Source organism: Cryptomeria japonica, chromosome 3, assembly GCF_030272615.1.
Source record: "Cryptomeria japonica chromosome 3, Sugi_1.0, whole genome shotgun sequence".
NCBI lineage: Eukaryota > Viridiplantae > Streptophyta > Pinopsida > Cupressales > Cupressaceae > Cryptomeria > Cryptomeria japonica.
In genome coordinates this window covers 852,885,690-853,029,868 of record NC_081407.1, presented here as the reverse complement: position 1 = coordinate 853,029,868, position 144,179 = coordinate 852,885,690, and the positions used below count along the sequence as shown (strand labels likewise).

At 36.2% G+C, this 144,179-nt stretch overlaps 1 protein-coding gene across 2 annotated transcripts; it reads right to left on the bottom strand.

Annotated features, from left to right (window-relative positions):
- Window positions 1-66,403: 66,403 nt before the first annotated feature.
- On the bottom strand, window positions 66,404-109,869 carry LOC131051179 (pentatricopeptide repeat-containing protein At5g16860). 2 transcript variants are annotated; one of them, XM_057985569.2, is made up of 6 exons: window positions 106,948-109,869; window positions 106,744-106,851; window positions 106,581-106,647; window positions 67,972-68,323; window positions 67,640-67,721; window positions 66,404-67,473 (listed from the first exon to the last, which is right to left on the bottom strand). In XM_057985569.2, exon 1 carries the CDS (start codon window positions 109,617-109,619, stop codon window positions 107,193-107,195), a length of 2,427 nt encoding a protein of 808 aa, XP_057841552.2. In that variant the 5' UTR covers window positions 109,620-109,869; the 3' UTR covers window positions 66,404-67,473; window positions 67,640-67,721; window positions 67,972-68,323; window positions 106,581-106,647; window positions 106,744-106,851; window positions 106,948-107,192. The 2 variants fall into 2 exon arrangements, with proteins under 2 accessions (XP_057841552.2, XP_057841551.2); XM_057985568.2 differs by having other exon boundaries at window positions 66,404-67,205.
- Window positions 109,870-144,179: the final 34,310 nt, after the last annotated feature.

Below are 144,179 nucleotides of genomic sequence, written 5' to 3'. Positions count from 1 at the left end.
TGTGATTCACTCTTACTTGTACCCTGTTAATAATATATACATCAACATGCACAACTTCTTTCCAATAAACATTAGGCATGTTAGCATCTTTCAACACAGTACTAGGCATTTGTACAATAGTCCTATTGTTTCTTTCAACCCTTCCATTCTGCTTAGAAGTCCTAGGTGTAGATAATTACCTTCTAATACCATGTTCTTCGCAAAAGCTATCAAATTCATTTGATGTAATCTCTCCTCCTATATTAGACCCCAAACACTTGATTTTAGCATCTATTTGATTTTCAACTTGTATTGGTGCAAAATTAGGGTTAGGGTTAAATTAAGACAATAAAAACACTAAATGACCTAATTTACCAATACATTAAGGAGGGGAGGAATCTAATAGATCTAGCCTTGATAGATCAATATTGTAATTAGATTCTAGGCCTCCTTGATGGGGCTCTATCCTCCTTAAATTGAATTAAATTTATTTGTTGAAGATTAGGGCAAGATAGTGAACTATTGAAGCAATATGATTGAAATAGTGAGTTATAGATGTCGTATAAAGACACCAATCTGGATTTGTGTAGAAGAAGATGATTCGGATCTATTCCTAGAAGTTCGGCCTAAGTTTTTGGAAGTGGGTAGTATCAATTTGACATGTTCCTCTAAATTTATCACAGTCAAAAGTTCAACATGTTCATCTTTGTGAATCTTGTCAATACTCCTAAATGCAACTCTATATATGTTCCTGCACACAGTGAAAAGGAGAAAATTGTTGGGCATAGGGGTTTGCCTTAGGTTAAACCCCAATTTTGGAATTAACCATGAAATTGAATTGAAATGTAAATGGAGTACTGCAGTAAAATATTTTCCTTTTGAGGGAAAGATTGAGAACAAATGAAACACTAATGATATACCTTTAATGAAGTTTTATTTGTCTCCACCAAGAAATTAAGGTTTCATGTAGATTGTCTTCATAAAACATAGAACATGAATGTCATCTCCAATGCTTAAATCTTGACTTCACTTCTACTCCAATGCTTAAATCTTGACTTTACTTCTACTCCGTTGCTTTATAGAAGACTATTTGCTTGCTTGCTTGAATTTTCTAGTGTAGATCTTGATTTCAAATTCATTAGGTTTGGAATGAGAGGGGTAGACCTCCTTTTATACTTTCTCATCGAAAATCAAATTAAATTTCCAACCTAAGCCGACATGGGATCTAATTTCCCGCTCTCACTAGGTGACCATTAAGAGGGGTCAATTTGGGGCCAGATTAGGAGGACAAGGGCGTATATTCCTTGGTCCTAATTTAGGAACAAGTTGTGGTACATCTTGGTCCTAATTTGGGAACATGATGTGGTATGACTCGGTCTTGCAAATCAAGACTCCAATCAGGGGATCAAGATAGAAATGTGGTGAGAATGAGAGGTAAATGAGTGGTGTGAGAAGAATCAATGCTACAATCATGCCTTGGAGGACATAACACCAAAGGGAGGCCTAAGTGAGGATAAAATTGTAGGCAAGTACAATTTAGGATGCTACATTTAGCTCCCACTTTAGCGGGAGTATGAGACTAAGCATACTCACAATAAAGTACAAAGGTTTGCATTGAAATTTTTCATCAAAATATCAGAGAGACAAGACACACTAAGCCCCCAAGGACTTTAGGATCTTATTACTCCAATATCAAGACAAAACGGGACATCATAAGAAAGAGGAAAGAGAGAGAGCACATGACTACTAGCCTATTATGGTTGGCTTACTATGAGTCATGGAAAATAAAAATTCCAAATAAAAAAGAAAAAGGCTCAGTTTGGAAATTAACTTGAGTATCAAAACATGTCATGATGTGTGCATAAAGTGTAACATTGAGCAGAGTGTATGCCCCCATGTTAAAGCAATTGCATACACCTTATCAAGAGCAATTTATTTAAGGTAGCATGCATCCAAAAGGCAAGCACGTTACCACAATGAGATGCCCCCAAGAAAGGACAAATCAAAGGATAATGGTCACAAAACATAAAACACATAAGGGATCCACTAACTCTGGGGTCAATATGATGGATTTGAAAATTACTAAGAGGGGGGGGTGAATCAGTGACACCAAAACAAACACAACTTCAAACACTAACCGATAGATGAACTTAACCAAGCATTTAAACAAAATACATGCTATCCAAACTGAAATAATAACATCCACATAAAGTAGAACATCCACCATAACACAAGTGTTTATACGTGGAAAACCCAAATAGGTAAAAACCACGGTGAGATGGAACTCACAAGTTAACTATCTGCAGTAATAGATAATTGACCGGTTAAGGTCTTTACAAAGTGCTCTACTAGGAGCGAATCTTGTTAGAGATCCCAAGCTTGATTAGAAGCTTATACCCTATTAAGAGTACTACCCTGTTAGGAGTAACCTCGCTAGAGGATTTGAGAATCCAAACTAATGGATCACCTTGTTAGAGGATTTGTACAATGAAGCTTGTTAGAGCTTACCCTGTTAGGGGATTTGATTCTGTTGTAATGATTATAAAACAACAAGAAAGGTTTGATCTGTTCTTAGTAGCACAAGACTTGCTTGATTAAATCATTCTAAGTACATTCAACATTGCTCTTCATCTTAACACTTATCTCTCTTCAACAAAAGCTTTCACTCTTTATGCATATCGGTATTCGCATAAAATCCTCTTCTATATCAGTTCACTCTCTTAAATGATTCACTAAGATGTATTTAAATAGACATACAAATCTTATGTCGGCCATAGGAAATCAAAACACAATTTTCTAGGTGCAGTGTATCTAGACAAGTAAACATAACTCATCACAAAAATGACTGTCAAGAAAATGGTGCTGGTAACTCATCACAAAATCAGATACCAGTTAGAGTAGTCAATACCGGTTGGAACAAAACATGTGAACCATTGTCCAAGAATCTTCCATTTGATCTCCATCTTCATTTTCATCTTCATTTTGATGTTGGCTTAATGTAACCACGGGTTATCTCTTAAGCACATACCGGTTGACAAAGAGTACTGGTTAGAGATAGACCTTAAACATACCGGTTAACAGTGTAAACCAATGAAGTTACACCGGTAGTCAATGTAATCATATGTGTGTGTGTGAGAGAGAGTGTTTCATCAATGACAACAAGTGATGAATACATTACAATCATCATCAAGCCAACAATCTCCCCCTTTGGCATTGATGGCAACACTTAGTAAATTTTAGAGTAATACAATATCGCTAAGTGTGCGTACACAACATATTTACATATGTACTCGTATTCCCCTTTTTAATGCAATACTCCCCCTTAATGCATGCATAAATACAAAATTTTCAAAAAACACACATACATATTATTACTCCCCCTTTGACAACAATGCCAAAATGATAAAGTAAAATATATACATATATATAGAAAATATGTATCAAAGTTTTCAGCATATATTACAATTTTTTAAAAAGTTCATGAATTGGCTAGTCTCATAAAAATATCACTAAAATTCTGCTTCATCTAGGATAAAGCATTTTCCCATGATTCCAGTATGTTAGCAGTATACTCAGAGGTAGACATCAACTGGGAATAAAATTCTTCCATTGAGTCTAGCATGCAGGTTTCAGGAGTAGCAAGAATAGCTTTTGCATTGGAGTAGGCTCTTTGAAGAATGTCGACCTGTGAGGTGAGCTGACTCTTGAGCTCTCTTAGAGATCAGAATCTCTTAGCCTTCTCATTATCATTCTTGTTCAGTCTGTCATGCAAATCATCTATAGACTGGTTAAAGGCATGAATGGAGTCCAAGAGTGGGACATATGCCTTGCATAACCTTTCCATTTCCTACTTGATTTCATCTTGACTCTTAGAAATGTCAAAGTAAAAGAAAGTAACATTGGAGGTAGAGGCAAGATACTTCCCTCCAGATTCAATAGCTTTCTTCAACAGACTTCCATTATGAGATAAAGCCATTTTGCCACTTTCAATGTTCTTAGCCAGTTTATCTCCATATATCTTCTTGTGGCTCTTCTCCGCAAACATTTGAGAAGCATCTTCAAGTGATTTGCTTTGATCAGATGCATCTGCAACTAACTGACTAAGTCTGCTGATGGGTGTAGGAAGACGTGCAACAACTATTTCCAGTAGTAAACCAGACAAAATTTCTATTGCATTCCAGATTGTATTTGCTTCAATCCTTTTCTATTTCAGTCTCTTCTTGTGTGCTCAAGATTGCATAACATTAGCAATCTTCATCATTTCTGATGCACTCAAAGTGTTAATGTCAATGGGTCCTGAGATACTTAAAAAATCATCATCATCATCTTCAAGTAGTTTCTGCTTTGCCAGTTCAGGGGGTACACTCTTAATGATAGCTCTTTTTGTGTTCTTCTCTATTGTATCTTCAGTTAGCTGAGTGACAGCTTCCTTAGTAAACTCCTTTTGAGTATTTTCAATGACTAGTGGAGATTGGGGTTTCTCCAGTTGTTCTGTTGCCGGTTCATTGTCCACTGTTAGTTGAATACCCGATTGTTCAACTAATGCAACCTGTACTTCAATGATTGTAGGAGGATCCATATCTGGTGCAGTAATGTCTCCAGATAGGTCTATTGTGTCTTGAACATCTTCATCAACAAGAATAATGGAATCATCCTTCTTCTTGATTGGATAGACTATGTCAGCTTGAACAATTTCCTCTTCATCCATTTCCGGTTGAGGAACATCATTTGTAGTATCATCCTTATTGCTAGAGTGGATGACTTCTTCCCTCTTTTTGATTACACAGGCTAGCTCATGTGTCTTAGACTCAACAACTAACCTTTTTTCATTATGAAGCTTCAATCTTCTCACTTTAAAATCAAAATATACTTTGTATTGCTCAATTAAAGCACTAATTTCATCTGATGATAGATTGGGAAAATACTGTACAAATATTTCATCAATAATCTTCTTTTCCAATTGAATTGCTTCCTCCCATTTATCTAACAGAGTATTATACAAAGAGATTGAAATATCTTTTTCCAAGTCATGCAGAAATATATTGTGATGACCCAAATAAGTTATTAACTGTTGGATTACTTGCTTCTGCTCATCTTCAGTGAAAGAATCAAAATATTCTTTGACATTATCAAACCTATTTATTCCTAATGTCTTCATTGTCCTCTCAAAAACCGTGTCAGGTTTGTAGGTAGCAATATCTATAGGTGTAGTTGCCTTTGGCACTACCTTTACCTTCTTGGGTGTTCTGTCGGTTGCTTTTTCCTTCTTTGGTTCTTCTTCAGAATTTGTACCCTCAGACTCTGGTTGCAAAATCAATTTCTGATTTCTCTTCTTTGGTGCATTCTCCTTCTTTACATATACTTTAGGTTCTAGTTCCTTCTTGGTTAGGACACTCCGAGTCACCCTTGTGGTCTTTTTCATAGGAGATTTTTCATCAGACTTCTTTTGGTTTCCTTTCACTTTAGCTACAAGTGCAGTACCAGTTTTAGTTGGTGCAACTTGGACTGCCACAATGTCCAATTTTGCCTTCTTTTTATCGTTAGGCGATGCTAACAGAGTATTAGTATAGTCGACCAGTAAATCATGATTAACCTCATAGCTCATATCTTCCATCTCTTCCTCTCTAGGTTCAATTGCTTGCATCAAGCAAAAGTCAGTGGTAACCGTGAAGATTATGTCTTTTGCAAAGTGTTTTACCACATCTCCAGGTAACCTCATTCTCATGCTCATCTTTTCTAAAATTTAGTAAAATACTTGTTCACGGCAACTGAAAAAGTATTCTTCACAACCTTAATGTTGTTCTTGATCTATGCATTGACCGGTTGTTCCTTAGACCATTTAATATCTCCAATACCCGGTAGGAAGTTCTGAAAATAGAAAAATAACCTGGCTAATAGCTGACCATATTTGAACTTTTGTGTGTTGTCCTTCTTAATGGATTTCAAATTTTCAAATAATTGGTCTCTGATGGCTTCACAAATATCATAGTTTGCATTATCAACAATCATTCTATGTGTTGTGTGAATTGTTGTAGATGGAACACTGTTAAGTCTATTGGAGTAGAATACCCGGTAGCCTATCACCATTGTTGCAAGTTTCACCGCAGGGTCTCTAATATTGTTGATAGAGAAAGCACGCTTATCAGATATAGAACCGGTTAACTTGAAGACAATATCCTTTGAAATTCTTCTTAACGCAGGAATTTCACCAGTTGAGCAATAACCTGTTACAGCCCTAATAGCCTCCTTGGTTATTGTATGGGTCCTTTCCAAATGCATATTCTCTCCGTGGACTCAACTCAAGATGATTTTCAAAAACCCTAGCATATTTGGTTTAAATCTTTCCACTCTTATCACAGAGTGATTTCAGCTGAGTATAGATGTGTAGAGTTCCTAAATCTTCTATCTTGCAATCTATATAGCTGGACATGTCACCTTTGACCACAACACCGCTCGAGACTTGCGATAATGCATTATAAGACATAATCTCATCTTCCTTTAGAGCTTCCTTAGGCTCAACAGTGAGCATCAACCTTTCTACAGACTTAGAAGAAGATGACATTCTAGTTAAACAAGTTTCGAAGTGGTATACAAAGAAATACCTTTTATCTTGCACGTCGCTCTATTTCCCGGTTGAAATGTCCAAATGTACACCCGTTCGCCTCTCTGCAACTTTCGATTCAACTTGATTTCTCTAAACACAAAACAATTTTCCAATTGACAACAAGACAATCTTGTTCTACTCTGCAATTGCTTCAAATTTCTTTTTCAAAAGAGCAAGGGTAAAAATGATAAAGTAAAACTTGTTTTTATCCTCTTTACAAGCTATAATAAATGCTCACACTTTAGGTTACAAACCCTAATTTTTATTTACCACTTAAGTGAATCGGTTGATAACACGTTAACAAAAAGTCACCAAAAATTTATAATTCAAAAATTCTTTCCCGCTCATTTTACAAGGGGTCCGGAGATGTTTTACCATTAAGCTTCCCTTATCCATGTTAGACAGGCTTAAGTCATCGGTGTTGGATTCTCTTCACTGGGTGAAGGAATAGTTTCTTCTCCAGACGAGTCATCACCTTTCTTTTTCCAAATCTGATTCATATCTTCTCTGGTTTCCTCAACATCAACTTTTTGCTTGCCTTTATGATCCTTAAAGGAGTTGACCGGTCTGTTATTTCTTGATCTGCAAAACTTTGCTAAGTGCCCCGGTTTGTTGCAATGGTAACAGACCATACCAGATGATCTCTAGGGTTCTGCATTTCCTCTTCCTGTTCTTCTTCTGTAGTTCATAGCCACATGACCAAATTTATTACAAAAGGTGCAAACAACATTTGTTGCCTTTTCCATTTCGAATGGACTAAACCGGTTGCCATAGGATCTTTGCCAGTTCCGATTTACCCAGTTTTCAAAATTCCTTATCCAGTCACCATTTGGTCTAGGATGCATGTGTGGTACAAGATTGTTTGATCCATATATGCACTCAATATGTCTATGCCCATACATTCTACATGTGTGGCAATGACGTTCAAACTTTCTAGACACATACCTAGCATTAGTATTGTAATTTTCATTTCTGTTAGCTTTGTTTCTACAAACATTTGCAGTATTACTAGGCTTTTGACAAACAAAGTAGATAGGTTTAAAAACCTTCTTACCCGTAATCTTATTGACTTTCGGAGCAGTTTGGTTCTTTGTACCGGAGGATTCACCTTTTTCAGTTGTATGAAAACCAAGTCCAGATATATCACCCTTCATTCTTTGTGATTGAATTTTTCTTCCAGCATGGTAGAACTTTTGATGAACTTCTCCAATTTCTCATTGGCTTCAGTAAGCTTTTTGACAAGATCTTCATTATGCTTAGACAGGTTCTCTTTCAGAGACGATGCCAACTCAAGGTCTAGCTTTAGGTTCTCCTTTTCTTCTATTTTAGCAATAAAGTCCTCATGTATGGTGTCTTTTTCCCATTTGATCTTTATGATCTCTTGATCTCTTACCTTGATAAGATCTTCAGCAGCTCTTCTAGCTTCCAGTTCCTGACTCATACAGATAGTGAGACCTTCTAGCTCTCTTCTTAGATCCATTTTTTCACTGCTCACCTTTTCAACTTCATCAACTAAAGCTTCAATATTGGCTTCATCTAAAGAACTATTATCAGATATTTCTAGCAGTTTTTCAGATAGCTCTCTCCTTTTGACTTGAGAAACTTTCAGTTTGCCCCTAAGGGATTCAATTTCATTTTTGCTAGCTTCTAGCTCTCTAACCATCTCGAAGTAGCTCCTGTCCCCCATGTTAGTTTCAAGATTCCCTTCTGAGTAGTTAGGCTTCAAAGAAGTTAGGCTCTGATACCAATTGATGGACTTGAAAAGCACTGAGAGGGGGGGGGGTGTGAATCAGTGACACCAAAACAAACACAACTTCAAACACTAACCGGTAGATGAACTTAACCAAGCATTTAAACAAAATACATGCTATCCAAAATGAAATAACAACATCCACATAAAGTAGAACATCCACCATAACACAAGTGTTTATGCGTGGAAAATCCAAATAGGTAAAAACCACGATGAGATGAAACTCACAAGTTAACTATCTGCAGTAATAGATAACTGACTGGTTAAGGTCTTTACAAAGTGCTCTGCTAGGCGTGAATCTTGTTAGAGATCTCAAGCTTGATTAGAAGCTTATACCCTGTTAAGAGTACTACCTTGTTAGGAGTAATCTCGCTGAAGGATTTGAGAATCCAAACTAATGGATCACCTTGTTAGAGGATTTGTACAATGAAGCTTGTTAGAGCTTACCTGGTTAGGGGATTTGATTATGTTGTAATGATTAGAAAACAACAAGAAAGGTTTGATCTATTCTGAGTAGCACAAGACTTGCTTGATCAAATCATTCTCAGTACATTCAACACTGCTCTTCATCTTAACACTTATCTCTCTTCAACAAAAGCTTTCACTCTTTATGCATATCAGTATTCACATAAAATCCTCTTCTATATCAATTCACTCTCTTAAATGATTCACTAAGATGTATTTAAATAAAAATACAAATCTTATGTCGGCCATAGGAAATCAAAACACAATTTCCTAGGTGCAGTGTATCTAGACAAGTAAACATAACTCATCACAAAAATGACCATCAAGAAAACAGTGCTGGTAACTCATCACAAAATCATATACCGGTTAGAACAGTCAATACCGGTTGGAACAAAACATGTGAACCGTTGTCCAAGAGTCTTTTGTTTGATCTCCATCTTTATTTTCATCTTCATTTTCATGCAGACTTAATGTAACCACAACTTATCTCTTAAGCACATACCTGTTGACACAGAGTACCGGTTAGAGATAGACCTTAAACATACTGGTTAACAATATAAACCAATGAAGTTACACCGGTAGTCAATGTAATCGTATGTGTGTGTGAGAGTGTTTCATCAATGACAACAAGTGATGAATACATTACAATCATCATCAAGCCAACACAATATACTCTTATGATAAATAATGTATATCATGTGAATATTTGCATTGAATTGACCTCATCCCCCAAAGGCAGTGGAACCACAAGCACAATGGAAGAAGGGAGCATGTGTCTTTTGAGGCAACATGGAAGATATCAAAAGAGATCTCAATGCTTTGCATCGTCCCCAAATAGATAACACAAGGGACAACAAATAGAAAAATTGAGATACAAATAGAAGAATGTCACAATAGATTTGGCCTTTTTATTACCTTTCACCAATGGAGTAACAAGGGTCATATAAAGAAAACCTAACATAACACAAAAACACATCACAGGGGAAACACATTATGAACAAGCAAGAGAAGATCTATGACATGAATGAGGCTAATCAAGTAAATCATCTGCCTCCCAATCTTATTGAACATTGTTTTGGGAAGGTGGACAAGATGCAGGAGGAACAACTTCAAGCATGGTATATGGAGCTACTGCAAGTTCCAAACAAGGACCATGCTCTAACGATGAGTTACTTTGTTTGTCCCTACGAGATAGGGTTAATGCTTTTGAAAAATGTGAAGATAAATCATGATTAACATCAACAAGCTCTTACTTGACCATGGGTGGAGAGGAGCGGCAAGTAGGAAATTCAAATTTCAAATTTGGGGATGGCGGAATTCATGGGGATGGCAATCTTTCTACGGTTGGAGCTGGTAATCATGTTGGTCCCCAAGCTTCTCAGGGTACTGAGGGGGACAAGGCGACAGTCAAATCGGTGGAAGATAAAGATTCCAAAACTGGGGACCCACATGATAGAGGTAAAGAAAAGAAATGGTCTGCTCTTTTTGGAGTCAGGCCTCTAGTGAAATCTGGTCTTTCAGAAGTTAAAAATATCTCTAATCCGGCGACAGGGGTTTTTTCTATTTTTGTTCTGGGTAAGCTGGTTGATTTCACTGTGTCTGGCTTAGCTATGACCTTCGTTGGAAGGTTTGTTGGTTTTAGACCTAACATTGATGTTGTAAGGAACTTTATAAGGAGGAAATGGGTTCTCAAAGGTCAAGTGGATGTGGCAGCTTTGCTTAGGGTTTTTTTTTTCCTTTGCTTTTAATAATGAAGAAGATATGAATAAAGCGCTCTGTGAAGGGCCATGGATGTTCGACAAGTCAACCTTGGCTTTACAGAAATGGGTTCCTAACATCCCTCTCGATGAGTCATGTTTTGTGTCGACGCCTGTGTGGACGAGTCTCCCTAGCCTTCCATTGGAGTTCTGGAATGAGGTCTTTAAAGGGATCGCAGGATCATTTGGTGAACTTCTTTCAATCGACCCGATGACAATAGCTAAATCAAGGTTGGTTTTTGCTTGTATTTGTGTTAATGTTAACCAAATGACGGATATGCCTCAATCTATTGAGATTTTGTCTAAATTGGGGAAATGGACCAAAGTGATTGAGTATGAATCTCTCCCATTTGTTTGTTTTCATTGTAAAAAGTCAGGTCACTGGGTGAAATCTTGCTCACTTAAGAAGAGTAAGATTGGTAAAAATGATAGCAACTCGAAGCAGAAATGGCAAACAAAAGGGAAGAATGATGATCCACCTTCAGAGGTTGTCCCTGCGAAGGAAGTGACCGAGATGGAAAATGAGGATAAGAAGGGTGTGAATAGTAACAATGAAAAATCTGTTTGTGCCTATTCTAACAGTCAAAAAGAAAGTAACAAGGAGGAAGAACATGGGAAAGAAGAAAAGATTCAAAAATATGAATCAGAGGATCAAAAGGTTGGTTCTACCATCCAGGGTAAAGCTGATGAGAGTTCCTATGATGATGCTTCTACTTCAACTAATAATAAAGAAAATAAGGAAGACTTTAATGAAGCACAGGATTGTAATATTTTGGATATTGAGCCTTTGTTGTTATTAACCAATGGAAGTCCTAAGCAGACTAGAAATATGATCCTGAATTCCCAATGTAAAACTCCTCCTAAAAGTTTGGAAATGGTGGTTCTTGAGGGAAATCTTAGGATTTTTAGTATTAAAGAAGGCAAGTCAAATAATGGAGGACCTAATGTAGGTATTTCAACCAGAAGCAAGAATAAGAAAGGGGCAGATGTTGGAAGTCATAGCAAAAATCAGGGGAGACCTTCTCTAAAGAATCGGAGGGAACATGAAAGTTGGAAGAATCATGCTGATGGAACACAAAGCTCCATTGAGTCAGCCTTATCCCCGGTTAAAGTATGAAGATAATCCCATGGAATATTAGAGGGTTGAATGCCCCCCATAAGCATGATGTGTTGCGTAATATTGTTAGAGATCATAAACCAGATGTAGTCCTTATTCAGGAAACTAAGATGTGTAAGGATAAAGTGGAAAGGATTAGAATATTCAAAAGTAATGGGGTAATTGGAACAAGTTCGAAGGGTGCCTCTAGAGGTTCAGCTATCTTTTGGAACTAGAATACTATTATAGGTAAGGAAATTGCTTCAGGGGTCAATAGGACCTCAGTCTTGCTTGATCATATTAAGGATAACTTTGTATGGGTTATCACTAATGTCTATGCGCCTAATTCTAAAGCTAGAAGAACTAAATTTTGGAGGAGCTTGGCTGAAGATAGACTAAGTTTTGCTGATAAAAGCTGGATGATCATGGGAGATTTCAATACTCCTTTAAAAGAGGATGAAAAGATGGGAGGCCTCCCTTTGCAGCTGGAGGGAAGACAAGATCTTATGGATTTTATTAATGATCAAGTTTTGATGGATATGGATCTCTAAGGGATTAATTATACTTGGACCAATCGTAGAACTGGTTTTGATCTTATTCAAGTAAGGTCGGATAGATCCCTGATTTCTCTTGATTGGCTTTCTAAGTATAATTGTTCTTTGGTGTCAATCATTAAGATTGGTTCTAATCATTACCCTATTTCTTTCACTGCCAATTCAATTTCTGCAAAGCAAAATTTTCCTTTTAGATTTGAAAAAGCATGGTTATCCCCCCCGTCATTGGAAGTTTGTGTTGTTGAATGGTGGAATTCAGAGATTGAGGGAACGACCTTATTCAAAGTTGCCAAAAAGCTTAACATCATAAAAGACAAAGTCAAAATTTGGAACAAAGAGACTTTTGGAGATATCTTTAAAAGTAAAGCTCAAATTAAGACTAATATAAAAGAAGTTCAAGATAAAATCCAAGAGGAAGGGCTTTCTGAGGATTTGAGAAATGTTGAAAATGGGTTGTTGTCTAAATACCATGAAATTATATCTAATGAAGAAACTTGTTGGAGACAAAGATCAAGAGCCTTGTATTTGAAGGAAGTTGACCAAAACACCTGGTTTTTCCACTTGACTGCTCTTAAGCATAGGGCGGCCAATAGGATTTCCAGGTTATCCTGCAATAGGGGGATTTTATCAGATGAAAATGAAATAAGAAAGGAAGCTATGTATTTTTTTAGCAATCTGTTGGGAGGGGTGGACGTTCTGGATATCAGAAATGATGACCTTCTTGCTCAAGCAATCCCTCCCATTTAAAATGAGGATGACAACAAAAATCTATCTCGGATCCCTTTGAATCAGGAAATCAAAAAGGGTGTGTTTTCCTTTCATTGAGATAAGTCTCATGGTCCGGATGGATTCCCTATGTTCTTTTTCCAAAATTTTTGGCATATTGTGGAGATTGATATTTGTAATGGAGTTAAAGAATTCTTTGGTTCAAGGAGGCTTCTAAAAGAACTCAATGCTACCTTTATCGTTCTTATTCCTAAGATCTCTGGAGCTGACTCTCTTAATAAGTTCAAACCTATCAGCCTTTGTAATTATGTTTACAAGATTATATCTAAGGTTCTTACTTCTAGAATGTTGGATATTCTCCCCCGCACTATTTCGGCTCAGCATAATGGTTTTGTCCCTGGTAGACAAATTTTGGATTCTATCATTTCTGTGCATGAGAATATTCATTCTTTAACTACTGCTAAAAAATAGGGCTTTTTCTTAAGCTAGACAAGGCCTATGATAGAGTGAATTGGCAGTTCCTTTTCAGAATTATGAAAGCTTTTGGGTTTGGGGAGAAGGTGATTCACCTTTGTTCTCAGTTGACTGGAACTTCTACCTCTGCAGTTATTATTAATGGACCCCCTTCCAGTTTCTTCAAAAGTTCTAGAGGCCTAAGACAGGGGGATCCCATCTCTCCTATCTTGTTTACTATTTTTTGGCTGAAAGTTTGGGTAGATTTATTATGAGAAATGTGGAAGAAGGGAAACTCAAAGGCCTTAAACCTTCATCTTCCAACATAACCTGTACTCATGAACAATTAGTTGATGATTCGATCACTATGGGAGAAGCTACCATTAGGGAAGCGAGAAACATGAAGAGTGTTATGGATTCCTATGAAACAGCTTCGGGTCAAAAAATAAATTGGGATAAGAGTTCTTTGTTCTTCGTCAATACTCCTGTGGATAGACAAAGAAGGATAGAAAGAATCCTTGGATGCAAAATTGTTGAGTTTCCTTCAACCTATTTGGGTCTCCCTCTATGCTTGAAGCCTTCAAAGACTTTCTGGATGAAGCTGGTTGATAGATTCAATTCCAAGTTGGTTGGATGGAAAGGATCCCTCCTTAGCCAAGCGGGTAAGGTGACGTTGCTTAAAGCTACCCTTCAAAATTTTCCTATCTATGCCCTTAGTCTGTTCAAAATCCCCAGAAAGTTTGCGGAGGCAATTGAAAGAATTCAGAAAAAATTCTTATGGTTGGGAGTGGAAGATAAAAATATAATCCCCCTTATTACATGGAATACTATCTGTACTCCTAAGGCTTATGGGGGTTTGGGATTAAGGAATATTATAACTATGAATAATGCCTTGTTAGCTAAACAAATTTGGAGAATGAAAGGGGAGGAAAGAGAATGGAATTTAATTTGGAAAAAGAAATACCTTTACATGCAACCATTTGAGGAAGAATTTATGGAAAATTCTTTTTTTGTTGAAGGCTCTGCTATTTGGAATGCAGTTCAAATGGCTAAAGCTTGGGCAGCAGCTGGAAGAACGTGGAAATTGGGGAATGAGAGAATTATTAGATTCTGGGAGGACAAATGTCTTATGGATAAACCGCTGGATGAAATTCCTATCCTTAAGGAATGGAAAGACTGGTTCAAAAGTAGGTATGGAGTCTTTGTTAGAGACTACTGGAGAAATGGGAAGTGGATTGAGTTCAGCCAGCTTTGTCCGGGATTAAAATTTCTAGAGATTTTGCTTTCTTCTAAAAATTTTATGGACAATGTTGAGGATTGTTTGATCTTGAGGGAAACTTTGGATGGGAAATATTTTGTGTCTTCAGCGGTGTCTATCCACAACAAAGTTCTGAATGAGATCCCTTTGTGGGCTAAATTGTGGATAAAGAAGTTAACACCCAAAATTAATATCTTTTTGGGGATTTTTATCCAAAATAAGGTGCTAACTCTTGATAATCTCCATAAGCGTGGATTTGTTTTTCCTAACAAGTGTTCTCTTTGTTGCAGGGAGGAGGAGTCTGCTTGTCATATCCTCTACTAGTGTATTTTCAGTTAGGAAATCTGAAATATTATTTTTAGTAGGTGGAACTTGAGTTGAGTTTTCCCGAACTCTCTGGAAGAGTTTTGGCAGCAATGGTATTGTCCTAGTTCCAATTCTAAGAATGTTGAGCTTTGGAAACATACTCTCCCTAATGTCATATGGAACATCTGGAAGGAGTGCAACAACAAGATTTTTAGGGATAAAAGTGCTAACCCTGAAGTGGTGGTGGATAAAATCTATAGAGGGATTTTTGAATGTTTAAATGGAACTGATCATGGTTTAGCTGCTAAAGAAGACTTTAATGAAAGATGGAACCTATCCAATAATAGAATCAGTATGGATAAGGGTAGGGATGGTCTTGTCCGGTGCTTTCCTTCTCAGGGATGGATTAAGGACAACTTTGACGGGGCTTCTAAGGGGAACTCGGGGAAAGCTGGTTATGCGGGCATTGTCAAGAATTTTATTGGAAGTTGCCTTGTGGTAGTTGTTGGCCCTTTGGGTAATCAAACTAGTCATTATGTTGAAGCCTCTGCGGCTTTGAATACTTTGATTATAGCAAAAGATCTTAATCATGATAATCTATGGTTGGAGGGAGACTCACTTAACATAATTAAATGCCTTAAGGGAGAAATTGAGCCTTCGTGGACTATAGAAAATATTATTTTTAAAGCTAGAGAAATTATTGCTAGCTTTAAATCTATTATCATTGAACATGCCTTCAGAGAAAAAAAATGGGGTTGTGGATGGGTTAGTGAACCTTGGCATAATTTTTGAAGCTCAACTTATATGGAATGGGGAAGCTAATATTGATTTCAATATTAAAGAACTCATCAGAAAGGACAGATTTATGGAGAAAGATGGATCACACAATTAATCATGAAAGTTTTAATGAGTAATCTTCAAATTTTTAGAAAGGTAATGATGACACGTCAGAAGAGCAGAGTCCTAATCAAGAATATTAATTTTCCACACACTTTGTGGGTATGCATTTTCAAAAATTCGAGTGTCATTTGGAAGAAAGCTCTGAAGTTGCAGAAGAAGAGAAATTGTAAAACGAAATCTAAAATGGGGGGGGGATCTAAGAAGAGAGGAACCTGATAATATTTCCAGATGGAAGGAGATGCCTAAGGTTTGGACAAAGCTAGAGAAAGGATTCATGACGAATTTCATGGAAAAGCTGGTCGACTATGATAAAGGTAGAGTTAACCTAGCGGTCACCAAAGTCACTGGAAACTGGATAAATGGCTCCTTCAAAATTCATGGTGTTAGGTTTAAGTTGGATGTGGATCTCATTGCGACGGTCACAAGTATGCCCCATTCTGGTCTTAACTTCTTTAGAGACCTGAAAGTGTCTAATAATGCAGTTAAGCTTTTTCCGCGTAAAGAGAAGGAGAGAGTGAAAATAGGAAAAGCTACAGGGGGCTATTATGATGCTTCCAATATTAAGAAAATCTGGGGCTATGTGTTTAATGCAATTATGGAATATATTACTGTGGAGGGTCGTTTTACTAGGGTCCACACATACCATTTTGTGCTTTTAAATCATTTTAGACATGAGAAGAGGATTTCTCTGCCCTATTGCCTCTTTAGGTCTCTGTCGTGGTCTTTGAATAAGCATAGCAAGAACCCTTCTACGCTTGTGCTTCATTGCAGCCTTATTTTGCCCATTTATGAGCATTGCAAGATTCTGGCTATCCAGGAAAACAAGAGATTGTCGGTGTCACCTGGGAAAGGAAAGAGGAAGATGGAGGAAGGTGGGCCTAGCAAGGATGAGTTGACACAGAGCAAAAAGGGCAAAAAAGCCACTGTGGAGAAAATTCAAGAGGACAAGGGTAATCAAAAGAATGCAGAGATTGATTCAAAGGGCATTGGAAAAGATGGAAGCGAGATGGAGACCGATGAGTTTGAAGGAGAGGAGAGTTGAAAAGAAGAGGAGGTGGGGGAAGAGGAAGGAGGAGCTGAGGATGTTTCTGATCAGAATAGTCCTACCCACAGTGTGAGTATAGGTAATGTTAACAACCAGCGAATGGAAGAGCAAGACAATAAGATTAATGAGGAAAGGGAAATTGAAATTGAGCAGGAGAAGGACAAGGATAATTCAAGCAGGGATCAGGATAAAGCAAGAGAGGGGATAATTCTGGATAAACTCAAAAACCAGTCTGAGGCTCGTATGGGTTTTGATAGGTGAGTTTATGAAGGAATCAAGAATCTGGAAAAAACTGATAAGCAACAGGAAGTGAAAGGGAAGAAAGCTGAAATGAACCAGGAGCAGTGGAATAAGGGTATGGAGGAAAAAGTGGAGAAGCTCGAAGCTCAGATTGGTCATCTGGAGGAAGGAAAAACAACTATGAAAAACTTTCTGGTAATGATTCCAGATATCCTTACCTCTGTGACTAAGAATTTAGAGGAAATTACCAGGTTCCTTGATGGTTCCAACACCTCCAAACCTGTCGTGAACCTAGATATTGATGAGGATGCTATTGAGGCAAGGACAATGGAAAGTGCTCCTAGTGGTGCGGCAAAAAGAATAAGGGCGAGCATGAAAAAAACTATTGTGGCCTCTTCCAAGGATATCCCTAAGCTTAGGGATAATATTAAAGATTTGCAAGGGATTAGCGAAAATTTGGCTAATGCCCTAAAAACATTAAGTAATTTGTCTTCTGTCTTTTTTATGTTATGGTTGGATGTTGCTGGTTTTGTTGGGCTTTTTTACTGATTTTTGCCCATAATTGTGCTGGTTTTTTGGCAGTCTGTCTTTTCATGTTTCTTAATGCTATTATCTTTTAAGGATCTTTTGTAAAGGGTTTCGAGATCCCTTCAAAACCTGTTTTTCCCATAATCAAAAACATCAACAAGCTCACATGTATCATTAGAATCTACATTGTTAGCATGACCAACATCATTATCCATTTCATCATCCAGATTAATAAAAATGGTATCTCTAACACGAAAAAGAGCACGAACGATCATTTTTCTTAAGCATTTTTAATCTTGGTGATTTAGGTTGAACTTCCTCCCTAGGGTTAGGGGAAGGTTGACCAAATGGGAACAAGTCAAAATTGGTGTCTTCAGGGAGGAAATGATTTGGGAAGCAAGTTCACGAGCCTTGGCACGACATCTTCATCAGTGTTCTCTTGCACAATGGTTTCTTTTAGTTTTAGCCGAGGGTTGTGAAGGTTGAGGATCAATGGACATAGGTTGTTTTTCTTCCTTGGAAGGAGGAGGATCAGGAGAAGTCGCATTGGGTTGAGACATAGAAGATGCCAAGTGCTTTCCTTTGTAATATGTAGGAGGTGGGATTGCAACATATATGAGAGGAATAGAAGGTGTGGGAAGGATACCAGGTCCATCATGAGGAGGAGGAATAGCTCAAAGGGTCTCTAGGCTTACTCAAGGATAAGATAATCTTATTATTCCTTTTAATAAGATAGAAAAAGGACACAATTTCGAGGCTTGAGAGGCTCAAGTTCTTTAGTCTTCAAGTAATCAAGGGTAAAATTACCACGTTTCATCATGGGTTGGTACATGTTATGATTAATTATGATAATTACATAATGAGGGAATTTTAAACAGTTATGAAAAGTAGAAAGGATAACTTTCAATGGAATAGAGCCAAGGATGTCCCAACATCACATGAAATTGATCCAATGTAGGAATGATAGAAAAAGTCATATCTTTGCACTTAGTGCCAACCACAATGGGGAGAGTAATAGAGCCAATGGTGGGGCAAGATAAACCATCGTATACCTTGACCATACCATTGCATTTATCATATGTTACTTGATGTAATTGTAAAATGTAAAGATATTCTTTAGTGATCACATTCACCATACACACTAGATCAATGAGCACTCCTCATGAGAGTTTGTTTGATCTTCGTAGTGATATACAATGGTCCATCAGGTGCAACAATACTCTCACTAGGATCAAAGGTAATGCATAAGTCTTTAGGAGGTATGGGTTTTGTTGGTGTAAATAATTATTCATCATGGATATTATTATACTTTACTTAACTTAGGATAATGCATCTCTTCGTAGTTTGGATATGAGACACTTAGAGAAGTGTGTACATAGGGATATAGCTTGTAGGAGAAATTCCACATTTTGTGGTCTTATCTTGCTATTACACTCCACATTTGTTGGGTCATCCACCTCTTGTGGAATATTATATTATTTCTCCTACCTACCCCTAGTATTTCTTACCTACCCTTGTTTCTCATTGAGCCACATGTCATGATTGTGTGCTTGTATATCCATATGGCCTTGCCTATATAAGCATGCTCATATTTATTGTATTGGTGAATCTAGTTGATCATTTGCATATTGATGAGAATACAATTTGTTCTTGTCATACTTTTGTTTCTCTTTATGCTTTTCATTGTGCCCTTGATCTTGGCAAAATCTCACATGGTATCAGAGCTATTGGGGCTTCATTGATTGGTTTTGGGAGACATTTTGGAAAACTTCTATTTTCGGATATGAGGTTCTGCATGTTTTGGAGGCATCTTAGAGCGTTTTCAACCTCACCATTGCGTCTAGGAGGCCGTTTCCATAAAAATCGAGTATAAACTCGACCTATTTTGGTGAAAGTCAAATTTTGGGTGTTTCATGCTCTTCGCAGTGGTGTGGTTATTTTATTATTTTGGTGCATAGGTTTTTTGAAATTTTCGGATTCTCTTAGTTGTACCTGTCCAATCCTCAATTTTGCAATTTCAAAGGCTTTGTTTGAGCTCATACGACCTCCTTTTCAGGTGCCATTTTTTTTGAAAGTGCATATTTTTTGGTCTACTTTCATAATCTATGATCAGTTTTCAGAGATTTTGAGTGTATATTGTACTTTCAGATATTGGTCTTTTTTGGCCTACTTGGTACTTGTAATTTGTTTGGATCTTAGTTTAGGTATCTTGCATTATTAGTTTGAGTCTCCTTTGGCCTTATTGAGGCAGTTGTAAAGTTGAAATTAGAAGTCCACTTTGTCATTTTTTGCAAGTGGCCCATTGTACATACACTAAGTATAAAGTGCCAAATCATCATTTTTTTTTTTTTTTTGGGGGGGGGGGTTCTTTGATTGAATGAATTTGGGGGGTGTTTTGTGTGATTGTGCCTCTCTTTCCTTGTGCTCTTTCATTTTTGTTGCAATGAGTCCTCATAAATTTCCACCTTTAACTCCACATAATTATGCATCATGGAAAATTAAAGTATGGAGCAAATTAATGGAAAAAGGTCTCACACATTACATAGATGGAACAATAGCAGCACCACCTGATCCTAAGGTTGATCCTAATTCACAGTTAGAATGACTCACTAAGAATTGCATGGCTCTTGGAACTTTGCATAAGTATGTATAAGATGACCTCATTTTTCACATTGAGAAGTGTACTACAATCAAAGAGGCTTGGGATATGTTTTTGAAATTGTATGGTCAAGTTGATGAAATCAGAGATTACAAGATTGACAATGAGCTCACCAACTTGGATCCCAAGAGTTTCAATACAATCCAAGATTATGTCACCAAAGCAAATGAGCTAAGAGCAAAGCTTAAGGATTGTGGAATTGAAAAAAAGGATGCTCAGTTGATATTCAACTTGTTGGACAAACTTGCACCAGAATATGCAGCATTTGTTTCAAGCTTCCAAACTCATCATTTGATAGTGGGGAGTTCCTACATTATTCCTTCATTTGATGCTTTCACAGAAATGTTGATATTGGAACAATCTAAGTTGTTGAACATGGGGCTTCTCAAGTCTTCAAAGTCCAAGGCTTTGGTGGCTAATCAAGGGAGTCAAGGCAAAAATTCCAAGAAGAAGAAGAAGAAGCAATCTAAGTCAAAGCCACAATAGGAAAAATGGCAATCATTCTCTCCATCACAAGGTGATTTTTCATCCTCTTCCAAAAAGGGGACTCCACCTAAGAAGGATAAACCAACTTGTGCTTATTGCAAGAAGTATGGTCATGATGAGCATCGATGCCACACCAAGCAAGTTGATGAGTTGATAAATCTTCTTAAGAAAAACAACATCAACTTGCCATCTGCCTACACAAAGAAGGATTCATCTCCTTCGTATTCCTCACAGTCTAAGGGAAAAGGGAAAACATTTGTGGCAACAACAGGTTCTTCACAACAATGGATACTTGACTCGAGTGCCTCTTATCACATGGGTTCTACAAAAGAGCAGTTTTCTTCATTGGAGCCATCAAAGGTACCTCACATTTACATAGGTGATGATACACAAGTTGAGGTTGAAGGGAAAGGTTCAATTGACATGGATGATGGAACATTTGAGAATTGTCTCTATGTTTCTGACTTGTCTACCAACCTTCTCTCTATCTACCAAATCACTCAGTATGCGAATGGGAAAAAGGTTGAGTTTACACCTGATTCAGTTGTGGTAAAGGAACTTGGTGATGATGCCTTGTTAGCAGTGGGACAAGTCAATGACAACTCAAGGCTTTATTCATTCTCCCACTTTGTGCTAAGTTCTCCTTCTAGGGCCTTTCTTACTCATTCAAATTCAGAAAGTAAGCTATGGCATGACCGGTTTGGTCACCTCAACTACCGCTATCTTCAACAACTCAACACTAAAGACATGGTCACAAGTCTACCTCAAATTTGTTTTTCAGAGGGTGTATGTTTAGGTTGTTCCATGGGCAAGCATCTCGAGGAGAAGTTTGATAAGGGGAAAGCTTGGAGAGCTTTGGAAGTTCTTCAACTTGTTCACAGCGATGTAGCGGGTCCATTTCCAGCATCTTCATTTAGTAAGGCCCGCTATGTCCTCACCTTCATTGATGACTACTCTCGCTTCACTTGGGTCTACTTTCTTACTCATAAGAGTGAAGTATTTGACATATTTCAGGACTTCAAGAGTTGTGTGGAGAAGCAATCCAGGAAGTGGTCAAGATTCTTCGCATAGATAATGGAAGGGAATATGTGAACAAAAGACTTGAGGATTTTTGTACATTTGAGGGGATTGATCTTCAACATTCTGTTGCATACACTCCACAACAGAACGGAGTTGCCGAGCGCAAGAACAAAACTCTCAAGGAAATGGCTAGTTGTATGATACATGCACATTCGGTTGATCCGGCCTTTTGAGCAGAGGCTATCAGCTGTGCCACACACATCCAGAATCAGGTTCCTCACAAAGCTTTGCAAGGTATTACTCCTTTTGAGGCTTGGGCTGGTAGAAAACCGATTGTGAGACATTTATGAGTCTTTGGGTGTCTAGCATGGGCTTACATACCTCCGCAGAAATGCAAGGCATTGGAACCTCAGAGTCGGCCTTGCATATTTGTTGGATATCCTGAAGGATTTAAGGCATATAGATTGATGGATCCTGAGACACATGAGGTGTTCATTGAGAGGAGTGTTCATTTTGAGGAAAGCTCTCCTAGCTTAGCCTCTCTACTTCCTCCACCTTCCTTCATTATGGATAGTGATGCTAGTGATTCAGATGATGAGACTCCTTCAACTTCGACTCGCAGGGTTACACCTCCACAGGGTCCACTTCCAGTTGAGGATCCTTGTTCTCCACCTCCACCTAGACCTCGTTGGGCTCGACAGACACTTGAGTCAGCGAGTTCTGTTGTTGGGGATCCTTCAGATACACGGAGAACTTGATCACAACATCAGGACCTTCCACATGCATTCATTGCTACCGCTTCTGATCCACAAACATTTCGGGAAGCATCAGGGGTTCCTAAGTGGGACCAAGCTATGAAGGAAGAGTATAGTTCCTTGATGAGGAACAACACATGGGATTTAGTCCCTCTCCCTAAGGGGAGAAAGATGGTTCGATGTAAGTGGATCTATCGAACCAAGTTTGTAGTGGATGGTAGTGTGGATAAGTATAAGGCTCAACTTGTTGTGAAAGGTTACTCTTAGGTTCCAGGTGTTGACTATACTGAGACCTTTGCGCCCGTAGCCAAGATGAACTCCATTGGCTTGACACTTGTTATTGTCACAACTCATGGTTGGGTTGTACATCAGATGGATGTGAAGAGTGCTTTTCTTCATGGTGATCTTGATGAGGAGAATTATATGGAGTAGCCACAGGGTTTCATCCAAGATTATTCCTTGGTTTGCAGACTAAGGAAATCTCTCTATGGCCTTAAGAAGGCCCTAGGGCTTGGTATGCCAAGATGGATTCCTTTCTTCTCTCAGTAGGGTTCACCAGGTGTCATTCTGATTCGAATGTCTACATTTTGTGACATGATGACTCTCACTTGATACTTGTGCTCTATGTTGATGATTTGATCATTACAGGGAGCACTGCATCCATCATTAGCAGGGTCAAATATGCTTTGCATGACAGATTTGCTATGACTGACTTGGGTCTTTTGCACTACTTTCTCGGGATCAAGATTTTACAGTGACCTTTCGGGATTACATTATAGCAACCCAAGTATGCTCTTGATCTTCTTGCATGCTTTCATATGGTTGATTGTAAGTCTGCCCCGACTCCCTTTCTTTCAGGAGTCAAGCTTGAGGCTCAATGCTCTTCTCCACCAGTTGATGCCACATTGTATCGTCAGCTTGTGGGTAGCCTCATTTACTTGACTCACACACACCCTGATATTTCATTTGCAGTTGGCATGGTTTCCCGCTTCATGCAGGAACCATATGAGCCTCATTGGAAAGCCACCAAACACATCCTTCATTACATCCAGGGTACACATCATTGTGGGATTCACTATGCATCATGCACAAGACTTCGCTCGGTTGGTTACAAAGACTCCGATTGGGCTGGCGATCTTGATGATCGTAAGTCTACTTTAGGTTACAACTTTCACCTTGGTTTGGGCCCCATTTGTTGGCAAAGCAAGAAGCAACATGCTATTGCTCTCTCTTCGACTGAGGATGAGTATCGAGGAGTTGTTAATGCAGCGACTGAGACCATTTGGCTTTAGCAGATTCTCATAGAGTTTGGGTTCACCATTCCACGACCGACAATTCTACATTGCAACAATCAGAGTGCTATTGCAATCTTGAAGAACCCGGTCCAACAAAAGTGGACCAAACACATCTAGATCCATATGCACTACATCTGAGAGCTGATTTAGGAGCAGATCATTGATTTATAGTATTGTCCTACAACGGAGCAGGTTGCCGACATCTTTACCAAACCTTTCGCTAAGAGTAAGTTCCAATAGTTGCGAGCTCTCTTGGGGGTGCAGGATGTCTCATTAGGGGGGGTCAGCTGACTTCTCCTTCCTCTGTTATGGGGGGGACTTTTTCCTCTTTGAGGTTTTGTCCTTCTTCTTTGAGAGTCTTTTTGTACATTCATCTCTCTTTTGGGGGGGAGTTTTTTCCCATTGGGTTTTCTCCCTTTCTCCGTTTGTGAGAGATTGAATTGTATAGTTTTGCTTGCATTTGCATATTGTACATGGGTACCTATCATGGCCTAGTAGCCAGGACCCATCTTGCATTGTTGACTTGAGTCTTCATTCACCTAAGTTGGACTTAAGGGGGGGTGTTGGTGTAAATAATTATTCATCATGGATATTATTGCACTTTACTTAAGTTAACTTAGGATAGTGCATCTCTTCGTAGTTTGGATATGAGACACTTAGGGAAGTGTGCACATAGGGATATAGCTTGTAGGAGAAATTCCACCTTTTATGGTCTTATCTTGCTGTTACACTCCACATTCGGTGGGTCATCCACCTCTTGTGGAATATTATATTATTTCTCCTACCTACCCCTAGTATTTCTTACCTACCCTTGTTTCTCATTGAGCCACATGTCATGATTGTGTGCTCGTATATCCATATGGCCTTGCCTATATAGGAAGGCTCATATTCATTGTATTGGTGAATCCAGTTGATCATTTGCATATTGATGAGAATATAGTTTGTTCTTGTCATACTTTTGTCTCTCTTTATGCTTTTCATTGTGCCCTTGATCTTGGCAAAATCTCACAGGTTTATCCACAAGATTCACAACATTTTTAGATTAAGCTCCTAAGTCATCAAGAGAGAAGGCAAGAGACTTATACCTAACAACATTAGTAGAGTGGGAAGGCAAAAGATTGGTAAAGATTTGGATATTTTGATCAGGAGGAGCTATGAATTTGTTTCATTTGTCATTCACACCAGCTATGGATGTGGTATTATTGTCAATAAAATCTTGAATCTTACTCAAAGTATAACACTTCTCAATATCATGGTCGGTTGACAGTGATATTGGCAAAAGGCTTTGGGATCATGGTAAGATGGTAAAGGTTTGGAGGTATCAATTGGCTTGATGGGAAGAAGTCTCAACATATTATTATTTATACTATGCAAAGACTCAAAAAGAGGAGTAAATTCTTTTCTAAAGTATTTGGATAAATGGGCCACACCTGATGTCATGGCTACCACTTGAGTATTGATGTTGTCATTTATCTTGATGTATCCTTTGTTTGGTTTAAACTTCACAAAAGATTGTTGAGCACCCTCATTCTTATCAAACATATCCATTGAAGGAGATGATTCAAATTGACTCACTTGAAGTTGATAATTATGAAGCACTGCACACAATTGTGTAAGGAAGTAAACTCAAAAATAGAAGCTTATCCCTAATGTCTTTTTGTAAATTAGAAATAACAATTATTTGAACATCATGATCGGGTATAGGATAAGAAATTTTAGAATACAAATAGTTATATCTACCAATAGAATTAGTCACTTTTTCTTTAACTCCTTGCTTACAATGAATCAAATCAGTCAAAGTAATTTTAGGAGCAATATTATTGTGAAATTGTTGAATGAAAGCATTGCCTAATTGTTGAAATGATGTAATAGAATAAGGAGACAAAGAACAATACCATTGCAAATCTTTATCCCTAAAGGTTCGAGTAAACAATTTAGCCATAAGTTTTTGGTCATGAGCAAAATCACTACACAAAGTTGTAAATGTTTTCACAAAAGTCAAGGGATCACATTTTGCATTGTACAACTCCAATTGAGGGACTTCTATATACTTAGGAGGGACAACGCGAACAATGCCATCAGATAATGGGCTTGCTACATCATATGTGGGCACATTAAACTTGGATTGGGTAATGGAAGCCAATTGTTGTTGTAGGGATATAACAATTTTGGCAAGTTTTTTAATGGTTGCTTCGGTGGATGGATTGAAATTGGACATATTAGATTGCGATGGAGGAGTAGCATTGTTCTATGTAGGTGGAGGTTGAGAGTAAGAAGGTGGAACACTATGATATGTGGGTATGAGAGATGATTTGGATACAAATGGAAGAGTCATAGAAGGAGGTATGTAAGAATATTGATTAACGGGATTACCCCCATGACTAACAAGTGGAGGATTAACATTTTGTGTGGAAGTAGTCATGATAGAGGATGTAAATGTAGGCACACAAGGCAATGATGTAGGCATAGGAATGAAATGATTATCTTGACTAGTGGGTTGAGAGTAACTAAGGAATTTGACACAACTTTTTATAGGCATGATATTAGTGTCAACAATATGAGCAAGACCACACAACAAATCAACACCAATTTTCTCACTTTGTACCATTCTATTTAATCATTCAATCAATGGGATTGCCTCACTTTCTGGGTATTGTTGACTCATCCATTGTTGAAGATTTTCAAATTCATTATCAATCTTCTCCAATTGGTCAATGGCAACCCTAGTTAGTGATTCATCCATACCATGAGAATTATGAGGAGAATGGGGATAAATGATGCTTTTGTGGGATTCGAGGGAGCACCAACATTCTCATCAAATAAGATATTCAAATTAGGCTTCATATCCTTAGTAACTAAACCTTGGGAAGCCTTAATTCTACAACTTCTTCTCATGGGAATATTGTAGGTAAGACTAATGGCAACAAAACTCATGCATGAAGGAGGGAAAGTTGAATGCACAAATTAAAAAATTGTGATTAAACAATGCAAATTTTTGAAAAGTGATTGACTAACCAATTAATTAAGCAACTTGATTTGTGAATTTGAAAGATAATTGCCTCTAGATCATAGCATAACATGTCATAAAGATCAGATCTAAAAATATACTTGACAAATTATGCAACCTACAGGTGAATTTTACAATCATACATTAGGGTTTTTGTGAATTTTAACTTCTAAATTTATGTAATTCAATTGAAAATGAGATCTATACATGCAGATTTGAATTTTAAAATACATAAACAATCAGATTTGAGATAATGAATGCATAAACAATTAGATTTGAGATAATGAATCAAAATTATGCAACCGACAAGTTTAAATTTAGAATTATAAATGAGGGTTTGTGTGAAATTAACCTCTAAATTTATGTAATTCAACTGAAAATAAAATCTATCAATGCAAATTTGAATTAAAAAATGCATAAAAAATCAGATTTGAGATCATAAATAAAAAATTAAGGTGCAATAAGTCAAGTTCACCAAAATGTAGTGGTGTAAAATTAGGGTTAGGCTAAAATTAAGATAATAAAACCACTAAATGACTTAATTTACCAATACATTAAGGAGGAGAGGAATCTAATGGATGTAGTCTTGATAGACCAAGATTCTGATCAGATTCTGGGCCTCCTTCACGGGGCTCTATCCTTTAAATTGAATTGAATTGATTTGTTGATGATTAGGGCAAAATAGTGAACTAATGAAGCAATCTGATAGAAACAGTGGGCTATAGATACAGTACAAAGACACCAACTTGGATTTGAGCAGAAGAAAATGATACAGATCTATTCCCAAAAGTTCGACTTGATTTTTCAAGATTAGGTAGTATCAATTCGCCATGGTCCTCTGAATTTCTTGCAGTCAAAAGTTGAACCTGTTTGTCTCTGTGAATCCTATCAATCCTTCCAAATGCATCTCTGTACATGTTCCTGCACACAGTGAAAAGGGGGAAATTGTTGGGAATAGGGGTTTGTCTTAGGTCAAATCGTGGTTTTGGAATTAACCATAAAATTTAACTGAAAATGTAAATGAAGTACTGTAGTAAAATGCTTTCCTTTTGAGGGAAAGGCTGAGAACAAATGAGACACTAATGATATACCTTTAATGAAGTTTTGTTTGTCTCCACCAAGGAATTAGGATTTCATGTAGATTGTCTTCATAAAACATAGAACATGAATGTCATCTCCAATGCTTGAATATTGACTTCACTTCTACTCCAATGCTTGATAAAAGACTATTTGTTTGCTCACTTGAATTTTGTAGTATAGATCTTGATTTAGAATTCATTACGTTCAGAATGAGAGGGCTAGACCTCCTTTTATACTTGCTCATAGAAAATCAAATTAAATCTCCAACCTAAGCCAACACGGGATTTGATTTCCCACTCTCACCAAGTGACTGTTAAGAGGGACCAATTTGGGGCCATATTAAGAGGCCCAAGGTGTCTATGCCTTGGTCTTGGTTTAGGAACATGGTGTGGTACATCCTAGTCTTGATTTGGATTTAGGGTGTGGTATGCCCCTGTCCTGCAAATTAGGACTCCAATCAAGGGGTCAAGCTAGAAATGTGGTGAGAATGTGAGGTAAATGAGTGGTGTGAGTAGAATCAGTGCTACAATCAGGCCTTGGAGGACAAAATGCCAAAGTGAGGCCTAAGTGAGGACAAAATTGTAGGCGAGTACAATTTAGGATGCTACACAACCATAGATTTGAATCCCTTAAATTTATCAAATGATTCGAACTTTTCTAGTAACCCATGTTGCTCTAGAGTAATCATCAATGAGAAACATAAAATACCTTTCACCATTTAGTCCTATTGTCCTTGTAGGTCCACATAGATCTGTATGAATCAACTCCAAAGGCCTTGTGGTAGAGTACTCGTTCTTGAATCTCTTCCTTGTTTGATTTCCCATATTGCATTCCTTGCACACTGTATTGGTGGGTTTGATAATCTTTGGTAAATCTCTCACAACATGAGTAGAACTGATCTTCACCATGTTGTCAAATTTTAAAATGTCCCAACCTTTTGTGCCATAATCAACATTCACTACTATGCACCAATAGACAACTACTTCCTCTATATTCCTTCACATAGTAGACATTATCATTTGTTCTTATGCCTTCTGCAACTAACCTTCTAAAACCCTTTTTTTAATCTCAAATATGGATCCATGAAATATGATCTTGTATCCTTTACTACACATCTGACTCACACTCAAAAGATTATGTCTCAAACCTTTAACATACTAAACATCATTTGTCTTATGCTTACCATCAATGGATTTTGTTCTTTTACCATAAATAGGTGCAACCTCCTCAGCAACAAACTTCACTAATCCACCATCATATTTTTCACAATCCATGAACTTCCTTTCGTCTCTTGTCATATGATTTGAGCATCCAAAATCAATTATCCAAGCTTTAGGTTCCACTTTTGCATGCAGTTCAATCTTCACAATCATTAATCTTTCATTGTTATTATCATCATGAAGAGTACTGGTCCTTTCAATATCCTTTTCTTCGATGGCTAAAAACAATGATTTTTCATTTGAGTCATTGCCATCTTCATCTTCGGAGGAATAGGTCTTTGTTGAACAAAAACTCTTCTTAGACTTATCTCTATCATCTATTCTTTTCTTTTTGTCTTCTCTCCTATCATTATCTTTTATTTTGTTATCATCATCTAATATGTTGTAGTTATCTTCCCTAAAGGTACATCTACCAGCATAATGACCAATTCTTCCACAATTGAAACATTTAAAGGGCAACTTACCTTTGTATTTCCCAAATCCTTTCTTTAGTCTTCTCACAAAGTTTGTTTCCACTTTATCCATGTCATTGCTTGTTTCGGGGTCATCTTCAATCTTTTTGGTAACCTTGAATGTTGCTTCCTTCTTCTCATATTTTAATCATTAAGCTCTACAATCTCAAAGGTAGAGAGTGATCCATAGAGATGATCCAAAGTGTATTTATCCATATCATGACTTTCTTCAATGCCATACTTCTTAGGTTTATAACAATTAGGCAGTGTTCTCATCACTTTTCTCACAACTTCAATTCCTTCTATTTTTCCACCAATACCTACAATTGCATTTACTATCTCATTCACTCAATGTAGGTAAGCTTCTACGTTCTCATCTTCAAACATCCTCAATGTCTCAAATATATACTTTAGATTCTACATTTTGACTTGCTTCGTCTTCACATCTCCTTCATAAATGTTGCTCAACTTATCCCAAATTTGCTTTTCACTTTTGCATCCATTGATCTTTAAAAACTTCGAGCCACTCAAACTAATGGCAAGTGTATTGCTTGCCTTGGCATTATTTTCATGATCCTTGATCTCATTCAGAGTAGTGGGATCACCATTCAAAGTAGTATAGCCAACCTTGATAATGTATCAAATCCAAGTGGCAAATAATTCAAATGTTATTCCATTTGTGACTTCTAAGCAGAATAATTTGTGCCATCAAACCTTGGTGCCCTCAAATAGACCTCCTGGATCATGTCGAACCTCACTCAAGAAATTAAGCTTAACTTAGAGAAACCTTGCTTTGATACCAATTGTTGAACAAAGCACATGACTAAGAGGGGAGTGAGTCAATCCAAACCTTAAAACAACTTAGTTATAATCATTTAAACTTCAAATCACAATTAACTTATCTCTGTAATTATGAAACATGAAACCATAAAACACAATACACACAAGAATGCCAGATTTACATGGAAAACCCAAGAAGGGAAAAACCACGATGAGAATCACACTCACAATATGAATATTTGATTACAATTTTTTAAGCTCAAAGGCTAAAGAATCTCGCTGCACCAAATTGGACATGCAAAACTAAGGCATACAATCTTAGGGAAAGATACAAGGGACTTGCATTAATACCGAGACACAATCTCAAGGCAAAATACAAATGAGTTGCATTACTGAAGCGCAAAGCTACCAAAGGACTCATTATCATCTGAAAGGTATAGGGAAATGATGAATTGAAATGAACAAGATCTCCTAAGCATGAAACTGTCCTTGAACCACTGTGTCAAGCGAACAAAATCATGGCAAACATATCTCACTTCATTCACTATCTCAAAACACTATCACACTAAAGATCATCAAAATTAATCATAAACTAAATTTTCACTTTTGCTTCTTCACATACACTTGCATATCATTCACATCCAATTCACAACAACCCAAATGCCAATTCACGCAACTACACTTTCATTTATAATAGGTTATTCATTGAAACCTTCAACTAGGTCATCCATAGATAGAATATACATGAATTACATAAAGTCGCCAACCACTAGCAACTATACACAACGCGGTCCACTTCAGGAGATAAGGGGAACCAAAATACACCTTCCTACATCGATTCCTGTAGTGGTGAAAAATTAGGGTTTCCACCATTAGAGAGAGAAAAACAAATTTTTTTGCTTAGGATAACCATTACATTAAAAGAGGGGGAACCCAATATATTCAATCACAAATCAACAAATATTAAGATTGAATACTGATTGGATTGATTGATTTGGGGTCCTCTTTTGTAAATTTAATTGCTGAATTAAGATAAAGTGTTGGAAATTAAGGTTAAAACATGAAAACAATGAGCTACAGATGTGGGATTGAATTGTGCACTTGGATATGAGAAATGTATGCAAACTTAGATCTGATCCCTAAAATAACACCTAAAATGTCGGGACCGTGGTCGTGGTCGCCATGGTCCTCTTAACTTTTCACACATTGAAGGGGGATTGATTTGTCACTGTAAATAAAGCTTATCCTGAATATTGCAGCTTCGTACCTGTTTCCTACACACAGAAAGGAAGGGAAATAGGTTGGGAATAGGGGTTTGCCTAAGTCAAACCTCGGTGTAGGAATCAACCTTAAATGAAATATTGCAAATACTGGAATGAATAATGGAAATATATACCTTAGATCTGCAATGACTGATAATGATGCTTTGCTTCTTGAATGTAATCACATATGTTGCATGAAATGGCATGAGCATGACAGAACCCTAATCACACACACATGTTTGCATAGGAATGATGTAAAGTTGCTCCACGATAGATAGATGAAGAATATGAAGCCTTGAATACCTTTAGAAATGTTTGATAATGAATGCTTCAATACTTGAATGCTTGATTGCTTGTGCTCCCAATTTCACCACCTTATGAATGTATATCAAAATGAGAGGGGAAAGTTTCCTTATATACTTGCCTATCGGGAAATCAGGTTAATTTTTTGACATAGACCGACATGGAGGAAGTTTTCCTGCTCAATTTTGAGATGGGGTAAAGGGTTTAAAATAGAGCCCAATTAGGGAGGGCCATGGTGTGACGCCATGGTCCCAGTGAGGGTCAAGGCACCATGCCCTGGTCCTACCCTAATATGGGGCTAGGATAAAGGGGCAATGCAAGGTAAAATGCAATATTAAGGCATGATGCAAGCATAAATGGATCTTAGTCAAGCATAGGGGTGCAAACACTAAGGTGAGGGGTCCAAATGTGGTCTAAATTGTAAGAGGCTACAATTTAGGACACTACAATTCTAATGAACCACACACACTAGCACATCCTTAAAAGTTTTCATCTAACATAATATTTAGAAAAAGAATGCTAACCAGTTGACCCAAAATCATCACCCAATGCAAATTACTTAATGTGGATCTACACATACCATGGTAAGATCCATATCAACATTCTAAACCAACCTACAATGCATATCCAGACCAAAAGAGTGCGATCTAACTAAGATAAATTAATCGAGTTGGCTAGAGACAAACACAACTGACAATGCTAAACACAAAACAACATAACTTCACTTGTTGATCATACCAACACTAGAAATCGAAACTAGAACATGACATGAACCATATGAACATTTCCTTCAAACTACAATACTAGAACTAACATAGCAAAGCAACGCACAACATTCTTTGAGCTAGTCTTGACAAACAACCTCACTATCAACAAACTGCCACAACCAACTTCATTATCTCAGCAACTGAGGACCTGAAAACATGAAAGTGCAACATTCACAAAACAAAGATAATATATCCAGAACAACAAACCACCATCTTCAAAAACTGGAGGAATGTGAAACATTCTTGCATAAGGACATTAAATACTTTTTCCTACATGTTGTAACTTCTACTACTGAATCCTTCCATAACCACTTTATACTCACATCATCACCAAACAACATAACAACATTTGGACACTCATTTTTCAGACCATTTATTACATCCACACAATTGAATAACTCCAACTTCATCTTCACTTCTATACACAATTGTACCATTGTAAATTCTCATTGGTCCAATTTATACCTCATGTTTGTGCTCATACTTTAGCATATCCTATCCTCATCCCCTCTCTCGGTTTGGTTTTAGCCTATTATCCAATTTTGATGTCATGTATACCCTTTGGTGCGTCCTATCTTGGGATACCTTCCCCCTAGCTACTTATCTGGTCCTATTTGTAGAAGGACCAGGGCATGAGATGCCTTAGTATGGACCAAGGTGCCCCAAAATGCTTTTGTCCCTCTCAAATGGGCCCTAATTTGAAATGGGGTAGGTGTTATATCTCCCTAATAGAATTTGATTCTCGAGGCTACACATGACTGTTGGAGGTCGAACTAATCCATAATTTACCTAGGGAACCCTATATAAAGACATCTTATCAATTCATTTTCACCTAGAAGCAATCTAAGTCTCCAACCCTAATATTTGTGCATCTATGAAGAATTCATCATCAAGCATATTCAAATATTCAAGGTTGCATATTCATCATTCAAGCATTGTGGAGCAAAGTTACATCAATCTTCATGCGAGCATTTATGTGTGATTAGGGTTTTTCATGTTCATGTGTTTGTTATGCCATTACACTCAACATTTGTGATTACATTTGAAGATCATTGCATCATCATAAAAAAATGCAGATATGAGGAAATAGGTGTGGATCTATACTTGAGAAGTCCAGTAGAGTCATTAATGACAAACAGGTTAGTTTCCAATGGTGGAAAATTCGGAGGACTAGGGGGGATCTGTGCTACCTAGTCCTAAAAAATTAGGCCGAACTTTTGAGGACAGGTTCTAAACATCTTATTTTGCATGGATATTAGTTTGTTGCTCCATGGGACATCTATAGCTTACTGTTTCCATCAGATCACTTCAATAATCCCCCATTTTACCCTTATTCCATAATTACATTACTGTTGACTTAGAAAGGAGACCTTACATCCCCACCCAAAATTGGTAAATCTAATCGATATTCTCAATCCTTTTTCTAATAAAATTGTGGCTAGATCTATTAGATTTACCTCCTTTCAATGTATGGTTAATTTGGTTAGTTAGTGGTTTTACTTGTTGAAACCCTAATACCAAATTTACATCATTATAACAATCACAAACAACACAGACTTTGCTATCAAATACAACACCAAACAATTTTGACATCAATAACAACACAACTCAAGTTTGCAATAGTCATTGCACTTTTTTATTAGATTTTCCTTTGTTTGAGCACATTGTTTTGAGGGGACATGGTGATCTTTATATTTTGGTGGATTTTTGGCTATATGCATGCTTGACTTAGCATCCAAGTTTCTTTTAGTAGCAATAATATGAATGTGAGAAGATGGATGTTGATGAGAGGATACAAATGGAGTGATGGAAGTAGGATGTTGGATGGGGTGTATGGGTATGTTCATTTGTTAATACTAAGTGGTAATCAAAGGAGTGGGATGTTTATGATGGGTGATAGGGATAGTGGATTGGTGGATGAGGGGATGAGTAGGATAAGATAGAGGATGACATTTTGGGATATAATGACCCAAAATGAATTTAGTAGATGAAAGATACATGGTGGAAGATTTTTGGGATATAGGGACCCAAAATGCATTTAGTGGATGAGGGGGGAAGATGGATAGTTGTTCTAGGTTGGTATGATGGAGGATGGGGGATGGCGATAAATGGTTTGGAGGAGCGATGAGAAGTTATTATGGTTTTGTAAGTACACTTATGTTTCACAAAGGTTGTACCAATATTTATGGAATGAATGCCTTGGGATGTGTAACAAAGACCTTGCGATTATGGATTTTTTTTGACAAGGATGGTCTCCAAGGTACCTTTCTCATGTAGGCCTAAGCCTTGACCTTGATAGTTCATGTTCTTGAGCATTTGACTCATAGTAGGATGTTATTTTATTTTGTTAACAAGATATGAGTCCATTATTAGATGGAAGATGATGGGTGGTGCTTATAATTTGTTTTCTACTACAAGAGAACCACCATGTGAACCAAGAGGATAAGGTGATGGTGTTGGATGGTTTGAATAAGATGAGGTAAGGGATCATGAATTGGATTAGATGGGATTCTAGGATCTTGCTTTGGATGAGATGGTGATAAGGAATCATAAGAAGGAGAAGGGGAATGGGTGATCTTGATTTGGATGAGGGATATTTGAATATACATCAAAACAAGCTCTTGGCATGATTTGATTGGTGTGCATAGTGTGATGGAGGAAGAGTGTTGGGTAGACTCTTTAGAAGGAGTGGATGAAAGGATGGTGGGTTCATGAGTTTGGGGTTGTATAAAGTGAGGAGTTGGATGGTGTCAATGGATTGGATGGTTTTGATGGTGTTAGGAGTTGGAATATGAATGATAACTATGGGAAGAGGAAGGACATCATAACTAACAACCTTACATGATGGAGTAGGTGACATGAATCCACAACCTTAGAATGTGGATTTGTGATTCGTTCATGGAGGACATATGGATGGTTAAGAGCAAATAGAGGATTGGATCTAGATAGGGGCTTGAACGTAGGTGGAGTATTAGAATTATGGATTGGAGGAGTGGGATTAGGTGGATGATTAGGATTGGATGGAGAATTAAGATATGAGGGATTGGAAGGTGGATTAAGATAAGTGAAAATGAGCGGTGGACTAAGATAGGAGTTGGATGGTGGATTGCGAATGGTGAAGGGGTTAGGATGATAAAATGGAGGATTAGGATTATGGGTATAAAAATAGATTAGGGAATAATGGGATGATGCATTTGGATATAGGATGAAGGTGTAGTGTTGTGCAAAGATGGAGGTTGGGATATGACTAGGAGAGAAGATGGAGCTAGGGATATTGGATGAGGAGGACATGTGGATATATGGTAAAAGGGGGATGTGGTGTGTGGATAAGATGGATTTCCCTTATTGAAATTAAGATAAGAATTGCAAATAGATATGCATGGAGGCATGATGGGATAGCTTGTATGAATGGTGGATTTTGGAAAATGCTTGGAGCAAGACTACTAGTGATAATGGAATCAAGATGGTCGATTTCATACTTATTTTGATCAATAAGATTCTCATCATCATCAAGATGGGGTGGAGTTGGAGGAAATCTATGATGGAGAAACTTATTATAAGAATATTATGACATGATGATTAGTTTATGAGTTGGATAGGGATGAAGGATAAAGATGGATGACCTGTGAAAGCTTAGCTTAAGATTGACAATAAGGTTAGGCTAAGATTTAAATTAAGCTCAAACTAGGATGAGGATTGACTTTGAAGAAGTTGGAAAGAAAATGGATGTAACAAAAATGACTTGTTTAGCTTAGTTGTAGAGGGGAAAAAAAGATTTGATGGGGGTTTTAGATTGGGAGGAATAAGGGCTATCTATGGTATGAAGGGTTTTCTCCTGAATTTAAGATGGGAGTGGATTTGCCCATGAACAAGGAAATTTCACCTAAGCACATGGTAGATTCACCCAAGAAGATGGAAGGTAGATTTGCCTAAAGATATGGTGAATTCATCCAAATGGTAATGAATCTCTCTAAATGAGAGAGTAATGACTAGACAAAAGGATGATGGTGACAAGGTGAATTCACCCAAGACTAGGGTGAGTTCGCCTAAGGATAGATGGATGAAACCTGATGGGTAGATGATTCTAGGGGTGATGACAAGGTAGATTTGCCAAGAGGGAGAGGATTTTTTGAAGAGGGGGGTATATTCGGCCAATGATGAAAATGATTGGAATAGAGGAGACTAACTACTAAGGCATATCCATAGAAGAATGATGATGACTAGACTAGTGGAGACTAGCTACTTAGGTGGATTCACGTAAGTATAGGGTTATTCACTGAAAAGAGAGTGGAATCACTCAATTATAGGGAAAATTCATTCAAAGATGACTAGACTGTGCGGCAAAAGGATTGAAGTTAGTAAACAAGAAGACAAAAAGATGACTCCAATAGGATTGACTAGAGATATGTACTAGATAAGAACAATACGACATGATAGAAACTCTCAAATGTCTATGATTAATCATATAGGAGTGACAATTAGTGTAGTCTCATAGTGCAAGTGCTAGTACTATCTACCTGTGGCTAGATAGCTAGAGACCATGACCCACAAGGTTGAAGGACCTCTTACCAATGTCAACCAAATGGCGATGCCTCAATAGGCTCTATCCTAGTACGCAAAATGTTGGAATCAATGAACATTGAGAGGGGGGGGGTGAATTAGTGTTCTGCAATTAACAAATTTGTTAACCTGATTCTTTAACCACCAGATGCAAATGAATAAAAGAAATTCAAGCACAAAACCATAACACCAGAATTTTTATGTGGAAACCCAAAAAGGGAAAAACCACGGTGAGATTGGAACCCAAAATATTATAATACTGTGATCAGGAGTATAATAATATTACAAGAGGGGAATGCACATGCATTCAGACACAATACCTAGAGCTCACTGCTCAATTACAAAAGAGGGCTACAACTCAGAGGAAGGCTCACTGCCTTACAAGTGATTACAAAGGATAACAATAATGTCTGAACTAAATAGGACCATATACATATGCCAACTTGTTGTTCCAATTAAGCATAAATAGTCTTCTTCCTCTATTCTATCTCTCTGCTCTGTTCTGTTGCTCTATCACATACTAGAGTATAAAGTCTTCCAAACATACACACAAAACTTTGCACAATCGCTCATACGATCTTCCACACACATACCATATCACAAAATGCTCAAATGAATCGATCTTATATATTTGCATCAACAAATTAAATCAATTCCCATGTTGGCTTCCAAAAATTGCATAACACACAACATGAAACATGTAACCATAAGTCAGCTCAATCCAATTACCAATCCATATGCAGACCCAAAAAAATTGATAACAGGCTTCACACATGTCGTCTCAATCACCGTGAACTCAAAACCAATCACCGAAATCATCCCAAAGATTCTGCATAACACGTTATACCAAAATAGACCTGTTCTTCCTGAATTACTGGTTACCGAATCCTCAATCTTTCACGAGAATTAATATCGGAGGCTAGGATTTCAAATCAAGTTGCCTCGAACATCTAACCATCTAACTCTTTCACCACAACCAACACTATGCAACCAAAATGGAAATCTGCACAATGTACCCAACTTTGTATTCCACCTTCCACACTTAAGCATAAATGAATATCAAGCTTCTCAAACTTCCGGTAGATCAATTCTACATATACCACATGCAATCTTTTATTTGAGTTGCCATCAATGACAACTCAAAAACAATCCTCATGCACTAATCTCTACCAATATAGTGTCTCTTTCCAACAATCTCCCTCTTTGGCATTGATGGCAGCACTTGATGAAAAATGACACTGTAGCTGCAAAACTTCAAAACTGAAACAACTCAACAACTCAATAAGCTCCAATTGAGAATATACACCATTTTTCATTCCATTCTCTCCCCCTTTGACATCAATTGAAAAGGTAGGTATCCACCAAAATTTATATACAAGGGTATACTCAATATCTTACAAGATATCTACAAAAATGGTCTTCAGGGACTGTAGGTGATCATCCCAACCTTTCTTCAAATTATCCAAAATGTTGATCAAAGAACTAAAAAGATAAGCATGCATCTCTACTCCTTTGAGATATGTTAGAACACTCTTATTCAGAGCATGATCATAGCATCATGTTGACTGCTCAACAAGGTATCCAACCGGGGAGTTATCAAATTATGGAGTTCTCCCACTCTGCTAACTACTCTATCCTTTCCTAATTAAGGCTCTTGATTTTGTCTAGTAGAGCAATCACCTAAGCTTCATAGTTACTAGCAAAAACTTATTGAGGGGCATAATATTGAGAAATACAAGCTAATTTTCCCTCACATTCTTTGATATGCTTATCAATTTAAACTATGAACTTAGGAATCATAAGACATGACTTATATATCTTACCGCCTTCATCTAATGCCTCCTAAATAGTCTTCAAACCAAAGATCAAACTAACTCTATCGCCTTAACCATTTTCAAAACTGTCCTTAGCCGCATGGCATTGAATTGTTTAAGGACCTTTGCATCAACCGCTTTCTCCAAAGATACAAAATGAGAATCAACTGCCTTCAACATACTCCTAAACTTACCCGAGGGTGATTCACCCGAATCTTGCTTGAAGGAGGGCAAAATTTTCTCCAGCATATCAGTAGCCATAGATATCAGTTCTTTGTCTTCAGAGTGATACTTCAATAAGTCTTCACTCGCTTTGGCTTGTGCAAGAGTTGCAAGTTTCAGTGATTGGACCCGAGATAGAGAATTGAGATCAATAGGTCCTTGGGTGAGATCAACTATGTTGGTGATTATTTGCTTGCCCTTGTCTACAGTCATAGTGTCTCTTGCCGTTGGAACCTGTTCAATCTTATCTCCATCCTTCTCCCTCTTTGCCTTCTCTGCTTCTTCACCTTCCTCTACATCTTTACCCTTTTCATCTCCAACCTCCTCAACTACCTACTTAGATTCAACATTTGTCACCATGTTGGTTAACAGATTTGTCCTTCTTAAATACCTTTCAAAAGTGACTCCCAAATGCCCAAATTTGAAAGACAAAAATAAGAACCAACAGTTGAGTCACTTGCAATGGTGAGTGCAAGTGCTTTCTGAATTTTAATATGAAGGTACAACTCCCTTCGTTGGATAAAAATGTATATTTTCTGAATATGCTTTTAATCGTAAAGCAATAAAGGCAACTAACATCTTCTCATAGCCATGACACAAATGCAAATAGCAGATTTATAATGAAGTGAATGAAGATAAGTAAAACACAGTTTAATTATCCACACTAAAAAAAATAACCTTTCCAATAAATCAAAATGCTCTGGACTCTGATCGAGTCTCTCTTATGCCTCAAAAGACAAGGGGGGTTAGAATACCCAGACAAAGAGATAACATCACATTTATTTTCAAATACAAATTGTTTCTAAAATCAAACTTTCAGAATTAAATGTATATACATAGTTTGATGTAACAGAAAAGGAAATGAAAAGTAATCACAATAGAAACAAAGTTCATTGTAATCAAAAGAAAATATTGACAAATCCACAGATCAACAAAATCTTCTTCATTCCATCAATGCCAAAATGTGACCTCACAAACTCATTTTTCTGAAAAATGAAACTATGCAGTCCATAAAACAATGCCACCCCTTCTTCTTTTACAGCAAAAAGTGAAAGAAAAGAAAAGAAGAAGCCCTACTCTTTTCTTTCATTACATATATATATATCCTTTGAGAATTTCAGTTATCAATAACCGATTCTTGAAAACATTATTAATTAATCTTTTCCTTTATCTTCTATCTTCTTCCTGACAGCTCTTTTTTTTTGCTTCAAATCTTTTATCTCTGAAATTTTAATAGACCCGTACTTAGCGATTAATATCTTTTGAACACGATAATAGTTTTTCAATCGCTCTAGTGATTATTTAGACAACTAGGTTTTCTAAAACATATTAAAATTTCAGTGCAATCCAACGGTTCAATTGATAGTTGTGCCCCCCGCACCGAGACTTATTTTTCTGTCTCTGAAAATTCATGGTTACAAATTACATTGAAAATTACAAACATTAAACACGCCAATGTTATTGGATTTTGAATTTGTTGAAATTTTGAACTCACACACTTTGAACCTGCATCTGATGAATCTCTAAACTCTGAATTTGAACCTTCAACCTTGAACTTGTGCGCTTGAACCTGCGGGCTTGAACCTGTGCACTTGAACCAAAGAAGGTTCAAAGTTCAAGTTCAAAAACCAAAAATTACAATGAACCCAAAATTTGAACTTTGAACCTTTTTGAACCTTTTGAACTTTTTTGAACCACTTGAACCTTTTGAACCTAAAAAGGTTCAAGGTTCAAGTTCAATGATAATTGTTCTTTTAGGCTTCCATAGAAAAACTTGCATAACTTTTTACTGAAAGCTCGTTTCTTGTGAAATTTTAACTGTAGAATAAATAAGCCAAGTAGAGCATAACCCATAAATCATTTTTGCATGAGACACATAAAACTTGGGATTTAAATTTTTGGGTATATGGGTAACCCAAAAATAAAACAATTAAAATCTCCTAGCCAAAATGGAGTTTGGCCATAAAAACTTTAGCATTAAAACATTAACAATAATTGATTTGATTATGAGGCTTTAGGAACAAGCAAAAATATAGGGGTAACATTGGCTCTGATTGGGGACCAAGACTGTAAAGGACTAGGAAAATCCAGAATGTCTTTGGGAGAGAAGAATAATAGTGCCTAGCCATTGGGCAATAAAGTCAAGAAAAACAGAGCACAGGGAGCTTCTTGCAGACGAGGGAAGAGGCAACAAGGCAAAACTAACAAGCCAAAACCCAAACTAAACCAAAGTTGAAAACTAAGACAAGCTACACCTAGATCACACCAAAAAAATTATTTACAAAAATATACAGATAAGAAAATCCCACCGTGAGAACTAGGGCCAAGAACTTCTTACACAAAACCATCCACTGGTTGGGAGAAGAAGGATCCTTTCCGGAAAAATGGCTTGTGTTCAAATGAAGCAACTCAAAACCATGCTCTTCTGGTAACTTATTCAATGCTGAACACCAAACTAACAATATGTAGGAACTTTGTGAACACACATTCATGCCCAAAAAGCCATTTTTTATCATGAACTTTTGAATTTGGAAACATTTGCACAATACTTATCAAATAATGTTCTATTTCTGGCTGAAAAAAGTAATGCTCAGAGATTCCTAGGGAAAAGGCCACATCATTCTCACAATCACCACTATTAAGACCATCATTCTTAAAATAATTTTCAGCATTTGAACTAATCTCAGAATCGAGAGACACTTCACCGGATTGTTCAACTGTAACTTTAGGCTTTTTGCTTGGTTGACCTTGACCGGATTGTGGCTTCTTGACTACCCTGGTAGAGGTAGCTATTTTCTTCACTTCCCGCACTACTTCATCAGACTCTGTCTCTTCCTCAGCAGTAGCTAACACATAGACTCTCTTAGGCTTCCCTTTCTTTCTTTGTTTCTTTTCAGTGATTTGACAGAGGAGGAGAATTTACATCAGGAGAGTTTGATACATTCTGTGAGAGGAATGGAATTAGAAGATAGTTATCTGCTCCTAGAATCCCTCATCAAAATGGAGTTGTTGAAAGGAGGAAGAGAACCATTTTGGATGTTGCTTGGACTATGCTGATAGAAGAAAATTTTGCACAAATATTTTGGAGATAAGTTGTTAGCACTGTTGTTTACACATTTAAATGGGTGCATATAAAAGGTGATTCAGGTAAGACTCCTTATGAGCTATGGTTTGGTCATGTTCCTATAGTTAGATATTTCAAAGTTTTTGGAAGTAAATTTGATATCAAGAGAGATGAGGATATATGAAAGTTTGATGCAAGATGTGATGAAGGAATCTTCTTGGGCTATTCTACTAAGAGCAAGGCAAACTGGTGTTACAATAAGAGACTGAGAAAGATAATAGAGAGTGCAAATGTGAAAGTTGATGAATGTCATGGAAAGAAGATCAGAGCATGTGAATATGAATTTGATGGTGAAGATGTTATTTCAAAGCATGTGCATACTGAGATCTTAAAGAAGAATGATCTGATGGAGATAGGTAATTTGGATATTGCTGTTGTTGGTGAAGAAATTCAAGAACATGAGAACCAGAATAATCAGAACACTCTGAGTTATGTAAGATTGAATCATTTGGAAAATCAAATTATTGGTGATAAGAATAAAGGTGTGATGACTAGGAGAAGGATTGTTGCTGAAGAGATATGCTTGACTTCAAAGATTGAACATAAAGATGTTGCAGAAGCATGTAAGGATGAGAATTGGATAAAAGTAATGGAAGAAGAGCTGAATCGGTTTGAGAAGAATAACACTTGGGAGCTTGTTCTGAGACCTAAAGACTACAATGTAATTGGCACTAAATGGGTGTTTATTTGAAGCCGGTGAAGTTGTTAGAAACAAAGCAAGATTGGTATGTAAAGGGTGTTCACAGATGGAAGAAATTGATTATTAGGAGACTTTTGCTCTGGTAGCTAGAATTGAAGTTGTTAGATTGTTTTTTGCATATGTTTCTTACAAGAACTTCAAGGTATATCAGATGGATGTTAAGTCAGCCTTTTTGAATGGTGTTTTAGAAGAAGAAGTCTACATTGAACAACCAGATGGATTTTCTTTATCAGATGAAGAAGATATGGTATGCAAATTGAAGAAAGCATTGTATGGACTGAAGCAAGCCCCTAGAGCCTGGTATGCTAGATTAGATAAATATTTGTTGAAGTTGGGATTCTATGAAGGTACTGCTAGTAATAATTTATACTTTAAGGTTGATAATGATAACATTTTGATTGTTGAAGTCTTTGTTGATGACATCATTTTTGGAGGAGATGATGATCTAAGTATGAAGTTTGTTGATGATATGCAAAAGGAATTTGAGATGTCTATGATAGGTGAGATGAAATTCTTCATAGGATTACATATTACACAAATTGACAAAGGCATTTTCATTTCTCAATCTAGGTATGTGAAGGAATTGTTGAAGAAGTTTGGGCTAGATGATGCTAAACTTGTTGAAACTCCTATGGTGACTAGATACAAGTTGTCTAAAAATGATGAATATGAGAAAGTTAATCAGACTTTGTATAGATCTATGGTTGGTGGATTGTTGTACTTAACTCAGACTAGACCAAACATTATGCATGTTGTTTGTCTTTGTGCCAGAGTTCAAGCTGACCCTAAAGAGACTCATGTTACTGCTATGAAGATAATTTTCAAATACTTGAAGGGGACTATTGACTATGGCTTGTGGTATCTGAAGAATGATGATTTTCTGCTATGTGCTTATACTGATGTTGATTGGGCAGGTGATGTTGATAATCGGAAGAGCACTACCAGTGGAGCTTTCTTTTTGGGAAAGACGTTGATTTCATGGTCCAGTAAGAAGCAAGATGTTGTATCTCTATCTACTATTAAGCTGAATACATTGTTGCTGCTAGCAACTGTACTCAAGTAGTTTGGATGAAGTAGATGTTAAAGGATATTAGAGTTATTTATGATGAGCCTACTGTCATTTATTGTGATGATTCAAGTGCTATTAATATTTCCAAGAATCTGGTACTGTATTAAAAAACAAAGCATGTATCAATAAAGTATCATTTCTTGAGGGAGAAAGTTAGTGATGAAGAAGTCAAATTGGAATATGTATCTACAAAGGATCAGATTGCAGATATTTTCATTAAGCCTTTGCCTGCAGATACATTTGTCTATTTGAGAGACAAGTTAGGGGTCTATGTCCCTCCTGATGAGAACTAGATGCATGGAGTTGCATCAATTTGGTGGATTTCAAAGCCTTATCCTCTTATCTGGGTTGATGAGTTCGTACTGCTACTCAGTCGAAGTAGTTAGTGTGTGGTTCAGATAATTAGTTGTGAGTTTATCCTAAGGGGGAGAGATTGTCCTTCTTCGAGGGAGAGATCATTTGTGTTAGGGAGAGAAGCATGATCTCTATTCTGTCTTTGGCATTGTTGTCAAAGGAGGAGAGATGCATGTGAAAAATCACTTTATCTTTGGAGCTTTGTGTGCATGATCTTAGGGGGAGTTTGTTGGAGATTGCTGGTGTTGATTCATTCTTTTGCATTGATTGTTTTTCACATTCATATGTTGCCATCAATGCCAAAGGGGGAGATTGTTGGATATTGTTGCTACTAGGATATGTTGTTGTCATTGATGTCAACATATTCTTGTGTTTGGTGTTCTGATGATTACAATGAATTGATTTGGTTTGGTTTGCTGATAAGGATTTGTGGTTTAGTAATGAAGTATCTCTAGTATCTCTACTTCATTCTTTATTGATTTCATGATGCTATGTGGTGTTTTGGTTGAGTTGTGGATTCGGGTATGAAGACTATTCTCTTGTGTTCAATGTTGCAATGTTCTAGTATTTGATCCATTGTGCTCCGGTATCATCATATCTTTGGTTGCAGATTTGGGAGTATGTTTGGGATGTTCATGTGTATCTACATTTCAGATGGTTCGTGATTTGGTGCTCCCCAAATTATCTTTCTAGTTCGAATTGCTGTTGATAAGTGCTCTTGAGTGTTAGTGTGTTGATCGATGAAGATTTGATTAAGTGGTGTTGGTGTAGCTACCGCAGATGGTTCTAATGTGCCTGTTGGTGTCTCTTGATCGTGTCCTACTTATTTTGGTGGTCCACATTAACCCTTGTGCATGTTATTGAAGATCTTTTGGGTTCGGTGATATTCTTTGTGTTATGTAGTATTTTTGGTGGTGTAGTGTGTTGCGGTTGATCTTGAAAAAATTTCTGGTGGTAATGCATCTTCGAGGATTTAGTTTAGGCCCATGCTATGATGTCTATGACATTGTATTGGTCCAGTGGTTGGTCTGTGTATCGAGTGATATAATTTTGTAATTGAGGGTTGAGGGTTTGGTTGACATTGTAGTCAAGGTTGACTAATTGTATAAATAGGTGTTAGATTCATGTAATTTTGTTGTTGATAAGGTGTCTGCATTATCAGAGAGTGGTGTATGTGCGAACAAATGAATTCATCTTTTAGTGTGGTGTATTGAGCAGAGATTGTTGCAGGGCAGACAAATGTGCTTAATCAAAACTATCATCAGGCATTAGAATATGTTATTCTTTTAGTGCATCTTATCCGGATTTTAGTTCGAATATTATTGTAAGGTAGTGAACCTTCCCTGAGGGTTGGAGCCTTCTAGATTATTATATTTTGAGCAGTGAGATCTAGGCAATGTGTCTGATGATGCGCATTCCCCATTGTAATATTTACACATACTACTGCAGAGTATTATTTTATTGTGGGCAGGTTCCCACCGTGGTTTTTCCCTTAACTAGGTTTTCCATGACAAAAATCTTGGTGTTGTGTATGTTTCTATTATTGTCTTTATCTTTATTCTTGTTGCAGTTGATTGAAATCTGAGATTGTGCTTAAACTGTTTAATCCGGTGAAAATTGATTCACCTCCCCCCTCTCAGTTTTCCTTCATTGTTGTTACCAACACAATCTTGCATGAGAATCAATACCGGAGGCTAGGATTGTGAATCAAGCTTCCTCGAACATCTAACCATCTAACTCTTTCACCGTAACCAAAACTATGCAACCAAAATGGAGATCTGCACAATGTACCCATACTCTATATTCCACCTTCAAGACTTGAGCATAAATGAATATCAAGCTTCTCAAATGTCCAGTAGATCAATTCTACATATACCGGATGCCATCTTTGATCTGAGTTTCCATCAATGACAACCCAAAAACATTCCTCATGCACTAATCTCTACCGGTACAATGTCTCTTGCCAACAACACATCGCGAGTAACTAAAAAGGGTATGATATACATCCCCTCAACCACACTTACTAATGACTAAAAGGCTCCTATGATAGGATGTATAGGCGACTAGGTGAATCCTTTAAATATGATAAGCATACACAAGGCACATTCGTGAACACTAGACCATCACAAGCATGGATTGGGAACATCAATTAAGTTGCTCGGATCAACCCTACACTCTTAGCCTAACATCACCAAGGTTTCAGAGCTTCACTAAGATAAGACATGACTAGATTGAGGTACAACTTTCATCCTCCCCCCTTTACATACCTTGTCGATTGGCACGGTTGAAGTTGTCCCTTAGAGTGATGAAATCCACAAGAACTCCTAAAAGGAAGAATATGTTAGGCATTTATGACCTCCAAGCTTGCATGAAGTGCAAGGAGAGAGCATACACACAAGCTAGCACTCTGGGGATAAACACAACAAGACTTTAATCAATCCATGTTTTCTTTTCCCTAGGCTCACCAAAAGATGCAAGGGGAGAGCATACATAAAAAAAGACCCCAAACACAACACACAAATTAATTGACCCTTTAAAATTGAAATGTTCCTATACTAGTGATAAAATGATGGTCTTTGACTATGTTGTTGCAAGAAGGTACATTAGTAGCTTATGCTTTTTGCCTTTGACAATTGTAAAGACATAAACGTTATAAATTCAATTATAAAACAAAATACTCTTTATTCTTAAATAAACTCACAATTCCTTTAATAAGTCTATTTTCTTCCAGTATTCCATTCTTAGCTCTAAATGATCATTCCTTATGTCATAACATACACGAGGTTTCTATAAAGAGATAAAAATTCTTTAATCAAGAAGAAAATGTAAGTAGTATCTCACACATATCTACATACAAGACTTAGGACTTTCCAATGCCTTAAGTTCATATAACAAGAAAAACATAAAGTAAAGGATGAGATGTACGTCCATTGATCTGCAATCCAAAATCATCATCAATGCAATCTTTAGAATGAGGATGAGAACAAGATTCAGGTGCTTTTTCCATCCAACCTTGAAGCTTACACTTCCCCAGAATTTTTGGTCAATAAAGAATACCCAACCTTGCACGAATTGCTTAGCAAAAAGAATTCAGTAGACAAGATGGAATCTGGTGTGTGCCTAGAACGATACATGCATTTTCTATTTTGTAATTCCATTAAGAAACAAACAAGATCAATCGAGGATATGGTAGAGAGAATAAATAAATCCATCTATTTAAATGGTCAATAAGTTACTCAAGTAAAATGCCATGCATAGCAATAAAAGATAGTTTGGAAAAGCAAACTATTCTCTCTATGATTCCACATTCGGTACCCGTCTCGAAAGGTAATCTTTCCAAACAAACAAGCATATCTAGCTTTTCTAATATTCATATGAAATCATAACTAAGTACATGGAAGACGATCTTTCTTTTCTCAACTCTAGCTTCCTATTCTTCACATGATAAAATTATAATATTTAAAGAAAACAATCTTTCGTTAAATAGATATAGAAGAAACAATCTTTCGTTTACAACTAATTACATCTAATAAGAAAACTACTTTTGCTTCTATCTTTTCTTGTAAATCAAGAATTAAAATAAGAAGGTGTAACACATGTATGTATATTTACATATAAACGAATAGAATATGAGGACACATTCTTCCTTCAAATAACATATTAAATTTGACTCTAACATGTGTTTTCTATGATTTACGAATTGAACTATCTAAATTCAGTAAATTTTTTACAACGGGCATTAAGTAAGACGACATTTCATAATGCACATAAATATATGGCTTCTTCAAATGAAATTTCATATAATCAATTATCATGACTTCTAGTGCATAAACTAATTCAAAGTTTAACTCTTTCTTCATTAGTGATTTAAAATAAACAATTCTCAAGATAATTCTATTCTTATTCTATAAATATATAATAAACTATTTCTCGATTAAGGGCCTACCTCTGAAATTCGACGCCAAAACTGATGTTCAACACTAATTCTTCTTCTAAATCTGACCGCTACACTTCTAGATTTCCAATGCTTTTCTTTCTCTATGTTCTACAATTCATTTTGTTGTGTTCTTTTCATCTCCATTCTATGTTCTATCATCTCTATTCTTTATTCTCAGATCTCTATTCTCTATTCTCTATTCTTTCATCTATATTTTCTGCATATTTCTCCCTCGTGTCTTCTCCTTCAAAACCAACAGTCTATATATATAGTGACCAATCTAAATTAATTCCTATTTTCGAGCCACTCTCTCTCATAGTGGTGGACTGATTTATTGGTATATAAGTGACACCACACATTGTTTAACTGCAACATCACAGTCCTAAATGGTTTCAAACACTTATGTGTTCTCCATGCAATGCTATTCATTGTGACACCAAACTGCTCAAGCCGCTAAGTTCATTATTACTGGTGTTATTACATGGGCTAGGCAATTGCTTAGTCAATATTACTGTCGACTCCTACTGCTATCAATGCAATTTTTTAGCTTCCCATACACCACCATTGGTATGCGGATTAGTTTGCATGCCATGCGATGCTTATTCTAACGGTTCTAACCACGTTGATCAGTTTGTATTCACCCTGCAGTCCGTGTTCATCTTAAACACTAAGTTTTATTTGCAGCATGGTCAATTTACTCATCGACTCCTACATGCAAGGTGTTTAGTTACGTAGGATAGTCCCCGTGGTGCCCACGTTTCACACACACAGAGTCCTTATTTCATTCGAACTTAATGAGTTTGACATGGTGTTTAGTCGATATTAATATTGTTCTCCCAATGCAAATTGTTTTCTACGAGTCTTAGTGATTTTCCAAATCTTAATGACATGCCAAGTCTTAGTGGTGGTTACAACACTTCAAGTTCACTCCATTTATGTCGACTTCCCTATAACATGCAATCCACCAATATCCCAAGCAAGTTGATATTTATATGTCGACATATATATATATATAAACAATGAATTTACATAAAACAAAATAATTTAATTTCATAAATATATTTACATATACAATAATAACGTACATATTTATAGGTATATGATCAAAGTATTATTCGAACTCATATACATATATAATACGTGTGTGTGTGTGTGTGTATATATATATATATATATATATATATATATATATATATATATATATATATATAGCGTGTGTGTGTGTGTGTGTGTGTGTGTGTGTGTGTGTGTGTGTGTGACTATCTAGAAATCACAAAGTAGAAATATAAGCACGATATGAAATTTATACATTATCCGCACACAAAATGCACATTCAAACATCCAAATACATGTATAATCATTTTTTTTAATAATTAACTTTAAAAATCAATCTTTCTTCAAATTAAAGAAATGTTGATGAAAACTACTTATACCAAATTCATTATTCAAACAAACATTCAAATAAAGTCATTTAAATCATCTATCTTTGCAAGATGCAGATTATAAATTCTAATGTGGTGTGTGAGATTCCATCTATTCTAACGAAGTCCAAGAGCTAAAACAATTCTACTTGAACCATGTTCTCGCCTTCATTTGCGTTCACCTATTCTTGCATTCACTTGCACTCAATTGCTCATTAGCAACGACGATCCCAATTCATAATAAAAACAATATTGATCATTCAATTGCATTTACATAAATAACGTAATGCAGATCCTTTCATCGCATAGAATTTTCCTATTTCATTATCATCTATTTCACTAAAAATTCCATTTCCATTTCATTTTAATTTCATAAATGAAATATAAGCATTATTTTCCTAATAAATAATTACAAATAAATATGGTTCATGACAACAATCAATTTCAAATTGCACAACAAATGGCTTAGATGCCAAAAAATAATCAAAGAAAGATGATTGTTAAATTGAAGGGGTTGGAACACCTACCCCAACAATAGGGGGGTGCAAGGGGACATTTGTGATCCCCCATAGAGGGGTCGAGGGGTGAAGTCCTCTAAGGAGGATTTTTTTCTTTTATAAGCAAAAAGATAAAGGAAAATTACAAAAAAAATGACTTGAGATAGATTGATTATACCTTAGGTAGATGTTGATTTATAGAGAAAATTCACCTTAAAATAGAATGTATTAGCCTATTTGGAAACAAAATTTCCTACTTGCCAAATATACACTTTTTCCCAAGCACAAAGCAGATTTGCCTTTGTGGTCACAAGTTCACCCGAACTTGTCTGCACATGGTCACTTATCGCATTTTCCTAAGTAGGGTCACATTCATCCAAATTTCTATGTGTTCATCTTTTTGGAGCGGATTCACTCAAAGTTTAGCATATTAGCTCAAGGTTTAGAGAATTTTCTTGAGTTTTCACAGATTCACCCGTTCCTTATCAAGTTCACCAAGTAAGTTTAGAGTATACTCAATCGAGTTTTGTCAATTCATCTTCTTGGGCAGTGAATTCAATCAAGGGCAATGGTGGCAGTCCTTAGGCAAGTTTGCCCAACTAAATGCAAATTTGACCCTACATAGAGTGAATTTGATCAATTTTCAAAAGCCAGTTAAGTCCATTTTTTTACCTCACAAGTCCACCTCTACACGTGCAAGTTTCCTTATTTATCTACAAATTTTCCTTTGCCTCTAACAAATCCACCATTATATATGTGAATCCACCCAAACCAAGATGTATCTACCTAACCATGACCTAGAGATGTGAAAAGCTAGAAAACTATATAAAAAGTTAGCTTAGACCCATAACATGGATCCCACCGGGCATGCCAAAAAAAGGTGCATAAATCGTACTCAATAAGAATAAGAATTACAATTAAACCCAAACAAACATGAAATTAAACAAACACTCAAATAAGGCATGATAAATCAAACCAACATAGAATTTCACCAAATTGCATTATGTTAGACTCCTCATTGCATAGATTTGGCCAATATGGTTATTTGGATATGCGCTCACTTGAAATTTTGGCAACATAAGGGTGCTTAAAGACATAGGAGTGAGGTAGATGAAAATGGCTAAGTTATGGATATATATTGTGGAATAAAATGGATGAAGGGTCAAGATTACTTGATGAAGATCAAGGGTGAAAGATGACTTGGTCCTCTCACCTCATGTGATGGTGCCAAGTGGCACCATGAGGTGAGGACACATGGGAATTTAAAATTCCCATTTATGAAAAAGAGGAGGATTGGAGGAGAATAATGGAATTAAAATTTCCTTTTGGGTACTCGAGGAAGCAAGATCCATGCATCTAGGTACATGACATCTTCTCCAAATGGGGGTGCATTTAAGGTTGAGTGTGAGGGATGAGATTGTGTGGGGATTTGAAGTGGTTCAACCCCACTTAATTAGGATTAGGGAGTGTGCAACTAATTAGGGAGATACTAGCTAAAGGTAAGAGGTAAGTAAAATTGATGGAGGATGTGCCAAGTGAGGACGATAATTAATAAATAGGATTTATTTATTTAATTTTTGGAAGAAGGGGATAAGGGTAAGGGTAAAGGACTTAGGAAAAGTAAAAGAAAGTAGATAATATTAATTAAATAATAAGATATTATTTAATTAATATAAATGATAAAAAATTAGATGAAAGAGAGGTAAATTGATTAAATGTGGTCAATTTTAGGTGTCTAAAATTGCCCACTTACCAATAATTGATGCCCCCTTTGTAGCTAATAAAACTTGTAGGGATTGGGATGCTTCATCCTTTTCAACTGTGACTTTTCCGCCATTTCTTCGAATGTTAGATTCTCAGTGCTACCACTATATATGATGACCTTGCAACATTTACCCCTAGACCTGCATATGGTTTAGACAAAATTTCTCCTTTGTGCTAGTTCTTCCTTTTTGGCTTTAAAAAGATTCTTATCAACATTAGAGACTCTCCATCTATAGGATCTTCTCCACATTCAAGTGAATCTACACTTTCTTTCTCATCTTAGGCCCCATGAATTTTGACTTCTTTACCTTTATTTCTACTCCATTGTATTTGAGGACATTCAAACAACATATGCCCAGTTCCTCTACATCAGTAACATCTACTAGTGAATCCTCTTCCAAAATTTCCTCTTCCTTGTGAATAATCACCTATCTCTCTAGAATAAATTTCCCTTCATCTCATTTCTTGAGTGTAAGAATTCATTTGAGAAGTGCTACCCTCTTCGTGTTTCATGGTATAACCTCTCTCATTGCTAGACATCGTCTACCATGAGAATTCCTTCCCCATTCTCTTGAATTATTTTACTAGTAACTATTCAACTCCTCTTTTATCTTCAAGGCATACTAGAATGGTTCTTCTACTATTTTCAATCTTATAAAAAATATTTAATTTTGAATGGACAAGCATGAACCACTTACATACCTCGACTTCGTCAACACCATCTTCCACGAGACTACTCTAATACTCACTTGATAGAATTATTCTATATAGTCTTTGACACTAGTCTCTATTTCTTTCAAATTCTACAACTTCCTAAATAGACTCAATATTAGAATATTGTAATGTTTCTTTAATGGTCATCTTTTTCATCTTAGTCGTCTTTAGTTAGTTTCTATTTTCAACTTCAGTTTACAATTGTTTCTTTTAGAAACATCATCTCTTGTAAATTCTTTATATAGAGCACTCTCTCTCTCTCTCTCTCTCTCTCTCTCTCTCTCTCTCTCTCTCTCTCTCTCTCTCTCTCTCTCTCTCTCTCTCTCTCTCTCTCTCTCTCTCTCTCTCTCTCTCTTGTTAAATAACATCAAATATTTTAACATGGTATTAGAGCAGGCCAATGGGATTTCATAAAATTTGGTGATTTTTTTTTCAAAAAATTGTTTTTTTCGGTTTTTTATAAATTGTTGGAGGTTTTGTTCAAATCTTTACAGAATTTCGTGGGCACTTTTGGAGCTATAAATTGGAATTTTTGTGGGTTTGTGGTCCTGTGTTCATGGGTAGTTTGGGTGCTACGTTTGAAGATCATGGAAGTTTCCTTCTATTTTTTTGTGCCCATGGGTTTCTGGTTTTTGTTCACGACTGTGGTGTTTCAGATCTCCAACTCGCATTTATATTTTGCATCTCGCGACCTAGGGTTTCAAATCCTATGTACCTGCGATATAGGGCTTCATGGAGTCGGGCCTTGTTTGATGTTTTCATCTCCCTGCAACAATGTGACTAGAGCACGCAATTTGCCTCTTTGTTTAGTCACCTGGAGATGTTCTGATGGGTTTATTAATTTTTTTTGATGGATTTTAATAATTTTTTCCCTTAAAAATTCTAGGAGGGTTTTAATAATTTTTATCCTAAATTTTTTTTTCTGTTTGGTTTATAATTTTTTGCCTTAAAAATTATTCTATAAGGTTTATAATTTTCTCCTAAAAAACTATTGTAAGGGTTTTTTCAATTTTTGCCTCAAAAATCGTGTTGGATTTTGCTTGATTTTATCCTCAAAAATCATGGGTACAGGTGTTCCTGTCTTAGGGTTTTTACCATTTTTTCCAAAACAAAAACGATGCTTTGTAAACTTTAGTTTCTTGGTTTGGCGATTTTTTCCTCAAAAGTCGTGGCTTCTTGCAGTCTATTTTGGGGCATCATTCTCATTTGCAAAAGTTTGTGGACGATTTGTGTTATCCAAAAGTTCTCCAAATTTTGGGAGGGTTAGTGGCAAGCTCATCTTAATGACATCTCAATGATAGGGTCAGTGGTAGGCTCATGCGTAAAACATTCTGAGAAGAAGGGGGCAACCTTCTTTGTTTTTCTCTGGGTAGTTAGAACGATGAACATTAAGGGAGGGTTTTAGAATATGGTAATGTTTCTTTAATGGTCGTCTTAGTCATCTTAGTCGTCTTTAGTTAGTTTCTATTTTCAGATTTAGTTTACGATTGTTTCTTTTAGAAACATCGTCTCTTGTAAATTATTTATATAGAGCTCTATCTCTCTATTGAATTTAATATCATCGAATATTTTAACACTCAAGTGATAATATACCAACAATAATCTGACCTTCATTTTGGTTATCATTATATCCCACAACTTGATATATTCTTTTCCTCTTCTTTGTTGTCCTGTTTGCAAGTGAACCCACCATAGAAACACACGCCCTTTCATTTTAGTACATGCATACTTCACCTTTCCACATCTTGAATTCCTTCAAAATCAAAGTACTCCATTCTCAATATTCAGTCTACAAGTTCTTTGGGATTTAAACTTATTATTATAACTAGGAGGGTCAATATTTGAATTATTGTTATAACTAGTTATTGCCTTCAAGAACCTTTCTTTAAATTGGTTAATTTCACCTTTGTTTGCTCCATTTTCTCCCTCTATCACTTCTTCATCATCGTCAATGACATCCTCAATGCGTACCCCTCTTATTTGTGTTTCTTATATTGCATTTAGCCTTGTTGTTATCCCTCTCAACATTTCCACATCTTCTAGATCACGAACTCATAGTGCTCCTCTTTGACGATGTACTCTATGTGTCATGTCTTGTTCAAATCCTTTTTGGTTGCAGGTTCTCTATCTTATCTTTCCACAAAAAAAATTCACTAGGACTTCTTCTCCTGACTTTGAATCACAAAAATGGCTATGTGCATCTACTTTCTCTTCAGAACAACTTGCTCTAATACAACTTGGTGTAGCTAGGATTGGGGCTTCTTGCCAGGTACCCCAATCATGCAACTCTATCAACATCAATCACAAAAAATGTATTACAATAGGAAAACTTGTGGTTTTTTAAATTTATGCAACTTTAGGAGTACAAAAAAATTCAATGTTATTTACTTATAGCCCTTCAAACTTTTGTTCACTATTTTGAGGTTCTCTCTTTGAGTTTGTCGGCCCTACAACTATTGATTTTCTTCCCTTTGTACTCCAGAGTGTGGAAGTTCAACCATTCGATAAGGAGTTCAATAGCTTTATAAAATGGCCCAATGACATCTCAACACATGTCTCTATATAACAGGTCAACCATTTTATTTTCTTCTTCCATTCAGCTTCCACATGGTTTTGATTCGTTTATGTTGTTTTTATCCCTTCAATGAGCACATGACCATTGTTGGGGGTTCATTAGAAACTCCAACCTTTTTAATTTGTCAAGGTTTTAGCTCTCATGCTCTCATGCAACCTTCTCCCTTTGTTGAGATCTCAATCCTAAAGGTTTCATTCTTTGTCACGACCCTTCAATCTTAGTCGGGTTGGGGTTTCAACCTCCCTTGAAACCTTGTCTATAATAATGCTTAAGGAATTTTGCTTATCTTCATTGAAGGTTACCGCACAAATGTGAACCAAGAATGCTTTGCCACATCGGATGTTCCTATAGTATTACGAACTTTGAAGAAGAATAATGAATGAATAATAATCTAGGATTGAACTAGGAATAGGAATTATTGGGTGTTCCCAGAATTCTTTGAATCAACTAAACCCCCAACCCAAATATTTATCAGAGCTTATGAAGCAAATAAGAACTCCTTAAAAAATAAAGTAAGTGATGGAAACTTCATCTTGAAACATCGCTCACCTTTACATGTGGTATCTTCTGACAGAGCTTTTAGTGGGAACTAAAACTTATCAATGGTTCTTGGGGTTCCCAAAAATTATCATTTCTCCAACTCATCACAACTTAGTAAAATAATTACCAATTTCTGCCAAACTTGTGTTGTAATAATTGCCAGCATCCCCCTTCGGATTTAGGACATTGACTAACAGCCTCCCATGGATCTATTTATCTCTCTAGAGTTTGTATCGGGTGTTAACAAGTCGATCTTTTGGTGTAACAACAAATGTTTTCCAATAATTGGTATAGCCGAGTCACGGGTTCAAATCGCCTCAAGTGACACTGAGTGGAGGATTGTTGGACTAATCACCAGCATCCCCCTTTCAATTTGGGACATGGAGTAACAACTTTCCATGGATCCATTTATCTCTAGAGTTTGTATCAGACACTAACAGGTTGACATTTTGGCATAACAACAAATGTGTTCCAACAACTCAAACCATAGATACTATTTTGGCTACCCTACAAGGTGGAGTCCTTACTTTGCAAAGAAAAGGAATCTATTGGTAATTTCAGTATGAACTGACACAATTGGTGGTTCCACTTGTTTTAGGAATAACTGAGTTTTCGATTAGTTTTTGATGAGGCCTAAACCTTTGATTGACCATTACTTAGTCATTTTTGTTCCAAATTTTGCCAAATTTGAACATTGTGTACCCATAGGATTTTTGACAAGATAAACTGCTTACTTGCCCAAACTTCAATCAAAATTTCCTCCAACAACTCATAAAAAATCAGCAACAAAAGCAAGGAAAACAAGAATTAGAAATAAGAATTCTTTTTGGGTGACATAGATTGCTCATGAACACCAAATGCTCCTACATCGCATATGGTCAAACAAAAAGAGTTAAAAAGGTGTTAGGGGTTTTATTGAGGATGTGTTGCATGGATTAGCAATATAAGTAGGAAATACCTACCATTGGTTGAGTTTTCTTATAATAATTCATATCATTCTACAATTAAAATGGCTCCTTTGGAAGCATTGTTGGCAACGAGTGTCAAACTCCTAATAAATGAGATAAACTAGAAGATAGGATTAGCCTTTAGTTAGAAGTGTTATAAAAAATGAAAGAGAAAGTTAATTAGAAAGAGATTAGCAAAAGAAAATGATAGGAAAAAAGCTATATTGAGGTCAAATGTATTCTACAACTATTCTCAGTGGGACATAAAGTACTTATAATAGTAAAAGGTATTGGGCCATTCGACGTCCTAGAAGTAATCAGCTTGTTTGGTTACATAATAGCTTTATCTCATATGCATGATGTGTTTCATATGTCCTACTTGAAATGTATGTTTTTTTTTTTTTATATTCACTATCGTGGAATCTGGAGGTGTCCTCGCCGAAGCGAGACTAATCCCCTAGTGTGTACGACCCGCTCACAAGGTAGCAACACACACAGAGTTAACACAGTCGGGGACTCGAACTCAAGACCATGGGGAGCATACCCATGCCTTAAGTTGCAATCCATGACTGGGCGAGCTAGGGTTGAAGCCCGAAATGTATGTTTTTGGCTTTAATCATGTTCTTGATTGGAATTCTCTTTAGGTTTAGGATCCATGAGTGGTCATAGTTAGGCCTCTCAGAGTGCTCAAGGTTCACAAGCTTTGCTTGGATAACAAATAGATTACTTAGTGCAAGGTCCAGTAGGATCAATATTCTAAGGACAATGGCACTTAAGAGGACTATAAAAAAATTTATTGAAGATTTTCTCATTTATTTAAATAATCTTTGCATAAGAGAAAAACTTTGCTTTTGTTTTTACTCAATGATATACTTAATCATCAAGGTCGGCGACCTTTAAAAGGGTGGAGATGTCACATCTTGTTTTTGATTAGTAAAGCAACATTAACTAGGGCACTGACCCTTAACATAATAAAAAACTATCAACAGAAAACAAACAACATCAAGAGAAATGATGTTGGCAAAAGAATAACCGCCCATAGGCAGTTAGAAACAAACACAGTCAGACAAGCAAGGAATGCTATCCAACTAGAGAACAAAAAAAGACCCCCCTCAAGGGGGGGGATGAAACACCCAAACCCCAATGAGGGGGGGTTTTGGGCACGGGAGAAGACTTTCCCTTCCGCCTGCAAGAAACCACAGTCCAAGCAATGTTGTCATTAGGTCCATCAAAAGAGAGATCAATCGGGAGAGGCCTCGCAAGGTTACAATCAATGGTGTCAACAAGGTGTTACAACAGAGCAGCAAAAGGTTGTTGTAGAGCCGCAACAGGCTGTGACGAAACAACAACAACAGAAGTAGATCCAACAACAGAAGAACGTGGCTGCAAAACAAGAGAAACAAAAGTGGGGACTTAAGGAGATGAGGCCACAAAAGGGGCAATAGGAGGATTGGTAGCCATGAGGGGCACAACATCGACATCATCCTCATGAGAGGAGCCAGTAGATATAGAGTCGAGAGCATTGATAGTTAAGTGATCAATAATAACATTCTTCCACTAGGTAGAAACACCTGTGGCGTGAAATAGAGGAGTCTGAAGCAAGATGACCAGTAGAAAAGCATCTCCTGCAGCGGAAGGGGAGGCCTTCAAAATCCAACAGTTGTGACCAAGGCCTATCCCCCACCATAAGAACCACATCTCTCGGGAGAGGAGAGGAGATGTCAGTGTCCACAAGAATGCGGACAAAGGCAGTGTGGTCCATTGAGGGCGTATCTTCATCGACCTTCAAGAAACGACCAATAGAGTTATTGATAGCCTCATAACAAGAGTGTTCCCAAAAATGAAGAGGGAGATTGATGAGGAGGACCCAAACTAGACGCACATTAAGTGGTTCAATGAGAGGGTTAAAAGAAGTTATCCAAGGCTTAATAGAGAAGGAGTACACGCCCCAAGCCCATAGCATGCCCAAGACCAAATCCCAGTCAGCAAAAGATGTAAAGGAAGTGATAAAAAAGCCTTTAGCACAAGGGAAAAACTCAAACTTCTTGTTTTGAGTCACATCCTGTTTTGAGTCCCTTGAACTACGCTATATTTTTGTTTGTGTTTTGTTTATGATGCCAAACTTGTTTTATGAACAAATATGTTACGATAATGATGATTTAGCTTTATATCAATTTGATATGTTCATGTGAATTTTACAAGCATGGAATGATTAATGATATGATTTGATAAAGTACCTCATTAGTTTGATGTGAAAATCCATAGTCATCACAAGACTAAGAACACACACACGCACACATTGTTATTATATGATAGTAATCAATGGATCTTTCCTTTCAATTGTTTGATTGATGTGTACTTGCCTATTTTTATCTTATGAGTTGAATAATCACAAAATATTGTGTAATATACTCATTTTCCATGATCGTTGTCCTATGTGTTTGTTTTTGTTAGAATACTATGTTGAAAAGGGTAAGTGTTGTTATTGCTTGAGGAAATTAGCATACTCTTTCCATTTAAGAAAAATATCTTTGTTTGTTTGATCTAAGTATACTGATATAAGTATATATTTGAAAAAATATTTATATACTCTAATTTTAGAATTTGTTAGCTCAAATTGAGATAATTATTGAAATAAAAATAATTCTAATAAATTCATATATATAAACACAACAAAGTGGCAAAGAGGTATGTAATATGTGGGAATATGCTAAACAATTTGGACGAAATATTGAATTCTATTTACTATTTGCATCCCCCACACTATATAGGTAGGGCTATAATTTGGTGGGCAAGGTTGGGCCTCAACACTAATTATAGTGGGGGTATTGTAACCAAACTAGCCAACCCCTACCCTAGGGATGGGCTATAACGTCTCTACTCCTCCCAGAACCTTGTGTCATGGGGTGGGTGGGGGGTAGATTAGAGAGGGGTTGTTGTAGTAGTGACTACGTAGGTGGTTAGCCCCTATCCCTTACTATATAGCCACCTAAGCCAAAATCAAGTTGAGGGTTGTGCCTATATATACACAGTGGATCATAGTTGTGTTGATACCATCGAGGGTGGTAATAAATTAAGAGTACTTTGGAATCAATTGAGATGTTTATTGAACATATAACTCCATAGAGTGGAGAGTTAAGTGGTGGGTTAAAATTTACTTCACACTATGGGAAGTAAAGAGCATCTTGATTGTTCTCTAAAACAAAGGTAGTATGAAGGATCTTGATAGGCATGCAGAAAAAGATGAAAAATAATAAGGGCCAAGAAAGAAAGAAAGAAAGGGAAGGAAGAAAAAGAAGAGCGGGTCGATGGTAGAGAGGTAGAGAACTCTAAAAAAGAAAAAGAAAACACAGAGGAAGCTTAGAATCTTGGTATGTATCATACCATTTAAACATAACTAGTAATTACGAAAAAGGAATTTCTTTGGAAAGTGTTTTATGAAGAAAATTATATATGCATTCTTTGTTTTATTCAGAGTATTTAATTTAATCTTTGATCATTGACGAGGTTGGTTGCTTCATAAGCCTCTTGGCTTGTTTGAGACTTTGTTTATTTAGCCTTTAAAATTTGTTACATAACAATAACGATGTTAGTCGATTTTAAAAAGCCGTTCAACTCTGTTTGACAAAGATAACAGTGTTGTTTCTTATTGTTAAACCATACAACTAGTCTTAGTAAGTGACAATATTGTGTTAATATATATAGCCTTTTGGCTCTGTTACAATTATAGTAGTATTGTGTTTGCATTTATAGCCTCTCATATTTGTTACAACTATAAGTGAATAATTATAGCCTCTCGTCTTTGTCACAACTATGATAGTATTGTGTTAATATTTATAGCCTCTTGACTTTGTCACAACTATGATAGTATTGTGAGCCTCTTGACTTGTCACAAAACCATGTGATATGTTACTTTAAGTTAAAAAGTCTTTCAGCCTTGTCTATTACTTATGATTGTGTAGAGAATGTTAGTAAGCCCTTTTAGCTTTGCCAATGGTAAGTTTGTGTGTAAGTCACCAAACTTTTGTTGGGTTATATTGAAGTCATTTTGACAATCTTATTAATAACTTGACTTATTTAATGATATAATGGTTACACTTGGTCTTGTGAATACTCAACCATTCCACTGGTCACATAAAACAAAGTATGCGGAGACATGGACCAGCTAGGACTCGAACCTAGGACCTTCCATACGCTACTGGAGTGCTCTACCATTGAGCTACTGGCCCCTCTTGGACTAGTTCATCATCAGTCCGGGTGTGGCTTATTTTCAACACCAACACCCCCCCTTAAGCCACACCTCTCGTGTGCTTGGGGCTCCTAGCTTGGACCTGGCTCTGATACCATGTCGAGACATGGACCAGCTAGGACTCTAACCTTGGACCTTCCATACGCTGCTAGAGTGCTCTACCATTGAGCTACTGGCCCCTCTTGGACCAGTCCATCGTCGGTCCGGGCGTGGCTTATTTTCAACACCAACAGTTTGCCCTTTGCCTTATAGTTGATCAATTGTTTCTCATTTTATGTAAAACCTACTTAGATGTATATAAAGAAGAGGTTGGAGTAGGAAAGGTATCATGTGGTATTCATTGAAATTGTTCCAATCAATATTTTTCAATATACTATAGTATGCAATTATGGTAAAAAAATTATTCATGCTTGTAACTTGTGAGATATTTTGCAATCACTACCTTGTTTTCAATTGATGATAGTTATATTGTAATCCTCATGAAGTACATTTGTGACTTGGTGACTATGCTCCGTTTGTTTTTGTTTTGTAATGATTATGAAATCAATAGAGGTTGTGGGTCTAAAGATCATATTTCTACAAAATTTATTATGCTATAGTAAATTAATGTAGTACTTATACGATTACATATGTATATCAAATGCATATACATACTAGAGTGAGTACCTTTTTTTATGTATTATTGTTGGACAAGAACTTGAAATGTATGTATGCATGTATGTATTGTGAGAGTGTTTAAATATGATCAAATAATTATATGAACTTATGTATTTGAACATGTGTGGTACGAAAATTGAAAAGAAAGGACTAGGCTCATAAAATACTATAAGTAAAGGATATTTGGTAATTATGTGATATAATGAATATTTATATGAGAATTGATTGTCAAACCATATTGTCAATAAACATTTTGAGAAAGAGGCTTGTCAACATACAACACATGTTATTTGAAATGTGAATATATCTTATTGAAATTTTGACCAAATTTATGCAAAATCATTGCTTGCATTGTGAGTTCACAATGTCTAATGCTACAATTTAGTCAAATATACCATACTTAGCTATAATGTATCTAGAGTTGTATGATAGATTGTTTGTATTTAGTACACAATAATAACTCTTAGATGACATGATTACCTTGGAGTTTCCCTAGATATGTTACTTTCATGAAAGGTAGGGTCATTTCCAAATGAAAGGCGTGTAGAGGACCATGAGTTTGTAATCGTAGGAAATACTTACGACATTATTTTATTACTTTGCGTATATTGTACTTCACACTAATATGATGTTTGAATAATGTTGTAATGTCCTATTTTTGAAAAGATGTCAATTCTTGATGAAAGGCTATGTAATCTTGATAAAAAGAAATGATGTTATACTATTTAGCAAAACATGTTGATGTACTTATTTTTTAAGAATATGTGGATGTTGATTAGAATTAAAAAATTGGTGTATTGTAGATGATTATAATCATTTATCTTATGTTGCTACATATTTTATTACTCTAGCATCAATTATTTATTAATAAGAGAAAGTGTACTTCTAATTTGAAAACTGATAGGTTCATTACACTTGTGTAATTGGTTGATACTATCATTCCCATTGTATGACATTGGTTAGTGTCATGATTGCAACATTCATGCTTATTATATGCCTTGTGTAAGAGATGGTTTTCAGACATACCCATTTTGTTTTGTGTGCATTTGTATGATTGCTTGATTGATTGCCTCAAAGTCTAAAGGTGTGGGCCTAAAGGTCCAAAATGATTAGGTGAAGATGGTTGCTATTAAGGCCAATCAAACCTTTGGTAGTGTTAATTGGAGAACATGCAAGATTTTGTAGTTCTTGCTTGTATCTCTTTATTGTCACAATGTTGGAAAATGTATATATGAGAACATTTGTAACCTACTAATTCAAGTTGTTTAAATGGTATGGATTGTCTTTCTAATCGTATGTAAACTTTGAGATTGGAAAATCAAATTGTATTTTGTATTGATCATCTTTGGGGTGAAAATAGTATCTTATTTTGTAATAGAATCATATGATGTGTAAAATCCTAAATTTAGGATGTATACGCTAGGTTTACATTTAAGTTGAATGAAACTTATGTGTTAGCTATTATATTTTCATTATTCATACTATGTTAAGTTAAAACCATTAATAGAATGATTGTCATAAACAACTTTGAATGAGGAGTTACGATTATTTATGGGTGTTTCTTATTGCATTGTAAATAAATGGAAACTTGCTTGTGAATAATAGTACATTTGGGTAAACATGAATTATGGAATTTGTGGATTTTAAGCGTGTTATATTGAAGCTTAGTAATGTTAAAACTCAATGGTACAAAATATTTTAAAACACTTACAATGGAAAAGCTATTACAAGTTTAGTGTTAGACCTTATTAGCTTGCATTGGCTTGGCCATGCACTAGCCCTTAGACTTTGAACAGTGTCCTCTTTTAAAGGTTGAAATTTAGTTTTCAAGAGCAAATGTGATAGTAGACTCATTAAAGAGCCCTTTGACATTTTCAACTTCAAATTTCGAATCTCTAGGAAACTCACTATTCATTAGAGGCCTTTAGCACTATTTTGAATTGTCTATCTTGCCAAGGGATGATTATGGGATAGACCAAGTGAGTTTGGGATCATTTGGGCAGTTCTAAATTGGCAACATGGACGGTCTTGAGATGGTGGATAATAATAGACTTTTTCTATAAAGTTTCTTAAAGAAAAGTTGGCCATTGGGGTTTGTGTTGTCTATCTATCAACTTGGTTTCATGGTGTTACATGTTCCTTGTTTTTTATTCTTCATTTCATGTCACAATTGTGTCTTGGGAGGAAATGAAGAATCTCTTGCAAGATTAAGTGGAGTTTGAGTCCCCCACCATGCAACCTTCTTGTTAGACATTGCTTATGGTTCTGAGGTTGTTTCCACATTGTTTTGCATGTGTGGTTTTGTCTTGATTTGTTTGAGGGATGAAATAATGCTCAAGTTTCCTTGGAATAGAAAATGGAGGTTCATTCTCATTCTATTCCTACCTATTTGTGATATGTCACATTAGGGTCAAGTACCCTATTATTGTGGTTAGAGGAAACTCTATCATCTCATATGGTGGTTGTGATGAAATTGTCACATGACAATGTTAAGTCTTTTGCTCATGTAGTCATACTCCGTGCATTGACATTGTGTTCTATGAGTGTTGTTACATTATGTCACAATATCTCTAGTGTGTAGGTGTGCATTATGTGATGTTTGTATCATGATTGCATTGCAAAAGGATTGTCGATCCATTCATTAAACGTTAATGTCTTAAGCACATTATAATCGATGTTGTTTATTAATATCTCCAACCTTAGTGGAAGTAGAAAATATAGTTTTGAAATGCATTAGTAATTAAATGCTTATTGAGTTATAACTTGTGGATGTGACACCTTGGTAGTCACATTATGATTCAAAAGGGCATGAACTTGCACAACTATGTTATGCAGAGATTTCCTCCTTTACTTGTAATAAAGGCAAGTCGGATTTCATATTTCAATGAGAGAACTGTCAGCGCTATCTCAAGCACGATGCTATTTATAAACCAGATATACAAGAGAAACACAAATTGAGTTGGCTTGCTATATGTAGTTTGAATGTATCCTCCTCATTCTTGACCAAGTAAAACACCCCTCCTAGAATTGGCGTACAAAGCAAGAAAAATATTTTAATGTTCTAGAAGTAAGGATCTTTGACAAAACAGATTTTTACTGGTAGAGGGCAAGTGCAACGAAGATTTGCATAGATGATTTTTGCTACCCTACTCACCTCTAACATTTTGGGCAGGCAATGTTAGAAAAAAGTGGTCCACAAATCAGAATAAACTTGATTTTGAGTCCGACGTAATGTAATGCTCACATATTTGAACGTGAATAAAAATATTTACTAAGGCTTGCAATTCAATACCACACTAGAAGGCTAAATTTTGTGGTGGCCGTTGAGAAAACCAAACTTGAACTCGTGTTAATTGCAACTAGGGAATTGTCTATGTTGTCCATTGATCCAGATGCAATCCAAGTAATTATTGGTCATGTCACGGCAGTTTATTTTCATCATTGTTTTCAAAAGGGAGATAAAAATGAATAGAGTGCACCAAATTTGCCATTGTAAATGTTAAAAAGTCAACTATGTGAAAGTAAAGTAATCATGGATGAAATAGCATAATTATGTCAGCTAGAGACTTCGTTGACAACACTCCAGGTACATCTTGTGCAAAGGATTTTGTAAATATTTTTTTATTACTGTTGCCCATTATTTTTCCTCTATTATCTTTGGATTTCACTCTTTAAAATTTGAAATGCTTTTTCTAATATTTCAGGCAGCGTAGATTTCATTTTGAAGCTCTTCATATCCAGTTTACTCAAAAGTTGGCACATGCTCTGCTCTTCTGGCAGATGATGCACTGTAGTATATGAAAAAAAGTGCACTTACACAAGACAAGAAATATAGTTTATTGTAAGCACATCTCCCAGAAGCAAGTGCAGCAGGTTTCACAAATTGTAGGATTTGAAAAATTTAGAATAGGTGCCAGAAATTTGCGCAGAACAACTCCAGATACCTTTATCCTCAAATCTCAGATGCAAGAAATCCATCATAAATATGCACCAAATGGACAAAAGCTAATAGAAAGGTTGTGGGCACGAAGTTCTTCTGAACACTTAAAAACCCAAACTACAAGAAGGTATATACTCTGCAACCAGTCCTGGAAGGATATTAAAAGTAGAAGCTTCTCTTCAAACCATCAAGATGAAGTTCACTGTCCAAAACATTATAATAAGGCTTGCTTTTCTTGCTAATATTATGATATAGTTTCAGTCCAATGATTAGCATTGATTCTCTCGTTATTCTCCAGCACAAGAGTTCCTAGTTTCTTATTGTATGGTTTAAAAACATCACTCGCATCTTACTAGTCCGAGAGTTGCCTAGATAGGAGTTAGTCTACTATTAACTCCTGTGGTAAATATCAAATATTAGATAGTACAGTCAAGGTAAATATCAAAGAGATCCATACACAAGCAATACAGAAAAAAATAGTATGATTTATATCTTACCTCATATTTAGTAACAGTGATGGACAAGAATGCAGTGTTTCTTGTAAACGAAAATGAAATGCCATAGACTCCTGATTGCATCCTAAATGTCAACTTTGCCTATACTGTATAAAAATAATTGTCTTTCAGAATTGAACAATTACTAAACCTATTTAGTTCACTTGTGTTTATAAGTATTACAAATCATGAAGCACCCATGTTGCCCTAGATTAAACAATATTGCCTTGATTTACATCCAGATTTCCTTGCCAGATTCTTCAGAAATGATGTGTAAACCATGCAGATTGAGAGCATCCCAGCCCCACCACATAGCTTTGAAATTACTCGTGTCTTCACTTTCTTACAGTGTCCTTCAATTGAAGCATTGTAAATAATATCATCTGCCACCAAGCCTCTTTCAATAATTGTCTTCAACAGCACAATTACCTTCTGTGGCAGAACTTCCTTGCACCTCACAAGGTCCTTTGATAAGTGAATTTCTATGGATCACTCCTGATACATCACCAGGTTCCTTCAACATACTGCATAATATGCTGTAAGCATCCAAATGCCAATAACCCAGCTTGATACTTCTCATAACTATCTTGATTTTGCAGAATCCAACAATTAAGATGGTACAAGTCATCATTTTAGTTCCTTATCTTGCTATTCTTGAAGACTCCATAGATAAGAGCATTGTGTTCAACAACATTAAGTTCCTTTACTGCAGATTTTCATCATGAAGTTTAAGGTATCTTAAAATGGTGTCTACCTTGCATTATATATCAAATGTTGTAAAAAATGACCTATCTGGAACCAAGGTCCTTCCTTTTATTCTTCAAACAATTTGCATGCTTACTGTTAGCTGCCTTCCTTGTAAAGCCTATCAATCAAAACACTGCCAACCGCAAAATCAGGCCTAGTATCCCGTGTCCCAATTACAAACAAAGCTCATAAACATCACATTTGTGGCCCTTCTTACAATGCCTTTTAATTAGGCTATTTAAAGCTACCAAACTAAGAACATTTTTCCCTATATTTCCTTAAACAAAACAATTGTTTATCTTGTCTTGTTCTCAGTACAGACAAAACAAATGAATGATTGTATTAAGTATATATGTTGTTAAGGACACCATTATCTAGCATTTCATTATAGAATATCTATGCTGCAAAAGAAGAACCCAAATTTAAAAAGGATAATAAATATAGAATTGGAGGATGGCAAATAATGCACAAATTTGAAATATTTAAACCACCTTAAAGACTGAATGGCATCACAGTTGACATGGCATCACAGTTGACATTCATCAGAATATATAAACGGCAGGGTACCTTAAAAACAAAAGCAGCTGGATGATGGCCCTTCTTGAGATTATGACTTGTAGCACAGACCATGCTTGAGGAACTTCCTGACCTGGAATATAAGGCAACTTATCATTTCAGTCTCTAAGATAATCCTTTGGCCTATAAACATGAAAACATCTAGCATGCAACAGGCACTTAAATCTATTCTGAATATTACTTGTATGACACGATCAGCAGTCAAACTGTGAGGGATGTTATGAGGAAAAAATCATCTGGATCCTTTCTTCAACACCATGCAGAGATTTTGCCCTAGTTTTGCATACTTTTAATTTGTAAGTACGGTAGGATAGGAAGAGAACCTGGCAGAGTCTTATTCATCACTCTCCTCCAGAATAACGCATAAGTCGCACATTCATGTTGAAAGTGCACATTGATGTAGTCATTCACAAAAGGTGTTGCAGTCATGCCAAGTAATGAGTTTATATTATATAATGTGAAAAAGGAGCTTGTGCAAGAAGCAGTGAAAATGAATAAAATAATTCAAGTACACTTAGAATCTTGTATAAATTAATCACAAACATTGAATCAAGAAAAAGTAAGGTGCAGATTCAAAAAGCAAATTGGAATATTATTTACCTTTCTTGTTTCCCAGCTTTACTCACTTAATGGCGAACTAACATTTAAGTTTGTGAACAACTTATAGTCCTCTTTCTGCATAAACATTTTACACTCAAATCAAGGACTACAAGCTTAAAATCCCAGCTCTACATGAAATTTGGTCACCATATATATTTCTTGCTTGTAAAGGCATTTACATGAACTCAATAAGAATGAAAATAACCAGCCACAAAGAAAAATAGAAAAGACATATACCATCAAGCTCTGTATTGGCAAATGAATCTAGGTCATATTGAGTCCTGACAAATGAAACTATTCAAAATGCATGCTTATGCTTATTTTGAAAATGCCCTCAGTACAAAACATTCAAGTTATCCTTTGCAGTCAACAAAATGCAGTAGAACAAGCATTTTGTATTATGCATGACAGTAAGAAGATTTTGCTTTAACTTTCCTAATGTCCTATGAGAGTGCTTTAATCCATCTATAATTGCTGTCACACATTTAGCTTTACAAGCTTCTTATACATATAATCATGATTGAAAAACTCATAATTGGCAATAACTTGCCAAACCCAAAAAATTTCAAAAACGTACACTCAACAAGAACTAAGTGAATTTTGATTTTCTAAAGATTAAAAAACACAAGTTTGTAAAAATATTCTTCAAGAACATGCATACTATTGAATTTATTGAATCTATTACTGATTTCCTTCATAGACCAAAAAATGAGTTCAATACAAATCAACTTCAAGTTTCATTATAAATAAAAAAGACAAATTATATTTTTTTTATTTATGTTGAGAGAACTAAGCAACCTCTAATCACTTCTGCAACTTGTTGGTATTGGGAGAATGAATCAAAGGTGCATGAAATAATTGACCTCTATTGGCAAAGAGTCAAGGATTGAGGAGTATCCATTATGCCAAAATTGCCTAGGGCACAATATCAATCTCATCCCTTTAAAGATCACGAGCTTCGCACTTGGAAAGACTTGATCCTTGGTGGACACTTCAAGTCGTTCACAACTTCACCAATAGACCAAGAGTCACTTGATTCAAATTATAATTTCAATATTTATAATCTAAAAATTTCTTCTACAATCAACACTCAAAAAATGTTGTCGTTGTGTGGGTATCCTCAAACTAGATGATAGTGCTATAGATTCTTGTTGAAGATCAACATCATCCTCGATAGGAACCTTAGGGATATGATCATAATATCAATATGATGAAACCCTCACTAATGGCTCCCTTTCTGCCTCCTCGAATGTTGCTACTTCCACTTTCCATTCCATTGCCATCCTCTCCAAAGTAATAATATCATCAACAATGAACAACATATCCACATCCTCCACAATCCAATCTAAATATAGGTTGACATCGTCAAGGTCAAGTGCCTCATGTGTCTTTGTAATGTCCCCTTCCTAAGCTACTGACAGCTTGGAGACCGTTAGCCTATTCTATAGGTTCTCGTAGGCTAATGTGGTTTGTTTAGGGAACTCCTTGGGTCTTGGAGACCTCCAGTTCAGCCTATATGGCTTTCTAGGTGTTGCTTTGAGCTTACGCCATTAGAAGAGTGTTGTGACCTTTTTCACACATTGCCCCGCAACCTTCCGACATTAGTATTGCCAAGTTTGTCAGTTTTGAATGGTTTGAATTTTGAAAGTCACGAGTCAGTTTGAGCAAGCCATGGTTAGAACAGAGTCTAGGCACCGTCAGAAGTCCTAGAAAGGCCAAAGGACAAAGATTGCAATTGATTTGAGTGGATTTGGACAACTTTCTATTTTTGGAAAGTTTTGCTTTTTTGCTTTTTCCTATTTTTTAGGAAGTTTCGTTTTGGGCATTTTGAGCGCCATCCCCGAAGTGGCTATTTTTAGAAAGTTTTTCCTATTTTTTAGGGATGCTTTCTTTTTCTATTTTGGGAAAGGGGATCTAGGATTTGCACTACCGAAACTGAGATGCATTGAAAATGATCATCAAATTCCTCCAATTGATAAAAAAAAGCCAACTTCCTAAATTTTAGGGATCCTGAGGAATTCGATGGATAAATGGAAGGTGGTTTTCAAATTTCAAGATGATCTGACAAGAATTGCACAAGTTATGAAGATTTTGGATCTGATTTCCACGAAGATCATCTCTCTCCAAGTCCGCTCACCTTGGGGAATCAAGATCACTCAACTCCGCCCTCATGGTGCATGAAATTCACCAAGTCCGCCTTGACTTGGTCTCGACCTAAATGAAGTCCGCCCAAGTGTATGGTTCCTGACATTGATGAAGTCCTCCCTTTATCACTTGCAACATAGAATAAATCACATGAAGTCCGCCTTGCCTTGAAAAAAGTGATCAGCAAGGAAAGAAGTTCTTCAAGTCTGCCTTAGGAAGAAAGAGAGCAAAGTCCGCCCTATGCTGCAGATGAAAGGTTCCTAAGTGAATTGAACTCCGCCCAAAGTAATGAGTGAAGTGCAAAGATCAGATCAAGTCCGCCCAAAGGTGAAGGAAGTAGCATGTGGGAGAAGTGCAAAGGTTTGAGCAAGCCCTCCTAAGATGCATAAGATAAACAAAGTACGCCTTGAAGCTAGATAGGAGTGGCATGAACTCAACAAAGTCCACCCTATGAAGAGGTTGAGTGCATAAGATGAACAAAGTCCGCCCTAGCATGATATGTGGTGCACAAACTCAACAAAGTCCACCTTCCTACTTGGGAAAGAAACTTACAAAGTCTGCCCTTGATTGGATATGAAGCAAGAAAATGGTGCACAAACTTAACCAAGTCCGCCCAAGAATGAAATCAATGAAGTCCGCCCTCATGAGGAACTTGTTGAATTTGGAATAAAGGAATATTCCCATATGATGTCAGCAAAGATCTTGATCAAGTTCAAACTAAGGCAAATTTAGAAAGTTTTTCAACATGGAAATTTGAAGATTAAGTTCGATTTGCAGACTGAAATTCATAATAGAAACTTTCATTTTAGAAATCAGAATTTTCTTAAGTGATTCAACTCAACTCAAAATTCAAAATAGAAAGTTTCTTAAGGGATCAAGTCAGACTCAAAATGAAGACAAAAGTTGCCTTTAAAGGACTAAGTTCAACTGAGCATCAAAATTGGAAACTTTTTAAGTGATTCAAATCGAGCTCATTAACTGAATGTCCAAGTTCGATGCATGAAGGACAAATTAGAAACAAATTTTAGAAGATCTTCTGTGAAGAATTCGAACTCCAATACAAATACAATTCATTCTTTCATTTTCTCACATGAAGTTCAAATTTTGGATAGCAAGTGGAGAGAGTTTCTAAGAGGTTTTATGCAGGCGAAGGACATTTTGAGAGAATTTTTAAGAGTTTTGCAGGTTGAAAGAAGATTTCAAGAGAATTTCAAGTATAAGTCTGAGTTTTCAACCATTTTCCACGAGTTTGCACACAGATTTTGGAAGAAACTTGATTGATTGGAGGGCAAATTCATTAATTTTGAGTTAAACTTCTGATTTTACCTCCTTGGAAGCTTCTTTTCCCTTCTTCCTCATTCTTCCAAAGGTGAAAATGGATTCTACGGGCAGAGTATTGGGTTCTCAACCTGGTTTTTCTTCAAAGTTTTAAAAAGAAAGAATGATTCCAACAGATTATCCTTCTCTTCTTTCTCATTTTCTGCCTTGTGAACAAGTCAGTATGATCTCAATCAAGTTGTCTTGGACTTAGTTCTGATTTTCGATTGAAATCAGACAAGCAGCTTCCTGAGTTTGGTCATATTCAAGGGATTTTCTAGAGATTTCCAGAATATCCAAGTGTTGAAAAACCCCATTTTAAGGCTAAGTATTGGAGAAAGAGTGAAAATCATGATATAAGCTATCAAACCATCAAAATTCACGCTCAAAATGAGGATTCTAAATTAATTTTCTTTTGGTTTTACAGGTCATAAATAGCAGCTGAAGGCGGGATCATCCCAGAAAACACAAATGGAGTTTCGAGCCAAATTCAGAATTGAAGACAGGACCACGAGCAAGTTTCATCCGAGCATAAAGATGGCCAAATTTTGGCTAAGTATGGGAGAAGCTATTTCATTGAAAACTCCAAATTCCTCCATTGTGGTGAAGGCATAGAGAAGTTCTCCAAATTCAAGGCACTTAAAAAATTTCAAGATATCAAGAAAGAAAGATCCTCAGACTTGGTGAAGATATGGAAAAGTTAAAGAAATTTCCGACTTCTTGAAGGATTTCATCTCCTAGAGAATTAAAGACAAGCTCCCAATTAGAATCAGATGGTGACAAGAAGAATCAAATTTCCATACTCAGAAAATTTCTTGACACAAATTGGAGAATTCAGAGAGGACATCCAATGCATTGAGGTGGCGCCTCCTCATCTTCCAACCAATCAGATTGTTCCAAGTTGACATGTCCAGGTTCAATGAACCTGACTTATCCACAGAAGCTTGTAGAGGGCACACTTCACAATGCAACAACCTTCTATTTTTATTGTTGGTTCATATTTAGCAAGAATTCATATTTAGCAAGAAGGACAAGTGTCCCCAAATGTAATTTTCTCATTGGTTGAGGGGCAGTTAGTTGTAACAAACCCTAATTAGGCTTTTGTTTATTCGATCTAGGCCCTTGATCGCTGTTCGATCTTGGCCATTCAAAACTTTTGGACTCCTATATAAGGTTGCCTCCTCTCATTTGGAGAGTGTGAGGTTTTTTGAAATATTGTTGCAAGAAGGTCATTTTGGATAATACATTACTTGTGTGCTTTCTCTTAAGGCCTTGTAATCTCTTTTATCTGAATGATTAGCAAGGTTTTCAATTTACTCAACATATTAGTTAGAATTTATTTTACGTTGTTAGATGAATGAAAGATCTGATAAGTATTCGTTTATGGTGTATCTATGCTCATACTTTTGGTGAATGGATGATTTTCATTCAATGTGCAAAGTTAGTCTGAGCTTTCCATTTTGTGTATGCTTAAACTTCCGATCATAAGCACGTCCCTTGAAGATTGCATCCACTTTGTGTAAGTTGTCTTAAGTGAGGCGGAACAAAGTGTGGTTTATTGAGTTCATCGAATCAATACCGTCTTTGGAATTCATAGGAGTAGAGTAGACTTCTAAACCCTTATCCTTTTTTTTAAAGTCTAAACCCCGAAAACCCAAAAAGAGAGAAAGAGAGAGAGCTTTAATTGACAAATTCATCTAAGTGAGGTGGAACAAAGTGTGGTTTATTGAGTTCACCGAATCAATACCGTCTTTGGAATTCATAGGAGTAGAGTAGACTTCTAAACCCTTATCCTTTTGTCCTTTTTTTTAAAAGTCTAAACCCCGAAAACCCAAAAAGAGAGAAAGAGAGAGAGCTTTAATTGACAAATTCATCTAAGTCCCAAAGTTGTTGACAATTTGTTCAAGCATAAGTCCCTTTGTGTATTACCAGCAAATCACAACGCCCATTGAGCTTATCCACACGTCAAGACCTGACAAAAGAAACCTTGGAATCGCCATATGTTCTAGCAATCTTAGCATAAGTCGTGATTTTTCAAGAGAATAAATTATCTTTGGGTACTTTATTCTAATGTTTGGTAGATGATAACACAGACACCAACAACGAGTCACGATGACACTTTTTGGGTGTTTTCAAACACTTTATCAGTTATGGTTATTTTTATTAAGTCACAGTTTTAGCACCGACTTGGTCTTCGGTAGTGGTTATACCCTCAAATAGTCAGTTGAGGCATCCAATGTTGTTTGATGATTATTTTAGTCCGGGATATTATTTTATTTTAAACACTAATGCTACAAAGCTAAATTAAATATTTAACTTAGCATTTAGTAAAATATTAAAGGTGACTTTATGAAGTGGATGCCAAGGGGACACGTAAGTAAATATTATAAAAGTAAATTAATGTTGAATTTAAACAAGGTGTCCAAAATGGGAGACATAAGAGAATTAATAAAACTAGCACTTGCACCAAATGAGGTGCAGTGGTTACACCAATAGTAAAATATACTTTGAATAATATATTGGAGGGTACAAAATCACAGCATGCAACTTGCCAAGTTTAGGACATCTTTAATTTTGACAAGGTCCTTGTGTTATTTTTTAAGGTATACACATTGTTATATGTAATCTGTATATTTTCTTTTCTATCATCTATTTTAATTATTACGTGCACCCTTGAGATCACATATCTCATAAAATATATATATGCAAGAGGTGCCCCTTTCATCAAGGGACACCACTCTTATTAATTAATATAATTATATATTATTATATTATCAATAATTATCAATAATTATAAGTATATTTATATTTTCACAATTATAATATAATTATTGTATTATCAATCACAATACAACCTTTGTGTTATGTAGGCCTGTGGATTCCAACCATAGCTACAATAAAATCAACACTGCCTCTTAGCTAGGAAGGAATCCTACTTGACATCTTTTGGTTCATTCTCTTTATGTTATCTTCAACACTCCCTCTCAGCTAGGGAGGATACTTTCAGCTTCACAAGACATATCACCTCATCGTGATGTCAACCACAACGACTACACCCATATGAGGAAAGTAAAGATATCACCTCACTGCGATATCAATCATCATGGCTCCTTCATAGATATCACCTCACGTGATATCAACCATTATGGCTTTTCCATAGATATCACCTCACGTGACATCCACCATTATAGTTTATACATAGATATCACCTCACGTGATATCAACCATTATGGCATATCCATAGACATCACCTCATGTGACATCCACCATTATGGTTTATCTAAAGATATTACTACATGGCATGTCCATGGATTTCACATCACATGAAATTCACCATGAATATCTCTTTATTTAATATCCACCATTATGGCTTATCCATGGATATCACATCTCATGATATCCACCATTATGGCACATCCATAGATATTACTACTAGAGATATAAACCATTATGACATATCCATAGATATCACGTCCCATGATATCCATCATAATGGTATGATCAATCAATATCATAAGATCGTCACCTTATGATAATGATTAGATGTACAAGTGTTCACTATTGAGAGATCGTCACCTCACAATAATGTTCACAGGGGCTCATCAAGCACTGAACCAAATTTATTATGGAGTCACACACATGACATCCACCATGAACCATATTAGAGGGTCTAGATAAGGGATTTTCTCCTTAAGTCTCTCTCAAAGAGAAATGCAATCACAAGAGTTTACACTTTAAAACATCTTTTGAAAAGAAGAATACATTAGTGAATAGCATACCTTTTCACCATGTCTCTAACATAGTGATACTTGATCTCCACATGTGCTTTGACCTTTCATGAAATACAAGGTTGGAGTTTGCATCACTCTTGGTGTATTCCAAGCTCACCAAGTATTCATCTATCCAGGGATATCATGACCTAGAAGTTAGCATAAAGGCCTTCCAACCTACATAAATGGGACTCCATCTCATGAATCATAGTCCTTTGACTGATCACTAGAGAAACCATCTTGGTATGGTCCACTCCCTTTGACCCAATATAACTAAGATCCTTGGAAATCAAATAAAGCGGATCCTCTAGCTACTCCCTCTGAAGCTGAAATGTTAGGCTCCCTTTGAATGTTAATTCCTCCTCTTCGAGGGATGTCTCCAGTTATGTATCACCAATCTCAACAAGTTGTGTCTCTAGTCTCTAGTCTGCGATGATGCCTCAATTTCCTTTTGTATTTTGCATTACCTCTGGTCGAAGAGGCAATCCAGTGCTCCCGAAAGCATAACTCTCGAACAACCTCCAACTATCTTTTTTTGATAATGGATCTAAATATATCAAAGGCATATCTGGTTTTATCTTTGTGAGATCTTCTTTGTAATGTGATATCACAACAGTTTTAGAGCCATCTTCTTTGCTCTTAGGCACTCTCAGGTTCCATAGGAAGCTCCCATTGTCATTTGGCCACAAATCTTCCACAAGCATCAAAAATCTCTTTCCCAACAAATGACTGTAGTTTTTTTTAAAAAAAAATTTAATAACAGGGTAAAACAACCCGTACCAATACGAGCCAATTGACCAAGCATTATATTCTCAGTGACTCCCCTGAGAGGATCATTTTGAGCATAAGCAGTCGCATCTAGAAGAATATCTACTGTCTCCTCAAATGAACATCTCATCATTGGCCCCGTATCATTTTGATTAATACCATGGTGTGTAATGGCCATCAGATGGCCCCAATATGTCATTGTGTCACAAAGAATCGCTAAATGCCTGTAATACACATATGACCCATCAAAAGATATCATGTTACAAATTTCTTCCATGAGAGATTTTCTCACAACTTCAATTCCAAGCACCTCAAGAACTTCAACCATATGATTGCTTGATGTCCTTGTATAGTCGACATCTTCATGGACCATGACGGCCAGTAGGTTGACACCTTCCATGTCTAAAGCCCATTCTTTCTCCTCCACAAATCCTTGAATCCTGTCAAACTTCATATTCTTACCTTCCCTTATAAAAACTTTACCGATATCTAGAATTCCACAAAGTTGCAATTCATTAAGCAAATTAGTTTCAACCTTCTTCAGGAAGGTGTCGTCTTCAGAGGATTGGTTTTCTGATTGAACTTTAGTCTCTTCATTTACAACACGCAAGTGGAGAATCATTTTTGGTGCATTAGTATCAGTCGGAATGCATTTGAAGTCATCACCAAAGTCTTCATTGATCTTCTGTTCAATGTCTTCCATACATAAATTTTTGTCCACCATCATTTCCTGGCTGAATTCTAGCAGCACCACCCATTGAGATAAGTCTTCGGATACAATATCTCTGTCATCTTTATCAACTAGGAGAAATCCATCATCCTCTTCTATAATAGTGTTCATTTGATCTGGATCATACCAAATTCCAGCTGCCTTCGTCACACTTTGCAATGTTGTGTCCTCTAAAGCACATTGGACATTCTTGGCACTCACACCAGCATAATGGAAAGTATTCAATGTCATTTGAGTGGCTGGTTCACCAATGGATTGTGCTGCAACACAACCAATCATCTCGCTTGGTGCCACTACGGACTGAAGGAAACGGCTTTCAATCTCTTCTATTACCCATGCATATTCATTACTCTTAATGCAGCCTCTGTGTGTTACTCTGATCAGCGTAGATGAATGTATATCACAGGTACTGATAGAATTCGTTTCCGGCTTCAAACTCCTTCCACTATGCTCCTCATCTCAGTGTCGATTCTACTTTCTTTATGAGCCCAACTATATATAATGCATAACTTCCTTTGGCAAGGCCATCGCTACTAATATCTTCTATCTTATATTTGGATTCAACGATGCAAGCAAGAACACAATTACTGACGCACTCAAACACACAACCACATCAAATGACATGATCACGACTTGGCCATTGATATCAATGGTTCTATGATATTTGAGAATTCTATCTTTACAGTTAATAGAGATGATATCAAGCTTCCATGAATTGTTTTGAAACTACCACAAGTCTCTGAATGAAGTATGTTATCAATTTGGCATCTGTTCACTGAAGAAACACATTAGTCAACTTGCGATATCATAGTATTCCTTTTAACAAAAAAATAATAAGCTTCTTCATTGCCACGTGAGTAATGTCAAACTAGATTGGTTATTGCACAGAGCCTTCCCATGTTTTCGAACTTGCTTCAATACCATGTTGAGACATGGACAAGCTAGGACTCGAACCTAGGACCTTCCATACGCTGCTGGAGTGCTCTACCACTGAGCTACTGGCCCCTCTTGGACCAGTCCATCATCGGTCCGGGTGTGACTTATTTCCAACACCAACACCCCCCCTTAAGCCACACCTCTCGTGTGCTTGGGGCTCCTAGCCTGGACCTGGCTTTGATACCATGTTATTTTTTAAGGTATACACATTGTTATATGTAATCTGTATATTTTCTTTTCTATCATCTATTTTAATTATTATGCGCACCCTTGAGATCACATATCTCATAAAATATATATATGCAAGAGGTGCCCCTTTCATCAAGGAACACCACTCTTATTAATTAATATAATTATATAATTATATTAATATAATATAATGTTAATTATCAATATATATTATTATATTATCAGTAATTATATTTTCACAATTATAATATAATTATATCATCTCATAATAATGATAATATAATAGTTATATAATATATAATCTCACAATAATTATTATATTGTCAATATAATTATTGTATTATCAATCACAATACAACCTTTGTGTTATGTAGGCCTGTGGATTCTGACCATAGCTACAATAAAATCAACACCTTGTAGCTTGGACCTTTGTGGGTTCTCCTTGTCTTTATGAGCAGATTCCACTATGCATGGTCAAGATATTTTGATTTCCAAATATAAATGGAGAGAAGAATTAAGCACTATTCCAACTTACAACAGATTTTATTAGTTGGGGAAGGGGACTTTTCATTTTCTTGTGTATTTATATGTCTCCCAACAATGCAGAGAATATCATAAGTTCATATAAGTAGAGAAAAATAACCTTCATAATTTGAAAAAGCTTGGAGCAATGATATTGCATGGTGTTGGTGTTAGGCCCAATATGGAAAGCTAATGTACTGAGAGGGGAGGGGTGAATCAGTACTTCAAATCTTTTCTTCAACAATAACTTTACAGTTAAGCATAAACCAAAAATTATTGTAACATAACATAAAGCTAAAACAAATAAATAACAATCATACATGATTCACTCTATAACACATATTTTGGTTACGCAGAAAGTCTTGGTTAGAGAGAAAAACTGCGGTGGGGATGGCACCCACTACTTCACTACTGCAATAATAAAGGTTGCTCGGTTAGAGCTACATGTTCAGCTATTTCTGATAGCTTACCCTGTTAGGAGTATCAAGATCGTTAGATCTACCTTGCTAAAGGATTTTACAACACTTATTCTAAATGCTGCACCTGGTTAAAGGCTTTACAATTTATAGACTTTGTTAGAGTCTTTTACCCTGTTAAAGGTTTCTCTTACAACTCAAAATATTACAATAAAATCTTTACAAATATATGCAACTTCACATCTGAAATGTTATAGCAGATTCTATGTGCTCAAAATGAGATTACCTTGCTTATAGCATACCTCGGTAAACCCTTCTGTTTACTCTGTTCCTTGACTGTTCTCTGAAATCCTTCTTGGTGACCTCTGTGTCTCTAACAGTCACAATACTCAGTGCTTCCTTATCTATTACACATGTCTTGCTTCATATACCTCTATATTTGATCCTTAATTCATGTTGTATAAATAGATCTCTTATGTCGGTGATCTGTTCATTGCTTCGATCTTACAAACATGATTTATCGAATGAATAACCATACAAAATATTTCATTGGATAGATGACCTCAAGATCATACAAAATCTTTAAGTGCAGTTTCCAATGTGATAACGGTTCTTTGTTCCTCGATCTTGTAACACGTTTCCCATGTGTGTCTAGGTTCAATGAATCTGGTAACGCGTTTCACTCGGTGTGTGTTCACTCGGTATATCATTTTTGCTGCTTGGTAGACATAGAGTGTTACTCGGTAGACAACTCGGTGTATACTAGGCTCTGTGACTACTTTCTTCTATAATCGACTGCTCTGTGCTTACCGACTGAATATTTCGGTAGTAGTAACCGACTAAAGTATATAGAATGACTTTGGACATAAACTAATGGCAACTTAGTAGGTAGTAACAATCTCCCCTTTTGACATTAGTTTTGAAATGTTTGACAAAACTCCTTTCAAAGTCATAACTCAAAAAATCTATATACTTACAAAATTTGACTAATCAGACAGTATATACATTTGTCAATAAAATAGTATATTCAGATATACTCCCCTTATCAATATACTGTACAAAACTCTGATTATGCATGCGCTGTGATCAATATTTTGTATTAACTGCTCGATTGTCACTGCTCGGTTCACTGCTCGGTTCATTGCTCCCCCTGTCAAAATTAACTGTGCATTTGGATACTCTGTTCTACTCGGTAGACTCCCCCTGTATACTACACCCCCCCTTTGATACTTTGATACTATACTCCCCCTTTTTGACAAACATCAAAACTTAGTTACCATTCGGTGGAGGCAACTGGTCAAAAATGGATTTGTACTTTGTCCTTGCATTGGTAAGAGCGGCAGATAGGGCATCCTTGACACTATCCATGAGTGAATTCTGAGCTGTAATTTCAGCTAACAGTGAAATTAGTCCATCTAAGGTGCTTCCCTCTGGTTGAGTGGATAGGGAGGTGGCCTTGTTGATTTGTTCTTGGATGGAGGACAAGTGTGGAATGAATAAGGTTTGAAGAGTCATAATGTCCATCCTTATTTTGTGCTCTTCATTCCTAAGTTCCAATTGTTGAGCCATGAGCTTTTGTAATTTTGTATAGAAATGCTGAATAGAATTTGACTCAATGGTCAACTTATTTGAGAGATCGGTGATCTCTTTCTCAATCACTTCTGTTTTATTTTTGATATCTTTAATGAATAAAGAGAATGTATAGAGTTTCTGAAATAAATAAAGAATGTGCTTGAGTTGAGGGGACAACTCAGCAATAAATTTGACAAGTTTTATTTTGCCAATAGCAATGGTTTTCTGTATCTCTTCAATCATTTTAGCAATGAGCTCTTTGTCCTTCAATTTGCTCAAATATTCAGATGCGTCTACTCCAGATGTCTCGGTTTTAGTTTGGAGTTCATCCAGTTGAATATGGATAGCTGCATCTTTTGTCACTGTAGCTTCAGGTAGCATATCTATTAATAGTGTTTTCACCTTCTGAAGGACTCTGTTTTTCTTTTGAATAGCCATTTGTTTTTCTTGTTCTGCTTTGGCTTTGCATAGTTCACCGAATTCAATGAGTGCTTGCCCTTTTAATTTGGATATGTCTACATTTGGCAACACTATTGGTTTTGACAAATCTAATTTGAAAAATCTAATTTGAAACTATGCTTTTTCATTTTCTTTTCTTTAGTTTTCACCGGTTAAACTAATACAATGGCTTGGGAGGCTTGTTGACTCTCGGTAGGTTGCTCCGTAGAGGCAACACTTTTGTCAATTTCTTGAACCTCTGATGTAGCCTTCGGTGAATCCTTGCTCGGGGTCTCAGTTGTAACATTTTCAGTGCTAGAAGGAGCTTGAGAAGTCTATTCCTTGGTGGCCTGAGAAGTAGCTTCTCCTTCTGTAGACTTGTGACCCTCTGTTCCGTGTTCAGTATCTCGAGGGGCCTCGGTTGAAACAAGCTGAGTGACCGGAGGATAGGGCTGAACTTGTTCCAAAACTGACTCACTGGATACAAGTTTGGCATATGCATTCCATTCTATCATTTCTTGTTCTCGTGTCTCAGTGTCCATGATATCCTCATCAATTTGTATAGTGTCAGCAGGGTTTTGCTCGGTGATATCAGGATCTTGCTCGGTGACATCAACTATTTCAACTTCAACTTGCTCACCAGCATTTTTGATTCGAAAGATTTCTTGCCACTTTTCTTTGGTCTCATTCTCTACATCCAAATAAAGGCCATTCATCAATTTCAAGGCTCTTTGCTTGACTAGGAAGTTTGTCTGGTGGTTTTTCAGATGTTCATTGATCTCATCTACCGACATGTCTGGAAAGAGATGTACCAGACTTCTTTCTCTCATCTTCTTTTCCGAGTCCATGGCATATTTCCACCTGTTATCAATATGCAAATACAACTCTTTTGGAAGAGAATTAGATACTTACAATGGGACCAATCAGAATTTCAGAAGTGTGCAAATGACAGCTTCTTCTATTTGTCTCTTTTCATCATCATTTCTGGATTCATACTTAACATATCTAGATGATCCAAATCCACCATATTGTTTCAGATTTGCACAAAAATTATCAACACTATGTACATCTTTCTTTTTACTCTTGTCAATCTGAAATTTACTTTTGTCTTCAGATTCGGTGTCACTGGACTCTTTAGTCAAAATAAGTCTCCGAGTAGATTTCTTATAAGTTTTTGTTACCTTTGGTGTGGCAACATTCTTTGGTTTCTTACTTGGTGACGATGCAGATGATCTTGTGTTTGGGCGCTTTACTGAAGGAGTCGGTGATACCTTTGATGTATCCTGTTTCTTCCTTTTCAAAACTTTCCCTTTAGGCAACTCGGTGCTCAATGTAATAGTTGCCTCTTGGGCTTCAAATTCCTCCTCGGTGATGACTAGAGTGCCCTTGACAGGTGTGGAGGAAGAACCTTCTCCAAATTTCTCCGCTAATGCCTTGATCATTTTTGTTGCTTTCCTTGTAGCCTTGGGTACTACAATACTCATCTTAACTTTCTCTTTAACTTCTTCATATGTACCGTATCTCAGCTCGGTAGCATGCCTTGGTAATGTAAGAAAAGCATCTATCTGCTGTTATGTGATGTCAAAATCAATCTCATAACCCATAGGTGGCAAAGATTGAGTTCTTGGTTCCACGACATTGACATAGCAATAGTCGGTGTCTACTTCAAAGCATATGTCATCCTTGTATTTCTCTACTAACTGGGGTGGAATTCTATACCTGTTATGCATCTTTTTCTGAAACTTGCTAAAGTAATCATCCATAATATCATTAAAGTTATCACCTAGCCATTTGATGAAGTCATTGATTTGATGGGTGATTGGTCGGTGTAGCTCCCAAACTACATTACCGACTAATGGAAATAATTTCTCAAAATAGAAAAACATGCATACCAAAAGTGATCCAAACTTCAGTGTGTTTGCCGAGTTGTTCTTCTTTGGCTTCCTTATGGTGTTTAGATTCTCAAACAGGTTTTTCAACAATACTTCGCATAGATCAATTTTCATTCCTTTCTTCACAATTTTATATGCTAAATCGACTGCTGCATGGGGTACACTGTTTTCCCTTGCCGATTGAAAGAAACAATAACCTATTACTCTAATGGCAAACTTCAGCTTTGCATTTGTCACATTATTCAATTTCAGTCATCTGCAATCAGATTCAACTCCAGTTAAAGTGATCAATTCCTTTTGTGATATCATTTTCTGAGCTCAGGCATGATCAAAAATAGGGTAACTGGCGATCAAATGGATGATTTCCTTGGTGATTTTGAATGGTTGCTCCTCTAACCACATGAAGTCATCATGAACTCTGCTCAAAACAAATTTAACCCACTGGGGTTTGAAGACTCGCGGGTAGGTTAGGGCTTTGGTCAATCCCTTGACTTTAATGTGTTCAAACTTGTTATCTAGTTTTCCATCGGTACACAATTCATCATATGTGTCCTTGATTTCAACATGACCTAGTTCCTCAACACGACACTTAGTGAAGAATCTGACATCCTCAACTAGTAAAACCCTATTCGGAATGAGTGAAAATGCAGTTTTATCATCCGGTTCAAATGCTACTTTGGGAGTTAGAGAGTATTTTAGTGAGGGCTTTTCAATGTTCTCAACAACAACGGGCTTTTGGATCTTAGGTGCCATTGCAAATTTCGGATAATCACTTAACAAAAGATCCTTAGGGTTTGAAAACTTTTAAACGGCAGACGCTTTCCACTTAACAAATGTAAAACAGATATTCACAACTAATATGATCGGTAAACTTGCTTAACAATGGCGTTGTGATTGATATAAATACCTTGAATTTCATTTCGAAGGAGGTTTGATCGCCTTTGAATCGCTTTGCTCTGCTCTCTGAAAACTTGGTAAGTGTAAAATTACCGCGCAAAAGCTTTAAGTACACAATATACCTTATCGGGCTTCGTGCAGTTAGGTCAGAAAACATTAAATGCACTCGGTACCACTTCCTTTTTATGCTTTTACCGAGTAGACAGACTTCCTGTATTTACCGAATAGACAAGCTTCCAAAAGACTTGATAAAAATTTCAAATTTCCTAATGCATCTTTAGTTATGCAAATTTTGAATTAAGTACATGATAAAATAGGAACTGTTAAGATTTAACCTTGAGAGAATGCAGTCCCTTCATACATTCACCGATTAATTTGGAATAGGTGCACCTAACTCGGTAGATAAGGTGCTTTCTTCATTTGACACAATTTCCTTCTTTTTCCAAATCATCTGTAATTTGCCTTTTATTTCCTTAGTGTCTCCTCTAGGTTGATCTCTGCAATCTCTAGCCAAGTGTCCAACTTTGTGACAATGAAAACATGCCATACTAGGATTTCTCCATGATCTTCGGTTGTTCATTCCAAACCTTATAAAGCAGTTGGCACTTATATGTCCATATCTTCCACAACATTCACACCATATCCTTGTATTGTAATTCCATGGTACTGCAACATATTGTCGGTTAGGATCTGTGTGAGTTCGGTAGCTTCCAGTATTTGCTCGATGTGCAGACCACATATAGTTCTTTTGCTTAAACCAACACTTCTCGGTACTATGTCCATATCTATTGCAGTTTTTACAAAACCCTTTGAATTTTGCCTTCTGATAATTGCTAGCAGACTTTGTCCTACATTGGTTAGATGTGTGACCATATTTATTGCAATTGTAACAATAACCATTAGACCTTGTGACATTCAGTTGCTTACCTTTTCTGATTTGGCACATGTTGGCAGTATGTCCTTGTTTTCCACAGTAGTTGCAAATAAGTTTCTTTCCTTTGATGTTCTTCTTGTTTCCAGCTTGCTTTGATGATTCTCTTCTCTCGGTAGTGTGGATTCCCTTTTCGGTAGAGTCTTTTCCTTTGTAACCGAGTCCTGCAACTTTGTTGGGTCTTTTTGTATTCAGTTGCTCATCCAACATCTTTGATGCTTCATAACTCTTTTTCAGTGTTTCTTTGGATTTCTTCTTTGTTTCAAGTTCATCGGTCAACCTTGATAGTTCAGTTTTAATGCTTGATTCTCATCATCTTTCAGATTTGCTTCATGATGTGCATAACCCAATTGATCTGACAGATTTTGTTGAATCCCAGTCAACCTTGTGATTTCATCATTCTTTTCAAATACTAATGCTTCAAGCTATTGTTTTTCTCTTTCTAGATCTCTTACTTTATCCTCGGCTGTCCTCAATGCATCAAGATTTTCAGTCATCTATGTGTTGAAATGTTCATGTTCTCTTTTCATTGCTTTTAGCTGATCAATCAGTGCTTTGTTCTTTTCTTTCAGTTCTCCAATCATTTCTTCAGTCTCTTCAGATATACTGTTCTCAGATGATGTCTCAATTTGTTCCACCAGCTCTTGTGAGTCCTGTAGATCATCAGACAACCTTCTTCTGACTTTCAATGATTTTTGCATGTCTTTGCATGTCTGCAACCACTTGATTAGCATGATCCAACTCTTCTTGCAAATACACAATTCTCCGAGATTGTTTATAGCCTTCCATTGATAAGATCTTTTTCTTTAGGCTGTTAAACCTTTTTCCAAGATTGAAGCTCTGATACCAATTGTTAGGCCCAATATGGAAAGCTAATGTACTCAGAGGGGAGGGGTGAATCAGTACTTCAAATCTTTTCTTCAATAATAACTTTACTGTTAAGCATAAACCAAAAATTGCTGTAACATAACATAAAGCTAAAACAAATAAATAACAATCATACATGATTCACTCCATAACACATATATTTTGGTTACGCAGAAACTCTTGGTTAGAGAGAAAAACTGCGGTGGGGATGGCACCCACAACTTCACTACTGCAATAATAAAGGTTGCTCGGTTAGAGCTACATGTTCAGCTATTTTTGATAGCTTACCCTGTTAGGAGTATCAAGATCGTTAGATCTACCTTGCTAAAGGATTTTACAACACTTATTCTAAATGTTGCACTTGGTTAAAGGCTTTACAATTTATAGACTTTGTTAGAGTCTTTTACCCTGTTAAAGGTTTCTCTTACAACTCAAAATATTACAATAAAATCTTTACAAATATCCGCAACTTCACATCTGAAATGTTATAGTAGATTCTATGTGCTCAAAATGAGATTACCTTGCTTATAGCATACCTCGGTAATCCATAAAGTAACTCGGTAAACCCTTCTGTTTACTCTGTTCCTTGACTGTTCTTTGAAATCCTTCTCAGTGACCTCTGTGTCTCTGACAGTCACAATACTCAGTGCTTCCTTATCTATTACACATGTCTTGCTTCATATACCTCTATATTTGATCCTTAATTCATGCTGTATAAATAGATCTTTTATGTCGGTGATCTGTTCATTGCTTCGATCTTACAAACATGATTTATCGAATGAATAACCATACAAAATATTTCATTGGATAGATGACCTCAAAATCATACAAAATCTTTAAGTGCAATTTCCAATGTGATAATGGTTCTTTGTTCCTCGATCTTGTAACACGTTTCCCATGTGTGTCTAGGTTCAATGAATCTGGTAACACGTTTCACTCGGTGTGTGTTCACTCGGTATATCATTTTTGCTGATTGGTAGACAGCTCGGTGTATACTAGGCTCTGTGACTACTTTCTTCTATAACCGACTGCTTTGTGCTTACTGACTGAATATTTCGGTAGTAGTAACCGACTAGAGTATATAGAATGACTTTGGACATAAACTAATGGCAACTTAGTAGGTAGTAACAATTGATGCATGTTCAACAATGTAACTTTATTTTTATACCATTTTATATTTATTATTATTTTATGACTATGTAATATTATCTTAATATTATGTTATCTTATATTATCTTCATTATAATACACATATAACAATTATATATTATGTTCTAATATTACTAAACTATAATAAAAATTGTAGTATTATATTATAATTAAGATTATCTTATTATTATATAATTTTATATTGTTTTTTATTATTATATTAATATATTTTATACTATTATAATAAAAATATTGTATTGTAATAATCAATATTATATTATTATTATATTTTACATTATTATCGGATTACTATTATAATATAATAAGTACTATTCTTATTATTATATTATTATTAATGTAATGTAAATATTAGATTAAAAAATTAGTTAAAAAATTCATTTATGAAAATCAAGTAAAATATAAGAAACCGTTCATTTAGACTAGTTGGAGTGAAAAACTTAGTTTCCCTTCCCTTTTAACACAACAACATATTTTAATTTTAAAATGGCCACCGGACAATGCGGTATTTCTCACTTAACAAAAAGGTCATCAATTTAAGAAAATAAAATATAATAAAATGTAATAATCTGAAACCTTTAAAAACACAATGCTAAATACTATGTTTGGGGGACATATTTCTTGACAAAGATCCCCTCAATAATACAAATCCTTCATGAATACTCATAAAACTGGCATCAACGTGGTATGTTGAAAGCTTTTTAAAAAATCACAGCTGATTTTTTCATTTCATTTAATGTTCTCATTTGTCAGTCATTTCTGCAGTATCATCTATCAATCATTTCCACGGTGAGACTTTCTTGGCAACAAATTTTCCAGCATGAGACCAACGGGCAAAAACTCTAGTGCTAGACATTTTTCTGGTGGGGGTTTTCCCCACTTAAAATAGCCTATTGGCTAATAAAGTAAATGTTTTATTCTTCCAAGTTGGGCATGGGGTTCTGGGAGAGCAATAGAAAAGAACTTTGTGAGCTCGTTTGGAATTCATGCTTGAGAATTGATAATAGGTTGTTGCTGGTTTGAACTTTGTTCATCCAAGGGCTTTGTGACGACAGAAAAAATCACTTACAAAGTGAAAGATCTTTCTTGGCTGGTTTGCAGGTGGTTTCATTTAGGAACTACACTAGAGATTTATTGATAAGAAATTTCAGTTAGTATGCCAGGCTTTGAAGAAGATATTTGTTGAGCAGATTTGAAAGGACAAAACAACATATTTGGGACCTTTGTATTACTTTTGAAATTAATTGCACCTTGTGGGTATTTCAAAAAAATTAATTAATCAGTGATATGTGCATTAAGTGTTATTGCAAACATGTCTATTTGATTATACTCCCTTTTATTCATAAATGCTTTTGAAAGCTCAAACAACACAGAAAAAAGTAGGGTGCATATTACAATGGTATCAGAGTAGTGTATCCTACCACCCTAAAAGGTTGGGTGTGAATGAACGGCTTATATGACATTGGAATAATTAATGCAGCCTAATACACATCAACATTGTTGTTTGTAACTAGGTCAATATATGGGTTCGGATTGCCTTAAGGCAACATCCGAACCTATCCTAAAGGGTAACGTGTCCCCAAGATTAAGCCCAGTCCTATGCTTGCACGCCATTCTAAATACCCCACGCCACAATAACTATATTGGCGCCAAAAGGAAGGAGGTTGACTTGAATCAATAAAGGCTAAGTCACATATAAATAAACATATCTTGCAAAGACAATTCATTCAAGTATCAGCGAATCAGCTCTGCATGAAAAAGTGTGAATTTACACAAGGAAGGGAGCGAACTTGTCCAAGAGGACATAGGCAATTTTTGGTGCAGACTTGAAGAGCTTAGAAGTGCAGATCCGTCATACTAAAGGGATCAGATCTGACAAGGAAGCTAAGTATTGTATTTGTGATATTAAGGGAGAATATATAATCTGACCTGTGGGTCTTTAATGCTGGGTTTTTCCTCCTTGGAGGTTTTCCCAGGGTATTTGTGTTTGTCTCTTGTTTACTTCCTACATTTCTGAGTTTACCGAATTATGATTTACTAAAATGTTACAAATCTGATAAACAAACTAGGGCATAATTAAAGGACATAAATCTGATTACTGATCTAGGGCACAAAAATTACATGGTATCAGAGCTGAGGTGTCACTAACTTCTGATTTTAGTAAATCATTTGTTGCATATAGCTATTGTTTGTTTTCAGATTAAAATGTCAGGTTTGAGGGCTGAAGATAGACTTGATGGAGCCCTTGATTTTGCTGCTTGGAAAGTTCGTATTCTATTGATCCTTGAAGAGAATGATCTGCTGAAATTCGTAGAAGAAGAAAGGCTGTCTCCTCTAGAAGATGCTGAAGAGCTGAAACAGTTCAAGAAAGACTCCCTCAAGGCTAGGAAGATCATAATTGAATCCGTCAAGAATCATCTTGTCACTGTCATATCAAAGTTTGCTTCTGCGAGGGAAATGATCAAACACTTGGAAGGGATGTATGAAGTCAACAACCTCAGCAAGGCTCTTGCTCTAAGACAGCAACTTCTTCACATGAAAATGAAAGAAGAAGACTCAATCATAGCCTACTTCAGGAAGATCAATGAACTAAAGGACAAGCTAAGTACTCTTGATTGCCAAATCTCGGATAAAGATCTTGTTATGATTGCATTAAATGGTCTACCTGATGAATGGGAACCATTCATTCGTAGCATTGGTGGAAGAGCCGATCGTCCCAACTTTGAGCGTCTTCAATCTGATTGCATCGAAGAGGAATCTCGAATTGAGGTAAGAGGAAAACTCAAGAACTCTCACAAAGATAATCATGTTCTCTTAGCTAAAATCTAGGAAAGGTGGACATTGGAAGAAAGAAAAGAGAAGCAAAGATTTTAGATCCTCCTCCTACGATCCAAGGCAGAAGTCAATAGATTCCTCTCACATTCGTTGCTTCAGATGTGATAAGTATGCTCACTATGCCAGAGATTGTCAAAATGATCCAAAGGAAAGGGAAGTCAATTTAAATGAAGTTGCCGAACAAAGTGAGGATTATCTTCTTATCTCTGCTCTATCCAGCAATGTTCCTACGGACAGTAATACGTGGATACTTGACAGTGGTGTCTCTAGACACATCTCAGGTTTTCGTGAGCATCTCTCAAATCTGATTGAAAAGGACACCAACCTTCATGTGGTAATCGGTGATGATGCTCAATACTCGGTAAAAGGTTCTGGTACTACCTCTTTAAAACTAGGTTCTGGTATTTCCTTACAACTCTGTGATATTCTCTTTGTACCTGGTATTAAAAGAAATCTTATTTCCATTTCTGCCTTAGAAGATAAGGGTTTGCAAATAGCATTTTCTGAAGGGAAAGTACTCGCTTGTTCTAAGATATCTAATTTCAAAACTGCTCGTGTTATTGGAAATAGATGTGATAGTTTATATAAGATTGCAGCTAATCCAATTCAAGCTCTCATTCATGAGGCCCCTGAATCATGCGAGCTATGGCATAGAAGACTTGGACATCTACACTTTCAAGCTCCTCCCACTCTCGGTAAAATGGTTAAAGGTATGCCTAAACTTAGCTTATCTCATGATGATGCTTGTAAAGGTTGTGCAATGGGTAAGAATGTAAAGAATCCTTTTCATAAAAGCGATAGTAGGGCTAAAGAAAAGTTAGAACTTATATCTTCATAGATGATTTCTCTAGGAAAACATGGATCTACTTTCTTAAATCTAAAGAGTCTGAAGAAGTCCTAAACAGATTTAAAGAATTCAAAGCCTTGGTTGAAAATACTATAGGAAATCGAATTAAATGTTTAAGGTCTGACAATGGAGGTGAATACACCTCAGGTAGTTTCTATGACTTTTGTGTTAAAGTAGGAATTAAGAGGGAGTTCTGTGTTCCCTACAATCCTCAGCAAAATGAAGTTGCTGAAAGAAAGAACAGGACCATTGTTGAAGTTACAAGAGCCATGATCCATGATCAAGACCTGCAACCTTTTCTATGGGCGAAAGCATCCAAAACAACAGTCTATATTTAGAATAGATGTCCTCATCGTGCCCTAAAGGATGTGACTCCTGAAGAAGCCTTTACAAGAATCAAACCTGACATCAGCCACCTAAGGATATTCGGGAGTCCGATGTATGTTCATGTGCCTAAAAAAAACGAACCAAGTTGGATCCATCTGGAAAGAAAGGCATCTTAGTGGGATACAACGAATCTTCCAAAGCCTTCTGGATCTACATTTCAGGTCAAAGGTATGTTGAGGTAAGTAGAGATGTAACCTTTGAAGAAGATATTGCTTTCAAAAGATCTAAAGGTTCATTATCCAACAATAATGTTATGATGATTGAAAATCAAGATTCAATAGTTGATGCTAACCTTGAGATACAGGAGGAGTCTACTGACCTTCCGGATCAGGAAGTTCAAAATGACCCAACATAACCCATGCACTCTACCGATATACCTTAGGATATTGTGGTCTGCAAGAAGAGACCACTTTGGGTTAGAAACACGATTCAAGATACTGAAGGATTTGCTGCTCCTAGAGGAACCTTTAGAGATAGCAAGAGATTCCAAAATCATGCCAACTACATTTCTGTGATGTGTAATATCATTGAGTCTGAACCTCACAATGTCGAAGAAGCTATGTCCCATCATGCTTGGAAATTAGCCATGGATGAAGAGTATGGGTCTATCATCAAGAATGATGTCTGGGACATTGTACCCAAACCCAAAGGTAAGTCTGTTGTTTCCTCTAAATGGTTGTTTAAAATTAAGCATAACGCTGATGGTAGTATTGAAAAATACAAAGCTAGGTTTGTAGCTCGTGGTTTTTCTCAAAAGGAAGGAATAGATTATGAAGAAACTTTTGCTCATGTTGCTAGATATACTTCTATTAGATCTATAATAGCTATTGCTGCAGCCAAAGGTTGGGAACTGCATCAAATGGACGTTAAGACAACCTTCCTCAATGGTGTTACTGAGGAGGAAGTCTATATTGAGCAACCAAAAGGTTATGTAATCTATAAAAGAGATTCTCACGTTTGCAAGTTGAAGAAAGCCTTATATGGGCTCAAACAGGCTCCTCGGGCTTGGTATGAAAGAATTGATAAGTACTTACTAAGCTTAGGGTTTCGTAAGAATGATGCTGATGCTAACATTTACCTAAAGGTTTATAATGATGATATGCTTATTTTGGTTTTGTATGTGGATGATTTATTTCTCACTGGTGAAAATAAATTAATTATAAGATGTAAGAAAGAATTAGCCTCAGAATTTGAAATGAAGGATTTAGGTCTGATGCATTACTTCCTAGGGTTAGAAGTATGGCAAAAATCCAATGAAATTTTTCTAAGTCAAGGAAAATATACTATTGATATTTTGAAAAGATTTAGAATGATGGATTGTAAACCCATGCATACTCTTATGGAATCTAACTTAAAGAAGTTAAGTGTTTCAGCAGCTAACTTTGATTTTGCAGATCCATCTGAGTACAGGCAGCTAATTGGATCATTAATGTATCTAGTCAATACAAGGCCATATATCTGTTATGCTGTGAATGCCCTCAGTCAGTTCATGAGCTTGCCTAAACTTGTTCACCTGGTGGCTGCCAAGCACATCCTAAGATACCTGCGTGGCACTATTGGTTATGGGCTGAAGTATTCACTTAACACTTCAATCTTCTTGGAAGGCTATTCAGATTCAGATTGGGCAGGAAGTGTCAAGGACAAGAAAAGTACCTTGGGTATCTGCTTCAACTTGGGTTCTGCAGTGATCTCTTGGGCATGTAAAAAGCAATCTTCCATAGCATTGAGCACTGCAGAAGTTGAGTACATTGCAGCATTTGTTGCATCCAGAGAAGCAGTGTGGCTTCGCAAACTCCTCGTTGGATTATTTGGTCAAACTAGTGGTCCTACCACCATTCATTGTGATAATCAAAGCTGTATAAAGAGTCAGTAAATCCTGTATTCCATGACCGGTCCAAACATGTGGAAACGCACTATCACTTCATTTGGGATATGGTGCAAAGAGGCGCCATTCATCTAAAGTACATTAGCACGGATGAACAGGTTGCGGACATCCTTACCAAACCTTTATTGAGAGTGAAGTTCGAATACTTTAGAGACAGACTTGGTATTGTGGAAAACGGAACCCTGATTGAGAGGGAGCTCCAATCTCAGTGACTCTATCTACAACACTTTAAATCATTCTTTGCTTGTGTGCAAGAATGAATTGTGTCCAATCTATGCTTGTGTGCTAGATGGATAATTGTAATTATGTAAAGACCCACTTGTGTATTACACTTTCTATGCTTGTGTGCTAGAACCATCCTATGCTCGTGTGCTAGGTGGAAGATGTAATTCTATGCTTGTGTGCTAGATGGAACTCTAAAGGTTCAGATTATGTATTCTCTTCTTCCCTAGTTAAGAGGGAGTGTTGTTTGTAACTAGGTCAATATATGGGTTCAGATTGCCTTAAGGCAACATCCGAACCCATTTAGGACTGGGCCCTATCCTAAAGGGTAACATGTCCCCAAGATTAAGCCCAGCCCTATGCTTGCACGCTATTCTAAATACCCCATGCCACAATAACTATATTGGCACCAAAAGGAAGGAGGCCGACTTGAATCAATAAAGGCTAAGTCACATATAAATAAAGATATCTTGCAAAGACAATTCATTCAAGTATTCAGTGAATCAGCTCTGCATGAAAAAGTGTGAATTTACACAAGGAAGGGTGCGAACTTGTCTAGACTTATGCGAACTTGTCCAAGAGGACATAGGCAATTTTTGGTGCAGACTTGAAGAGCTTAGAAGTGCAGATCTGTCATACTAAAGGGATCAGATCTAACAAGGAAGCTAAGTATTGTACTTAAGATATTAAGGGAGAATATATAATCTGACCTGTGGGTCTTTAATGCTAGGTTTTTCCTCCTTGGAGGTTTTCCCAGGGTATTTGTGTTTGTCTCTTGTTTACTTCCTACATTTCTGAGTTTACTGAATTATGATTTACTAAAATGTTACAAATCTGATAAACAAACTAGGGCATAATTAAAGGACATAAATCTGATTACTGATCTAGGGCACAAAAATTACAAACATTACCTAAGGAGAAACAAATCAAACCCTAACATTGAAGATCCACTAGAAATTGATCCGTCTCTGGTTGTTGAAAGGGTTGAAGTAAACATGGGTGACAAGAACACAGAGGGCATAGAGACCACAGGGACCCAAGCAAAAGAGATATCCTCAATGATTTGGCTAGAGGACAATGTAACTTATAGAAAAATATAGCTCAAATGTGTGCACTAATGGCCAATAATAATAATAATAACAATGGTGGGAACAATGGACATTAAAGAAACAATGGAAATGGGGATAGTTTAGTCAATAATAGGGCTGCAAATCAGCGTACTAGGGCTGGAACAACCAGCTCAAGGCCCTGTTGGTTCACATCTTATCATTTACTGAACATTAGAATACAATATCCAAGGATACGCTACCCTCTCTTGAACAAAATCACTACATGTGCCAAGATTGCGAGAAAGACCACATGGCAACTCCAAGGTTTATATGTGCGAATGGGCGACTTTGTGTTGGATAGCTGCCTCGGTTATGTATGCTGAAATACAAGGGGGACTTACGCTTGGCTTGTTCAATTCACAATGAAGATCCATCGTTTGGGTTTTGAATCATGGACTTTAATAAAATTGAAAAGGAGATAAGGGTTAAGAGGTTCTAATCTATTCCTAAGAATTCAAAAGACGGTATTGACTAGGTGAACCCAATAACAACACTTTGCTTCACCACGCTAGGACAACTACACAAAGTGGGTGCAATCTTCAAGGGATGTGCTTATGATTTTCACGTCATGAATAACTACTATCGAATCGAACAATATTCATCCAAATAGAAGTTAAGCATCCACAAAGTAAGCTCAAACTAACTTTACACAATGAACGAAAATCATATATTCATCAAAAGTATGAGCAGAAGATTCACCATAAATCAATACTTATCAGATCTTGCATTCATCTAACATACATGAAATAAAATATAAACTATGATGAGGGATACAACAGGGACTTATGCTTGGCTTGTTCAATTCACAATGAAGATCCATCGTTTGGGTTTTGAATCGTGGACTTTAATAAAATTGAAAAGCAGATAAGGGTTAAGAGGTTCTAATCTAATCCTAAGAATTCAAGAGACGGTATTGACTAGGTGAACCCAATAACAACACTGTTTCACCACCCTAGGACAGCTACACAAAGTGGGTGCAATCTTCAAGGCATGTGCTTATGATTTTCACGTCAGGAATAACTAGCATCAAATCGAACAATATTCATCCAAATAGAAGTTAAGCATACACAAAGTAAGCTCAGACTAACTTTACACAATGAACGAAAATCAACTATTCGTCAAAAGTATGAGCAAAAGATTCACCATAAATCAATACTTATCAGATCTTGCATTCGTCTAACATACATGAAATAAAATCTAAACTATGATGAGGGATAAGAACCATGCAAACTCCAAAATAAGATAAGTAATCGCCATCAAATTGAACAATGCATTACTTATTACTTTGGCAATCATAAACAACAATTTACTTATCTCAACATGTTTTGCAACATGCTCCCATGATTTACGAAAAAGGGGCGAGCTCAAATTATAGGCTCCCCAATTACAATTCAATGGCCAGGATTGATTTCAAATCAACAACCGAGATTACAAAATAAAACCCTAATTAGGGTTTGCTGCAACTAACTACCCCTTGAACAATGAGAAAATTACATTTGAGGACACTTGTCCTTCTTGCTAAATATAAACCAATGATAAAATAGAAGGTTCTTGCGTTGTGAAGAGTGCCTTCTAAAAGCTTCTGGATAAGTCAGGTTCATTGAACCTGGACATGTTGATTGAAAACAATCTGATTGGTCCTTGAATTCTCCAATTTGTGTCAAGAAATTGTCTATGGAAATTTGTTTGGAATACTCTTCTTGCCACCATCTGATTTTGATTGGGAGCTTGTCTTTAATTCTTTAGGAGATGAAATCCTTCAAAAAGTTGCCCTGATTTCTTCAATAGGTTTGGGATTGTAAATGAAATCCTCCAAGAAGTCTGTAATTTCTTTCTATGTTTTTGCCAAGTTTGAAGATTTTCCTTTCTTGATGCCTTGAAATTCTTTCATGTGTCTTGAATTTGGAGAAGAACTCCCCTGTGCCTACGCCACAATGGAGGAAATTGGAACTTTCTCTGTGAAGTATTTCCCATACTTAGCCAAAATTTGGCTATTCAATTTCATTTTGTGACACCTTCATGTGAACCTTCCAACACCTAGCCGAGATTTTGGCCATTTGTATGCTCAGACACACCTTGCCTATGGATTTGCCCTCAATTTTGAATTTGGCTTGTGCTAAGTAGGACAAACTCCACCCTCGAACAAGGATTTTATTCATTTCCTCTTTACTTTTCCTCTTTATTCTTCTTCTTTCTTCCTATTTTCTTTCCAACACTTGTCAAAACTTAATTCTTTTGTTGTGGAGAAATTCCACACAGCCATTTTTTTAACTTTATTTTCTCTTGGCAAATTCCAACACTTGGGTCGAACTTTGGAAATTTCTTTCCTTCCTTGGGTAGGTGAATGTGTTGGCAAAGATTCTTTAGAAATTCATATGTGTTCAAAACTTTTCAAGTGTTGAAAATTTCTCTTAGTGTTGAATTTATTTTCCCTTTGAAAATAATTCCCTGTGTTGGAAAAAATATAAAAAAATATTTTAGGTGTCGAGCTTTATTTTCCAACCCTTTCAATCTTGATTGATCTTTCAATGGTGGATCTCATGCTTCTTGTCCAATTTGTCTGTTCTTCTAGCCATTTTCCTCTTTCATGGCGAATTTGGTCTCTTGCTAGGCCGAATTGGTCATCTTGCCATCATTCTTTGCACATGTTTGGACATACTAACTTTGTGCCATTTTACCTTTCTACCTTCAACTTCCCCTAGGCGAACTTTGTGGATGTCTAGTCATGTCTAGCTTGATTGGCCAACTTCTCTAGGAGCTGGGCCGACTTTAACCTCTTCAAGCCATCTTTTCCTTCTCTTTGGCGAACTTGATCATCTTTGTGTCTATGCCAAACTTCATAGTCTTCCAACCATAGGAGAACCTCATGAATATTTGGACACCTTCCTTAGTTGGGCAGACTTTAGGCTTGTCTCGCCATTCAACCTTTCTCTCCTTGGGTGGGGCGGACTTGACAAGTGTTTGGATATTTTTCTTGACTCTTTCCTTGGTGGACTTTATCATAGCTTTGCCAAGCTGGGGGCAGACTTTGCAGATGCCTTGCCACTTTCTTACATAGCTGGGCGGACTTTGGATTGGCCATTTCTTGAGTGAAATTCATCAAAGATTGGACATTTTCAATTTTTCTTTCAATCCACCAACATTTTAGCCAAATTTTCCTTTATCTTCCTTGGGCGGATTTGCTTCTTGCTTAGGGAATTTCCTTGACACTTAAACCAAGCTTTGAAATTTTATTCTCCGAGGTATCAACACTTAGCCAATTTTCTGAATTTTTCCTTGGCAGACTTCAACTTGTGTCGGACATTGCACAACTTGGCTGGGCGGACTTCATAGCTGATTGGACATGTCCAAACTTTGGGCGTGAATTTTGGCAGGCTCTTCAGACAGTCCAAGGTGGACTTGGCAGTTGATCGGACATCTCCCCTTGGGCGGACTTGGCAGTTGATTGGACAGTCCAAGGCGAATTTGGCAATTGATCTGACATCTCCCCTTGGGCGGACTTGGCAGTTGATCTGCCATCCTCCAAACTTGCTCCCATCGCCATCTTCAAGTTTGATCTGCCATGTTGTCTATCTGGAACATCTAGAACAAAACCCTAGCCTAGAGTTTCTACCTTGCTTTTTACACTTGGAGACATAATTTTCTCATTCTAAAGACATGGACACTGATGCCATGACCCGAGGGACCCAAACCTAGGTCTACTTTCAAAAAAGCAGAAAAAAGCAAAAAGCAAGCCAAAAAAGCTGCTTCCCGGATTGGTCCCAAAGTGCCAAAAATAAAAAACAGAAAAAGCAAAAAAGCAGAATTCCTTAAAAATAGGAAGGTGTTAGAATTGACCCTAAGCAATTGCGATTTTCGTTCTCTGGGCCTTCTGAGCACTTTGACAATGTCCAGACACTGTTTTGAGCATGAATTCCCTATTTGACCCAGATGACTTCTCAAAAACTCTAACTCCTCATTGCAAAAAGACTGGATTTAGCAGTTGCGACACCAAGGAAAAACCCTAAAAAAATAGGGGGTCCCCATTTGCAATGGGGCGATGTGTGAAAAGGTCACAACAGGCCCCTAACACCTAACTTTCCTCCACAAAATAATCCTCAAATTGAAAATGAACTAGCACAACAAGAGTTACATAATCAATTTTTGCAAGATTGGAGAGACTCAGGTGTTGATTTTCAGGCTGAAATGTTTTTTTGTGATTATATGGATCTCAAGTTGAAACTTAGTCCACATAGAGGTGGAGATAGTGGACCACATAATCAAGATTTGCAAAGGAAGGTTGGTAAACTATCAATTCCCTATTATGATAGATTTGGGAAAACTACAGCTAGGGCCTAAGAGCAGAAATTAGATACTTATTTTCAGATTAATCCCATGCTAGAGGATGATCCTATCAAATATGCAGCTATTCATTTAGATGGTAGTGCTCACAAATGATGGCATCATGGAAGTCACATTGGGACATGATCAGATTGATTCATATGCAAAGTTCACTAAGAGGTTGATTGATAGATTTGATAGAAAGGATCCCAAATTACACTTTAAGGAGTTTGCACAACTTAAGCAATGGGGTTTTATTGATGCATACATTGCCGATTTTCAAAGGTTAATAGTTTTGGTAACCGATATTTAGAAAGGAGACTAATTGTGTTATTCATGGACGGGCTATCAGATCCATTGAGGGGTTGGATTAAGGCAATAAGTCCACCTACATTGTGGGAAGCAACCAAGAAAGCAAGAGACATGGAGTGCTCTACATCAAAAATCAAATTTCAATCAAAGGGATTCTTACATAAGAAGGACAAGGACAAGAAACATTTGCAGAAGGATTCCAATCAGTCCAAGTATGTATCAGCCAGGTTGGATAATGACCAGCTCAATGAACTTAGAAGGAAAAAGTTATGTTTCCCATGTAGGGAGCCATAGGACCCATCTCATAAGTGTTGTTAAAGTCAAGGCTAAGCACATTAAATACTTTTCAGCAAATGAAACAGCTTCAGAAAAACCAGATCAGCACACTGATTCGAGTAGCGAAGAAGAGAGTTCTACCAAAGAGCCAAAAAAGGAATAGGGATGTGAGGGAACATTTGCCCAACTTTCTAGTTTCCAAAAAGTGGGCTCATTCAAAGTTAAAGGAGTACTTTGTGGACAGCAAATTATCACTTTTATTGATGTAGGGGTACTAACTAGGAGAGGAATCAAAACAGAAAAACTTGATGGGATTGAGGTAATCGTTGCAAATGGATTTACATTAATCTACACATGGAAGATTCCTAATTTGAATATACAATTGAGTGATTAAGAAGTAAGAGATCACTTCTATGTAAGCATAGGAGATACAGATGTGGTACTCGACATGCATTGGTTGCAATCCATTGGAGAGTTCTACATGAACTTGCATACTATGGGGATAAGGTTTGAGACAAATGGTAAGAAGATAGTGCTCAGAGGCATGTCAGATGGTAGTATGAGGGTAGTCTCTTTCAACAGAATGGAGAGACTAATATGGCACGATCAAGTAGAATGGACAATAGAATGCATCATAATGCCTAGAGTCATAGAGCAACAAAAGAATAGTTACCATCTGATATCTAGACTTTGTTATCCAAGCATGGTAGGATGTTTAGTAGTATATCTCTTGGAGTACCCCCCGAGAGAGGCATAGAGCATGTTATAGAGTTGGAGGAGGGATCCAAATTGGTGATTACCACACCATAAGACATCCAAAGAGACATTAGGATGAGATCAAAAAAGCTATTGAGGAGTTGCTAGATATGGGGAAAATAAGGCCGAGTAAGAGTCCCTTTGCTTCTTTAGTGGTGTTAGTTAAGAAAAAAGATGGGACAATCTGCATATGCATTGATTACAGGGTACTAAACAAGAAGACAATTAAGAACAAGTATCCCATCTCTTGAATTAATGATCTTATCGATGAGTTGCATGGTGCTTCTTGTTTCTCCAAAATTGATTTGAGGTCAAATTACCATCAGATTCGGGTGAGAGAGGCGAATGTAGAGAAGACTGCATTTAGATGTCATTTCAGTCACTTTGAGTTTTTGGTAATGCCTCTCGGCTTAACCAATGCTCCAGCCACTTTTTGGTCTTGTATGAATTGGATATTCTATAATCAACTAAGGAAATGTGTTCTCATATTCTTTAATGATATCTTGGTTTTCAACAAGACCTAAGAGGAGCATATGAAGCACCTTGATGAGGTATTGAGCATCCTAGAGAGAGAATTATTATATGCCAAAGTGTCTAAGCATGAGTTTGGCATGATAAAGCTTCTCTAGCTTGGCCACATCATTAGCTCTAAGGGTGTGAGAGTAGGTCCCAAGAAGATCAAAGCAATTATTGATTGGCCTACACTCACAAATCTCTTTAGGTTATGTGGTTTCTATAGAAGGTTGTTAAGGGCTTTTCAGAAGTAGCAGCTCCACTTACAAATTTGACCAAGAAGGGAGCTTTTGCTTGGTCAGATGCAACACAACAGTGCTTTGATCATTTCGAACAGGTTATGTGCACTTGCCTAGTTTTAGCTATTCCAAAATTTTCCAAACCTTTTGAGTTGGAGTATGATGCTTCAAGAGAAGGAATAAGTGTTGTATTGATATAGGATAGGCACCCGATTGCCTTCAAGAGTAAGAAGTTGAGGGGTGCCAAAAGGAGTTATTGAATATATGATAAGGAGATGTTGGCCATTATGCATGCTTTGGCCAAATTCAAACCACACCTTGTGGGAGGCAAGTTCATTGGTAAAACTGACCACAACAGTCTCAAATACTTTTTGAATCAGAAGAACCTTAATGATAGATAGCAAAAATAGATGAGCAAGCTTCAAGCATATGACATTGACATTGTGTATGTCAAAGGAAATAAAAATGTTGTTGCAGACGCCCTATCCAAGAGACCTCATTTGTATTCTTTAGTGGAGATTATTGCTGATTGGAGGGAGTTGATTTCAACAAAGTATACTAAGGACTCTTGGGCTATAGGCATTATTGAGGGTACTATATAGGATGATAGGCACATTGTAATTAGTTAGTTGATTATCTATAAGGAGAGAATTTATCTAGTATCCAATTCAAAGCTTAAGAAAAAAAATTTGAGGATCTTTCATGATGCACTAGAAATTTTTTTGAGGATCTTTCATGATGCACCAATGGTTGGACAACCAGATTCCTTCAAAACGTATAGACAAATCTAAGAGAGAATCACTTGGAAAGGACTTAAAAATGAAGTCCTTAAGTATGTTTGGGAGTGTCCCACATGTCAGTAGAACAAGAATGAACATACTTACCCAACTAGTTTGTTGTAACCCCCACCTACTCCCAATCAAAAATGTGTGTTACCTCTATGGACTTCATCACAGGGCTATTGAAGGTACAGAGCAAGGACTGTGTATATGTTGTTGTAAATAGTTAAACAAAATTTGCTCAATTCATTGGCATTTCTTCAACATATACAATAGCATAGGTAGCTTAGCTATTCTTTAAAGAGATACTTAGACTTCATGGGATGCCCAAGAGCATTGACAGTAACAGGAAAAACATGTTCCTGAGTCTTTTTTGGTAGGAACTCTTCAGGTTGAATGGGACTGAGCTCACTCCTAGTAGCAACTATCACCCACAGACTAATAAATAGACAAATATAGTGAATAAATGGGTGGAAGGGTACCCCAAAAACTACATTTCAGCGCACTCAAAGGCATGGGTGAGATGGTTGCACCTTAGTGAGTACTATTATAATTCAACTTATCACATATCTTTCAGGATGTCACCGTTTATGGCATTATACAGATATGAAGCTCCAAGTTTCATTGATCAACTTTTTGGGGACAACAGAGTGCCTCAGGCCAGAGATTTACTATAGGAAATTCGGGACATAAGGAAATATTTGAAAGAGAACTTGCAATAGGCTCAGAACCTACAAAAGCTATACGCTAATCAGCACCACACAGAGCGAACTTTTGAGAATGGTGACATGGTATACCTGAGATTACAGCCCTACAGGCAGTCCACTCTCAAGAAGAGTGGGTCGAAGAAGCCTAAGCCACAGTTTTATGGCCCTTTCAAGATCTCCGAACAGATTGGGGAAGTGGCATATGAGCTGGAGTTACTGGCAAACGAGTACAAATTGTTTTTTCATGTATCATGCCTCAAAAAGGCACTGGGGCATAATGTAGTTCCTTCTTCTGAGTTGCCACCAATGGGCAAGGACAGGAAGCTGATTTTTTATTTTTGAGGCTATCATTGATTCCAGGTAATGTACTCTATGGAGGACTATCAAAGAGTATTTGGTAAAGTGAAAGAACCTGCTGGTTGAGAATGCAACATGGGAAAGTGAGCAGATATCACAGCATCTAGAATTCCAATTGCTTGAGGACAACCGATTTTGGGGAGGAAGGATTGTAATATCCTCTTCCTAAGCTGCTAATAGCTTGGTGACTGATAGCTTATTCCATGGGTTCACGTAGGCTAATGTGGTTTGGTTAGGGAACTCCTTGGGTCTTGAAGATCTGCAGTTTAGCCTATATGGCCTTTCCAAGTGTTGCTCTGAGCTCAAGCCATCAGAAGATTTGTGATGTCATGCCCCCTGGAGCAAAGATCCATCTGTCTTCCCATGAAAATCTGATGGTAAATTATAGCACAGGCAATTGGAGTAATTAAGGGACAAAACCGTAGTAAAGACAAGTAACCCCCACGAGAATATGATGTGATTCATTAAAGACAATAAACAATTTGTTAAAGGCAACCCATAATTAAGAAAGCAACGTTTGAAGAAACACCACCTTTCAAGCATCATATCCCTTCAGCAATTGAGAAGGATATAAGGATAGATGGGTTGGTGAAGGAGGATGATCGAAAAGAACTGAGATAAATATACCTCCAGTTTATAATATCAACTATCATCAGGCATCAATAATTGATGGGAAGTTCCATCTTCAGAAATCAAGGCTAAGGACAGCGATCAGAAATCAAACTCAGCACTGTGAGATCGGCAGAGATAATAATAGACCAGATTCTCCTTAGTTTGACTGAGTCAAATGATAAGCGGTATCTAACAATTTGAATCATTGTGCCATTAATTATCAATATCCATTTCTTGCACGTGCATATATGTGTGCTAAAAACTGCATATGTTTTATTTAATACATCTGCATGTAAACCCCCATTACGTATGTAAAGAAGGTGTAGGGAAGAGGGGATTGCCATCTAGGTAGGGATCCTGAGTGGATATCCATGTTGCCTGCCACAGGGGCCAAGAGGGCCAAAGGTCCGCTCTTGGGCTTAGATAGGAGAATCAAGAAACCCCCATATGATCCCCCTTTGACCTACAATGATGGCTATTAACCTTAGTCGATGAAGTATGGATAGGGAAAGCGGGTATAAGCACCCCAGTAGGTAGGGACCCCAAGTGGATGTCCATGTTGCCTGCCACAGAGGCCAAGAGGGCCAAAGTTCTGCTCTTGGGCTTAGTGTGGGATAGCTTGGGCGGACCTATCATACTTCTCCCACACCCTAATATGTTTGAAATGATGCTATTGATATTATATGAGTAGCATGTGTTATGAGCTAACCCTAATAATGATTATATATGTGTGTGTGTGTGAGTGAGTGTGTTTCTTATGTTATTGTTGCAGGATTCTAATCCAGGATCACCCTATTCAAAGAGACATTTTACTTGGTAAGATGTAACCCTAACCCTAATTTGTTGCATTTGTGATTCATAGGCAAATTCTAGGACAGATCAGAAAGGGGACATTACATTCGATAACACTTCCTCAAGTGTTTTTGGACACTTTGTTAATTATGACAATTTTTAGTACGTCACAATTTCAACATTGACTTGGTCTTTTGTAGTGGCTACACTCTGGCATAGTCAGCTGCTGCATCTGATGTTGTTTGGTGATTATTTTAATCTGGGATATTATTTTGTTTTAAACACTAATGTTATAAAGTTGAAGTAAATATTTAACTTAGTGTTTATTAAAATGTTAAAGGTGACTTTTTATAATGTACGCCAAGGGAACATAAGGAAATATTATAAAGGTAAATTAATGTTGAATTTAAAGGGGGCATCCAAAATGGGAGACATAAGGGAATTAGTAAAATAAAGTAAATGTTTTATTCTTCCAAGGTGGGCATGGGGTTTCAGGAGAGCAAATAAAAGAACTCTGTGAGCTCATTTACAATTCATGCTTGAGAATTGATAATAAATTGTTACTGGTTTGAACTTCGTTCATCCAAGGACTTTATGAGGACAAAAACCCTCATAGAGGACATCAGTTGCAAAAGTGAAAGGTCTTTCCTGGCTGGTTTGCAGGTGGTTTCATCTAGGAACTACGTTGGAGCTTTATTGATAAGAAATTTCAGTTAGTATGTTAGACTTTGAAGAAGAAATTTGTTGAGCAGATTTGAAAGGACAGAACAGCAGATTTGGGAGCTTTAAGTCAGAGTTTTCACCTCATATTGCTGGTTGCACTTCCTCCATAGCTGGCCATACAGCATAGATAGAGACATGAGACTTGGGAGGCCTAATTGCCTGGGTTTGGGGGCATTCCTTGCAGCATTTGGGTCACCTCCCGGTATTTCATCCATGGCAAGTAATTTCAAATTGGAGAAGCTAGGGTTTGCCAAGATTTTAACACCATTTGGTAGGTACAGTTGCTGTTTTCAGATATTTATCAGGCTTATTTATAATAGTAGCAAATGGATATGTTTGTATGCTCATTTTGAGTTGATTTAGCCATCTAGGTATTGTTCATTTATATGTAGCTGTCCAAATTTTGTATCAGTTCTGAAATTGATTGCAGCATGTGGTTATTTCATAAAAAACAGATTAATCAATGATATGTACATTTAGGTGTTATTGCAAATATGTTTATTTGATTATATTCCCTTATATTATTAATAAATGCTTTTGAAAACTCAAACAACACACAAAAAAAAGAAGGGTGCATATTACAGTCTCTTGCCCCTTCACCTTCTTTGTAAGCATTCAAAATTGTATTGCACAAAGATGAGGTCATTCAAGTGCTTTTTAGTCAACTTGTTGTACTTCTTTGAGTGAATGACTTTAATAACACTCTAATTGTGCTCACAACTAAAATTGTTATAAGGTTAAGACAAAATGTGAATGACATGATTAAACTTGGATTTTGTTGCACTGAAATCTTCATACCACAAATTTGCAAGGACAATATTTACAACTTTGTAAGGATTTTAGTAAATTTATAACTTAAACCTTTGTAAACAATAAACTGGAATATATATATATATATATATATATTGTACCTAATGGCAAAGTTTCTCTAGTTCAAATACATGGAGATGAAGAATACAACCTCCCTTTTGCCTCCTTAAAAATTTGTAGCTCATTATGTATGGTTTCTCTAAGTTTCTCATTGAGGACCAACCTCAACATAAATATGTTGAGGTCATCTAGAACCTTCTCATCTACTTAAAATGAATTGAAGAAGAAAAATTTACATGAATATGTTGGTGGGGTTGTTGGTTCCACCTCCAATCAATAATGTGTTCATTGATTCATATTTGTTCTTGCTTGACCCATACAAATATTGAATTGCCTGCCATCCATCCACCCATTTATGGTTAGGGTTCATTGATTCCTACCATCCATCCACCCATTTATGGTTAGGATTCATTGATTCCTACCATCCATCCACCCATTACATAGGATGTTGCAGCCCTTCTTTTTCCAATTTTGTTTTTATTCATCTATTAGCTGATTTGTGTTTTTTATTACATCTTAGGATAATGGCCCACTCAACACACAACAGTTCCCTGCATTGCATCCCCTACTACCACAATCAATGTAGTGACCAACTACTCGATAAGAACTAATCGCAACATTAAACAAAATGTTGTAATACCAATTATGTCACATTTTCTTGTTCCCCTATACTTTCCAATGAAGGTTGCAAACTAGGAGTGTTAATAGGAACAAGCAAATTGGAACTACAATTGCATACACTACCTAATCCCTATATCCAAGGCTCAATAGAAGAACGACCCACTATAGAGGTCATACCTACCAATGCCTTCATCATCCTCTTTTTCTCTTTTTTTCTTCTTATTATGAGATGCAAGGAGAGCTTCCGCCTCTTGCTTAACCCCCTGAGATGCTTATGCATGTGGCACAACATCATGGCAAGCAATACATACAAGATGATATTTGAGGCAATTTATATCCATCCCACAATAGTTGTTGACTACCATTCCTAACTCTTATCTACTACCCCCCATGTTTGCAAGTAGGATCCCTAGGTTTGCTGCTATCTCTCTTACTTGGGGATGCCATTTTTTATTATTTTTTAAATGGAAATAAACCCAAGAAAAACAAGAAAAAAAAAAGAAACTAGTCAGTACTACAACTTAACTCAAAATAATAAATAGCCAAACCCTAGCACAAGAAATTTAAAATTAAGGCACAAAACCCCAAAAAAATCTACTAAAGTCTTACATACCTTTGAAATGCAGCTGGATAAGATAAAATAAATTTACTAAGTCTGTTCAGTCCTACTTCCCAAATACCTGCAAACAATTATGAGATGCTCCAATGATAATGCTCCAAAACACAGACTTGAAAAATGATGCAAAATGAAACTTTTTTGGGCAGAATAAACTTACATAATGCTGGCCAAGTTTTCGGTCTGATATTGTGAGGCTTTGGCAAGTTTTTAGGTGATCAACTCGTGAGTCATGCAAGTTTTTCAACTATGCATATAATCATCCAATCTAAGTCAATGAACATCAAGGCTTTATGTCACTGTGTGCAGTAGATCTTACAACATATTTCTGAACATCGTGCTAAACACAAAATGAGAATAATACCTGGCCCTTTTAAACTGTCAAAAAGCAGATGTATTAATATGATCACTATTGTGGAAAACAAGCAGGTTATTTGCTCAGGTTTGCATGTAATCATCCATGTTATCCACACGAACTTCCTTGAAATGATGGTAAGATCTTGGGTTCCCAACAATAATTTATCACTCGTTGATCTTAGGTACAAACTAGATGACTCAGTAATAACTAGACAATCAATCCTCAGTGGTCCACAAAGGGCACCCAATGCATTAATGCTCCTTTTCCTCATCCACTCCATCATGCAGCACAAAGCTTGTGTCCGGCACATACCCTGCCTTTCTCATCTGTACAGCCAAGCTCTCCAGCATTGCATAGATTTTTTCTGTTTGTGGATGTGATCTGTCCGCAACATAAAATATATTAACCTTGTTCTTAACCTCAATCCAGCTGCATCCTGGCCTCTTTTTCAAACCCTTATCTTTCATATGTTTTCTCACCTTTGCAACATCATTCCACCTGCCAACTTCGGCATACATATTTGAGAGTAATATATAAGGCCCAGAATTTTCGGGCTCCAACTCAAAAAGGTGCTTCACAACACTTTCTGCTATATCTACACTGTGATGTGTTCTGCACGCACCAAGCAAGGCTCCCCATACATCTGCACTAGGTTCTAGTGGTATCTTCTTAATAAATTCAAGTGCCTCATTCAAAAAACCAGAACGACCAAGAAGGTCAGCCATGCATGCATAATGTTCAGCTCTTGGTGTGAGGCAATGATCTCGACTCAGAGAGTCAAAATGTCTCCAGCCTTCATCCACCAGGCCAGAATGACTGCATGCAGACAAAACAGCAATGTAGGTGACATTGTCTGGTTTCGTGCTTGTTTGTTGCATTTGGTCAAAAACTAAAAGTGCTTCCTTACCAAGCCCATGCATTCCATAGCCAGCAATCATTGCAGTCCATGAGATCACATTTTTTTCAGTTATCTTATCAAAAACTTGTCGTGCCAAATCAATGTTTCCACATTTAGCATACACATCTATAAGAGAGTTTACCACAATTACTACCGATTCAAATCCACTTCTGAGTGTGTAAGCATGAATTTCTTTAGCCTTACGCACTGCTGCTAAAAGTGCACATGCTGGCAGGGTGCATGCAATGGTAACAGAACTTGGTTTGATATCTAACTGTTGCATTTGACTAAAAAGAATCAAGGCATCGGTTGCATTCCCATTCAGAGCATACCCTCCAATCATGACAGTCCATGATACAGCGTTTCTCTCGGACATGCGATCAAAAACATGGCGTGCATCTTCTATATTTTTGCATTTTGCATACATATCTATAAGAGCAGTTCCTACAAGTAAATTGGAGCGTAGCCCACATCTAACAATGTAGTTATGAATCTCTTTGCCTTCTTGCAAGGCTTCTAAAAGGGCGCATCCTGACAGAAGAGCGCAAAATGTCACACAGTTAGGTTCAACACCTGACAACTGCATTTGATGAAATAGTTCTAGAGCCTCATTGCCAAACCCGTTTTGAGCATAGCCTGCAATCATTGCACTCCACGTGACAACATTCAACTTAATTCCTTCCACTTGCATTTGCCTTAAAAGGTCTTGTGCATAACCGCAATTCCCATTTTGAGCATACCCGGCCACCATCACATTCCATGAAATTACATCTTTGGCAGTCATTTTCTCAAACATTTGCCTTGCATCCGCTATCTTCCCACACTTGGCATACATGTCCATAACAGCATTACCCACTGATATATCCAACTCATATCCGCGTTTAATTACATAACCATGAACTTGTAAACCCTCGTGCACGGCTGCAGAGAGACTGCATGCAGGCAATACACTTACAAATGTCACCACATCCGGTTTCACCTCCTCCACCTGCATTTTCCGGAACATCTCCAATGCATCATTCCCATACCCGTTCTGTGCAAGTGCGGCAATCATGGAATTCCAGGACACAACATCTCTTTGCAGAATGTTGTCAAATATTTGACGCGCGCATTCCATACTCCCACATCTACCATACATATTGACAAGCGAATTTCTCACAAATATATCTGACTCAAACCCATATCTCATTATGTTCTCATGGATGTCCTTGCCTTGTTCCAACTCCCCCAGTCCAGCACAAGCTTTCAAAACAAGCGGAAATGTATAATTATTGGGTAAGGCACCTACCTCTGTCATTTTATAAAATACTGAAACGGCCTCATCAAAGCGCCCATAGTTGACATATTCTCTAATCACTGCATTCCAAAACTGAACATTTCGTTCGGGTATTTCATCGAACACTTCGCGTGGATTCTCAAATTTGCCACACACAACATACATGTTGACGAGGGAATTTCCCAGGAAAGCATTTTGTTTGATTCTATTGTTATTAAGTATATGCATGTGAATTTTTTTACCATGTTCTAATGATTGAATATCTGCACATGCCCGCAAGAGTAAATCATAAGCGTGTAAGTCTGCTGAAATGCCATGGCGATCCATTGTATCCAGAACATGAATAGCCTCGTCCAATTTCCATTCGTCACACAATGTTTTTATCTTTGACTGATATGGAAGATTTTTGAGATGTGTTTTCGTATTGATGGAGGGTAAGATTGGTGTAATGTTGGAGCTCAATCTGGTGAGATTGTGAAGGAATCTGATGAACACACGCATCATTGATAATTTTGCCGTTGATTTTGTTGATTTTCTTGAATCAGAATACTCGCTTAGAAAGTGAAAGCATCGTGAGTCCTTCGGTATTCCCTCACAATCACTTGCCTCGCACAGCTTTTGCGGAAATTCAACAGTTATTTTGCGCAATCAGGGAAGAGGGATCACTCGTGGAGCAGGCTAATTTTGTGATCATATGGAATTTTGTAGGTTTTTTTTTGGTTGATTTCTTCAAAAGTAGGATATTTATTAAGTGGATAAGTTTTAGTGTGGGCTTTTGAGTTCATAAAATTGCCATCATCCCGTAATCTATAAGTCTGAATTTTTTTCAACTGCTGGAAACTTGTGAGATAATAAATCTTCATGTAATGGGGAATGTGAGAAGTATCGTCATAGTTGTCTTAGCTGTTTTTTGATGTATTTTATTTTTTGTTCTTATTTTTTCTTTTTTCTTCCATTCGGTTCGTAGAGCTTAGAAGCTTCATCATGTCTTTTTCACTCTTAACCACAATCCCACAGAGTAATTCTTCATGAAAACTGTCGATGTCTGAAATTACTATCAAGACAACACCCTTATGGGAAGTTCATTAAGCAAGGGACCTAATGCGCCTTAATGAATGATCTCTGAGATTTTAGAAGTCGGCTCTTCATACAGGGGTTGAAGAAAAGGGAGAAGAAAACCTTTCACATATCAACTAAACTAATGAGAGGTGATTCACCACAATGAAGTCTAAATTAAGGAGACAACTTACAGTGGTTCAGCTGGGAATGTGTAAGATAATATTCATAGAGATTTGACCAATGTTGGTCAAAGATTCATACCTCTATCAAGAAGACATGATGCACCATAGACCCTTCATTTTTACTCAAGAGAACAAAATGCACAAAGCTCACAAGGCATAGAGCATAATATTCAGATCTTGACTGCGGGAAGCACCTGCAAGGGTCTAAATAAAGGCATAAACTCCTAAGGAATGATAATTCCTCTATGCCTAAGAACACGATATAAGAAGACAATTCCAATGAAAAGACCCCAAGAATGGGTTCTTGCTTCTCGATTGGAATAACTCCTATAAGGGTTCAACAAAGAGGATTCAACCTCCAAAGTAAGAATTCCCGAAGAATAGGCTGTGAAGGGTACAATTCATCTTCTGTTTAAGGTGCTTAATGAAGAGAAGAAAGCCTTCATGGCCATATGCGCACCTAACTAAACATGAAACAATTACACCCACATAAGCAAATTGGACTAGATTCAAAAGGAACTAGCACATGACACTTTGATTAACAAAAAAAAAAGGCCACATGGGCACAACTTTTGTGATTCATTAAGACCAAACATGTCAAAGTTGGAGAATAAGTTCCAAAAAACAAATGACATTACATACACCTCTGGTGGTAAAACCATGGAGTTCCTTAGAAAATAACTACGAATTTACAATTATTTCTCAGCAAAATTCACAAGTTTCTGATTAGCCATTCCCCCCTTTACAATAAGAACCCTCGGGCATTATATACAATTTTAGTTTCTTCCCCCAAAAGGATTGCACATTAAATGCTTGAAGACTTGAAGGAAGTCATTAAAGGCTTAAGAAGACTCTAGAAGGAAACCATTAAAGGCTTGAGTTGATGGGTTTTGGGTTAACCTTTGGTTTAAGAATGTGCAAACCATTAAAGGGTGATTAGGCTAATAATAGGGGTTGAGACATGATTAGGAGAAAAGTTAACTTGCAACTTGCATTTTTTAGAAAGTGCAAGTGGGTGAGAGATTTAAGATTTTAAATAAATATTAATTTATTTAAATGTGAGGGAGGGATTTTAGTGATTTAAATTTATTTAAATGTGAGAGATATGATTTTGGGTATTTAAATAAATATTAATTTATTTAAATGTGAGATGTGAGATTTTGGGGATTTAAATAAATATTAATTTATTTAAATGTGAGAGATGGGATTTTGGAGATTTAAATAAATATTAATTTATTTAAATGTGAGAGATGAGATTTTGGGGATTTAAATAAATATTAATTTATTTAAATGTGAAGGAGGATTTAATTAAACAAATATGATTTATTTATTTAATTAATGGTATGGATTTGGTTAAGTGAATTAAATTAAATAAATTGAATAATTTATTTAATTAATAAGAGAAGAGGGTTGGGATGAATGAATTAAATATTAATTTAATTAATAATTGGAAAAGGGGAAAGGATTAATTAAATGTGACTTTAATTAATAGTTGGATAAATGACAATTAAACAAATATAAAATTCATTTAATCAAGTGGACATAAATAGGTGTCTACAGTGTGTTATCATTGTCATATTGTATCATTTTTCTTTGTGTGAACAGTTTGGATAAATTCAAGCTTTTTTTTGATATCGAGAGAAAACAAGGGTTTTCATGTGTGATATCAAGTAAGTCTATTTTTTAAGCCCATCACTATTGCATCATTATTATTGCATCTCAAGGTGATACTAAGATAATTATGTAAACCAAATCCACACATCAACACATAAGAACACTACATTTACTTGGAAACCTAGAAGATAAAAACCTCAGTGAGAATAGTTGCTTGGATCTACTATCCAAAACCAGCTTCACAAATTAATAAATAACTTATAATTATTTACAAGAACCAAACCATAGGAATTACAACCCAAAATGGAGACACCAATCCCCAATCAATTTGCAAGCACCAACCTACTGAAGACATTAATCTCCAATCAATTTGCAAGCACCAACCTACTAGAGACACTAATCCCCTAATCCAAGGAATTGAGTACCAATAGATTTGAGACACTAATCTCAAATACAAATAATGTATAGGAAGTACAAAAGATATATCATGCATACCTTACAAACTCAATTTGCAGCACTTATATAATCTAATCTACTTCATAATACTCTCACTAGATGTTGCCTCATAGTTTCCATAATTTGCAACATATATTCATTCACCACCCTCTTCTTCTCATAATAGATACTTCAGTCACACATCTTGCTCGAATTAGAATGAAAATGATCAACTACAAATGATCATGTGAAATGATTTTAGACAGACATGTAGAGGAAACTAGTTCAAACATCATGAGACATGTAGTCAAATCAGTCCTAAAGATAAAATATTGCGCTATGAGTAAGAATGTGCTATGCATTTCTCATCATGAACTTAATTAGTTCCAATTTACCTTCACACACTTTCTCCAAAGTTAGAACACAGTTCTTTTTTTAGGGAGAGAGAGAGAGAGGGAGGGAGGGAGGGAGAGAATACAATCTGCAAAGATATTGAAACAACTTTTCACATTGAGGTCTCTTTCACTTTTCAGACTCGGTTTTTTCTTATTCATGTGTTGTGTTATTATCCTTTATGAACACATAATCTATATTTCAATATTTTTATATGTTTTTTATGTTCAAACCCCATAGTTTTGTAGGTTTTTATTTTCTAGCTATGTTGCCTTGTGCAATTTTTTCTTGTCTAATGTAGTTATTTTGTAAGTTCTTAGTCAGGGGCATTGTTCCTTTTATTAGATATATGCAATATTCCTCTACAATATCTTTTTTGTGTAGAACACGAGATGCCACAAAGAGGGGGGGAGTGAATCAATGGTTTCCAAACTTAACCCTTTTAATCCTAGATGTGATTACCAATTAACCTATCAAAGACCAAGAAGAGATACTGGTGAGATAAGGGAAGACAACATTATGCAACCACACACAAGGATACATTACACAACAACAAATATATGAGGAAAATCCAATATGGGAAAAACCTCGGTGAGAAATGTTGTTGGAGTCTACTGCTCCAATCCAACCTCACAATAAACACTATATTACAAAGTTTAGGGCACCAACCCCTGATTTAGGGCACCAACCCAAGGACCACCAACCCCTGATTTTAGGGAACCAACCCAAGGAGAACCAACCCCTGCACCAAGCTCCAACTCAGTGATTACAATGAAATATATCAATACAATAGTAATAGCCCGGTTACACATGAGTTTTGTAACCTCTCACAATTAAATCACTCTACCGATTCAACTCTTCTCAACCGGTCTTCCTCTGCTCTGTTCTCTGTCGGTTCTCTGATCACTCTAACCCATTGCTACTTTTCATCACTAGTACTTTGTTCACCTTTGCTCACTGTTGTTGCCTTCTTACCGGTTCAACCACTACTGATTCACTTGACTATCAACTCTGCCTCTTCTCTGTCAGTTCACTTTTCTCTACTCTCTATCAGTTCTCTGTTCACACTAACCCACTGCAACTTGTCACTATCAGTTCACTTGACTGCTACAATATTTAGTAGCTTACCAGTTACTTTGGCCACACTGGTTTAATCTTCTGTTAAACCCTCTTACTGGTTAACCTTCAAATTCTCAATATCTTCACTCTTCTCAGTCAGATCAACTCTCTGTTCACACTCTTTTCTTGCATCTGGCATCTAGCATCCGATCTCCTTCATCGGCCTTCACAACAACAACCACTTAGATCTTAAACCTACACATTTATATTCAATATTTCCCGCCAAAACGAAAACTCAAACTTCACACCCTAGGATTTTATTCGCCGACTCTGTCCGTATCAAATCTGATCGGATCCCTTCTTTGATATTGACAACCTGCAACAGATCACCCATCACCGCCAATCTCGTTGCTTCCAATACATGTTTGTTATATTTAACAAACACGACAAACTGATCATTGACCTGCTTTTGTCAGTCACATTAAATGATCTCTCGGTTCCCACTCCAAATTTGATCTGCACCAGGACATCCTGCATTGATCGTTGCAATGCAAACATCAACCTTCTGATCTGCCTCGAGCCGCATCCTTCTGCTCTCGACTTGTGATTTACGCAATCAATATTAATATCGACCAATCATCAACTACCTCATCGACAACTTTGATGATGCACTATTCATTTGCCACTTGGAGACCACGTGGCATCTCAGTTGGTATCCAACTCATCTGATCATGTCAGTTCAAGCTTAGTCATCGACTGAACACACAACAGGCGTTCCCTCTATACTACCGGTCTGTCTTACCTTATTGATATACACAAACTAGTTCACCTTCATGATGTGCAGTCTCCTGTTATGCCAGTGAGAACACATTTGTCCGATCACCAAACATACCAATCCACCGCATGTATCCAGAGTGGGTCTTCATGCATATCTTCATCAGGTGAGCGCCTTTCACCTTTGCCTCTTTGGTCACTTACCAGTTGACACAACACATCAACAATCTCCAATTCAAATGTTCTAGCCTACCGGTATATGTGTTTACCAGTTGACATTACTCATGATTGCACACCGGTGACACCCATATAATCACCATGTCAACAAAATTCAGTTGTGTCCAACTATGGAAACATCAATCTCCATCTGCATCTTGGTAGCACATTCTTGCCTTTCGATGTAACTCCATGTCTGCAGATGCAAGACCATTCCTTCTCCTTCATTGGTCATACCTCATCTCAACCGGTTTGCCAAAGTGGCAAACTCATCACAACTAATTCTTCCTTTTCTATCCCGGTAGCTCATCATAAGCTCCCTTGTTGAACCAGTGCATATCTTTGATTCCATGCACCTGATGCATCCTCATGTTCCACTATGGTCATCCAGTATAAGCCTTCAATCACCCGCCTTCAACTTATCTGACTATGTTATCTTAGAGGGTTATGATGCATTCCATGCATGCTAAGAGATAAGCTCAGTATGACCACTTACCAGTAGAAGTGGATCTTTGTCACTTGCTGACCACCATCTGATAGGAACCAATTGCCAATACATTGCTTTCTCTGCTTTCGGTATAGAACTGATATGACCTAGCTGACAATGAGCAGATAAATCTACAATCATGCACATAACCCGGTAGACATCCCCTTTGTCTACCTTACTATCTTGTAGGAGCCCAAACACTGTCGGTCATATCTTCATCCTATGATAACCTCTTCATCTGGTGGGAGTCTTGTTGTATGACACCCAACTGCATATTGGTTGCCTGCACTTCTTCATTAGTTCAACCTTGCTTTCTTATCAGTCACATGCTTACCAGTTGGCATTTCCATAATACCAACTATCTCCAACACTAACTTGTGCACCGGTGACTCCAATGACCATAATGACGGTTGACATCCTCTTCTTACCTGTGACAAGCTATACTAGTTGACATCAATGACAACATAATGCCAACATTTTGATGTTACAAAGTTATTTATTTTTGCCTTTCACTTTATCATGCATATCCACATAAGTTCATAATCCTTGTAAAGTGGGAAAAGCCATAGTATTGTAAATTGCATACACTTGCAATTTCACCTATGCTTTGTTTCCACTTTGGCATCCTCTAAGTTGTTTTATAGGCTCATTTCAACCCTTGCATGAGAATTTTTCCTCTTCAAAGTGCTTAGGCTTCCTTTTTAGTGGTCAAGTTTTTGTGTTAGCCCTAAATTTGTGTTGCTCCTTATCATTTTTAGCATAAATTGTTTAGATTAGTGCTTATCATAGACATTTGCATGTAGCACTAGCGTCCCATGATAGCTTTTCTTTGGTAGAAATATTCAAGTGTTTTTTCCACTTCTCACTTCATAGGTTAGTCAAAATAGATCAAAATAATTCTAAATGGCTCAACAACCGCTTTCTTTTCCATCCTCTTCTTATTTAAAAAATATAACTTTTATTTTTACAACTTTCTCTCTCTTGGCTCTCTTGTACTCTCAAGCTCACACATATATCTCTATAGCTTGTTACAACTCTCCATAGTGCTAAAGATCACAATAATCTTTTTAACTCTTTTGTTCTCTTTGGATTTCTCAAGCCTTGTAGGTAATATTGTTCTTTTTCTTGTGCCCTTGAGTACCTTAGGATTATCACACCACTCTCTATTTTATTTCAGTTTCAGTATTGCACATTTGGAGCTTTGACCATTCCTAGACACACTTGGGATAGACTCATTTACATATCATTTTATGTACTTTTATCTATTTTGGTTGTTATGGAGGTAGGAAAACCAAAGTAGGGATTTGACTAAGGAAAATCTCAAACTAGCCCCAAATTGTTTGCCTCTTCTTCATGCATGCAAGTATTTTGAGAGAATTCAATTGCATGGAGGTTTGCATGTGATTGTTTATTGTTTATTTCCATCATTTACATCTTATTTATAGTTTATTCTTTTATATTTTTACTAAACAATATTTGTTGGTGAGTTTTCTATTTTTGATCATGCAAATTAGTTAAATGATCAAGTCAAGTTCTCATGCTTCATGAATGTCTTTATGTTCACTATTTGTATTGATGATAGAGATACACATGAATGTTTGTGCGAAACACTAATTTCCTTGGCCAAGACTCAAATTTTAACCGCAAGAACTTTATTATCTATATTTTCTATTTTAAACTTATCAAAAAATTATATTTAAATTTCTATTTTTTTAATATATTTTCACTAGTTTACTTACATTAAATATTATAAATACTTAATTCTTATTTAAATGTAATTAGTGAAAATTAGAATTGATTTTGATTCATTACAAAACTAAAATATTTTAAGAACTAAAGGATCTTAGTAGGTGTGATAGAATGAATGATGCTTGAGCTAGAACGAAATCCAGAAATGATTTTAAAAAAAATGGACCATCATTCTAAATCAAGGAAAAAACTTCTGAATTGAGAATAAAGAAAACCAAACTAGATGATTCTTATATTCACTTACCAAGTAAGAAATATCTTCATTTTTGAATGGGGTTTCTTAAGGATGTTCATCAACATAATTTCTCTTGGAGTCTTCAAAATTTTAATAACATGTACTTTTCAAGCTTCCAAGATGATTCCTTATGTGTTTGCACTTGATGTGTATTGTGTCTTATTATTTATCTCTCATGTTTGCTTGTATGATGTGTGCTTAATGAAGGATTGAGGACATAAAGGTTCTTGGATGGGAATGTGAATAGTTTAGATTAAGTAATGGATGGATGGTTAAGATGCACTAGGGGCATAAGTCCATGTAATAGAGTCCCTTTCCAATTTAATTTAATTTATTTTATTATTGTGGTTGGATGAATGGATCTATTTATTTTAATTGTGGAGGGTAGCATTATTTTTATTTTATTTATAATAGATTAAGTGGATTTATGTTGTTTCAATAAATAATGGGGTAGAAATAGGTTTAAATTAATAATGAAATTTTATTTATTTAATTAGAATAGGTAAAAATTATTTTAATTCAATTAATTTAACAATAAGGTGAAAATGGTTTTAATTTGATAATGGAGTAGAAATAGATTTAATTCATTTATTTTGGATAATTAGATGGAATGATATTTTATTTATGTTCTATGAGTTTAATTATTGAAGTGAATAAATGAGATTGTGGATAAAATTAATTAATTATTATGGTGATGTTAAAAAATATTTTAGATGTGGTCAATTTTAGATGTCTACAACAAAAATGATTGTAAATCTAATTTAGACTATGCTCACCGTATCCCTGTTAATGACTTCTAATATTAAAAAAGGAACAAAAACATATTAAGTATTGATCAAAATTTTATAGCTTGTGAAGTTGAACTATCAAGTGTACTAAAAAATTTCTAAGTAATGTCAAATAATACTTGATGTGTAAGAAGTATAGACAAGCATTGACACTAAAACATCACGCCCCAATTATTTTTTGACCATTTGTTTTAGAAGATACAATTACTTGTCTCCGCCCAAAATGAATATCTTTTTTACAATAGAAATCAAATTTTATGTTAGGACAATGAAAAAAGGTTTGAGTCCTATAAATATACCCTTTAATTGTTTTGCATATATAGATGGTTTTTGGGATAAGATTATTTTATTTACCATTATCCACATACAACATCTAATAAGATTGCAATGACATGTTAAAAAAAAATTAAGTCTTGAATACATAAAGATAAAGTAATACTTTGCTTTAGTAATCAAAATTAATTTATGAAAAATAGGAACAATGAAATTTAGATATTCATTAAAGCTACATGTAGTTTTTAATTCTTTCCCATCATATTAAAATAGCAAATCATTACGTATTTAGAGTGATAATTATTCTCACAAAAATATAGTAAACAAATACCAAAATTGACTAATTTTAGATCCATTAACACCTAAACCAATGCAAAATAAAATTTTATAAGTACAATACTCGTATATCTTTAAGTCAAAAAACTGAGCCTCCCAAATAAGGAAAGAAATAAAATCACTTCAATCACTCAATATAGCAACTCTATAATTTAAAGTTGCTTGGATCATCATAAAGTTTGTCAACCAAAACATTCTAAGGAGAAAATTAATATTAATATTTATTTGGTTTTGTAATAACTATATAGTTTAGGGCATATTAAGGTACACAATAAATAATACAGATAAAGTAAAATAAAATAGAGTTTATTAGTCATCGTTACACAAGCTATCTTGTATAAGAATTTAAAATATATGAGTCATAGAAAATAGTCGTTTTGAATATGCTCTCATTCTAAATATTTTTCCAATTAAATAAGTAATCTAGAAAAATAATATTAGAAAAACATAAAAAATAAAGAATAATAGTTCTTAAATAGAAATCCTGGTACACATATTATGGAATGACAACAAGAAGAAATAACAGTTCTTAAATAGAAGTCCCAGTACACAAACTATGGAATGCCAACAAGAAGAACATATAAAGTACACAAACTATAACAAGCCCATTTGTTCTACCTAATATTTAACTATTTTTTAACCTACATGAGAATAGTTTATAATATCACCATCTAGGTAACATAATTATTCTTATCTATATCATCAACAAGAATGCACATTTAAAATAAATCCCATTTCAAACTTTTCCATTACATCATATAATTCATTTACAGTTTCATATACATAATGATAACATTTACAATTTCTATTTTCAAATTTACAAATATCATAAAGATACTTCACCGCTTCCATGAGATTACATAAAAAATACAAATGGTCTAGATGTCTTTGCTGGCATATATACTCAATTTTTTGGCCACCAACTGTATGAGGAAGAGCATCATTCAAGCGCTTTTCCACCCAACCAAGACTAAACAGTCTCTCGTGTCTCTTCCCACTGAAAAAGACTCGATCCTTTGAAAAAGGATTGGTTTGGTGACCTCATAATAATAGCCTCATGAGCGTAGTGTTGTGTCCTACATATCTAGAGCTACCATATAAATTGGCTACAAACTAGGCATGTATGACATTCCCAGCCTAGTATGTAAACCTGGATCACAGTGAACTGACAGTGTAGACAGTGACAACCTTCACTACTTTGGCCAAAGAAATCATCACCCAGTACTTCGAGTGAAAGTCAACAAAATGACTAACTAGGTTATTCCCATCCCTAAATTATCCTAATCCCAAGATCAACCAAGTTAACCATGTTCACAACCATTCCTAATCAACATAATTACACAAATTATCACTCACACACACACACACACACACACATATGTATGTATGCTCAAACCAAAAGATTTTCATAATAGTTCAAGACTCTACTTTTAAACATCATGCATATCCATTCAAACAAGAAAACCCAAGTATCAATTAACAAAGTCATTAAACATCTATTCTATCTTTCATCAAGCATTTGCATTCATATATAATTTCAAGATAAGAAGAATAGATAGAATCAACATACTTGGAATTTTATCTCCAACGAAGTTATTGCTTCTGAAGCTTAAACCACGGTTGCTTCACCCTCTTAGAATCAACTTATCCTCAACCTTAACCTCTCACAAGCTCTCAACAAACTATCCTACTTCCTTACTGAAGACTAGAACAATATCTCTATTATGAAAATGGAGAATGGAGAATGGAGAATGGAGAATGAGAAAATTATGATTGAATATGAGTGAGTTCTCTCGAAGTAGAGAATGCTCCCCTATTTATACAAGAATTTGAGAGACTTAATGCTACAATTATGCTCTCAAGTCCACCACATATCCTCCCTTCTAATGCCACCACTTAGTTTATAATATTGACTAAGCCTAATCACAAGGTTATGTGGATTCCAAGATAAATATAAAATTGGCATGTATATAAAGTCCCATTTTAAACTACTAATGAATCACTCTTAATTTATTAAGTCAAAATATACTTATTCCTAATTACCATTTACCTGTTCTAATAGGTTTCTAACTCTTTAATAAAGAATAGTATTATATTTTTTTTACTCCACTTGCTTTGCCTAGCAAAGTGGTTTGATCTCTACTTGGCCCATGTATTAAGGAAGAGGGGCTTTTATTGTATAAACATTTTACCACTCCCTTAGGAGCTGGGGGTGCACCACCTATGCATGGTGGTTAAGCCTAGCCACCATGTGATCATTACTTTGATTTTCCTTCTCACCACGATGTGGTGTTTTATGCAAATCTTTAGTGTGCCAATATTAATTTGACTCATATAAATGTGTGTGTATCTCTCTCTCTTTATGTGTGTGTGTGTGTGTGTGTTGATTTTTTATTTATTTTTAATTTGGCATTAATATATATATATATATATATATATATATATATATATATATATATATATATATATATATATATATGTATGTTAATACCTAAAGTAATATTTTATTTATATATTCATCGATTAATATATAGATACAATCATACGAAGATTTAACCCATCATAAAGATTCAATAACCCATTCCAAACCAGCCAAAACATGACAAACATCACCAACTTCGATGGAGGGTTTCTTACCATTTCCTAACTAATTTGACTTAACTTGACCAACTAAGATGTGAGTGTGTGATAGCTCAATGAGATACATATTAAAGATTACTAAACCAAGTTCTTCTCCTAAGTGATACTCTTCCTCCTTTCTGGAGGCTTGATCATTTCTTGCATCCAACTTAACACATTACAACAGTAATTAACCATCATCAATACATGCATGTGCATCATAGATTTTTGTCTTCAAAGTATCATGATGATTGCATATTCATTCAGTATATTTTCCAATCCAAATAAATATATTCTAAATATGTTAAAATAACAATAAATAAGTAATAACACAAACTATAGAATGTCAACAAGAAGAACATATAAATTCTAGAAAAACTACCATCCATTATAAGCACCTTTTGCTCCTCCTCTAACATACTCCCGCTCCTTGTCAACTTCTAGCAGTTGCAGCTACTGCTGAGATGATAGAAACTTGTGGAGGAAGTAACCATGCGCAAAGATTTGTGGCCTACATAGTGTCTGTGGCGACGGTGAATGCCGTGGCGAAAATGAAATAAGGGAAAGGCTCACACTCTTCGTATTTATCTATCTTCTTCTATGTATAGGTATTTCTAAATTTAGCCCAATTTTTAAATTCCTTTATTTAAAAATTAGGCAATTTTTTGATTTACATGAAAAGCAACTATAATTCAAAAAATTGTCATTTACCAAAAGTAGGCAGGGATAGCTATATTTAGAGACTTTTGTTATCAGATTCAAAATGATTAGTGACATTATGGTATTTAATGTGTCTTTGTATATAATATTATAGATTATAGAAATATTCTTTTAGTTATAAATTATAAAATAAAGTGGATATATATTTTTAATTTTTTAACAATTTTGAAATAAATAAAAATAATGATTTTTGATAATAATATAATTAATATAGATATCTTAGATACATATATTAGTAGAAGTGAGAACACCTTAATTTCATTGGGGAGGTTAGTATTGTATAGTTTCTAGCTCCTCAATACCCAATACAAAATGAAATATGGTAGATGGGTTGGTTAAAGAGGGGTCAATAGTTAAGCTGGTAAAGCATTCCAACAATAAATGGAAGATCCTAGGTTTGAATCCTAAATGGTTCATATAAATAGTAGTTCAACATGTGGTAGCTAGGCTAAGAGTCTAAGTATATATGTCTGATAAAAGCAATTGTAATTCAACAAATTGATGATCATATTAAGAAGAATTTGTTATCAGGGCTTCTAGCTTAATGATACATAATTTTCAAGGATTGTAGTCTAAATTATTTGTAGATGCAGAAATGCTAAAAATATATGTCAAAATTATAATATGATATGATACATTTGCAAATAAAGAATTTAATTCAATGAAAAAGTAGTAATAAATAAAATTTATATTATCACGATTTCTTTCAATTTCAAACCAATAGTTCCTTTCCTAATTGCTATACGTTATTAATCTACATGACTAAATAATATGGATCCTAATTGCTATACATTATTAATCTATATAACTAAATGATATGTAATGCATTCAAAATTAATATTTGACTTATTTTTGCAAGAAAGAAGATATATATAAAATTGAGGATAATAGGTGATGGACATAATGGTCAAGATTGTTAACAGAGCATAATATGCTGAATATGCTTGCCTTTGAGTTATTATGATTACATCATGATAAACATAACAGTCTAGTGTACATACATTTTGACATACTATCTGGTTATAACATTTAAGCTTGTTTATGCTTACAGAAATTATGATTAATCTAATGAGATAATAATTGATGATATGTTAATGCCTAATAAATCTGAAAGAATAAATTTAAATTTATGACAATGACACTACGGATTCCACATCAACTACAACTATAATTGTATAACTCCAATTGACTAACTATAAACACATCCAAGTCCTTACTGCTTTGGGTCTCCGTTCTTCAATTCCTCAAGTGCCTTCGTCCTCTTTTACTCAGTTTTCTGAGCTGCTTCCGAAACTTCCTCTCATCAGACTGGCAAATATCCAAGCAAAGCCTCTTTAGATCTTGGGCTTGGGAAATGGATGCGCGATTGGAGACAGTAAGATCCCTGTAGAACTGAGATTGGCAGGCCTTCAATTTCTCTTCATTTTGAAGCAGAGCCTCCCGATGGAGCTCACCATTACATACCCTGTTCCCCCATTTCTTAGCAGGGTTGATACCAAATCTGAGAATATGACCTCTCAGCAGAGATTCCACCACACCCTCAGATTGCTCTCCTTTAGGTAGAAAACAGAGCAGGCTCTGTTTCTCTGCAGGGCTAAGACACCCATTCCATGAATCCATGTTGAGGAATCCAGAGAGGTCTTCCTCATCATATATTTGGGCGGGAAGGCCGAAATCTAAAGCCATTTGAGGAGTTTTCCCCTGTGAGGGCGAAATCGGGCGAGGATCCTGGACAATTGAAGACCTTTTGTTCTTGCGCCTGTAGTAGCTTTCTCTAATCATTTGAAGATGATATGTACAGTACCCTCTTCCCTCTACATGGGCTTCGGGACACCGCCATCTTTTGCTGTCTGTTCTTCTGCACCGTAGCTCATCAGGTACGTCACACTCACCCATTTTCTTTCTCGGCCGTCTCGCCATTGTTAAGGAAAGAACAGACCTGCAAACCTTTGAATGGAACACAGAAGAGTACTGGGGATGTAAGAAGTGGAAGGATAAAAGGTTTTATTCTGGTTGAGGGTCAAGCCAAACTTGGTATTTATACACACTCCAACGTGCATCCACAAGGACGACTTTATCATTTGTTTAAGTGGGACTACCCTTGAGATGGCCAATCCATCCCACAAAACGGTTTTTTTTAATTCATAGCAAAATATTTTCAACAATTTTCTAAAGTTTAATTTTGTCAGCTGCGTAGCCATTTCGTAATGAGATCAGCTTCGTTCATCATATTACTTACTATATATGTGTTTGTGTGAAGGGTTTATATCAATTTTTTTGAATGCGGATTAAATTATAGGATGAATCTCTTTAGTTAAGAGTTAAGGATTGAGGGATATCCATTTCACTTAATTTGTCCACGCCTCATCTCTTATGATATGACTAGATCGTGATGGCCTCATTTAGAATCATTCAACTTCACTAATAAACCAAAGACCCATTGATCTATTATATTATATAAGTCCTCAAAAGGTAGGGTACAAGGGTCACATAATTTAAATATATCAATTGTTAAATATTCTACTATAATTTTACATTTACTTCAATTGAAATAGTGGTAAATATTGATTTCATTTTTGTTAACGAAAACTTAAATTTGATTGTCAATGTAGTTAATATTTAAGAATAGTCTATTAAGATGAGGAATGAAATATTATATCTAATAAGCAAACTTAATAGTCAAGATTATAATTGACTTATCTATATCTTTGTTGGATGAGATTGAATGGATTTTCAGTCCATTACAAATTTGGGGAAGAAGCTAGTAATAACTCATGCAACATCATAATTGGTCCCAACAAAATTATGGAATACCTTTGCTTGGTTAATTTAACTTAACTAGTATATTTATCTTGGATAAATCTATGTTAAGGATGTGAAGTCATATTATTATGTCTAAAGAAATCTTTTACAATGACATTCTGAAATCTCATGCCATGAGCACATAAATTTATTTATTTATATATACTTTCAAATTATAGAACTTAGATATTATTAGAAATATAATTTAAATTAATTTGTATATAATATATCACATATAAATATAAATAAAATTGTAGAACATCAAGGTGTGACATTTTTTATGGCATCATCCTTGCAAACGAAATCATACATTCCATTGACAACTCAACATTGAAATGCATGATGATTAACTAGGTATTAGGAAAACCTATGATAGGCTAAGTTGGCATTTCTTGATGTTGATAATGAAGAAATTTAGGCCTTTTCAAGAGAATCAATGGACACTTTTGTCTATACAGCATAAAGGATGCACCTTTAATCATATTTATTAATTAATTAAAACTTAGAATACAATCAATTTTTTTTATTTTTAATTAAATGATTAGCACAGTCAAAGGTGCATCTTATATGTTGCATAGAATTTCCCCATTGGATTGAGACAAGGGGACCCTTTACCTACTTTCCTATTTTTCATTATGGTTAAAGCCTTAGGAGGGACAGTGGAGTGTACTCTCTTAACTAGTCTTTGGAATCTAATATAGGTTGCCCATAATGTGAAACCCATCACACATAAACAATTTGTGGATGGCCCAATCTTTTATGGTGAAGCAAATATGAATGAATTCAAGGCAATTAAAGAGATATTGGATAACTATGTTGTGCAAATATATTTGAGCCCTAATTGTTTCATTCTATTCTTGTGCAAATATATGTGATCCCTAATTGTTTTATTCTACTCTTTCTCATTTAGACAAATGTTGACACCTTTTCTTTCTATACATAACAATGAACTTCCTCACTCTTATGTAAGTGCCTTAAAGAAATGGCTTCCCACAAAGTTTACATATGATAGAACTTGATCCGCTAGACCCCTTTATCCCTTGAAAGCTGATCAAAATATTTGCACATGATTATATACCCTCTTTATGCCCACTAACATTTGAAACACTTTTATTTTATTAAATTACAATTCAAATATTGCTATTTTCAATTTTCAATAAATTTGAAATTTTAAATACTAATATTATTTACATATTAAAGATATATATACTAATATTATTTATATACAAAATCCCATTAAATTTTATGATGTCTTATAATCCATAATATTATTTAAAAAATCATGATGTGGCTATTCATTTTGAATGTGATAACAAAAATCTCTAAATATAGCTATCTCTAAATACCTAAATTTCTTGAATTATAGTAGCTTTTTTATTTAAATAGAAAAGTTAGGCTTCAATTTTTAAATAAAAGAATTTAACTATCTCTAAATACCTTTTTTTTTTTTGAATTACAGTAGCTTTTTTATTTAAATAAAAAAGTTAGGCCTAAAATTTTAAATAAAAGAATTTAACTATCTCTAAATACCTAAATTTCTTGAATTACAGTTGCTTTTTTATTTAAATTGAAAAGTTAGGCTTAAACTTTTAATTTAACATTGGGCTAAGTTTAGTAATACCTATACATAGAGAGAGATAGACAAGAAAGTGTCGACTTGAGTTAGAAGTTGAAAATTAAGATTGCATGTATTACACAGTTTTTCATCAAAGTCCTTTCCCTTATTTCAACCGTCCTGTGTTTCTATTTTAAGATTGGAAAAAAACTAAAGATCGTGGAGATATTTAGGTTACATAGGTCCTAATAAATATGGAGTTTGATGCCCATTATAGCTAGACAAGTTGTGTGCAGACGAAGCAAGGAGAAGTCGAATCTGCACTTGTGTGAAGCTGCCAGAGCTCCCGAATGAGATAATCATTGAAATAGGGGAAAAGTTGTCATTAAAAGATGTCACAAACTTGACATCGTGTTGCAGAGGTATGGCATCCCAGGACAAACATTTTTACGAACAGCGTCGCAAAGTAGACATGTCGTGTTTCGAAAGCGTGATGCCATCCATCTGCAATTGCCTCATCACTCTCTTCTCCCGCACCCGCCTCGTGGCCCTTCATTTCTACTACGACGTTCACCGCCGCCACAACCACAAATACGATGAGGAAACACTACATGCTATTTTGGGCTTTTTTTCCTTTTCCTTTTCCACCAACCGGGAAATCGACCTCTATTCGGGCACACTGCTGTTGGTGGACATCCTTGCGCATGGTCACTTCCTCCACAAGTTTCTTTCGTCTCAGCAGCAGCTGCGATGACTGAAAGTGGACAAGGAGCGGGAGTATGTTAGAGGAGGAGGAAGAGCAGGGCAGAAGAAGGCGTTTGTGAGTTTAGACATTGTGGGGAGAAGTTGCCCCAACCTGAAATCCTATTCTAGCGATTCCCCAATGACCAAACCGCCACCTCATGTCATCATCGCCCTTCTGCAGGGCTGCCCCCGTCTCACATTTTCCAGACTCAATTTTGTGTTAGGCATTGAGCAGTTGGACTGTTATGCTACAACGCTGACCTCCCCACTAGAATTGGGGAGTGCTTGCTTTCACTTAATCGGGTGGGATGGCCTCCCAGAGCAGGAGCGTAGGATGAGATTTTTAGGATCAAGGTTTCAGAAAATCATCATGGCACATGTAATGTTTGATGCAAGAGGGTGCATGGAAGAGTGTATGGAATTGGTGAAGGCCATGCCTACAATCAAAACTTTGACAGGTTTATAAGTCAAAAAGGGAACACAACAAGAAGTGGAATTGGAATGACAGGAAACCTTGGAACAAAATTAATGATCTCAAATATGCAATCAACAGCTCATACTTTCTACTTTTGATGGCAGCGGTAGTGTTACAGCTAGAGCTTGGATTAGCAAGTTGGATACCTTCCTGAACCTACGTCTTATGTCAGAAGAAGATACTATTAAGTTTGCAACTTTGCATTTGGATGGGGTAGCTCATGATTGGTGGCACCATGGGATGGTGACTTTGCATCATGACCTTATTACTACATACCAAGAATTCACTGACAGATTGGTTGAGCGTTTTGATAAAAGAGATCTAGAGTTGTATTTCAGGGATTTAGCTCAGCTGAAACAAATGGGCAGCTTGGAATCTTATATTAGTGAATTTCAGAAGCTTTTAGTTATGGTAACTAACATCTCAGAGAGAAGGCTGGTCATTCTTTTTGTTGAAGGTCTTTATGAGCCTATGAAAGGTTGGATTAAGGCTTTTGATCCCCCTACCTTGCAAGAAGCCATGAGGAAGGCACGTAGCATGGAACTTACCACTCCTCGTAGTAAGTTCACTCCAAACAATTCAAAACCATTCTCATCATTTAATGACAGCAAGTTTGATCAAAAGAAATTAGAAAATGTGGACCAAGGGAAGAAGTTTACAGCGCCTTTGGATAGGGAAACACTCAATGATTTGCATAGAAGGAGGCTGTGTTTTCATTGTAAGGGCTCTTATGATCAAAACCATGATTGTCCCCTCAAGCCTAAGGGTCAAAATAGAAATATGGAGTGGTTTTATGAGGGAGAAAACATGATTGATAACATAGACCAACAAGTTGATCAAAATGATTCTGAGACAGAAAATTCAGAAAAGGAAGTTGAAAATGAAGGATATTTCGATCTACGGGAAGCTCATATGTCTAGCATGCAAGGAGAAGGTTCTTTTAGGTTGCGTGGACTCTTGGCTGGTCAAAGAGTCATTTCTCTACTTGATACAAGTGCAACTCATATTTTCATAGATGCACGGTTGGTGGAGAAGTGTGGGATTCAAACTCAAGAGTTTGAAGGCATAAGGGTGAAAGTTGTTGATGGTAATGTGATGACTTGTGATAGAATGATTTCAGACTTACCCATGAAACTCAATAATTATGAATTCAAAGCTGACTTTTATGTGGTTAACATGGGAAACATGGATGTGGTCCTTGGCATGACGTAGCTTCATGCCATAGGTGAATTTACACTCAACCTCAGAGATATGGAGATGAAAAGTTTTTTGAGGTAAATTCAAGGGATGTGTTGCCCATAGGAGTAGAGCATTTGAGGATAATTTTCCACTAGCCTAGCCCCACCTTCGAACAAGGTAAACAAGATTTGCTTAACAAATTTATGCAAACTGCTCCTCTCCACCTTCAAACATGTTTCGTCTTTGGCGTTCGAAAGTTGTTTTCAAAAGACTACATTTTCCTCAGAACTTTGAATCGTGGCAACGTTGCTATCAAAAGGGCCTTGCTACCATTTAGGAGTTGTTTTCGTATAAAGAAGATGCCTTGTTAATTAAGAGGTCAGACGAGGAGCCTCCTTGAAAGTTAAATAAAGATATAATTTTTTAATGAAGAATTAGTGTGTTTTTTTTTGTGGATCTGCAAGTTCACATTCTGCATGTAATCATGTTTATGAACAAGTCTTATAGTTGTTCTTTTTGTCAAAATAGGGAAAAAAATTTATTTAACACAAATAATTACAAAGCAAAATCCTAGCAAGGGTGAAAAGCCCAGTAGCAACAACAACCTCTTTCCACATGTAAGACAATTATAAAGCTAATTGTCCCTGAATATTCCATCTATCCCTTCGTTCAGAAGCCCAATTGGCTTGACAATTCACAACTCCATTCCACTCCCTAGGAACGTGAGTAAATGTAACTGATTCCAAAGAACGAGACAACCATAAAATATGTCTAATAGACTAAGTACCAATTAACATCAACAAATTTCTACTCAATCAACAAAAAAGTCACCACAACTTATAAATCAGATTTTTCAAAAAATAAAAAAGAATTTAAAATTAAATTTATATAATTGTTTTGGTGTATAGTTTAGAACTAATCTATTTATATTCTAGTTTCATATAATTGTTTTTCTCTCTTGGATGCCAATATATTTCAAAATTGTAACCAAGCCTGCTTCTAATCACAACTCATACTCTTTGTTTCAAACAATAATAATATTTTTATAAAGGAATTTGTCAAACCAAAATCGCAAGTCATGAATACAGTTTTACTTCATTCACATTGAACTTCTTAGTATATTTTTATTTTTATAAGAATCTGATATCATAAGATACTTTCAAATTTCATATTTGTGTATAGGTATATAATGCAAATTTAAAGTGAACTGCATGGTTTAGTGTTATTCCATGGGGGACAAAGGGCAGTTGCTGTAATTTTAAACCCTAGGTATGTTAATCAGATTTATATAATTGATTATGCCCTATATTGTAATCAAATTTGCAATATTTTAATAAGCCAACATAAATTGATTATGCCCTAGATTGTAATCAGATTTGCAGTATTGAATAAGCCAACATAAATCAGAAATAAAATAATAGATAAACAAGCATACCCTGGGAAAACCTCCAAGGAGGAAAAACCCAGCATGAAAGACCCACAGGTCAGATTATATATTCTCCTCTAAATCATAAGTACAATACTTAGCTTGAATCTGATCTTCACATATCATATCTGTCCCTTCGCATGCTTCAAAACTTGCATCAAAATCCACTATGTCCTCTTGGACAATTTCGCACCAATCTAGATAGGTTTGCACTCTTCCTTGAAGTTAAGTTCACACCCTTCTTGAAGAATTCACACCTTAGCATCAGAGCTAATTCGCATTTGCATAAGATTCGAACTTGATGATTATTGACTTGCAAATGTCTCTTATTTATACACATTGTAATCCTTGATTGCAAGTCAGCCTCCTTTGGTTTTTGGCGCTAATTTAATTAGGTGGTGTGTGTTTAGGATTGGGCTGGGCATATATTAGAGTCACGTTACCCTAGGATAGGGCCCGGACCTTAAGGGGGTTCGGATGTTGCCTTAAGGAAATCCGAACCCATACATAACCCTAGTTACAAACAACACTCCCTCTTAACTAGGGAGGAGGAGAATACATAATCTGAACCTTTAAGTTCCATCTAGCACACAAGCATAGAATGGATCTAGCACATAAGCATAAAATTACATCTTCCACCTAGCACACAAGCATAGGATGGTTCTAGCACACAAGCATAGAAAGTGTAATACACCAGTGGGTCTTTACATTATTACAATTATCCGTCTAGCACACAAGCATAGATTGGATGTAATTCATTCTTGCACACAAGCAACGAATGATTCAAAGTGCTACAAATAGTCACTGAGATAGAAGCTCCCTCTCAATCAAGGTTCCATTTTCCATGACACCAAGTCTGTCTCTGAAATACTTGAACTTCACTCTGGTTAAAGGTTTGGTGAGGATGTCAGCAATCTGTTCATCTGTGTTGATGTACTTTAGATGAATGGCGCCTCTCTGCACCATATCCCGAATGAAATGATAGTGTGTTTCCACATGTTTGGACCGATCATGAAATACAGGATTTACTGACATCTTTATACAGCTTTGATTATCACAATGAATGGTGGTAGGATCACTAGCTTGACCAAATAGTCCAATGAGGAGCTTACGAAGCCACACTGCTTCCCTGGATGCAACAGATGCGGCAATGTACTCAGCTTCTGCAGTGCTTAATGCTACCGAAGATTGCTTTCTACATGCCCAAGAGATCACTGCAGAGCCCAAGTTGAAGCAGATGCCTGAAGTACTTTTCCTGTCCTTGACACTTCCTGCACAATCTGAATCTAAGTAGCCTTCCAAGAGGATTGGGGTATTAAGTGAATACTTTAGCCCATAACCAATCGTGCCACGCAGGTATCTTAGAATGTGCTTGGCAGCAACCAGGTGAACACGTTTAGGTGACCTCATGAACTAACTGAGAGCATTCACATCATAACAGATATCTGGCCTAGTATTGACTAGGTACATCAGGGAGCCAATCAACTGCCTGTACTCAGAGGGACCTGCAAAACTAGAGTTAGCTGTAGAAACACTTAACTTCTTTAAGTTAGATTCAATGGCAGTACGCATAGGTTTACAATCTATCATTCTAAATCTTTTCAAAATATCAATAGTGTATTTTCCCTGACTTAGAAAGATTTCATTAGCTCTTTGCCATACTTCTAACCCTAGGAAGTAATGCATTAGACCTAAGTCCTTCATTTCAAATTCTGAGGCTAATTCATTTTTACATCTTATGATTAATTTACTTTCACCAGTGAGAAATAAATCATCCACATACAAAACTAAAATAAGCATCTCATCATTATAAACTTTCAAGTAAATGTTAGCATCATCATCATTCTTGGAAAATCCTAAACTTAGTAAGTACTTATCAATTCTTTCATACCAAGCACGAGGAGCCTGTTTGAGCCCATATAAGACTTTCTTCAACCTGCAAACATGAGAATCTCTTTTATGGATTACATAACCTTTTGGTTGCTCAATATAGACTTCCTCCTCGATGACACCATTAAGGAAAGTTGTCTTAACATCCATTTGATGCAGCTCCCAACCTTTGGCTGCAACAATAGCTATTATAGACCTAATCGAAGTATATCTAGCAACAGGGGCAAAGGTTTCTTCATAATCTATTCCTTCCTTTTGAGAAAAACCACGTGCTACAAAACTAGCTTTATATTTTTCAATACTACCATCAGCATTATGTTTAATTTTAAACAACCATTTAGAGGAAACAATAGACTTACCTTTGGGTCTGGGTACAATGTCCCAGACATCATTCTTGATGATAGACCCATACTCTTCATCCATGGCTAATTTCCAAGCATGATGGGACATAGTTTCTTCGATATTGTGAGGTTCAGACTCAATTATATTGCATATCACAGAAATATAGTTGGCGTGATTTTGGAGACTCTTGCTATTTCTAAAGGTTTCTCTGGGAGCAGCAAACCCTTCAAAATCTTGAATCGTATTTCTAACCCAAAGTGGTCTCTTCTTGTAGACCACAATATCCTGAGGTATATCGGTAGATTGAATGGGTTCTGATGGGTCATTTTGAACTTCCTGATCTGGAAGGTCAGTAGACTCCTCCTGTAACTCAGGGTTAGCATCAACTATTGAATCTTGTTTTTCAATCACCATATCATTATTGTTGGTTAATGAACCTTTAGATCTTTTGAAAGCAATATCTTCTTCAAAAGTTACATCTCTACTTACCTCAACATACCTTTGACCTGAAATGTAGATCCTGAAGGCTTTGGAAGATTCGATGTATCCTACTAGGATGCCTTTCTTTCCAGATGGATCCAACTTGGTTCGTTTTTCTTTAGGCACATGAACATACACAAGGCTTCCGAATATCCTTAGGTGACTGATGTTAGGTTTGATTCCTGAAAAGGCTTCTTCAGGTGTCACATCCTTTAGGACGCAATGAGGACATCTATTATGAATATAAACTGCGGTTTTGGATGCTTCAGCCCATAGAATAGGTTGCAAGTCTTGATCATGTATCATGGCTCTTGCAGCTTCAACAATGGCCCTGTTCTTTCTTTCAGCAACTCCATTTTGCTGAGGGTTGTAGGGAACACAGAACTCCCTCTTAATTCCTTCGTTAACACAAAAGTCATAGAAACTACTTGAGGTGTATTCACCTCCATTATCAGACCTCAAACATTTAATTCGATTTCCTGTAGTATTTTCAACTAAGGCTTTGAATTCTTTAAATCTGTTTAGGACTTCTTCAGACTCTTTAGATTTAAGAAAATAGATCCATGTTTTCCTAGAGAAATCATCTATGAAGATAACATAATATAGGAAACCGCTAGGAGATGCTACATACATAGGACCACATAAATCTGAATGAATAAGCTCTAACCTTTCTTTAGCCCTACTATCACTTTTATGAAAAGGATTCTTTACATTCTTACCCATTGCACAACCTTTACAAGAATCATCATGAGATAAACTAAGTTTAGGCATACCTTTGACCATTTTACCGAGAGTGGGAAGAGCTTGAAAGTGAAGATGACCCAATCTTCTATGCCATAGCTCGCATGATTCAGGGGTCTCATGAATGAGAGCTTGAATTGGATTAGGTGCAAGCTTATATAAACTATCACATCTATTTCCAATGATATGAGTAGATTTGAAATTAGATTTCTTAGGCCAAGCGAGTACTTTCCCTTCAGAAAATGTTATTTGCAAACCCTTATCTTCTAAGGCCAAAATGGAAATAATATTTCTTTTAATACCAGGTACAAAGAGAATATCACAGAGTTGTAAGGAAATACCAGAATCTAGTTTTAAAGAGGTAGTGCCAGAACCTTTTACCGAGTATCGAGCATCATCACCGATTACTACATGAAGATTGGTGTCTTTTTCAATCAGATCTGAGAGATGCTCACAAAATCCTGAGACGTGTCTGGAGGCACCACTGTCAAGTATCCACATATTGCTGTCCGTAGGAACATTGCTGGATAGAGCAGAGATAAGAAGGTAATCTTCACTTTGTTCTGCAACTTCATTTAAGTTGGCTTCCCTTTCCTTTGGGTCATTCTGACAATCTCTGGCATAGTGACCATACTTGTCACATCTGAAGCAATGAATGTGAGAGGAATCTCTTGACTTTTTCCTTGGATCATAGGAGGAGGATCTAAAATCTTTGCTTCTCTTCTCTTTCTTCCAATCACCACCTTTCCTAGATTTAGTTAAGAGAACATGATTATCTTTGAGAGAGTTCTTGAGTTTTCCTCTTACCTCAATTCGAGATTCCTCTTCGATGCAATCAGATTGAAGACGCTCAAAGTTGGGACGATCGCCTCTTCCACCAATGCTACGAATGAATGGATCCTATTCATCAGGTAGACCATTTAATGCAATCATAACAAGATCTTTATCTGAGATTTGGCAATCAAGAGTGCTTAGCTTGTCCTTTAGTTCATTGATCTTCATGAAGTAGGCTATGATTGAGTCTTCTTCTTTCATTTTCATGTGAAGAAGTTGTCGTCTTAGAGCAAGGGCCCTGCTGAGATTGTTGACTTCATACATCCCTTCCAAGTGTTTGATCATTTCTCTGGCAGATACAAACTTTGATATGACAGTGACAAGATGATTCTTGACGGACTCAATTGTGATCCTTCTAGCCTTGAGGGAATCTTTCTTGAACAGTTTCAGGTCTTCAGCATCTTTTGGAGGAGACAACCTTTCTTCTTCTACAAATTTCAGTAGGTCATTCTCTTCAAGGATCAATAGAATACGAACTTTCCAAGCAGCAAAATCAATGGCTCCCTCAAGTCTATCTTTAGCCTTCAAACCTGGCATTTTTAATCTGAAAACAAACAATAGCTATATGCAACAATTGATTTGCTAAAATTAGAAGTTAGTGACACCTTAACTCTGATACCATGTAATTTTAAACCCTAGGTATGTTAATCAGATTTATATAATTGATTATGCCCTAGATTGTAATCAGATTTGTAGTATTTTAATAAGCCAACATAAATTGATTATGACCTAGATTGTAATCAGATTTACAGTATTTAATAAGCCAACATAAATCAGAAATAAAACAGTAGACAAACAAGCATACCCTGGGAAAACCTCCAAGGAGGAAAAACCCAGCATGAAAGACCCACAGGTCAGATTATATATTCTCCTCTAAATCATAAGTACAATACTTAGCTTGAATCTGATCTTCACATATCAGATCTGTCCCTTTGCATGCTTCAAAACTTGCATCAAAATCCACTATGTCCTCTTGGACAATTTCGCACCAATCTGGATAGGTTCGCACTCTTCCTTGAAGTTAAGTTCGCACCCTTCTTGAAGAATTCACACAGCAGAGCTAATTCGCATTTGTATGAGATCCGAGCTTGATGATTATTGACTTGCAAATATCTCTTATTTATACACATTGTAATCCTTGATTGCAAGTCGGCCTCCTTTGGTTTTTGGCACTAATTTAATTAGATGGCGTGTGTTTAGGATTGGGCTGGGCATATATTAGAGTCACGTTACCCTAGGATAAGGCCCAGATCTAAAGGGGGTTTGGATGTTGCCTTAAGGCAATCCGAACCCATACATAACCCTAGTTACAAACAACAGTTGCAAGGTATGATGCTAGTACTTTTTCAGACCTTTTGGTTCGATGTGGCTTTAAAGTTATTAGGGTGCACAGATCAATTAAAACTTTGTCTTGATATAGCTATATTGATTAAGTAGTCATAAGATTCATTAGACATTAGGATATATTAAAAAAATAAAAGAAATTGAGAATTTTAAATGATGCTTTTGTTAATGTCAAAATCTGTCTCAGCTCTCAATATTATTTTTATTATTTGTTTGTCACTTTTGCAATTTGTTTGGTTGATTTACAGAATTTGAAAAAATTAGATTATGTGACTTGTTGAATTTAAAAAATATCAGTCAAGTTTTTATTGATTAGATTTTTGACTATTCATATTATCAGATTGTCACAAGCCATGCTAACTTCTAAATTTGATTGTGTGACTTTTTTTATCATCAACATTTCAGATCACACTCTGTGAATTATGTATATTCAACTTAAATAAAAAAATTCACTAACCAAAATATTCCAATACTTACCTTTTGTAAATATTTTTATAAAGTCAAAACTCTTTATAGCATTAACAATGAATACTAAATATTTAAATAGACTCCTCCTGGGTCATTTTAATTTTGGTCCTTGAAAATTTCTTCTATTTTTTAATTTTTATTTTGAAATAACCATTTTTTTCTGATATTGAACACAAGGTACAACAGTAGATTTTTTTTAATAATATATAATGTTACTTCTTATTTTTTTGCTTGCATTGGTTATTCATGGTATGATGATTGATCCTTTTTTATACTCTGATGGATTAATTTCTTATTAATTTGATTCATTCATGACAACAATCTCATTCTTCATATTTATACTTGGATAGACATTATAAATTCATTTGGTACATCTGCAACCATTATTAACATTATTGGAATAGGGTATTTTGTTTAGTGATTTGGTTCATTCTAGTGTTTCTTGACACTTGCTGCAGTTTTGTATTTTATTTCAACTATAATTTGGAATCTCTGTGCTACTAGGAAAAGGTATTTGACAGATTTGAGGAGGATATGAATTTTAAATGACCAACAAATTTGGTAGTTTGCTTCTTTTTACACCATTACTAATACTAATATAGTAATAGGCTAGCGAACTGACAGACCGAAATGCTCCCAAATGATTTCCTCTTTTGGTGGAGTTGTTGGCACAAACAAAGATGGGATATATCAAAAATTCAATTTTTTTATTTTTTATTTTTTTCATGTTGACCTTGTCATAATAAATTGCAATTAACTAGAGTATAATAATAATAAATGAATACAAATATATATATAAATATATTGTTATGCTTAGAAAATTGTCTTAATTATTAAGATTTTACTATTTTTTGTGATCTAATCAAGCCAAGGCAAACATAGAGAAGATATGGACTCCATCCTATCGATCTAATTTAGCTCCAATGATTAGGATAATAAATTATACACAATGATTACTGTAAAAGGGCACATATGATTGGCAACGTCTATCCAATACCGACATTTTATGCATACAATACATGTTATACATACATATAACTGCATGGCAACATCTACCACATCTTATGCATACAATACATGTTACCCATGCATTACCTGTTATATATATATATATATATATATATATATATATATATATAGGGGCTGGGTAGACGTTGTCCATATGATTATGGTGGAGCGGTGATTCTGTGTTACTACAGGTAACGATAGTGTGTATTTATGAATAATGAGGTCTGACATAGTACAAGGAGCATTCAAAAATAATACTAGCATTTGCAGCAAAAGGGGGTGCAAGGGCTATGGGGATAGTAAGATATAGATGAACTATTTGATATGAAGAGGTTGTTGTCAAGATTTTACTATTTTTTGTGATCTAACTCTTCACTTTTTTCTAACTTTTGTTTTGGGTAAGCTGCTACTACTAGATAAGCTGGTTCATTTGCTTCATCGATAGGATCTGCAGCACCTGGGTCTTTATTTGTATGATTTGCCTTACTATTCTAAGGGGGTGCGAGAAGTTGTTGTTCTACTTTTTCAAGTTTTTATTAATTTCAAAGATGAGATTTTGACCCTTAAATTAAATGTGTCAAACTCCACCACTTTGATTAAATAATATTTCATGTTTTTTTAAATGAATATTAGAATAATATTTACTAATTACTTTCTACGTGAATTGTTTTTTTTTTCTTTATTTTATATTTAATTTTAAGAGTTGAATATTTTAATATAATTTTAGTCTTTGTTTTTTAATTATTGCCAATGTAATTTGTGTTTTTAAGTAATATTTATGATGTTAAAAAGTTACTTTTTTGGTCCTATTGGGGAATATAATATAATTGGATAGCTTAGTTCGTATGTACTTTCTATATTTGCCTTTTTACAAAAGGTTATTATTATTGATTTTTTTAATATATATTAGACACCTATATAATATATTTTGGCATTGGACTAAAATAAAATTCGTTCATATTATGAGGTAAAGGAGAGTTAAGGATTAAGATTTACTTATATAAAATTTGAAATTAAAAAAATATATTTGAAAAATTATTTCACAACAGTATAATATTATTTATTAAGTGAAATAATAATTACCATTAATAGATTTAATTATTTAAATTTGATTGTTAATTATTTAAAAAAATAAGCAAGAGTTTGTAATTTTGATATTTTTTGTTTTGATGGCATGTTTTATGATTTCATCAAAAATTGATCATTTTGGTAAATACTATAAAGTTGTAAAATAAATCTAAAATTATCAATTACTAAAAAACATCGCGGTCATTGAAATTAATGTATCACACATGTTTTCAAATTGGCTACAACATGATAGACACAAACAAATTAAGAGATTGTTATCATGGTAATAATGTAACTTTTCTAGGCCTGTTAATGGGCTTTTGAGGGTTAATCCTCATAGGAAGGGCGACAAATGTCAGAAGTGAGTTCCGCCAGATAAGGGTTGGACCAAGGTCAATTTTGATGGGGCTTCTAGAGGGGAACCCCGGGACCTCTGGGGTAGGGGTCATTTCTCGTGATGAGTGTGGAAGTATTCTAGCTTTTGGAGCTAAGAGGTTGGTAGACAGTATGAACAATGAAGCCGAGTGTCAAGCGGCTCTAGAAGCCATTCTTTTGGCAAAAAAATTGGAAGTGAAGAAACTCCATCTTGAGGGGGATTCCCAGATTGTGTTGAATGGGATTGCCAAGGGTTGGTTGGAGGCCTGACATCTAGACAAACATATCAGAAGGATTAATCTCCTTCTGGGCGGGTTTGATGATTTTAAGGTTTCACATGTCCTCAGGGAAGCAAACGTTGAGGTAGACAAGCTCTCGAATGTCAGAGCTAATGGTTATTTGGATAGAAACTTTAATTTATTTGAGGATTTACGAAACTCTTGAGTTTGGTTGATTGTGTTTAAGAAGTGATAAGCGAACCCGAGTTGTGATTTTGAGTTGGTGTGTTTTGTTCTTGACACTGGAGTAGAGAGAAGTGATGTTTCACGTGGCTCGTGTCTTTCGATCTGGTTGCAAGTTGTAAGGGTGGTGTAGGAGTGATGATGCTAGCTTTGGGTGGGCTGATCAGATGATGATGCTTGGTTTGAGGTGTTGCGTGTGGAGCAATTATTTCTTGATGTGGCGCCAACTATTTTAGGGCCTCGTCTCTTGGTTTTCTGGCACTTTGCAGTGTTTGGTTTGGGTTTTGTTTGTGAGTGCAGGTAGCAGACGATAGAGTAAGGAAGGATGGAAGCTAATTTCTCCCTGTCTACAGACAGACAAATGCCTGCATTCCATGGTTCAATTTCATGCAATCGACTAGAGAATGTTTTCAGGGTTGATGGGGAAGTGTTTTGGAGGGCTATGCGCTTGATGGTGGGGGAAGAGTTTTTGGTTTCCGACTGTCGACCACGCATAAATCTGGACATCTCGTCATTGTTTGTGGCATTGGCCCTGATGGTGGGTGGTTCGATTGAGGAGGTGTTGCGGGTGACGACCTTGGTGCTCAGACCTAAATGGTCAGGAGGGTTGGAGGACGTGGTGGCTCGTACAGAGATTGGCAAAGGTCTGAAAATGGTGGAAGGACCATGGCGGTGGATTGGTGTGGAAATGGGCGATGTTCAGCCGTTGGTGGTTTGGTCGGCTTCCCGAATTGTGGATGCTCGGATGGAGGATGCAAGAAAGGGGTGGAGGGATGTTGTGAAGTTTGTGTGGGAGCTGGGACCAACGGAAAGACTAAAGTGCATGGTAAACATACCCCAATTAAGTCTAAGGCTCCATTGGATGTTGATGGGCGACCGCTGGTCCGTCATCAAATCCAGGGAAAATTTTAAGAAACCCCCCCTTAGATAAGGTGTAAAAACCTGGCGAAAGTTGTATAATTTTGAGGAAAATTTTAATTTTGCTGGCGAATTTTTGCGGTTTATGGAGAAAAATAATAATCTCCATTAGCAAATTAGCCATGATCGCTCAAAGTTTGTGAAAAATCCTTGTGAATTGTACTGTTTTTAAAACCCAAAAAATAATTGCATGGGCGAATGGTAATGTTTTTAAAACCAAAAAAAATATTTGCATTGGCTATTTCAACCTCTTTTCAAACCATAAAAATAAAATATTGGCGATTTCAAGCTATTTTCAAACCATAAAAAAAAATATTGGCGATTTCAACCTATTTTCAAACCATAAAAATAAAATATTGGCGATTTCAAGCTATTTTCAAACCATAAAAAAAATATTGGCGATTTCAAGATATTAACTTTAAGTAATTAAAACACGTGGCACACAGTTGTCAACTCTCTGCCTGGAAGACTGCCCATTAGAAAATCTCGCGACCAAGCGACAAGCCCTTACAACTCTCTCTATCTCCAACTCGCAAGCTGAAAATGCTAAGCCTTCTTAACCTCGAGATCTAGCGACTAAGGGAAACTGAACTGACACTTGCCAATTCTTGACCACAAATGTTAAGTCCTCATCACCGGAGCGACTTGGAGATAGTGGTAACTTTAACCCTTGTCACGTACTCGCCAACATAAAACTGTTTATCTCTTAACTGCTAGCACTTCACTCGCAAGCTCGTAGCTTGATCAGGTCTTCAGATATTTAACTTCACTCACAAGCTTGCGTCTTGATCAGGTCTTCAGACATTTAACTTCGCGAGCTGGTGATAACCATTAAACCTAACCACAAACTGTCTAGTTGCTAGCTCGTGACCTAAAAATGCTAACATTAAACAAACATGAGAGCTAGCAACAACTGTATGAAATGAGTTACTCGCTAACTCTCATGGCTATAATGTATGACATCAGACCAACTCAAGACCTCGCGACCAAAGCAATTTCACTAACAATCTCCAGCTTGGTAACATAAAATGCTAACACCCAAAAAGCTAGAGACCTCACAATGTAAACCCAAACCAACTTGTCACCAGCTCGCGGCTTGATCACGTCTTCAGACATTTTACCTCGCGAGCTGGCTATAACCATAATACTTAACCACAAACTATCTGATTGCTAGCTCGCAACCTAAATTTTTTAAGGCTTGGATGTTGACTCGTTTCTGAGGGACTAGTTTGAAGGTTTCTCTTGAGTCGAGGTTGATTAGACAAGTGAGGACGACGGTTTCAGAGGCATAAAAGGATTTGATAGCTTCTGAGTTAGAGATGGGAGATCACGGATTTCTCTGAGAAATAAGAGCTCAAGTTGCTTGTTGTCAGGGATTTTGAAGCAGGATTTGTCCAATCAAGGAGGAATAAAATCAGAACAAAATCATTTACAATAGATGAGCCTTAGTAGGAAGCAGTGGATTTGATAGGCATGACTTCTAGAGTCTACAGTCATGTTGAAAAACACCAAAATGATGATTTTTCATGTGAATGAGCATCACCAAATGAAGTGTGAAAATGTTATAAATACAATGGAGTGGTGACTTAATTGGTAGAAGAGAATCTCATAAAAGAAACCTTTTTCATTTTCTAAGAGTGGTTTTTTCCTCAGAAAGGAAGATGATGTTTGAGCAGGATCGTGCATGGAGTTGTTGTGTGCTCTGTGATACTGGATGGGTGTTTTTTTGTTTTCTTCTGTGTGAGTTTGTTTATTGTCAGAGGAGTTGTGAAAGTGAGAAGGATTTCCAGAGGGGGTGTGAAAGCCTTTTCTTGTCAAGAAAGGCCAAGCATGGCACATCCTCTACTTCTACTCTGCCATAGGATGCAAAGGGGTTTGAAGAAGGAGCCCATAGAGGAATGAAAGAAGGATTTGTTTGGGTGGGGAGTGATAGCCAGTCATCTTTGTGATGACATGGAAGCTGCAACCCCTCCCCAACATATTACATTTACCCTAAAGCTCCTATTTCCACTTTCCCTGATCGTGGGCATGAAGGCTTGAGCTCCTCTTTGCATTGTCTCTGTTCTTGGGCATGAAGGCTTCCTCCTCTATTTAGAAATGATCTGTTGGATAGAATGTAACATCTCACATTCCATTGGAAGGCATCGGGGTGATAATGGCATGGCTCAAGTAGTTTTGCAAGTTGTATAGTCATTGGGGTTCCTTTTCTGGTTCCAGTAGTGATTCTAGACTCTAGGTGAAGGGAGCAAGTTGCATATTGTATAGTCATTTACAGAGAAAATGAAAAGCATTTATTGTCAAGCTTTGTGCAGGTTCTTGAAGGAGTTATATATAAATTTATTTTGTGTATAATTCTATCTCTTTCAAATGATCAGAATCATGAGATTTAACTTTTTTCATTTGTTTCATTGTTATGGTGTATGTAATTTTTTATTTAATGCTTCCTAATCCTATTATGCCCAGGAATGCAAAATTTCTGTTAGTCTGGAATCATATTAAGGATTCACCTCATTGTAATTGGTGGGAGGATTATAGACAGTCATAGAACACCTCCATATATATTACATAAACATCCATAGCATATAAAATCATAAGAGTATTAAGAATGAAAGTATTAAACACCACAATAGATAGGAATACAACATAATTAGTAAAACATCAAGACAACAGACTAATGCCTTATCCTAGGGCATAGAGTCACTTACAATTCAAGACAACCTAATAACAAACTTCAATAAGATTCATTTGCAGATAAATAGGAATGAAATTATGAATAATGCCATTACATACACAAGCCAGATTCATATGTAAACTGAAAAACCCTTGACCATTCAATTCACAGTGAAAGCATAAATTCAACACAAAGACAATTATGTGAAGATCTCAAACTACAAATGATATTGATATTATATTCATAATGATATCAGAAAGTAAATTCACAATGCGATTCAACTATAGTCTATGCACTTATCAAATTCTTGAACAGTTGAGCTATTATAACTATATAAGAGTTTTCAAGTTCAACATCAATAAAAGTGGCCAACTGGCCATCCCTCTCTATCGATCAAAAAGAAAAAGTGGCCATCCCTCTCAAATTAATCTTGGAATCCTTTTATAAGATGAGGATTCAACAAGCTTAGGATTACTGTGAGGAATCTTGGGTAGCAACCTCAACCTAAGATTTCTTCTTTGGCTTTAGCATGGCTTGCCACCTATCCACCTCTTTGTTTGTTGGCCAATTGAATGCCTCTACCTCTTCCAACTTTGTAACTGAATCTGTCCATCTGGCATCTGTAACTACCCTGGACTCAACAATAAACTTTGCATGGTCAACCTCAACCTTGAATAGTGAATCAAGCATACCGTTAAGGAAATCAACATCAACCTGTTCATTTACATGCTTGATTATTTCTTCTTGCTCCAAAATCAAATCAAATTCGCTGGTCCAATCAGAAACTGATTTCACATCTCCATTACTACCATAAATTGAAGGCACCAATTTACTATAACCTTCCCCAAATGTCTGCAATTTTTCATTTATAAGCACATCCTTCCTTGTGAAAAATGCATAAGCTACATTCATTACCTCCACCATGTCTTTAGTGTCACTGATCTTGGGAGGGAACTCGTCACTATACATCATTGCAGTATCTAGCTTATCCATTAATCCGCTTCTTCCTGACCAAACATTGAACAAAGGTCCAAGAAAAGCGACAACCTCAGAGGATGTTTTACTTGCCTCTTTCAAAGAAATGTGCAAATCATGCACTACCATCAATTTTCCTTTCAATACATTAATCCCATGTTTCAAAATTCCTGACACAACAGAGATAGCCTTGACATTTTGTTCCTTTTCAAGCTTTTCAATTTTCCCTATGTATTCCTCCATTTTTGCCGTCACATCAGCTGGTATTTCTTATACTTGTTCTGTAATCTGTATTGGAGGGGGCTCATTTGCAATTTTTTCTTTCAACTCCACTAACTCTTCCTCCAAAGCGCCCTTCTTCATCAGTGT

Excerpts from the sequence above, each read along its gene's own strand:
- LOC131051179 (XM_057985569.2), bottom strand. The coding sequence starts at position 109,619 with ATGATGCGTGTGTTCATCAGATTCCTTCACAATCTCACCAGATTGAGC.